Here is a 144,179-nt window from a genome sequence, read left to right on the forward strand (position 1 = left end):
TTTATGCTCCCCCTAAGATACATCAACTTTGTGTTTCCAAATACTATGATTATTTCTTTCCTCTTTATTTTTTCTCAGTCATTATTTATTAACACTTACTTCATACTTCAGAATGGGATGATTATCCCTGTTTCTCATCCTTGTATCTCACCCATATCCCACCTCATGAATCCCTCTGTGCTCTTTCTAGTACAACTGCATCCTAATTTGACTTAGAGCAGAACTACTCTATTATTATGATCATACTGTTATTTATAGCTAAGGCTTATAGAATACAATTATTAATATACTCACAGCTCTGTTTTCCTTGGGTTGAATACTTACCCTTGGAATTTTTTCATTTCTTTTCTATGCATTCTAACATGTGCTAAGTCTAAATCTCTTCTCAGTGCATGTAGCCTCACATGTAATCTGCCATTGCAGATTCCTGAAGGACTCCTTCCTGAAAAAAGAAAAAAAAATGTATTTAATGTGGAAAGACTGACCTCAGACTCATTTCCAGAGCTGTGGTCATGAGTTTGCTTTTGAACATGGTCTGTGAACATTTCTACCTCATTGTCACCAGGCTCTCATGTTTTAATTTTTAATTAAAAATTTTTAGTTTATTTGCTTTTTCGGGGGTCTGAAAAGGATATAAAACTTTCGATGCTCTAAGTGATAAAAATGTCCCTCATCTTAATGGCCAGATATAGACATCTATCTTAGGAAATATTTTCCTTTTAGAAGCTTTCAAACATAGTTCTGATATCCAACTGCAGCCTTCAACTCTACCCTTCTCTAAGACTGTGTGTTTCCCCTTCCAATAAGGCTGGGATTTGATGTGATTTATTATGAGCTCTCAACCAAGTACTCTGAGCTCCTTCAATCTCTTGGTTATTCTGCTCTGGAAATTTTACTTGCAGCGTTTCTTAACAGTTTCATGTAGTATAATGCTTCCTAAGCTGATATAAATGGATTATTGGAGAAGTCTCTGTTTTTTTTTTTAAACAAATACATGAGACAATAATTTTAGAAAGAGAGCATTTTTTATTTTGACTCAGTTTTGGAGGCTTCAGCCCATGATCAGTTGGCCCTGTGGCTTTTTGGGACATTGCAGTCTTGGAGAAGGGTGGGCCAGTGGCAATGTAGCGTATCGTGGTGGAGAATCCACGATGGAGGGAGCTCCTTACCTTGTGATGTAGCCCAGAAGGAAAGGGGGAGATTGATGTGTGGCAAGATCTTCCCCTATGCTATATCCCACTGACTAGAGGACTGCCTATTAGATGCAGCCCCTTAAAGTTTCCACCCCCCTCCCAACAGCAGTGAGTTGTGAACTAAGTCTTTAGCACATATGTCTTTGGGGGACATCTCAGATCTGACCTATGGCAATCCCCCAATTATTTTAGAATTCATCCCTCCAGGAATAATTAGAAAACTGTGTAAAACATGACAAGCTTCTTTCTGGTGTATTAGTTTGTTAAATCTAAATATGAGTTCTGGGTAAACCTTAGCAGTTGGCAGATCCCACTTGTGATCAGTGTTTATTTTTCTCTCTAGTGGCCTAAGCTATTGCTATATCTCATTGTTCTTCCTTCCCCCTGAATTCCTACCCCAACTAGAAGTTATACAGGAGGAGCAGGATTGCTTGTTTCAGACAGTACTACCCCCCCATATTCCTCACCGCCTCCTTTTCACCAAATTATGATGGCTTACAAGATGAAAGGCAGGCAGTGAACCTCTTTATAACGAAGCCCCCCCCCCCCGAGTTTCTTGCAGAGGCACTCAGATGAAACTCTCAGAGCAGAAGCACATCTATGACACATGCCACCATTTATCTTGTGTCTCTTTCTGCAAGTGCCATGTAAGCATTTTACACTCTCCTCGTCCTTACAGAAACCCTGCAAGGAAGGGCTATTTCCTCCTGATTTGCTAGTTGAATCTGAGAAAGAGAGGGCAAGTAACCTTCATGCAACTATTGTATATTTTATAATCAATATTGCATATTAAGCATCAGAGTCAGGACTTGAGGCCAGGTTGAATGTGAGATCCAAATCCATGTTCCCTCTATCACGATATGCCAGCTCACTTATTCTCAGAGCTCACATAAAGCCTGCATATAGCAGGAATATATACAAGCAAATAAAGGATAGCAGTCTTATCTAATTTTCATATAGATTTTTAATTTGGACTAAAAATTGTCATGGAATCCCAGTCTTATCCTGATGACTTGCAATGCAAATTCTGTCCTTTTGAGAAGTATACATTTGGCTTGCTGGGCAGAAGTATCTGTCTCTTTAGGGACACTGAGGTCTGGGAAAGGACAGGAAGAGACAAGACATCAATGTGCATTGCATTTATGAAATCCAGAACCCCTCCTGGACCTAACAGTAACAAGACTATTGTAATGATATAAAGCATAAATGATATGCTTCATTTCCTTCTCTGCAAATTCATCACTCCTGTATTTGAAAATCGACAAATTCTCAATGATATAATAATGATCCAGCACTGAGTTTTCAGGTGAATTGAGTTCCAGGGACCTTTTATTTGTAACAGAAAGATGTGACTTCCTGCGTCTGTAAAGATCTCAGAGGCAGACTATGCTGATTTCCTTAAGAAAGCCTGCCAATGGGAGTGAGTGTGGTGACGCAATGCTGATATTTTAGTAGCATTATAGAGAAGGGAAGAGGTGGGGTTTCTCTGGAGCCAGATGAACTCATAATTAGTTCTCACACAGGCTGCTCGAGCAATTATGGTGAAACCAAATGACATTACTTTTTTTCTGCCGCTCCGATAAAAGCCTCAACCCCACTCCTTCTGCCCCATAGGGCACTTGGGTGGCCATTATTCCTCACACCGATAGACACCGTTCCTCACTTGTGTTTTCAGGCTGCAACTGTCACCGTGTAAAATAAGGAGCGTGGGGGGAAATAATGCACACCTCTCGGTCTCACTACTTCAGAGGCACCTAGCAACCCTGTCTCCAGGCAGGCAGGCAGCACTCATCTCCCTGGTAGTTTACTGCCCACTCACAGCAGAGGCGGCACGCTCTGCAAATAGCCCATCTCTTTGCCGATGCCAGCTTGGCAGTGGGGCGGTGGTATCATTTGGTGCCCTTAGGGACATTTGGTTCTTGTTCTAGGAAGCCTAGGGCAAAGCAATAACTATTTCCCCAAAGCTGTTTGTGGAATCAGAAGTTAGGTCAAGTAGTTCTCTGTCTGAGGTTGGATACTCTGACATAAAAAAGAATGGTTTTCAACCTTTGTCCATCCCTCCAAGCCCCAGTGCTCAGTATATTTATGTTGTGAATCATCCAGAATGTTCTGAAAGGTACTAAAGAATGTTTTCCAGGTGTATGCATGCAATGAGCGACTCTCCTGGCTAGTGTCCCATAAAGCAACCCACTAAGCAGTGATACCTGCCAGCCATTCCCTTATCCACTCCTGTTTCCAAAATGCCAGCTGAGCTGAAAAGAGCTGTCTGTGAGTTTACCCAACCAGCCCACGTGGGCCTTCCGTTTCAGGCTTGTGCATTAAAACATATTACTGTCTGGTTGCTTTGTAATTCATTCAGTTTCTATACCTGAGGAAATTTGTACAGATCCTTGCTTTTCAAGTTCTTGTATTTATTACACATACACACACACATGTGCGTACACACACCCACGTGTGTGTGTGTGTGTGTGTGTGTGTGTGTGTGTGTGTATGTGTGTGTGTGTGTGTGTGTGTGTAGAGCAGAGGATAACTTTGAGTGTTGCTCTTTTCTTCTTCCTGTGGGTCCAGGGATTGAACTCAGGTCGTCAGACTTGGCAGTTAGTGCCTTAACCCAATAAGACATTTCTCCCAGCCTACTTCTTGTATTTTTCTCTGCATATCAAGGCCTTTTTCCAGGAAAGAGCCCGGAGAATGAAAGCTGGACTCCTTTGGGAGAGAAACAAAACTTTATCATTCTAGTGACTGATCAAAAGACAGAAGGGCTTGGGTTCCTAGGAGTCTAAAGGATTGGGGTTTGTGTGGAGGTGGAGCATGGAGGAAATTGAGTGCTTCTGGGTGGAGAGATGATGTCAAGATATCAGAAAGGGAAAATGTTTTAGCCTCCATTCACTCACAAAGTTATTATTGAATTCCTGTCATCTGCCAAGCCCTCAACTAGCAAGAGAGACAAATAAGAATAAGAAATCTTATTGACAAGCCCATAGGCTGGACAGTATTTCAGTGAAAACACCAGCCAGGAACAATGCCAGCTTCACTATATCACACCTGCTTGTAAAATGTTTTGGGATCTCAAGTGGGAATAGGATTTCTCTAAGGAGGTGAAGGGAAATGATGCAAGTTTATTATTATTATTATTATTATTATTATTGAGACAGGGTTTCACTCTGTAGCCTTAGCTCATCTGACTCATACTGTGGACCAAGCTAACCTCAAACTCACAGAGATCAGCTTGCGTTTGCCTCCTGAGTGCTGAGATTAAAGGTGTACATCACTAGGCCAGACTCACAGTGGAAGTTTGCATCATTTCACTTTTAGTAATAGCTCTACCTAATAAGTGGCTATAAAAATCAGCACCTAACTCTTAAGACCCAGTGAGAACTGTCTGCAGCATGCAGCAGGATAACAAAAAACAGAGAAGTGTAGCTATATCTAAGCAGCCATGCCAAGGAGTTTGGAATTACTCCATGAAGCAGGAAAACTTGAAATACTAATTAGTGAATTTGTTTTACTTTTTACAAAGTTTTATTTTACTCCCTAAAAGGTTCCTAATCTTTATTATTCTGTACCTTTAGGTCTTTTAAATTTTTCTTCCTGAGCAAATCTCAAATATTTTAATCGTCTTCCTTCATAGGGCTATGTGGATATAACCAAGGTGAAGAACAGTAGAGTGCATAGTAGTATACCATGAGAGAGCTATTCCAGAATGTTCTGCATAACAGTGCTAAAAGCCTCAAAGTCTTCCTAACAGAAAGGAGTCTAATAAAAAGATTGAAATGAGTTCTGCTCTTGAGTGTGGTTGGTTTAATTTTTATTGTTAACTTGACAGCCTAGAAGAGGGAATCTCAGTTGAGGCATTACCCAAATCAGGTTGGCCTGTGGCCTTGTAAATGAGGGATTGTCTTCACTGATGATTGATGTGGAAGGGGCCAGCCCACTGTAGGAGGCACCATCCATAGGCAGGTTGGTCTGGGTTCTATATGAAAGCATGGCCAGGGAACAAGCCAGTGAGCAAGCCATTAAGTAGTATTCTTCCAGGGCTTCTGCTTTTGTTCCTGCTTGACATCCTGATTTGATCTCCCTCAGTGGTGAACTATGAGCTGGATGTATAAGCTGAAATAAACCCCTTTCTTCCCAAGTTGCTTTAGTTTGGAGTGTTTTATCATGTCATCAGGAAAGCAAACTGGAGCATTGAGGAAATAGCCATTGCTTTGCCCTAGTCGGGCTGAATGTGGTTAAATGATTTTAGAGAAGGTAGGTGGCATGATACCTCTGGCCTTGTGGATTGGAAGCAAATGCACATCTCTTTTGCTGTATTCTATATTCCTGGCACACTAGCAGGTATCCAATAAAAACACATTTAATAAATGTAAGAGTAAATAAATGAATAATTCTAATACACAAACAACTGCAAGTTTTCTTATGTTATTAATGAATATAGGTCCTCTTGAATATAGGTTCAGTCCCCAATACCCACATGGCAGCTCATAACTATGTGCAGCTCTAATATCAATGGATCTGATGCCCTTTGTTGGTGTCTGCAGGCAACAGGCACACATGGTGCACATATAATACATGTGAGAAAAACACTCAAACATAAAAAAATAACAATAAATATGGTCAATAAAAATGAGAAACCACAGGCTATGATGAAATCTTTACAAAAGATAGACCTTATAAAGATCTGTTATCTAAAAAGACAAATGATTATGAGAATCAACAATGAGAAAATATATTATCCAATTAAAAGGCAAATGTGTTGAACAGACACCATATCAAAGAACACATGCAAATGTGTTATTTGAAAATGTTTATTTTCGTATGCCATTAGGGAAACACAAACGTAAACACTGAGGTACCACTGGATACCTATTAGAAGAATGGCCCAGACCCAGGACACTAACCACAAAAGGGGAGCAACAGGAGCCATCGATCATTGCAGGTGGGATGGAGAAAATGGCACAACAACCTTGGAAGGAATGACTTCTTCCATATCATACAGCAGCATGCTTTTTGATTTTACCTGAGTCGAAAACTTTTGTCAGCATCATTCATTCATAATAAACATTATTCATAATAAACAAGACTCAGAGTAAAGTGAGTGGAAAGGCAAACTGTCTTATGTCCAAACAATGGAACATTATTCAGAACAAAAAGAGTTATCCATTCATGGAAAGACATGGAGAAATTAGATGTGTATTATTAAGCAAAATGAATCAACCTGAAGATGTTTCATCCTATATGATTCTAAATATAAATACTCCTTGCTTTATGATGGGCTAAGGACCCAATAAGTCCTTTGTAAGTTGAAAATATCCTACATTGAAAGTACATTTACTCTATCACCTACAAAATATCACCATTTATTGTCATAGCACACTGAAGCATGTGAGTTGTTTTATTTTAATGATGTGTGACTGCCCACAAGCTGCCTGCCATGACTAGAGAGCATGTACTGATGCTTAATAGCCTAAGAAAAATTCAAAATTCAAAATCCTGTCCTTATTGAATACAAATCTTTTTGGAACACTGTAAATTTAAAAATGATAAACCATCAAAAATAGGGAGCTATCTGCATATTAATTCTGTTCTTTTTTTTTTTTTGAGACAGGGTTTTTCTGTGTGGCTTTGGAGCCTGTCCTAGAACTCACTGTAGACCAGGCTGGCCTTGAACTCACAGAGATCTGCCTGCCACTGCCTCCCAAGTGCTGGGATTAAAGGTGTGTGCCACCACCAGTCAGCAATTCTGTAAAATTGTAAAGGAAGTAATAGGAAGATCAGGAGTTGCCAGGAGGTATGGGAAAGAAGAGATGAATAGGTAAAGCATGCAGGATTTATAGCAAAGCAGAGAGAATATTCTGTTTGGTATTACTCTTGGATCGAGGTCATAAAATACCCAGAATGTACATCAGTCAAATGAATCCTAATGCAATCTATAGATAGTGTGTGATGTTTAAGTTTAAAGTATACGTTGTTTTGGATGAGCTTCCTATCCTCCAGCAGACCAGGCCAAACCAGAATTCTGTCACTAATGTTTGACATAATTAAACTAAACTTTAAAATGATTTTTCCAAATAGAGGAGATCCTAGTCAATGTGAGTTAGCATACTAATGAAGCCTGCCATTGAGAAGGTGATGTTTCCATGACCAGTCTTCTGTGTTCCTTGCTTCTCCCTTCTTCAGTACTTTCCTGCATATGAAGTCAACCCCCTTTTCTCTATTTATCACAACAGTCTGTCTTATAGAATGAGGTGGTACCAAGTTCTGAAACCTCAAATGAATGCCTACTCGGTCTTTAAATTTAAATTGGGGGGGGGGACTTTTCTTTTTAAACCAGGGTTTTGAATGATCAGTGTAGATTCGTCAGTTGTAATAAATGCACCTCCTTACAGTAGGATATTGACAGTGTGAGACAGGAGAGTAAGGGACATGTGCGAATCATGTACTTTCTACTCAGTTTTCATGTGAACTTTAAATTGCCCTAAAAAAAAATCATGTCTACTTAACGGGGGGGGGGGGGGGGGGGGGGGGAGGGTGGTGGTGGTGGTGGTGGTGGTGGTGGTGGTGGTGGGAGCCTGGAAGTTAGTGTGAAGATTTGCATAAATATCTGTAAGCACTTCAATGAAGACACCCAGCAGTGTGTCGGAAGGACAGATCAGGTCGATACACTGCTCCTTGCAAGTGTGTTGAAGAGCCGAGAGAGAGTCTGCAGTTCCACAGATATCACTGGATGTGGGCTGCACTGCAATCCTCTCGTCACTGGAATCCTGTCCTACCAGCTGTCCTTGTGACGCCCAGGCAGTGGCAGCAATGGTATAGCCCAGGCTGCAGCACCATTAAGCAGTTAGGTAATCTCCTAGGAAGCAGGTACCACACCATCATAGATTCCAGATACTTGGAAAGTTTTCACTCGAAACCTTGAACAGCGTCTTCATGAAATGATGTCTCTAAAGAGAAAGGTGTGTTATGATGGACAGATTTGTTGAACTTCCATCTGCACAGGTGACCCAGGGAAGTGTTAGTTTATGTTACTTCTTCAAAAATAGAGACCTAATTTCTCATATTACATAACTTAAATTATGTTAATTTTCCCAATTAACCCCCCCAACAAGCTATATAGTAAATTTGTGTTGATTTTTATTTAAAAATACTGACTTTTTAAGTTTATTTATTATGTACACAGCATATGTGACTGCAGGCCAGAAGAGGGCACCAGATCTCATTACAGACGGTTGTGAGCCACCATGTGGTTGCTGGGAATTGAACTCAGGACCTCTGGAAGAGCAGTCAGTGGTCTTAACTTCTGAGCCATCTCTCCAGCCCCAAATACTGACATTTTTGAGATATGTAATTTATTTTTGTTAAATTACATACCATATAGTCCAGCAACCCCCTCCTCTGACCTGTGTGCATACACACACCCACTGGAAATGAAATCCACATTCTAATAAATAATATTGAAAGCTGCCTAGTCAGTTCTTAGGATGTTAATCCCATTAGCACATTTCACATGCCCAGTTCATGCCTTGGTCATAAATTAGAGTCCATTGGTACACAGAAGGTTCCCATTGTTGACATGTTAGAATATGATAATGAAAATTACAGCAGATAGTAAAGCCAAAAGAAATGTCAAGGGAAAGGTTTTAAGTTTCAGCATCGATGCTTATGAGCACCTAATCATTATAACAACCAGTTTTATATGTTACCACTAATTGTGCTGCCCATGGGATGAGCCCAGACAGGGCTCTGTACCATTTAAGGAAACAGTTCAAAGGCTTTACTGTCATGCTTGGTGCCGCATTGTGGGCCAATTTTGAGATTACCCATTGCTAAAGAAAGGCAGCCTTGTAGTTATGATCTTACTTGATGCATTTTTGCTTATTTGTTTGGTAGCAGGAAGAAACACAGTGCCATTGACATTTGGAAAGAGCAGAAAAACATCTCAGAGAGATGTTGTCATAGGAACTGTACTGGGAGAGCAGGTACACACAGATAGAATGCACCATCCATCTAGAAAGGGGAAGATAGATTTTTAATTGCTCTAACAGTTGCAGAATGTAAGCCTTCATAAATTTTCCCATTGGATTTGGGATCAGTAATAGCAAGGGGCAGTTGGATACTATGATGCTGGAGCTAATAATTTATAGTTAATGAAACTATATGAAGTAGATAAGGTACATAAACCAAAGATTAAAATGGCTAGGATATACAATACTAATATATGTATATACTACATATGTATAATACTATATATAGTCCCCTAGAAAGGCCAATGACAATAAAAAGGATAATATTTGCATGTATTGCTTCATATAGTGTCCCCTAAAGAGGAGAGTGGGTCTCAATTTGCAGACATGATAGTGAGATCACATGGTAGGATACTGGTATTTTAGTTCACAGTTTTAGAAGATTCAGTCCTTCCACTAAGTCCCATTTGTAAATACACACTTGTGAAGAACATCATGGCAGTGGGAGTGTATGGGTGAGGAACATTGTTCACCTCACAGCAAACAGGAAGTAGAGAGAAAGAGAACAGAAGGGAATGAGGACGCTATATAACCTGCAAAGACATATCCCCACTGATGTTCTTCCAGCTAGGTCCTAGTCCCTGAAGTTTATATAACTTCTCAAAATACTGTCAGAACATGAATCTGTTAGAGAACTCAAATAGCAACATGGAGTGATTGAGGTAAGATGAGATCGTATGGTTAGGGCACAAGTCAGTGTGATTATCGTCCTTGCAAGAAGATAAATGCAGAGGAAGGACCTTGTGAAAGCAGCAGAGTACACAAGTGTCGGGGCTGAGGACATGCCACCCCAAAGACAAGTACTGGTATACAGAGGACTTTGAACTGAAGGAGAGTGGAAGGGTCTTTGAACAATGTCTCTATAATCCTTTCCCACCCTTTCTGGAGCTTCCCTTTCTTCCTCCAAGGCAAGTCATAAAAACCAGAATTCTTCTCTGCTGAGGTGGGTCATAGAAATTGGACTCTTCTCCATCAAAACAAGCCACAAAATCTAGAAATGCTACTCTCTGAGCTTGACCCTTTGCTCCAAAGATCTTGATGTCCTGAAGAGGTCCTGTCCTATATCTGAAATAAGATTGATACACAAAGCAGCCAGGAAGAGGTCTGAACTCATAGGATTTGAACTCATAGAACTTGCTGCATTTCCCTCACTGTTGATCGCTATTCCCTTAGGGTACAACCCCATTTCTACAAAGATGATGGTGTCCACTCGTCATCCAGCCTTTGTGTCCACTCATTGTCAAGCCTTTGGGTTTTATTTTCTGGTGGTTTATTGTCATGTGAAATTCTGATGAAGTGAATTGATTATTTCCTTCTTTTATAAATTTGTTAGATTCAGGGGATGTCACTATAACAGAGACAATCCCCTCACAGGAACAAGGCCTATCTTGGCTCACAGTCTGGAGGTTTCAGTATGTGGTTAGTGGGCTCCCTTATTTTAGGTCAGTAGTAATGCAGCCCATGATAGCATCAGTGACAGCACAGCAAAGCTGCTTACCTCACCATTGGGAAGCAAAAGAGAAATAAAAAAAAAATAAAATGGTCCAGAAACCCTCTTCAAAGGCACAACTGTTGTGATCTAAGGTCTTCTCACTAGGCCCCATTTCTAAAGGGCTATACCTCTACCACTCCCAGGACAACTATCTGGGGAATCCAACCTTTAAGAAACAGGTCTTGCCAGGCAGTGGTGGTGCACGCCTTTAATCCCAGCACTTGGGAGGCAGAGCCAGGCGGATCTCTGTGAGTTCGAGGCCAGCCTGGTCTACAGAGCGAGATCCAGGACAGGCACCAAAACTACACGGGGAAACCCTGTCTCAAAAAAAAAAAAAAAAGGTCTTTGGGAGATATTCAAGATACAAACTCTAGCACAGGTGTTTATGGGGTGTCAGTCATGACACTTATGGTGTGTGGTCAAAAGTATGAACATCTGTAAGCCACAGAAAGAGAGGAAGAGGTGAGGGAAGGAGGGAGAGAGAGAAAGGGGAGAGAGAGAGGAAGGGAGGGAGGGGAGAGAGAGAGAAGGAGAGAAAGAGAGAGAGAGGAAGGGGGAGGGGGAAGAGAGGGAGGGAGAGCGCACCCATAAGAAACTACTTTGACTCATGGATCTTGGACTAGTAGCCCCTACAAACGGGAAGAAATCTATTTGTGCTGTTTAGCCCACTTAGGCTGTATTACTTTGTTAGGGAAGCCTTGTCAAATTCATACACCACAGTGCTAGGCATTAGGCCTGTATTCAGATCTGTGCTGCCTTTTCCTCCTGCCCTTTCTGCTCTTGGCATCTCGCGGTTTTTCTGTTTCATAGCTGTTAAACACTGGGGTGGAAAAATGAGAACCCATTGTGCAAAGTAGCACAGGTCCACTTTGAAAGGGCTGTGCCAAGGCTGTGACCCAGGACGTTTTCAGTGGCCATGTTTTCTTTGTGTTCCTGTACCTGCCTCCAACTTGTGAAACTCTCCCAAGAAGAGTGGTGCCGTCCATGCTAACACCACGTATTGTTCATATCTAGATACACATGCTTACAGGGCTCATCACTGTGGATTTTTTATATGTCTGTTTATACTTTTACCACACCCACGGTAGAATGGTGAATTCAGAGGCCCTGGCACTGCGGGCATAAATTATTCATTTCAGTAACTCCAACACCTACTGCTATTCCTGGTTTCGTGTCTGAATTTCTTGAATGGATATATTCAACATCAAATATATTAGACTTGAAATAAATTAAAACCCAGTTATAAATACACCACCAATGACCATGAAACAGAAAGTGTAAAAACCATTGTAGAATGTGCTAAAGTTATTACAAGTGATCTAGAGTAGCTATGGGACTAGTAAACGAACACTTCACACAAAGGCAGCAGGATAAAGGTGAAAACAGGAGGGGCAAGATCACGTAGAAGAAAGGAGAGAGGGGAGGGACGGAGAGTATGGTAGTGGAGGGGAAAATGAGCTAGGGATTAGAAAAAAATGGAGAAAAGATTTCCCCGTAATAAAAGGTACACAAATAAAATTAGGTAACGGGGGCCGATGTCATGGATGGCTCAGCAGGTAAAAGCTGACGTGGCTGAATTCCCAGAGCCCCTGGTTGAAGGTGAGCGCCAACTCCAGCACGTTCTCCTCTGACCTCCACAAACACAGACACACACCCACGCTCTCTTCCTAACCCCCAAATATTAATGATGATAACAGTAATTGAGCTAAATGGGAGGTGATCAAAAATAAAATAACGCCTTTAATCCCAGCACTTGGGAAGCAGAGGCAGGCAGATCTCTGTGAGTTCGAGGCCAGCCTCATCTACAGAGTGAGCTCCAGGACAGGCACCAAAACTGCACAGAGAAACCCTGTCTTGAAACCCCCCCCAAAATAAATAAATAAATAAATAAATAAATAAATAAATAAATAAAATACATACATACATACATACATACATACATAAAATAACAGGAGTATTTTTTGAAAATGAATAAAGCCAAATACTATTAAAAGTGGGGGGAGGGAAAAAAGAAAGGGACAGTGTAAACATGTAGAAAGGAAACTACGGAAAAATAATACCCAATGATGAAAAATGTTTAAACAAAAGCTAGGTCAATGCCTGACAGGCAATAACGGACAAAACCATAAAAACATATGATAGACATTTTATTTCTCTATGTGGAGGACAACAGAGGCAACCCTGGTGGTCCAAACAAACTAACAAGAAGGAAAGGGCAAGAAAAGAGCTTAGAAAGAAGGAAGTGTTGGTGTCCTCAAAAAACCTTATTTTGATGCTCCGAGCAGGGGAGGGTCAGTTGTATTGGTGAACCCTCATCTTTACTGTGCTTTACGCTGAGGTTGGGTCGCAGCATCCCACAAACAGCCAACACCTGCCAGAACTGTCTTCACTTGAATTGCTTTGAGTACCAGGGGCCTCCATGCCATCCTTAGTCTTGTGGTGTGGGTGTTGGAAAGGATCCCTTCCCCTCCCCCAACAGATTCCTGAGATTATATCCCTAAAATGATGGAGCTGGGGGACAGTGTCTCCCAGATTCCCGGGTAGTGTGGGCAGTACTCACTGAGGTCTGTTCGAGTGCAAGCACCCGCCTTTGAATTCCCATGGCTTCCTGAGTGTTAATGACCCTGTGGGAGGGACTGGATATCCAGCTTGCTCTTTGTGTTCTACTGCAGCAGTGAAGGGAGACATGTGATCCAGAGCTTGACCTACCTGCTGACCTGAAGCTCGGAGCTATGACTCCAGGGTTACTATCAGTCGATGGGATCTGCTCTTGGCTACTGATCACAGAGCATTTCCCTAAGAACTCCCCTGCCTGAGCGGAACCTCCTTCTACCCTGCACCTTTTGGCTGGTCAGTACTGCCTCTCATGTTCTTTACAGTTGCCTCCCAGGGCCTTCCTTCACCCTGGGGCAGTAGCAGGCCAAATGAAGTCTCCTGGGCCTCTCTTGTTCTTTGTTCTCAGGCCTCCGGCATAGCTCAGCTTTTAACTGTAGGTTGCCTCTCAATATGGCCGCTGCTGCTCTCTAAGTCATACTGTGTGTCAAAATGGGGTTCTTCATGCCTCTCCTCCATGTGCTGGAGTGAAGCCAGCCGCTGGAACTGGACTGTCTCTTGCTTGGCTTCCCTTAGGAAATAACTTCTGTTTCCCTTTCCCCTTGGGTTAGTTACTTTTCTATTCCTGTGATAAAACACCAGGAGCAAAGCAGCTCGTAGAAGAGAGGGTTTGTTTGTGGCTTACAGTTCCTGAAGCCTGGAATCCATGATTGCCGAGCAGAGGTAGAAGGGGCAGGCAGCTGGAACCAGAGCTGACAGTTTCAGGTGAAGTCATATCTTCAACCACAGAACAGGAAGCAGAGAGGGCTGACTGGAAATGACCTGGGGTTTTTTGAAACCCCAAAGCCTCCTGTGACAGACTTCCTCCAGTGAGGCCACACTCCTAATCCTCCCCAAACAGCCTCCAGGTAGGGAGGAAGGTTTCAGATGTCCAAGATTATGGGAGACCTCTCTTTCAAAAGACCACACCCTGCCTTCGGCTGCCTGCTGGCTTTGGATTACTTCTTCAGGTCTGTCACTCATTGTTCTATGCTTTTTAGCTATCCTTTCACTACGTTAGAGGATTTCCAAACTCTTCCTCTCCCATTTTCAATGTGTCTGCAGGTACTTGCAGAGGCCAGAAGAAAACTTTGAGCCCTCTAGAGTAGGAATTACAGGTGGTTGTGAATGGCCCAGTATGAGTTCTGGGAACCGAGTTCCAGTCCTGGGCAGGGACAGCAAACATGAACTGCTGAGCCTTCTCTCCAGCCTCTCCCCTCTTTCTGAAATAGAATCCATATTTCCTTATTCTGACTCTCTTCTTCATCAGATTCCATGGAGGAATGTGTTACCCTGTCGTGTTCCCGGGAAGATCACCTTTACTCCGAATACCTCAATTAGAAGACTCAGAAATGTTTAGGCCTCTTTTCCTAAGGGAGAACCCAAGGATGACAGGCATTGAGTTGCCTAGGAAAACGGCCATCCCAACTCCCAGTCTACTTCCACTGAGAGGGGTGTAGGCATCTGGGAGGCAGGGAGTGAAGAGACTTCAGAGAAAAGAGCTTCCCAGGAGGCTCACCCTTTAACGACTATCAGACTCCTCATTGGAGAATAAGTATTTTTCCTGTAGACCTGCCCGGAATACCTGTATGTCTTCATTAATCACTAGTTGATTCCTTTTCAGTAATGAACTATGTATTTTGTTGACCTCTGACTCTTGGGGTACAACACAATGCAAATGTATTTAGAATATGATGAACAGCATCTATCTTGTTATTTAAACTACAGAAATAACAGGTATTTCTCATCTACTTCTTTGTCTAGGGAGTTTTCTGCTCAGTCTGAGGATCTGGTTGGTAAGAAATTATAGTTGTCCTTTCTCACCCATGAGCACTGAATCTATGAATTCATCCACCTATGGGTCAAGATTCTGAATGCATATAGGCTTTTTTTAAGCATTCTGTAGACAATGCATTATAACAACTGTTTACTTAGGATACTTGTTATTTTAGGTCCTAAACTTGGGCCCAGTGGTGCATACATATCAATGTGAGTGAAGCTGAGCAGAAAGATGGGAGTTCAAAGCCAGCCTGGGCTACATAGGGAGCTCATATCTCAACACACACACACACACACACACACACACACACACACACACACACAAGAAAAATCTATTGTATTAGGTATCATAACTTAGAGTTGACTTATGAGGGGTAGATGTGCATAGATTATAATCAAATACCAAGCCATCCATTTTATAATAAGAAACTTGATCGTATTCTGATTTTACTATCTGTAGACTGCTCATGACCAGTCCCTTTCCAATACTGTAGAGTTTTCAACCCTTCACCCAAGTTTCCCAGAGGTGCAGTCCGAGAATGGTCACCTCCTGAGTCATGAGCTCCAGCTGTTTTAGACACTAGTGAATGAAGCAAGTGGTCTCACCAGCTATACATTACTTGGAAGGCAGTCTGCCTTCAGGACTTTACAGTTTGTAAGACATCTGCCGTGGCCCAGAGACTTGTGTCATCACCACCAAAAAAAGCAGGAGCAGGCACTTCAGAGAAGCAGAATGACCTTCCGTTAACCAAGAGCATGACTGAAGGTCAGATTGAACGTCCAGGTCCTTAGCTGTGGTTCGGGGAGGCAGAGGGGGACGGAAAGAGAGAAAGAAGTCCACTAAAGTAGCTGCCTGGTGTTTGAGAACAGACACACACGCCGCAGACAGTTCTGCTTTGATGCCAAACAGCTGCGTGACATTGAACTTTATGTGGCTGAATTTAGAAACATGTAAATTCGTACTGTTTGATCTTATCTGCGGAGCGAGAAGGTAGTTTGTGGGTAGCAGAGTTTTTCCTACAGAGTGCTAATTTCCTACGACATTCCCACCTACAGTGAGTGACAGTGAGCACTGCGGGCCAGACAGTATGTTCCTGATCTTAAAACATAATTTAGAAGTGTGTGTCCATAAACAGATAGCTGTATTATTTATTGTCCACTGAAGTCTAAATAACACAGGGCCATGTTTCTTTTTTTTTAAGTTGTGTTAAAAAAAAAAAGACAAAAAAAGCCCATGGTGATTTCCACAAGCAAACAAAAGAGAGAAGAGCTTGCCAGTGTGCGATGCTTTGTTTGTTTTTATTTTTAATCTTCTCGGGTTGAACTCATGGTCTCACGACAACCGGAATGATTTTGAAAAGTTAACAAAAAAGGCTTTTCGTGTGATAGGTAGGAGATCTGGTGGAGGAAGTTAGCACCTGAGGAAAACAGCTGGTAAATGTATTCACTTTGGTTCCATTTTCAATGTGCCAGTGCTCTTCAGGTTACCATGGTGATCATACCTGCTGTTCTGAATTTCCATTCCTAGGAAACAGGGAACATTGTGAGTACTAGGAAGGACACGATTAAAAATCTGTTGAGTATTATTTTCAATTACCCATTTAAAAGCATCCCTGTTTCTTTCCCCACATCTCTCCCCACCGCCTGCCTCCTATTTTGGGTTATTTTGGATTTTCTTTAGTGAGGAGATTGAAACATCTCCAAAATACAAATTGTACGAGGAAAATGAAGAAGCCTGTTTAGCCGGAAGTCCTAGTGCACAGCCGTGGGCGTGACGTCACAGCATCGCTAAGGAAACAAGCAACCAGGGCTCTGAAATGAGCACGGGTCAGCAGGAGCCGGCCTAGAAAGTCACCCAGCGCCGGAGGAAGCTGTGGACCCGGAAACACTCTTGGAGGTGCAGTATGTCTTCTGTCCAGTGACGTTCACTCTTCACGCTTGAGCAGACAGGGCTGCAGAAGCAGCTCCCAGGTACAGGGTGCTCTCAGTTAGCCTAGGCAAGACTGGGGCTTGCTCCCAGCATTGCAAAACAAAATAAATGAAAATTTAAAAAAAAAAAAAAAGAAAGATTCAACAGGGATGCTGGGAGAGCTTTTCCTCCTAAAACCAACTTGCACTGGGAATTTATAGTCAAATAGAAAAGAATTTCTAAACACTATAAAAGCAACCAGCAAATTTTACGTGTGTTGCTCCTTCCTACTTTTAAAACACTAAAGTCCTTTCAGCTCTAATGAAAGGTATCCAGAGTCAGACCCGAGTAGCCCGAAGTACCCTGCTATTTACATTTCTAGGTATTGGCTGTACAGCACAGTTGGCCTGTGTAAGAAATAGTACTCACTCAGTTCACACTCAAGATTCTGAAAAAGAGCTGCAGAGATGGTAGTTAAGTCAACCTGCTGTTCTTGAAGGATGCCTTTCCTAGTACCCGCATCACGTGACCCACAGTGAACTCCAGTTCAAGGGGATACAGTGCCCTCTTCTGGCCACTTTACTCCTATACCTCTACCCTCACTGACACAGATACACATACAAATAGTTCAAAAGAAATCTTTTTAAAAATTCTTCTCTGGTACAGTACCTCCCGACCACAGCCTCCCCTCACTCCACTCCTCTGAGTTCCCACCACATCTCCCTTCTGTTCCAGATCCACTCTTCCTTCAGAAAAAGAGTAGGTCTCCCAGGGTTGTCAACCAAATGTGGCCTGACAAGGTGCAGTAAGACTAGGCATAAACCCTCTTATCAAGGCTGGGCAAGGCAACCTGGTAAGAGGAAAAGAGTTCCAAGGACAGGCGAAAGAGTCCGAGACACCCCCACTTGCACTGTTAGGAGTCCCACAAAAATCCCAAGCTGAACAACCCCAACATATATGCAGAGGACCCAGCTCAGACCCATGCAGGGTTTGAGTTTGTGGTTTCAGTCTCCCGGAGCCCTGTGAGCTCTGTGTAGTTGACTCTGTGGACTGTATTTTCCTGGTGTGTTAACCCCCCTGGCTCCGACAGTCCTTCCCCCTCTTCCTCGGGGTGTCCTAGCACTGTCTAATGTTTGGCTATGGGTCTCTGCATCTGCTCCCATAAGTAGCTGGGTGAAGCCTCTCTGATGATGATTGGGCTAAGTACCAATTGATGAGTATAGCAGAATATCATTAGGAATCATTTCATTGACTTTTTTTGGCCAGTTATACTTGGTTCTACTCTTGGTCTCTGGGCTCTCCAGTCTCTAGTTCCTGGCCATCCAGGCAGTGTAGGGCATGGGCTCCCTCTCATGGTGTGGCCTCAAGTTAGACCAGTCTTTGGTTGGCCACTCCCACAGGTTCTGAGCCACCATTGCCCCAGCACATCTTGCAGGCAGGGTAGGTTGTAGATCAAAGGTTTTGTGGCTGGGTTGGTGTCCCAGTCTCACCACTGGAAGCCTTGCCTGATTACAGAGGATTGGCTGGTTCAGGCTCTGAATCCTCCACCACTAGGAGTCCTTACTAGGGTCTCCCGCATCGGATCCTGGGAGGTTCTACTGCACTGGGTTTCTACATTGCCCCAATGCCCTCCAATTCCAATAGTCTTCCCCCATACTCTCCCCCTCTACTCTCCCTCTGCCTGGTCCCTATATGTGTAACTATTTAATATACAAGTAGTTAAAAAAATAAATCTTAAAAAAGATTCTGAAACAAGAATCTATATGCTACAATCTTCCATTTCCATTGCCACACAGCAAGCGAAACAAGCACACTAAATCAGTAAGCCGACCCAAAAACATATCAGAGAAATGAAAAGGGATAAGAGGACTATTGAGAGGATATATTTACAAAATCCAGAAATAATACCGACTTTTTACCTATTAACTTTATTTGCCTGTTCTATCTCATACTAGATACTTAGCTTTGTTATTGTACTTAATCCTCATAACAGTTAGAGGTGGTTGATGTTATTAATATCTGCCTCAGGTCTTTGATGTGGTTGAAAACTAGATAGTTGTAATTTCCTCAGTTATGATAAAAGATAAGTTAGATATGAAACCTTAAACTCACAAATATAAGATAGATAGGACATCTTTAATATTGTAACTATAATTCTTGCTCGGTAATTGTTTTGTTATATGTAATTTTACCATGTTAAAGTTAAAACCTTCCTTTTTAAAAAAAGAAAAAAAGGGGAAGTGCTGTGGATATTGCTCTATATAAATAAAACACTGATGGCCAGTGACCAGGCAGGAAGTAGGTTGCCAGGCAGGAAGTAGGTGGGACAAGGAGAGAGGAGAATTCTGGGAAGCGGAAGGCTGAGGGGAGAGACACTGCAGCCACTGCCAGGACAAGCAGCATGTAAAGATGCCGGTAAGCCACCAGCCATGTGGCAAGGTATAGATTTATAGAAATGGGTTAATTTAAGATAAAAGAACAGTTAGCAAGAAGCCTGCCACGGCCATACAGTTTGTAAGCAATATAAGTCTCTGTGTTTACTTGGTTGGATCTGAGTGGCTGTGGGACTGGCGGGTGACAAAGATTTGTCCTGATTGTGGGCAAGGCAGGAAAACTCTAGCTACAAATATCAACTGTTTATTGATGAAAAATTAAATCTGAGAGACAGTAAATTGTACAAGAAATTTCGAGTAGGCTGGTGTAAGGGCAGAAAGGCATGATAACATCATCACTTATCATAAGCTTCAGGGCCAATAAGCCTATAACCAAAGATGGGTTAGCATGGGTAAAACATAAAAATATATGTGAACAGTTTTACATGCCACAGAAGGCTTCAGGAATGAGAATCCAAAGACTCAAGAAGACATTGTGTGTAGAACATGCATTTTGTATGTGTTTGTGTGCAGATTGCAGCTTTGTATGGAGGTCCTGGGTGTCCTTCCTCAGGAGCTGGTCACCTTATTCTTCGAGATGTGTTCTCTCACTGGGACCTGGGACTCAGTGATTCAGTGAGGCTGGTTGGCCAGAGAGCCTGAGAGATCCTTCTGTTTTCTCCTTCCCAGTGCAGGGATTACAAATATGTGTCACACATCCCTGACTTTCCTTGTATGTGTATGGTGTGTGGATATGTGTGCATGTGTGTGTGCATGTGTGTACACAGGTATGCTCACCCATGCATACATGTGTGGAGGCCAGAGGTCCATGACAATTGTCTTCTTTTATCACTTTTCATCTTATTTTTGAGACAGTCTCTCACTGAATCTGGAAGTCACTGATTCGGCTAGGCTGGCCCGGACAGCAAGCCCCAAGGCTGTTTGTCTGCTCTAACCTCCAATGCTAGAGTTACGGTTGTGTAACACTGTGACTAGCTTTTGTTTGGGCGCCTAGGGTCTGAGCTCAAGTCCTCATAGTTGCCAAACACGTTACTGACTCAGCGTCTCGCCGGCTCCATAGGTGGATTTCTGTGTAGATAGTGGGGATCTGAATTAGGTCTTCAGAGCTTGCCCAGTAGACAGTTTACTGAGTGAGAAATCTTTCCAGCCCCTAGGAAGGCTTTTTATGCTTGAGTCTGTTCAAGAGTGAAGTTCTCCTTAGAAAGGCGACTGGACAAAATGATCCTACAGATGACATGTAGACAGAGGGAGGAAACCCGCATGGCCTATCCAGGTTCTTCCTGGCTCCGTTTTGGGGCATGCCTTCCCTCCATTCGATAGAATAAGATCATGGGGATGGGACAGGGGTCCTTTATGGAGCCCAGGCAGGCTGAAGGGGAGGAGTCTGCTTCTGATCGCCCCAGAGGGAGGGACTGCTGCTTCTGTGATCCACCTAGGAGATGGGCAAGGGAAAACAGGAAATGGCTTCCAGTGCAAAGTACTCAATGAACTCAGGGTACTATTTTCTGAGCCACAGCACTACTAAGTGGTGGTACTTCAAGGTAAAAACTCAAAGAAAAGAAAGAAGAAAGCAAGCAAGGAAGCGTATTATGGGAGATATTATGGAAAGAGAGGATGGTAGAAACCCAGAGCAGGGACAACAGATCACAAAAGGGAAGTGACCTGTGCTGTGTTCAGAGCACCATCACTGCGGTGTAGATTCCAAGTGCCAAGATGTACGTGAGGGGACAAACTGACTCTTGTGCTGTATAATGGCCAATGTCAAGTGTGTTCACACGGTTAGCTGGCCAAAGCAGGCACCCAAAGCTCCTCTGAGAAGAGGCAGGCAGAATCTGGGAAGCAGGCTTCACTCTCACAACACCCCCCCCCCTTTTTTTTAACTTAGAGAATTTTCCTCTGCCCCAGAACAAAATTGTTTATGCTTCTATGTGAATTCATATCCTCATGTTGGAAAGCAGAGCTAGCACAAGCTTTTTAAATAACTCCCAGTATGGAAGAAAGTGATATATACTTTATTTATTAAAGCCTGGTCCTAGAGACTGAGAAAATGGATGTTAGATTTTATGCTGTTCTTAGAAATTCAGGGTGGCTGTAAAACAGCCTTAATCAAATTTCATTATTGTCCAGGGTAATTTTAGAAGTTGATCCAGAAAGTTCATTCAGACTTTATTAACTCCTATTCCATATGAAACCATCACAGAGGAGATGTAAGATAAATTGGTGTCTTGTAAAACGAGTCGTATAAAATGGGTCCCTACAGACAGTAACTGTGACTTACCACAAGAGGGCGTGTTGGTACTTTAAAGATCAGTGAGTTGCCAGTCCCACACCAAAGGACAAGACACAAGCCTGCTCTTCTGCAGTTGCTAAAAACTAAATCTGTAGAGTTTCCTTACTCATTTTTACGGCACCTGAAAAGAATAACCAGATTTTGCTCATTAGTAAACAAGGCCACACAAATTCTCATTTTCATCAAAAAGTTGCTAGTGATTTTTTTTCTAAAATTCTGTGTTCCTGGATTAGTATCATCTATGTGTAATTTCTAGATGTGTGTCATTCATTGTCAGCAGTGAGCAGCGTGTCTTGGTGAACATTAAGAAAACAAGTTGTTTCCTTTTGTTATCAACAATGCAAATTTCAGACTGATGCAATTGAGGTTCATCTTAGAAGATGGGAGAACATTGAAGAATTATGAATTACACAGAAATTATACCAGCTGACATAGTCAAATAATCTCCACACCACTCTTCTCTCACACATGTAAGTAGGTGACTTGTTTATTAAATGATGACATTTTCACTTTGTTATTGAGCATATTTCAAATAGGGGTACACTTTATTTGCATAATTTCTACCCCACCAACATCCTTCTTCCTTTTTGCTTTCTCTATCAGTCATGACCTCTTCTTGTATAATAATTATTGTTTTACACACATACACACACACACATTCATAGAGACACACACACAGACACATACACATATACTCACAAACACACAGGCACACAGACATAAACACAGACAAACACAAACAGATACACACATACACATTCACAGAAACACACAGACACACATAGACATAAACACATACACAGACATACACACACAGAGACACACGCACACATTTGCAGAAACATACACAGACACACATATACATATACTCACTCACACATAGACATAAACACATACACACAGAGAGACACATGTACACACACACACACACATACTGTTACTTGTATTTATGTGTATTTAGGACTGACAACTTGGGACTGGACAACCAGGGGTCTTATCCCTGGAAAGAACGAACTCTCCCTTCCTAAGCAGCCATGGATTGTCTGTAGTTCTTCATCCGGTGGGTGGGGCTTTGTCAAACTTTCCCCCTCCCAGATGTCACGTCAACTTGAGTTGTCATTGTGCAAGTCTGGCTTCTATTTTCAGACTCATCCATCATTTTTAGCTTTAATTCTGCTTCTCTAATAATCAGCGGAATCTTCCAAGAATTTGTATATTGTTATCTAAAGCAGAAGATCAAAATAAATAAAAGCAAGCGAACTGGAAAATTCTCACAGCATATTAAATTTGGGGTGATAGTAGAAGTATATGTGATGCTTTTTTAGTAGCAGAAAAATAAATTCATATCTTTTCATCCAAAGGTTGACAAACATTTTCTGTAAAGAGTTGTGCATTCCTGAATCTTGTGTGCTATAACAAAATACCTGACTATGCTGGCTAGTTTTGTGTATCATCTTGACACAATGCTAGAATCATGAGAGAGGAGGGAGCCTCCGTTGAGGAAATGCCTCCATGAGATCCAGCTGTAAGGCATTTTCTCAATTAGTGATCAATGGGGAGGGCGCAGCCATCCCTGGACTGGTGGTCTTTGGTTGTATAAGAAAGCAGGCTGAGCAAGCCAGTGAACAGCACTTTTCCATGGCCTCTGCATCAGCTCCTGTCTCCAGGTTCCAGCCCTGTTTGAGTTCCTGTCCTGACTTCTTCAGTGATGGACTACATGTGGAAGTGTAATCCAAATAAACCCGCTTCTCCCCAACTTGCTTTTTGGTCATGATGTTTCATTGCAGTAATAGAAACCCTGACTAAGACACTGACTTCGGCTACTTTTGAAGAAAAAAGGTCACAATTTTGAAACCCCATTGGCAAGGACCTAATGGTAAATGGCATTAAGGCAGGGGTATGTGTGGAGATGGAATTAGTTCACCAGCTAGGCAGTGTTTTAGAGTCAGGCTTAACTACCTTGTTTTCAAGAGAACCAGATTCTGTGAGTATGGCCCCTATTCTTTCTGTAAGAAACGCTCCTATGACTGAATGTCCTCTCACGCAGCTCCATTGCCTAGGGTTTATCACCTCCCAACACTACTGCACTAGGCACCGAGCTCCCAACATATGAACCTTGTTGTCAAACCACATTCGAACCATAGCAAGCCAACTAGGACGTAACTTCTGGCTTTGTGGGGTAGATGGAAACCATCCCTCTGGCTGCTTAACTTTGCTACTATGTGTGCTCCAGAAGCAAGCCTGTGAGTAGGCATGGCATACTTGAGTTCCATTAAAACTGGATTTAATAAAACAGGTACCACACTGGATTGAGCCTTCTGGCTGTCACCTGCTGAACCAAATTTTCAGCCAGCTGTACACTCCTTCAGCAAAGAAGGGAATGAGGAGACACTAGTTTTTGAGACTTTGATATAGAACATAGAGAACTTCATCTATCCAGAGAAGAGAGTGATACAGGAAGCACCATCTCAGTCCCAGGAAGTGTCCACCAGAGTCCTTAGCAAAGAGCTGAAGTTGCTGCAGGGAATAGGTATTTTAGGGAATGTGTTTAAACATGTGCATAACTCACATCTAGAGTAGAGCTCTGATGGTGCAGCAAGCCCAAAAGTCTTTGATAATGGTCTGTCCTGAGCATCAGAAGGACCGGGTTCCCTAATCATTGATAAGATAACCACAGACCTCTGGAAAGGCAGAACTTTGCCAACAAGACAATTGTGTGTGATAAATTAGTCCCAAGAATATGCTCCCTTTCTCTAAATTTAATTCCTATACTAGGGGCAATTCCTAAAAGAGCACTGGAATTTTGAATATTTTAAAGTTGTATTTCATGGTTCAAAGAAAGACAAAGATTCCTAGGTGCAATAGAGTGACAGGTGCATTATATGTTCATTTAAGAAATCAGCTAAGACTTTCCATAGTCAACTAGTTACTTGATGAAAGGAAGAGAGGTTTCTACGAGTATGTGCATGGTTCACAAGTGTGATTCCAGAAAGACATTGAGATCTCTGGAAAGCACTATTTCCCAGGCCACACTGCAGACTTGTTACATTCGATTTCTTTGCAACCTGTGACCCAGGCATTGTCCAATGCTTCTGGGTCTTGGTAGTACCCAGGCTACTTCCAGCTCAGGGGTTAGTACTCGGGAGTCAGAAAGATGAAGGACAGACTTAATTGTTTTTTGTTTGTTCTTTTTTTTTTTTTTTTTTTTTTTTTGAGGTGGGTCCTAATCTAGGATCTGCTTTCTTGAAGTCATTTGCCCCAGAGCTAGTAAAATGTGCAACATTTCCGAGTTGCAGTTATCGTCTTCATGACTGGGAGCCAGTGTCAGCCTCTCCAGTAAGGAGTGAGCTGTGACAGTGTGACTCACAGGGGCTTGCAAGAGACAAGCAAACATTTCAAGACAAGATCTGAAATTGCGATCTCTTTTCTTTTTCTTCCTTGGGGCAGTTGAACTAGTTTTGCTTCACTCCCAAGTACACAGAATTTTACTGAAATGAAAGCATTTTTTAAAGGCAGATATCAAATTTTAGTTTCGTTCCAAACCCAGCATTTCTTCTAAAATTGCCTTGAGAACTTTGAGTTCAGGTGGACTTGATGATATAGAGTAGCACAAGAGATGGATTAGCACAAGAGATGGATTAGCATGCCCACCATTTTCAGGCCTTAGTACCAGCTGGAGAGATACCAACGATGGGTGAGGTCACGGCCCAACCTGTGCTGCCTTTTTCTGCAGTTTGGCATAAAGTAATTCTGTCTACTTGGGAGCTGGCTTTCAATTAGGAATTCCTGCTGGGCCTTGTTCTTACACGCAGGGGTAGGTGGTTTTTCTTCTTTGTTAGAAGTGCAGCTAGGTCACAGTGAATTAGACCACATCTGTTGCTCCTTTACAAATTTACTCTTATTATTTTATCCTCTCCCTGGTTTGCCTGAACAAAGAACACCACTCCCTTTCAGTCTTGAGTGTGGAAAAACACAGGGCAACCTAGCAGTGGTGACTTGGCAGGAGACACAATGCCTAGGAGGGAACTGGCAACTCCCTTCCTCAGGTCAAGTTCTTTCTTCTTCCTTGTAAGCCATTCTTCATCTGCTCTTGGGAGAGCACTTGGCTCTTTCCTGAACATACAAGCCTAGCGAATCCATCAAGGAAGAAGATAATTATACAGCGCACATTGTGGATGTTCTCTCCACAGCAGAAAGTATCTGAGGAACAGAAAAGGAGACTGGCAACCATTCAGTTATTTTCTTAAAAGACGAAAGCCAGGAAGAACAAACTTGTGATTAATGGAAGCATGGCTTCAGATTCCAGAGCCACAGTGCTGTCTCCAATGGTCGTGGCCTGTGGGTCAGAGGCCACAGGCAATGTGGATTCTTAAAATGGGTCAGGTCCTTTATACACAACACCATGTTTGCATTCTAATTTAGAGTCTGCCGTTAGTCCAACTAGGAGTGGGAAATCGTACTTACTGGCTCCATCGATCGGCTCTGCCTAGTTTCACAAAGCACACTGAAGGAGATAGTGAGGTTTTTCAAGGAGTCAAGAAACGACAGTTAGGCAGTATCGTGTGTTAATGTGGTTCTTCTTAGGGGGTTCTTCTCTGAATGGAATGAGAGCTGTAAGGCCCAACCAGGAGCCGAATTTGAAGCCATTCCTTTAAATCAATGCACATCTCTTGAAATCTTAGGAAAAATAAATATTCTAAAACCAAAACATGACTCTTATTTTTAACCAAAAAATTGTTTCCTGAGCCAAATATTAAAGCAGTGCACAGATGCTCAAATTAGTCAGAAGTACATTTGTCAAACAAAATTGGAATGTGCGTGTGGAAAACAGGCGAAAAAATGATTAGTTGCTTGCTACCACTTTAAAAAAAAGTGTGTTCCTCAAAGTAGCCGTACAAACTGGAAAGAAGCTCATCTCTGAGAGAAATTATTTATTCTTTTATTCTTCTACAGTATCGTCTCAAGGGATTTCTTAGGGGGTCGGAATAATAGATCAAAAGCAAAACAAACTAAATGAAACAAACCAATAAGAAAAAAAAATACCAAAACAAAACGCACACAAAAACATGGAATCTGTTTTGTGTTTGGTCAGCCACTCCTGGGCATGAGGTCTGCCCTGGAATATGGTTCATATACCCAATGATACTCTATTGGAGTAATCTGATCTTTCTTTTCCAAGTAGATATCAATTGCATATAACTTCTTGGTTCAAATGGGGATTTGTGTCTTCCTGCTCTACTTAGTGCTGGAGTTTTGTCTGGTTTGAATTTTGCAGGTCTTGGGCATGCTGCCACAGTCTCTGTGATATGTGATATCATAGATCGCTTATTTGTATCAGTTCTGTGCCTTGATGATGCTGTTTCCACGGAGTCACCCACCACCTCTGCCTCCTACAATCTTTCCACCTCTTCTTCTGCATAGATCCCTGAGCCTTGAAGGGAAGGGTTTGCTAAAGCCATCCCATTGGGTTTTAGTACTTCAAAGTCTTACTCTTTACACATTCTTCAGTTGTCTCTGTGTGAACTGTCATCTACTGCAAGAAGGGGCTTCTCTGATGAAGAATGAACAGAACCCTGACTGACTGGTATAGTAGTATGTCATTAGGAGTCATGGAGTAGACCTTAAGTGCAATCAAAAAGTGGTTGGCTACTCCCATAGCATTGTACCACTACTGTACCAGCGTATGCTGCAGGCAGGTTGCTGTTATAGGTCTCAGTTTGTAGCTGTGTGACACTGATGATTACTTTTCTCTTTGGTAGCATGCAAAGTATCTTCCCACACCATGGATGCTATGTTGCTGTTGTGGTATTTCCCTCCTGCCCCCTTGATTAACTGTTTCCGGTTTATTTCTTCTTTGTGTTCTCTTGGGTGTAGTTTACCTTCTCTTCAGACTGAAGTTTTCTTTCCAGTGTCTTCCTATAGACCCAGACTGGCAGACAGAAATTGTTTAAATTTGTTCTTATTGTAAAATGATTTTCTTCCCCTGACAGTTGTGATTTGCTGACTATAGTAATGCATGTTGGCATCTGTGGTCTCTCAGAGTTAGTAAAATATCTGACCAGGTCCTTAAGGCTTTCAGAGTCTCTGAGAAATCAGGTGTTATTCTATAGGCTTACTTTTCTTTATATGTGACTTGGTCATTTCCCCTTGCAGCTGTTAATATCCTTTCTTTGCTCTGTATATTTAGTGTTTTGATTATTATGTTTCATGGGGAGTTTCTTTTCGAGTCCAGCCTATTTGGTGTTCCGTGTCCCCCTTGTACCTTGATAGAGACCTCCTTCTTTCTTTAGATTGGGGAAATTTTCTTCTTCTTCTTTTTTTTTTTTTTGCTTTTCAATATGGGATTTCTCTGGGTAACCCTGGCTGTCCTGTAACTAGCTTTGTAGAACAGGTTTGACCTGAACACAGAAATCCATCTGCCTCTGCTTCCCATGTGCTGGGATTAAGGGTGTGTGCCACCATGGCCAGCTGTGTATGATTTAAACAGAAATATTTTCTGTGCCTTTAACTTGGGTTTCTTCTCCTTCCCCTATACCTATTATTTGTAGGTTTGGTTATTTCATAGTATCCCAGAGTTCTTGGATGTTTATGTGGGAATTTTTTCAGATTTAACATTTTATTTGACTGAGTCTTTCATTTCTTACATGTAGTCTGCAAGGGGCTGTTGATAAAGATGTCACACTTAGGGCTCAGTATTCACAGCCAATTTATCCCAGAACTTTGACAGTTATGAATCTCTACAAGCACTCTTAATCACTGAGCCATCTCTCCAATGCCTAAGGTTTCTTTTTCAAGACAGGGATTCTCTGTAGCTTTTGGAGCTTGTCCTGAAACTCATTATGTAGACTAGGCTGGCCCTGAACTCACAGAGATCTGCCTGCCTCTGCCTCCTGAGAGCTGGGACTAAAGAGGTACACCACCACTGCCTCTTACCAAACTTGAAGCTCATCATTTTGACTAGCATAGCTGGCAGGTAATCCCCTGGGAGCCACCTGTCTCCACCTCAGTCAACATTGGGCTGCTGGGGATCTGAACTCAAGCCATGCTTACCTGGTAAATACTTTACTGACTATGCTTGCTTTACCTCAAGCCTTGTCTATGTATGATTAGCTTAAGTTCTGTGTCTTTGAAATCTGAAGTTTCCTACCTTATTTCTACAGATAGAAGCCTTAGATAAAATCAAGACATGGCTAAAGAGGTGTACATAATTATGTAGTCTTAGTCTAGTGCTGTCTGGTTGACCATTGTTTCATCTCTGGTTCTGCAAGGTGGTCAGTCCAAAGAATCCTTTTGTCTTCATGGGATGAGGTTGTCAGAAAACAATTTCTCATGCTTGATTATAGGTTTAGGACAGAGACTTAATCTCTGTCCCTTCAAATTCAAAGATGGATGAGGTAGGCTGGGAATACATGCGCAGATGGATACTCCTTAGATAATAACCTATATAGAGGCGGACAGGTCTATATAATGAGATTCACAAAGAGCTACACAGAGAGACCTTGTTTCAAGAAACAAAACCAAAAAATGAGCTAAAATCCCTCAACCAGATTATCCACATCTGAACATTTGGGATATTTTAAACATGCTTTCCAAGGGATTCTTCTGTAGCCAGTTTACACACATATGGGTACCAGTGAATCAGAGGGAGAGGTAAAGCCAGCATTCCTTATCATAATACTCAAAGTTCTTTGCAATTATGTATCTATCATTCTTATTCTTGTTTCTTTTGTTTTTTTTCCCCTTTGGCTATGATAAAGTGGCCCTGACAAAAAGTAACTTAGAGGACATTTCCAAGTTATAATCACCAAAGTGGTGAAGTCACAGTGGCAGGAGAAAGCTGGTCACATCATATCCACAGTGAAGAGCTAAAAAGGACTCCTCCACTCTTATATTGCTAAGGACCCATGCTTAGGGAATGTTGCCACCCACAGTGGGGCTGGTCTTTCCCCTTATTAGGACAAGGCCCCTGGACATATCCATACACCAACCCAATTTAGATTATCCCTTATTGAGACTCTTCCAATGTGATTACAGGTTGTATCAAGTTGGCAATTAAAACCAAGCATTATGATTCTGTAGCTATTTATCTTTGTGGGTTCTCCAACTCCCTGATCTTGATGACATCACTCACTTTTAATTTACTCATAATTTTTTTCTCATTGACTTGAATACTGTCTCAAATTTTCTCAAGTTGGGAAAAAGTTCTTTATTTAATCAACATCCAAGTGACTAGCCAGAGTATGAGTATATGCTTATAATCTCTGCATTCAGAGGCTGAGGCCGGAGGACCTCAAGTTCTAGGCCTAATTATATTACACTTGAGAACTTGTCTCAATAATAATGATGATGATGTTAACAAGGTAATGACTGCTTAGTCATGATATTTCACTTGCTCCTACCAAAAGAATGAATTGCTTCTTTTATGTTCACAGTGTACTTTATTCATACCTGTTTCCAAGTATTTTTTTTATTATCTCAAATCTGTGCTTATAAGCTCAAGTTGTTCTGTATCACAAACAGATTGTATGACCTCAAATCACAACTGCCGCAAACTATTGAAAAGTATCTGCTTATCACAGATAGAGTTGTTTGTAAACCTTTGCTAATAGAGATATGAGCTCTTATAGGTCAGAGAATGCCAAGTTCAACAGTATACCTCACCCAGCCCTTAGAAAGCATCTAACAAGTGTTCAGTATTCCCCTGAGTATCATACTACCAGTGTGAGGCTCAGGATATGATTTTAAAGTTTTGTTTTACTTATTTATTTAGACAGAGGGTTGCTATGCAGTCCGTTGTCGTGTTGAACTCTTGATCACTGTTTTAACCTGTAGAGTAGTAGGAGTACAGGTGTATGCCAACAAGCCTGGGGTGCTGTGTGGGGTGCAGTGCAGCTCGGAATTGGAAGGACTAGTCCTGTCTTGGAATGGGAAAAGCTTTATTTCTTTGTTCATTGTCATAGTTCAGTTAAGATCAAGTGTAGGAAATACAGGAACATCTGCAGGTTAGGTCAGGGAAGTGAGGCCAGTATGTGTGCCACTGGGAGCTGATTGAAATTGGCTGTAAGATACATATACTCCCCCACTCTTGTAAGATTTGAATTTTGATTAGGATTATGGGCCAAAATAAAGTAGAAATTATGTTTCTGAAATCAAAAGTCCTCTTCTCTAAGTAGTAAGCAAATCATTGATAGAGTGAGCCAAACAGTGCTAAGCACTATAAAGAAAGGAGAACAGTGATGTTCTGGGAGGCTGTGCTTCTTGAGAGAGGTAGGTAAGGACCGGATGTGTTAGAGGTTAGGAAGGGCTCTTAGAGACATGTTGACTCAAGAAGTGGGTATGACAAAGGAACCAGCAGGAGATGGTTCCAGGAAGAGGGATATTCAAATGGTACAGCCTTGGGAGATGAGTGTGTTAGAGTAGGGAACAAAGGAGTTGCTATGTGTCTAAAGGCCATTCAGAGAAGGGCCCATCTGAAGAAATAAGGATGGAGAGGACAGATGGTAAAGGGTGTGGCCAGAGATTTGCAGTACACATTTATACCACGTGTAGCAGAGAGCTATTGGAAAGTTTTAGCAGGAAGGGAGCTATCAAAACAAGAAACATTATAGAGATATAATTAGCAGAATTAGGTGGTATCTGTGTGGTGCTTTTCATAATTTTGTATTTTAATGCTATATATGCTGTTAAAAAATAATGGGAGTGGCTGCCAGTAAGATTCTCCTCTAGAGGTTTATAAATGTAATATCAACTGCTTAGAAGTTTTGAAAACTCTCTGGAGATATTATATATGCTGTTTTTGTGTTTATCAAAGGTCAACATCTAAATTATATTCAAAATACCTTTGCTTTCAATGGACTCAGTTCATCCTGTACATCTGAATCTTTTGTCCTGTTTGATTCAGAAAGTGTCATACTTATTTCAAAATGAGAAAACCATTTAGCTACAAACATTATAAAAATCTTTATCCTAAGGAAATTACTAAGTACTTTTTGAAGAACAAATTAGTGAAGAAATTAGACACAGATAATTTTATGTCTTGGTCATCATATATACTGTTTTTAGAACTCTTTAATTTTCTCACTGGTATTTTTCCTTAGTTTTAAGCAACCTATCTGCCACTGTTGAGCAAATTCAGAAACCTCTGAGAAGTCTAGACTCTGATGTCATAATAAATTATGAGAAAAATAAATTATTCTTGGGATAGAAAATAGATAATGAAGTGATTTCTAAATATATTTAAAAGAGAGACTGAGAAAAGGAAGTTCAAAGATTCAAAGGTCTTTGGGTTTTTGGCTTGGCCACTGAGTAGAGGTAGAAGTAGGTGCTATTGAGTAGAGGCAGATGTTATTGAGTCGAGGTAGGTGCTACTGAGTAGAGGTGGGTGCTATTGAGTAGAGGTGGGTGCTGTTGAACAGAGGTGGGTACTGTTGAGTAAATGTAGGTACTATTGAGTAGTGGTAGGTGCTATTGAGTAGTGGTAGGTGCTATTGAGTAAAGGCAGGTGCTATTGAGCAGAGGTGGGTGCTATTGAATAGAAGTGGGTGCTATTGAGTAGTGGTAGGTGCTATTGAGTAAAGGCAGAAGCTATTGAGTAGAGGTGGGTGCTATTGAGCAGAGGTGGGTGTTATTGAGTAGAGGTGGGTGCTATTGAGTAGAGGTAGGTGCTATTGAGTAGAGGTGGGTGCTATTGAGTAGAGGTGGGTACTATTGAGCAGAGTGGGTGCTATTGAGTAGAGGTAGGTGCTATTGAGTAGAGGTGGGTGCTATTGAGTAGAGGTGGGTACTATTGAGCAGAGTGGGTGTTATTGAGTAGAGGTGGGTGCTATTGAGTAGAGGTGGGTGCTATTGAGTAGAGGTGGGTGTTATTGAGTAGAGGTGGGTGCTATTGAGTAGAGGTAGGTGCTATTGAGTAGAGGTGGGTGCTATTGAGTAGAGGTGGGTGCTATTGAGTAGAGTAGGTGATATTAAGAGAGGAAGCATTGTTTGAAAGTTGTTATGTCGGGGTGGCGAGATGTCGGGGTGGAGAGATGGCTCTTCAGTTCAGAGTACTGGCTCCCCTTCCAGAGGACCTAGGTTTTATTCCCAGAACCCACGTGGCATCTCATAGCCATATGTAACCCCAGTAGGGTACCTGTTGTCCTCTCTTGCCTCCTCAGGCACCAGACACACACATGGTGCACAGACACACATGCAGACAGAACATACATACACATAAATAAATTAAATGCTTTAAAAATTAGAAAAAAAAGAAAGTTCACTTGTTATTCTGGATGCTGAGTCTTGAGTTCCCATGGACATTCAGGTAGAAATGTTGAGTAAGTGATTAAATATGCATGCCTGAGGCTTTGGGGATACAGCTCAGCTGCAGTTTCAGGTTAGAGACTTGTTATCCTACAGGTGGTTGTTAAATCCATATAGGGCTGAAGTTGCTGTGCTCAGCATGTGTAGGCCAAGAATGTGGTCTGGGGAATGCCAGCATAGTATGAGTAGGTGGGGCTAGAGAACCCACAAAAGAAATGTAAGGAAACCGAAGGGATTCTATTAAATTTTATTTCATTTGTTTGCATGTGTATATGTATACAATGTGTGCATGTTCATGGGTGTATGGGTGAACATGTGTTTTTGTCAACATTGGGTGTCATTAGTCAGCATCATCATCCACATGTATATACTTGCAGAGGCCAAGTAAACACTGAGACAAAGTCTCTTGCTGGCCTGGAACTCCCTGATTAGGCTAGGCTGGCTGGCCATCAAGCTCCACGGGTTTCTTGACTCAGTCTCATCAGTGCTGGGATCACAAGTGCATGCCACCATGCCTGGCCGCTTTTGCATGGGTTCTGAGGATCAAACTCTGAGCTCTTTATGGTTGCATTTATGACAAGCACTTTACCAGCCGAACTGACTCTCCAGCCTGGAATAATCTTTAAAATACACATACTATTATAGAACTTTTTTAAAAAAAAAAAAAGAAAGAAAACAAAACAAAAAAGCTACATTCTAAGAAACTCAAAATTAGTAATACAAATTCCTGTAGAGTTTGTTGTGCTACCTACCACACACAAATGAAAAGAAACCATAAATATTTAGGAACATTCAATATGAAATGCTTTTTTCAAATTCTGTGGCATTTGAGATATCCCAGTACTGTGGAACTAACTACCAGTTTTCAAATGTTTCCATCACCTCTGCACACACTGAGTTATAGCAATGTTCTCTGTTGGAAATGTTTAGTAGGGACTGAATTGGCTGACCTTTTCATTGTATTGTACCCGTTTTAGCATGTGACAGGACTTACTTCTTTCCGAAGGTTGAATAATACTCAATTGCACAAATGTGCCATGTTTTTTTCCCCATTCACTTGTAAATATTCCTTCTACCTCCTGCTGTTGTGAATAAGACAAAGGAGCACGTGTCCAGACACCCTTCTCAGATCCCTCTTTTAATTCTTCCGTGTCAATATCCAAAGATGGCGTTGCTGGATCGGGTAGTGATTTTAGTTTTATTGTGCTGAGGACTGCTTGTATTCTCTTTCATAATGGCTGTGTCATTTTCCAATCCTAATAGTACACACTTCTGTCCCACTTGTCTCACAAACACATATTTTCTCGTTTTGTTTTGAGAGTGGCCACTCTGACAGGTGTGAGCTGATAGATCATTGTAGCTTTGGACCCAGTTCCTCGAAGGTTCATGCCCCTCCTTAATAAGCTCAGCTGAGCTGAGGGGCTGCAGCCACAGTAGTTAAGAGGATTAACACTGTATAGCCTAAAAGAATACTCAGTTACTCGAAAATCTCCCAAGGAAAAGCCCATACCGTCTCAGTAGCTAGGCTTCTACTCTCACTGATGCTAAGCCGGTGTGAGCCTGCTTGGAATTTGCCCTCCTTGCTCCCTAGTGCTCTAGATCTAGAGATAAGGAAGGAGACTGTCTGCACAGCTCCGACACCTGAAAGGAGGCTGCAATGGGCCCAGTCCAATTCCAAGGTTGGATTCTCCTTGAACTTCTCTCTGCTTCCCTAATTAACAAGAGCACTTCTTGTCAGAGCTGAGATCAAGCTTCCTCTCATTTTTCCATGTTAGACAACTAGAGACTCAATGAGTCCACTCATGGCCAACATGATTTCATTGGCAAGTAGGTGATAAAGAGACCATTTTGGGGAAGAAGAGGGCACTACATCACCTGTGCCATGCCCTAGCCAATGATCGATAACTGCTTGCTAGGTGTTATCTCCAGTCTCCTCGCCATTCACAGTCCAATTACATGGAGCCATGTACTCATGTATAGGTACTTTATTTTACTCTTGTGTTATTGATACAACTCTTTTTGAGAAATAGTCATCCTGTTTTCCCCCTTTGGCTAGGAAAGGGGGAAAATAAGATCTTGAAGCATGTCTTGGGCTACTGAGGGGAATTATGTTGCACAGAAATTTGGTAAAGTGATTGACAAACCAGAGTGACTCAGGAGAAAAGTTAGAATTTAGTATAAGAGAGCCAGGTGAGGCCAGAGACTCCATCATTTCTGCTTGACCACCTGGAGTTGCCTACTTCAAGGAGTCCTTTCTGCATGATGCTTGGAATGTTTCTGTCTGACATCACTTAGACTTGGACAGTGATTTGCATCTGATTGGGAAGCAGGGAGATAAAGGAGTTGTTTGGCCGGTATGTGGTATCTAGGAGAGGGAGTTTGGGTAGTGTTTCATGTAGTAACCACTCTTCAGATATAGTTGTATTAGGTGACAGTGGCTATGTTAGGTAGCCTAACTTGGAACTTGTTAGCAACACTGAGACATTTTATCTGACACGAGGTTTTCAAATCTGAACAAGAGTTTTAGAAGCCCCTCCATCATTTGATACTATCTGTAAACAAAACATTTTTTAAAACATGATCTCATATGGCTTTTAACTCACCAGGTAGCCAGGTGGAGGCTTGAATACCCAATTCTTCTTCCTCCGCTGGACAAGTTCTGGGATTACACCCTCACACTGTCATGCTTGGCTTAAACTCCACACCTTTTAGGTGATAATTGCTGGATGATCTGAGGATAATTGCTCTTGGCCAGCTCTGCAAAAGGAGTAGTCTACCTTTATTTTACAGAGCCCCGAGGTGGAAGGACATCAGCAATCTTCATTTCTAGGCAGTCTAGGTTCCTAGTCACTCATTTTTTTTTCTGAACTCAGGGCTCAGAACACTAACAGCTGTGTTGGAAAAGAAATAATACCAGTGAGGCCTGTTGCCATAGTTCCATCTCTGATACCTGATTGACTTTGTAGATTATCCTGGGATAAATGAGGATGGCATTTAGAATCATATAGGAATTTGTCAATCAATAATGTTTATATACCAGGAAAGGTCCCCAAAGTTATTTCTTAGTGTTTTTTAGCTTTGGAAGAAAGTGATGACAAATTAAAGGAATTCCTAGGAGATTTCTGAGAAGCTGCTGAGGCTAACTTCTTAGGTTGTACACCAGTTTCAAACATAGGAAAAGTATTTCTGTACCTGTATTAGGAGGTGGGATACTTTGAGACTGGAACATAAGACATATAGACCAATGGACCAGAGTAGAAGACTCCAATATGAACACATACAACTATTGCTACTTAACTTTTGACAAAGACGTGAGAAATTCAGACTGAAGAGAAGCTAACCTCTTCAACAAAGGATTCTGGGGAAACTGGACATCCATATGTAGAATTATATGGATCTTTCCCTTTCCTCCAGCACAATAATCAACTCTACGTGGATCAAAGACTTCAACATAAAACCCGAAACTCTGAAAGAGCTAGAAGAAAAAGTAGGGAGTACATTTCAAGATCCAGGGATAGGTAAGGACTTTTGAATAGGACTATAGTGGCTTAGGCAATAAGGACAGTAGTGGACAAATGGGAGTTAACAGTTTCTGTTCGGCAGTGTGTATCTTTTCTTGGGATGTTCAGTTCTATGTGTTTAACTTGGGGCACCTGTAGAAGCCATGAAACTAGAAAGGGTACATGGAGGGGTGTCTTCAGGGAGAGCAGGTAATACAAACGATAGAAGGAGAATATTGGAAATGGGGAGGCTCAAACAGCTATGAGGGTGGGAGACAGGGAGGTGATGGGTTGGGGAGGGTGAGTTAACTAAAGTAATGGACTTATGAAAAAGCCCTATGAAAATCTACTACTTTGTAAGCCAATTGAAATCTAAGCTTAGAAAACATAGTTAGAAGGGAGCTATCCATCACAGTTGGATAATGCTGTCCCTAGAAGTCATTGTTTATCAAATAAAAAAAGTGTAGGCTGCGTGTGGGAAACCTCCTTGTGAGTTGCTGGTCAGGGAGGACCTGGAGGTCCCCCTACAAATACAGGCCTTGTCCATTGGTCTTGCTTGCCCTCCATGACTAGATGATAAGACCTTGTTGCTGAAGACAACCATATACCTTGGTTGTAAGATATAGTAGAGAAAGCAAGCTGGAACTGAGCTGGGAGATTTCCCCCCTGATGGCTAGCTTCCGTAGTTCTAGAATGTGCTCTGCAGGCTGCTAGGGGAGGTAAGGTGTCAGTGGTGTTGTCCAGCTGCTAACCCTGTGAACTCTAAGGTCAACCTGCCATGCAAGATGACCTGTTGGTACAGTAATAGTACAACTGTCCTCAAAGTGGATTTGAGTTCTGCTTCATGTGAGGAAATGCATGTCTAGAACTATAAACCTAGTCAAAAATTCATAAATGGGGTGGAGACTTGTATCAGTGGTTAAGAGTATTTGTTGCCATTGAAGAGGACTTGGAATCAATTCCTAGCAAACACCTGGCACTCACAACCATCTATAACTCTAGTCCCAGGGGATTTGGTGCTTTCTTCTGACCTCCACAGGCACAGGCACACACACGATGCACAGACAGGCTAACACTCATACACATAAAATAGTAAAAATAAATTTTAAGAAAAAAAGAAAAGAAAAACTGGTACTGGAGAGGTCATGGGCCTCAAGGGGGAGAGCAGTCAGCACTGTTGTTTAGGTAAACTGACATGCTACCAAACTGCAGCTTAAATATTGTTTCTACCCATAGAGAAATACTACTCTTACCCTTCTTCAAAGAAGCTTCTCTTCGCAGTGAACAGTGGGGACTGTATGGCTCAGATAGTTAGGACAGATGACTGTTGAATGTTCAGCCTTAATCAAGACATTTATATAACCCTCTCTAAGGTTCAGGGAGCATTGTGAAAGAGAGGAAGAACAGAAAAAAAAAAAAGTGAGCAGGCGGGGACACAGGAAGAAGCGTTGTGCAATGCTGTCCTCAGGGCATGACACAGCATTGCAAACACGAGCTCATAGCGGCTGTGGCTGCCTGCCTGTTGTGGGTCTGCACAAGACTGGGCCTGCCAACCGCCAGTCATGGATGGATGAGAGGCTCAGAGAGCCTTAACTTTTCTGCTGAGCTGCTGGCAACTAACGGATTCTGGGAGATGGACGAGTCATTGCCTTGCTTGTAGAGCAAACCAGTGGGCTGTAACAGATGTTCCAAACCTGGGACCACACAGATGGTGCTGGTTAAAATCAGTGGACCACGAAACAAAACATGAAGGCGTGAGCAAAGCAAAGGGACCTGTGGGGAGGAGTGTGCAATGGCAGGGATGGAAAGAGGATAAAAGAGGATAAAAGAGGGTAGGGTGAAAGTAAACAGGATGCACTGTATTCATGCCTGCAACTGGCAAAGAACAAGCGTACTTAAGAAAGAATAAGTTAAAATAAGTTGTTTTTACTTTTCTTCTTTTGTATTTTTCTTTTCTTAACTGTCATCAATCATAGGGACGTTTGGAATTTCTTAGAATGATTTTTTTTTTCTCTTTGGTATTTGTTGTTGTTGTTGTTGTTGTTTCATATGGTCTAGACTGGCTTCCAACTCACTATGTAGTCAAGGATAACCTTGAACTTTTGATCTTCCACCTCCAGCGTGCAGCAATTACAAGGTGAACGCTACCACAGCTGGCTTTATGCGATGCTGGAGATTAAACCTGTGCCAGATGGACAGTCTACTCACTGAGCTGTATTCCCAGACCTCCTAGAATGTTCTCGACAATACATGTGGAAACCATTTTTCTTAGAAGATTGGGGGTGAATACAATCAAGGATGTTTATTCTAATGATAGCAGGTTCTGAGTAAGATACTTCATTATAGTAATTGCTTCCAATTTAAGATTACTCATTGACATTTCTTCTTTGATATCAGAAAGACATCCCTCTGTTAGTTTTATAGGACTGTCATAACAAAATGCCACAGGTCAGTTGGTTTAAAACAACATAAATTTATTAGCGCAGTTTTGAAGACTAGATGTTTGAAATCAATGTGTTAGAGGAGTGTTTTCCTTCTGAAACCTCTCTCAGGGGGAAATCAGTGCAGTTTCCCTTTCTCAGAGCTTCTGGCAGTTGTAATAATTCTCAGCATTAATGACTAATAGATGGAACACTTCCATTTCTGCCTGCAACCTCACATATCTTAGTATCTTTTTGTCTCTAAATCTCTTCCATGCTTGGGTTCTTGTGCTTTATAGGGATAGCCACATTAATCCAATATGACTTTTATTTTAACTTGTGTACATTCACAAAACCCTTATTTCCAAATAAGATCATGCTCACAGGTACTAAGGATTCATATATTTTGAGGTACAACTTAATTTATGCAAGTCTCAAAGCCTAGCTCATGGTCTAACCCCTAAAACTACCCTTGATTTTTTCCATTCAGCTTAATGAATATTGAGAGTTTGCTAGTTGAGTTGGTGTTGTGTATATATAAATAGTAAAAATATCAAAAAAGATCATGATTGTGTGTGTAACAATCATTGTGTTAAGTCATACTTTTTCACACCTCATGCTCATTCCTAATTCCAAACCATTCCCATGTCTCGCTGACTTTATTTCCTGAATATTTTTCAGATATATTCACCTATTTCTCTCTCTCTCTCTTTTTTTTTTCTGCTTCGTCTTGGAAGCATAGACTCTGGTATTATCTTGCATAGCTTATTATAGTACCCTTCTGTAGATGAATTTCTAAATCATCTTATTAAATAAATTTAGGGGTGAAAGCCTTACATCAGGGAAATAAGGAAAGCCACCAGTCAACCTTACCTCACCAACTCTGCAGCTTCCAAATGCCACTTGCTTCCTGTCTACCCATGCTTTTGTTGCCTTGCTGTTCTGCCCTCTCATTGGCTCTCTTAGCCCAGCTACCTCACTTCCTCTTCCTACACAGCTCTGTCACTTTCTATCTGTCTGAACAGACCTCCAGGCCTCTATGGTTAGTACTGGGATTAAAGGACTTTGTCACCACACTTGCCTCTGTTCCCTAGTGTGGCCTTGAACACACAGAGATCCTGCCTGCTAAGGGATTAAGGGCATGTGCTGCCTGATTTCTTATTTCCTTAAAATGGCTTGCTATTTCCTCTGATCTCCAGGTATGTTAAAGCACAAATACAATATCACCACATTTCAGCACAAATAAAATATCACCATATTTCCCCTTTTTTTGTCTAATAAAAATAAAAATGAAAAAGTTATAACTAATATAAGAAAAACTATATACAATAAGTAGAATAACTATATACAATATATACAAGCAATAAATACATCAACAATGTCCAGTCCATATGCATTTGACAAATTCAGAGAGAATATTCCATTATCTATCCTATTTTGGTGAGTCCAAAATATACCTAATTCACTTTCTATCCTATTCTGTATTACCAACAGAAGACTATCTTATAATGTCTTTTAAGCTTATACACTTTAAAACTCCTTAGTGGGTTTCTTTTCTAATTTCTTAACAAGGGAAATTGTTACTACAACTATCTAATCTTGAACTCCCTCAGAGACTTGAGAAAGAAATAATATTACCTAGTAAAACAGGAAGTGAAAACAAGCAACTTGCAGAAAAATGTGAGTTGACAGAAATAGCCAGCTGCCTGGAGAGTCACCCGAGGTCTCTCTCCAATGTTGGGGCATCATCTTCGGCCTACAGGCTTTAGACTCATTTGTGAAGTAGGATGTACAGAAGGCCTACAGTTCCACCTCACATTTGGTGGGAGTAGTCCATGTACCAGATAAATCTGAATTCCACCAATGTCCTGTCATGATTCAGGATTTTAAATTCTGGAAATTGCTGATGTTTTTGGAATTTGACTGCTCATTCTTCTTGGCTTGTGGGTGGTTTCATTTCTTTTATTAAATACCGGTCTACCATTGAGGGGTTAAACTCCATCAGCCTAGTTACTCCTTCAAGAATAACTGTTTCAGCTACTGTTCCACTGCACACCAGAAGCCATCGGTTCACTGTCTGTTCAGCTGCCTTTGAAGAAAGGGGCACTGTACCTTTTCCAGACTGCAAAGGCCACTTCAGCAATGGTGCCACATTGTCCTGGCCTCAGAGGACACCTGTTGCCAAAACTGCAACCACACTTGTCTTGGCAAATATTGGTAGTCCTTTGTTTTGTGTCCTGTTTGTCCATTTTGGACAGCATACTGTCAGCAGTCAATGCAAGGGTACTTTGTTAGCCAGTGACTAACGTTTGCCACAATGAAAGTTAACTCCATATGCATTTTCTTCAATGACCATATCTTCTCTGAACTAGATTGGTGCTGCCAGGAGCAAACATGTCTCATAGTCATTAAAAAAAACCTATGTTACTAAAACATTTTAATATTCTATAGATCTCTGAAGGGTTTGAAGATGACCTGTCTATTTTGAGATACCCCCTTCTTCTTTACCCGACTCCTCACCTCAGAGCTGAGGATGGAACCTCATTTGCTAGGCAAATGCTGTCCCACTGAGCTAAATTCCTAAACCCTTTAATAGTCTTTTTCTTGAAAATCAGATATAATCCTCATACTAATTAATTTTTCCTTTTTTGTGTCAAAATTGCCTGATAGAAACTTGAAGAAAGAAGGGTTAATTTTGACTTACAGTTTGAGAGTGTAGTCCATTGTGGCAGAGAAGGCATGGTGGTGGTGGGAACAGATTTCTGCTGTGACTGTTGGAACATGAAGGTACTTTCCCAATGGACAGAGAAGCAGAGATGGTACTGGAAGTGGAGCTGGGCTATAAAGCTAAGGACCCACCCACAGTGATCCACTTCCTCCAGACAGACCCTCCATCCAAAGTTTCCACAGTCTCTGAGAAACAAAGTATGAATGGACCAGGTGTTCAAGCACACGAACCTCTGGGGGGATATTTCACACCTCACAGCATTCTTACATCAGTATACATTTTAATATTGTGGCTAGATTCCATCCCACCACCCTAAATTTAAATCCTTGCCTTCTTAATACTGTTAGAGTATAATGCAACCGAGTAAACATGGTCAGTAAAAGTCTGGGTGCAGGGTTGTCCCTGTATGTCCAGCTGTGAATCTCACCATGTTCCACTGGACACTGTCTGAGTAACAGCCTAGTTAGTCTTTTTTCAGCCTTTCAAATTTCTAAGTATGTCCAGACTGCTTGGGAATCTTGTTGAGGCACAAAGGAGGCCAGAGTGTCTGCATTTCTAACCTGCTCAAGTGAGCTGGAGGCTGCTGGCCCATTGACTACAAAGGTTCGTCAGTGCACAAACTCCTCTTTATGTATGTCTTTGCACATGTTCCTGGCTTTCCTCAATATTCCCTCCTCTTAAATACGTTGTAGTAGATCTTAATTGTTTTTACTTCTCAGGAAAGTCTACACTCACATCAGCTAAGCCAGTTTGTCCAAGTTCTACTGTGGTGTCAGATGGAGCCCTGTGCTCTCGACACCATGGCTGAGTTCTATATTTCCTACAGACCATTTTTTACTCTAACATTTGTCTCTCATAACTACATCTTAGGGACCAGAATGGAGTATCTGCAGATGTTTCTGATTTCCATTTGTCCTCTAAGCCCAACACAGTGTGGACTTCTCAGTGGTATCAATTCCCAAGAGATTTCTTCACTACCAAGGTAAAGGAGATGCTTAATAAAGGAACCAATGCAATGACTATTCAGCCCTTCCGAAGAAAGGAACTTTGTTTTCCTTTGCCATCACAGGCATCCTGTCATTTCTGTTCTGGGCTGCTCATGATGACATCGGCAGCCATTGCACACATTCTGGATTGATTTCTGCCTTGGGCTTATACGGTGACCTGGAATGAACAAAACCACATCTTCCTGGGCAACGTAGCATCATCTCTCATCTCCCTGTGTCTTCCAAATAACAGGGGCTTGGCTGGTTGTTCGGGAAGCACCGTGTTGAGGGTCCGAGCGGTCCACTCAGGCTGCTGAGCAGCAAGACTGTCCAGGTGTTCGTGCAGCTCTGTGGTGGCCCTTGCTGCTGCGTCACCGTGCGGGTTACTCTCTGTTGCGTGGCTCACCATTGGGCAGCTCAGCTGTCCTTCCCGTCTCTCTGTTGTGTGACGCGTCTCCCAGTTCTTGGCTTTCCTTCCACTTGATCATCTCCCACTCTCGGTGTTCCTCAGAGGTCCCACCTCTTCCTGCTGTCTGTGCCGTCACGCATCTGGTGGATGACGCACTCCTCGCTTCCGTTCTCTGTTCTCCGCCATCCATCTTCTCCGTATTCGCTACATCGACACTGGACTGCTTTTTTTCACTGTATTATTTAATCGCTATTTTGTTTTTCTTATTTTTGTGCCACAAGCCTAGGACACTGATAGGGCCGCGTCAAATTTGTTGCCTTTGAGTTCTGTGCACTTCCAGGACTAAGTAGCTCTGAGTAGGACAGTGTTCCCGTGACTGATGAAGAGGAGATGGTGAAATCATTGTGAACTCAATGATTCTCTTTGTTAAATAGTTGAAGCATAAAATCAGCCAGGGTAAGCGTATTTATACCCCAGAAGCTGTCTCGGAACTATTTGTGTCTAGCATGGAATGGAATAGAAAGTGAGTCTCTGCTTCCAAGAAGCATTCGAGCTATTTCCTGTGGTTATGTTATTCTAGGCCTTCCCAGTAGGGCAGTAAAACTGGCACGTCCTTTGCCTGGCTAGTTTTCTCTAACCTTGTCACTCATAAGGCCGCCAAAGCAAACAGAAACTCCTTTCATCATCCACGCTGCCTTCATTACTGCTGTACTCAGGCTTGGGGTTGAGTTTGCTGGGAAGCAAACTCCACAATTTGGGTAAGCGAGGGAGGAATGGAATGGAGTACAGTCAACAAAGAGGTGTCAGTCCGCTGCAGGAGAGAGACTAGTAATTAGACAGCGGCTGCTCCTCCAACAAGGCAGCTCTCTTTAGAGAGACTGTGTCCCAGGAAGGGACTTAGCCTGGAGTCGCTGGCTACCAACAATCCTAGCAGGTGGGAGAAAGAAAGAGTCTGCTCTGGAGGGCAATCTGGATGGCATATACATACTCCCTACACGTAGGAGGGAAAAGCTCATTAAAAGTTGTTAAAAGACAACTTTTCCCTCGAGCGCATTGAAGTTGTTTTTAATGAGTTTCTAAGCAAGAAAGCTTAAGTTATTTAAAACAAATCCTTAAAGGTTGGAACTCTTGATTCATAGAGTCTGTTCATCTTTCAGAGCCCCGTGTCCTAGAGGGGAATTTTGCCACTTTCAGAATCAGAGGAGAAAATACTTGGCGTTTTTTGATATCACACATATTCCCAATCATCCATGTCCTGCTCTGTTTGTATTATTTTGTCTCGGGGTGTTGTGTCTCCAATAGGTGTACAACAAGCTGAGTCTTCTGATGACTCTGCCTCTTCCTCTTTGCCTTCGAGACCTTCTCCACTGGCACGGATTCTAGTGCTTCCCATAGTCTTTCTCTGACAGGCCTTCTCTACATGTCAGCAGGTATGTCTCAATAGTTTTATGTTGATATGCCCACTCAGAAACTCGTCCCCATTATGAAATGATAACTTGGGAAAACCTTGCCAGGTCCAGAACATTAGAAATAGAGGGCTTGTAAGATGGCCCAGTGGGTAAAGGTACTTACTGCTTGCCAAGCATGTTGCCTCTGGCTTTCACATGGGTGCCCTGACATGTACACACACACACACACACACACACACACACACACACACACACACACACACACACACACACATATTGAATACATGTTAAATACATAACCAGCAAGAGGTTAGGTCAGAGCTAGAGTGACCAGTTGTGGCTTGATGATCATTTGGACATTAAGAAGTGACAGAAACGAAGTTTAGAGTCATGGCACACACCTGTAATCAGGCCATGCATTTAGAAGGCTGTCACGATGATCATGAGTTTAAGGTCAATCTTGGCTACATACAAGACTGGGTCTCAAAAGAGCTAAGGGAGAAACAAAGTGCTTGTTCCTAGAAAGCCTTCTGCAAGTGCACTAAGCCCTTTAACACTGCAAGCAGGGCCCGAGAGACTTTCTGCTCTTACAGAGGACGTGAGTTCGCATCCCAGCACCATGGTGGGGTGGCTCTCAACTGTCTGTAAATCCAGCTCCAGGATATCCAGTGCTCCTTCTGGGTTCTTCAGGCACCTGCACTTGTGCACAGACATACACATAACTTAAAAATAAAACAGGCATTTTTAAAAGTACAAGTATTAGAGACCCCCCCCCCCCCCCCCCCCCGACTAGTGTAAAATCTTTGGTTGACAGAGGTCCTGCCTGAGCTCAGCTTGCCTGTCTTCCTTGCCATAATGCCAGACATATCTGGAAGGTACACTGCACCCCTTGTTCAGCCTATATGCCACAAATACCCTATCTAAGTACAATCAGTACATCAGGGAGCTAAAGCATTACCCGGCTGAATCCTCTCTGAAGTCCCAACCCCAAGACCTACTGTGTAATAAAATGGCGTTCCTTTTAAGCCACTAAGGTTTGGACAACCTATTGCACAGTAGTGCCATACCTCAGTAACTGACTGGGACAGTGACATTCCTGGTATTTCCACAGTTATTCCATAAATGTCATGTAAATGTTCTAAAACATGTCACCAACTTAAATGTTCAAGCTTCATTATGAAACAAAGTGTCTACATCCTCTTTGTTATCTGCATGGCCAGTGTTTTCAGTCCAAGCTCTTGTTTCCTTCTTTTTTTTCCGTGACAAGGGTTCTCCATGTAGTTTTGGAGCCTGTCCTGAATCTTACTTGGTAGCTCATGGCTGGCCTTGAATTCACAGAGATCTACCTGGCTCTGCCTCCTGAGTGCTAGGATTAAAGGCGTGTGCCACTGCTGCCCGGCTGTTGTTTCCTTCTTAAAATCAGTTTGCCATGCCCTTTTCTTTCAGTTTTTTTTCCCTCTCCCTTCCTCCTGGATTATAGTCCTTTTATCTAATTTATAACCTGACAAAAAAGGAATATGAAGTTGACGTATTGTTTGGGGGTTAGGGGAGAGCTGTGGTATTTAGAGTTACTTTCCATAGAACAGAGTGGAATCCTGGGACACATAACCATTTACCAATTATGGATGGATGATAATCTTTCCACAAAGACAGAGTTAGATCTGGTTCTTGGAGACATTTGAACTAAAATTCCCCAAGTTCTCTTTCCTGGCTCCTAAACAGGCTTCTGTAAGAGCATGGAGCTCCTTGGGAAATACAAATATCTGAGAACTTGTTAAGATGTTTTCTTTCATCCTTCCAGAAGGAAGAGTAGATATATATTTGGAGGAAAATATCAGCTTTTCACTGAAAATTTTAGTTTTTCTCCATTGTTTCAGAGAAAATTGAATTTTTACTGAATTGTGAGGAAAATATGGAATTCACAATAGGAAACAGGCTTGAGAAATTATTCCTAAATCAAATTGGACAGTGTACAAAGGATTATAATTTCAGCACACGGAGACTTCAGCTGTATGATCCATACTGTTGCAGACCCTCATGTGGCCAGAGGAAATCAATCACCTTCGGAGAAGTCTTTGTAACTTGCATTGCCTGATCTTTCTGGGTACCTGCTGGAGTAAGTATAGAAAGGAGCAATGAGCACACAGAGCAAATAACCAGAGTGCAGATGACCCCGCCCAAGATTGATTGTACTTCTTTCTGGGCACTAAAATGACAGAGGTGACGAGTGGTGGGATTCCATGGCTCCTTTTACTAATGAGGTAAAGGATGGAAGTGCAGAGACGTTTACCTGACTTTTCCAGTATCACATACCCAGTTATCAGCAAGCTGGGATTGGAAAACAAGTCATGATTTGGTTTATGACTACATCAGCTTCTACTTTTAGAATTATAACCATTCCTTCAAAACCATTCATAGATCTGTGTCTCATACTGTGTATTGTGCTGGGCACTCTTGATGAAGGTCTGAATAAGTTAGACACAGGTTTGACCTCGTGGAGATTGTTCAAGACTCTAAGGTGGGATAAAAGTAAATATCACTGAAAATAACCTTGAGTTAATTGGATGACAATCAAATTGAGACATTCTTGGCATAATAGTGCTGACCAAGCCAAGCAGAGCATCTTGCAGGGGAAACTGTGTGGAGAAAGGGTTGCACTTCCCACCTGCTGTTGTTAATGAACTTAGACACGAAGTTCAAAGGTTTTGCTTCAGTTACTTTGGAGTAAGTTTTACTCTTGTTTTAAATCTGGAAGCTGAGTAGGCAACGCCAGTTCCCTCTGCTATAGTTGATAGTCTTCAAAAGGTTTATCCATCTATACTTATCAGGAGAAATACCTTATTTGGCTTTTTTGGTTTACACCTTTTATCAAGTGGAAATACTTGCTGATATGAGGTAAGTAAGAAGAAATACAAGTAGATATAGTGATATAGGTGATTGTGGTGTTAGACTTAGTGCCTGGAGAAAGATTCTAGGAGAATTAAAGGTGAGGACACAGTTATACTTCCAGTGGAAAATTGTCAGAAGCAGCAGGTGGGTAAGAACCATGAAACTATGGGATAGGAATGTGTAAATGTAACCAACTGTCTTGTTAAATAATAAACACAGAACCAATGCAAAGAAGAAAGCCAAGAGATCAGAGCTAAGAGCCTTACCCTTCCTGCTGCAGCTAGTTCTTCCGCCAAGAGACCTCTTTGAAAAAAAGCTACTTCCTGTTTGTTTGACTTTATATGGACTTTCTGTTCTGCCTTCTCATTGGCTGTAAACCCAAACACATGACTGCCTCATCACTGCCTGTCTGTGGAGACTTCCAAGTCTTCTATGGTATTGAGATTAAAGGAGTGCATCACCACCGCCACGCTCTTGCTATGGCTCTAATAGCTCTGACCCCTGGGCAACTTTATTTATTAACATACAATTAACATTTTAGTACAAAGTAAAATATCACCATAGGAATGCGTTTGAATAAGCTGTGTAAAATTGCCTGTATTCCTCCATGATGCTGTCCCCCCAATCCCACTCTCAGTGCTGAGAATCGAATTTAGGGCCTCACACTACACAGGTGCTCACCTACTAAGCTCTATTCCCAGCCCTCATGTGTGAGTTTTGACCGCAAAAATTGACAGTGACCTGTAGTTCAAGCAAATATATTCTATTGCTTGTTTCAAAACCAACTTGGAAAAAAATAAAAAATAAACAGTTTGATTTAATAAATGTTTACTCGTCTATTTTTAAGCAAAGTCCATGGTTAATTTTACTTCTGTGAGACTCACTTTCATCCCTTGCAAAGCAAGACTAAAAGAATTTATTTATTCATGTATTTATTAAAATAAATTCTTCTAGCCTATCTCCTATTGGTCCTCCACAGACAAAACACCAGGTGTCCCCACGTTTACTCTGCTTCTTGGATTATGCAGGTCTTTCTTCCTCTGCCTCTTAATCACAGGATGAAATTACTACATTCAAAGCCACCTGCATCTCAGTTCATTGGATCCAGCACATTTACATCCCATCTGTTAACTTTCAGGTTTTTTTCATTTAGATCAATGCTTCCCGTCTCTGGGCACACAATTAGAAGAGCCCGGCAAGCTTTTGACATGTACAGTTGCCTGCACTCCACCCTAGAGTATCTGAATCTATTGTTTCATGGGCATGCTAATACATCATTGCTTAAAAAAAAAAAAAAAAATCCTTAAGTGATTATAGAACACAGCCTGCCTTGAGAACCCAAGTGTTTTGAGAAATCACTTCATTCTTGTAGACTGGAGCTGATTCTCTTTCAGAATGCCACAAAATCTTGAGTACTTATCCAGTACTATCTTTATTCTGTATGTCTGGGTAGAGCAGAAAGCAGATAAGTGGGAATGTTGGCAGTCAACTAAATATCTCCTTCTTCCTTTCTTATTTATCTGGAACTAATTTATGGGATGGTGTTCCCTTCAGTCACGTGTGTCTCCCCTCTTTAGTTAATCCTACCTGGAAATGCCTTCACTGACCCACCCGGAAGTGGGGCTCACTAATGCCCTAGGTGGTTGAAGTGTTTACTAGTGTATATTAGTTATGTATGAATAGTTTCATTATGGCACTTTCGTGCATCTATATGATGGTTTTTGACCATATAGCTCCCTCTTTGCTTTCCCCACTCTTGCTCATCTCCTTCTTCTTCCCAATTAGAAGAAATATTTTGAAATATTTTTTGAATTTTTCTTGAGAATTCCATACATGGAGTACTATATTTACATAATTTGTATCCCACCCTCTCCCACCTTCAACTCCTCCTGTGTGGCTCCGACTCCCTCTCAAATTCATGGCCTCTTCCTGTTAGATATATATGTACAAGTGTATGTATAAACACAGCTCCATGTGTCCATTTAGTGTTGCTTACATAGGTAGCTGTCTGAGGCTGACCAGGGTGGAAACAATTTCCTAACTTTTATAAATTAGGTGATTAGGGGTTATAGGAGAATAAGACCCTTCCTCCCTTCCTCCCTCTTCTCTTTTCTTCCTCCCTTTTCTTTCATGTTGGAGATCAAACCTAAGGTCTTTAAGTATTCTAAGCAAGCAGTCAACCACTGAGTTACACCTTCAGCCTCAAGATTCCTTTTATGTGTGTTTGTTTTAGTAGTACATATTTTATTTATTTATTTATCAACAATTTCATACATGTAAACTGTGTATCTTGATCATATGCACCCAACATGGCCTTTGTAAAAATTTTTGGTTGATGCTTTTGCTGAAATGCCTGTAACATGTGCTATTACAGGGTGTGGTAGTCTGAATGTAATTGGCCCGCATCATCTCATAAGGAGTGACACTATCAGGAAGATATCAAGTTTGGTAGAGTGGGTGTGGGCCTGTTGGAGGAAGTGTGTCACCGTGGGGGCGGGCTTTGAGGTTTCCTATGCTTAGCATCCCACCCAGTATATCAGTCGACTTCCTGTTGTCTGTCGGATGTAGGACTCTAAGCTACTACTCCAGTGCCATGTCTACCTGTACACTGCCCTGCTCCCCATCATGTTGACAGTGGACTGAACTTCAGAAATGATAAGCGAGCATCCCAATTAAATGTTTTCTTTATAGGAGTTGCTGTAGTCATGGTGTCTCTTCACAGCAATAGAAACCCTAAGACACTGGCTTGGTAATATAGTCAGATATAGGAGTCAGTTCTAATAAGAAGGTTTCTGAAAATTAACCAGCAGGCCCACTCTTTGGTGACTGGAAGGTTTACCTGAAACTGAATACTGATTTGGAAAAGAAGAACGTCATCACAGTAAGTGATGCTGAATCATTAAAGGACACCATGACCACAGCAATTCTTATAAAGGAAAACATTTAATTGAGCTGGTGGCTTACATTTTCAGAAGTTTAGTCCATTATCGTCATGGTGGGACATGGCAGTGTACAGGCAGACGTGATACTGGAGTAGTAGCTGAGAGTCCTACATCTTACAGACAACAGGAAGTTGACTAACACACGGGGTGGTATCCTGAGGATAGGAAACCTCAAAGCCTGCCCCTACTACAGTAACAGACTTCCTCCAACAAACCCACATTCCCTAATAGTGCCACTCCCTATGAGATTATGGGGGTAAATTACATTCGAACTACCACAAACCAGTGTGACCTTATCTATGCTAAGAACATTGGGGATTTCACATTGTAAATGGAGATAAAAATACATTGCATAGATCTTTGAAAAACACCATGAGGACTGTGCCAGTGGTCAGTAGGCATATTAAAGTCAACCAAGTTTTTCATGGATAGAACTGGGATTTATTCCCTAATATTAAAATAGGATTCTGCCACTCCAGCTATTATGACCACATGTGAGCAATTCAGTAACTAAGCAAGGGGCTGACGTCTTGTGTCATCAGTGCGTTGCGTGATGGCGCAAGTGCGTGCAGCACAGTCGCACAATCAGCGCATGTGTGGCATAACTCCTTCAGCCCACCTGCGCATGTGCAGGGGAATTCTTAAAAAGCCGGACACAGACTCCTCCCCTCTCTTCTCTCTGCTCTTCCCTCCCCCGACTCTCTCTCTCCTGCATGTGTGTCTCCCCCAGGCCTGGCCACACTTTCTGCTGTCCCCTCCTCACTTCCCCCTAATAAAGCTCCAGTGCTGGATTTTGTCGTGTCTCATGACCCTAGTAACAGTGCTGCTTATACATATATTTTTTAATTAATTAATTTTTTTTGTTTGTTTGTTTTTCGAGACAGGGTTTCTCTGTGTAGCTTTGCGCCTTTTCCGGGAACTCACTTGGTAGCCCAGGCTGGCCTCGAACTCACAGAGATCCGCCTGGCTCTGCCTCCCGAGTGCTGGGATTAAAGGCGTGTGTGCCACCACCGCCCGGCCTTTATATTTTTAAAACAACACATGTAGTTTCCTTAAAGGTTGCAAGCAGGATTAAGATTATATTTCCTAAAAGAACAAATGGGTGATAAAAAGGATTATTAAGCATCTATGTATAAATCTTCTCTTTCCAAACTTACAAGAGAATATTTTACAGTCCTAGAAATCTTGATCCATAGGTCAAGCTTTCTTTCTAATTTAAAAGCCACTGAAATGGACTGAAACCTTTGTGTCAGTCAGTAATCATTCGGTTTTACTAACTAGAAGAGGTGTTATTGATAAACAAGCAAAAACTCATAGTTGCTAGTAGAGTCCTATTGCCCATGGGATAGCTTAGTTCTAGCTGGAGGAAACCCCCAAACCAAAATCCATGAACTAGGGTGAAACAGGAGCTGGCTGTCATTGCTGGCCCATCCATTATGTCTTTACCCCACATTGTACGGGGAGATGGTCTGCCATGAATTTCATCACTGGCTGTATTTCAGAAGTTGAGGCTAATGACCAGATAGGGTTGCCCTGAAATCCCACCCGGAGTCACCTGGCTGCATTTTTTCAGACTGTTGGCCTTTCCCAGCATATATAGGTCTTAGAAATATAAAAAAATAGTTTAAAAAAAAATGCCAGGGGGAGCGGCCCTGCTACTTCCTGAGCAGACCACAAACCACAAGAATTAGACAGTGGGAGGGGAGGGGCAGGGCGCTAACAAAAGTGAGAACAGAAAAAGCAGGAAGTACAAGACAATGATGTAAAATAGCCTCAGTGGGGAAAGGATAATAAAGCGAAAGAAGGGAGCCGCCCGATGGAAAGAAACCCCAAAGCCCCCCAGTCTCGGAAGTTGCTCAGTTTTAATTTGCTCAGAGGATAGGTCCAGAAAGTCCTTTCTAAAGCTCTGTGTCTGTTTCCCCGGAATCCTTTCATTTTCAAAGTGTTCACAAATTTCTCTTCACTCTGCCCTTTCAACAAATGAGGCTGGCAAAGAGGGAGTTTGGGATAAAGCAAGAAGGAAACAAACAAAACTTAAGCCTTTTAGTTTGGAGTTTTATTGCCTGTGCTTTGGGGATTTGTATGTAAAATTTATATTTTCAATGCTGACATTTAAGTCTTTAATCACTTTTGGCTTGAGTTTTGCATATGGTTGGAGATAAAGGTCCTCTACACGGAGACATTCATTTTTTTCTCCCAGCCTCCTTTATTGTTGAGACTATCCTTTTCCCATTGTGTGTTCTTGGCGCCTTTGTTCCAAATCAATTGCCCATAAGTACAGGGGTTTATTTCTGGGCTCTGTGTCCTGCTCTGCGGGCTTATGGTGTGTTTCGGTGCCAGCACGGAGCTGGTGTCCCTAGCACAGGCTCTATCTAGGACTGTGAGATGGGGTTACACTATCACATAGTTTGTAAACTTCACAATAGAAACGCGGCCTTCAGAATGTTACTGTTTCCTTCCTAACTTCCCCCATGCTTTGTCTCAAATTCCATGACGTTGGGGAAACATTCAGCAACAGGCTAGAGATGCTCTTAGATATGTTAGAATATATTTAGGGGATTTTAGGCAACTCACTGATCCAGAGGGGTGGAGTTGTCATGATCAGTCCTGATAGTCAAGTTGGCAGTATCTAAGATCACCTAGGGAAGAAGCCTGTGGGTGTGCTCTGAGAGGTTTTCTTGATTAGGTTAGTAGAGGGGCAAGGATCTACCTAATATGGGCAGAAGCAGTTCAGACAGGGCTCTGGCCTGAATGCAAAGGACAGCAAAGGAATATACAGTTTTATCACTGTGCTTCCTGACTGTGGATGGATGCAATGTGACCACCTTTTGCTGCCAGGATTTCTCCACCATCATGAACTGTCACTTCAAACTGCCAGACAATTGAACCCTGGCTTCCTTAAGTTTTCCTCAGGTAATTTTGTTCCAGCAATGAGAAAAGTAACTAAGACAACAAGGGAGCAATAACAAAGAAGGATCTTAGGTGCTCAGTTTCGTGATAGGGCTGGAGAGATGGCTCAGTCATTAAAGGCTAGGCTCACAAACAAATACATTTTTTAACCAGTTCTATCACCATGACTCCATCTGACTGTGTAAACAACGTTTCTCTGTCCCGCCCCATCTCACAGCTGCTTCCAAATAATCACTCAGAGGCTTATATTAATTATAAATGCTTGGCCAGTGGCTCAGGCTTATTACTAACTAACTCTTACACTTAAATTAATCCATTTCTGTTAATCTATTTGTCACATGGTCCATGGCTTACCAGTCCTCCAGCATCTTGCTCCTTGGGCGTCTTGCTCCTTCGGTGTCTGGCTCGAGTCTGTCTCTGCCCTTCTTTCTCCAAGTCCTCAGTTTGATTGTGCTGCCTAACCTTATCCTGCTTTGCCATAGGCCAAAACAGCTTCATTATCAACCAATGAGAGAAATACATAATCATAGCATATAGAAGGATCATTCCACAGCACTACTGAACTGAGAGTGTACATTGTTACATGTAGTAAAAGGGTATATCCCACTTTATTAAATGATGAATACTCACTCAAGACAACTAAGTCAAATGCTTATTCACTTCCTGGTATGCTGGAGGTCTTAACATCCCAAGAAACTGCTTTCTACTTGGGGCTTCTACTACTATCCATTTAAATAGCCAAAATAGAAGTATTCTAGGAAAAATTTAGGCATTTATGATTGTTATGGATTTTTTCTTTAGCTTTAATTTGAAGCAAACTTAAATTGCATGTGCTTACTCTTCAGGGGTCCTGCTAGTTTTAAACTATTACTTTCAAAGATTAAAGATATTATAAATACCTATCTCTATTACTATAATGAAAGTCTCCTTTATACTTCATTTGTAACTGAATGTGGTGGCTTTCATCTTGCTGAGGGCAAAGCCCAAACAAGCCTGGACAGGAAAGCAGCATCAGAGAAGTAAGAAGAGCATGGGAGTAATTTAGAAAGAAATGTCCCCTTAATTTCCTCTCAAATTCATAGCCTCCCTTTCTTTATTGTTAGTGTATTGTGTAAGTATATAAATATAACCTGCTGAGTCTGTTAAGGGTTGCTTATATAGGATATGATTTCAGGATTGAATACTTGGTATTGGATAACCAATTAAGAAGCTCTTCCCTAGGGAAAATTAATTCTCCCTCTCTCAGAAGTCATTTGTTGCCTATAGTTCTTGACCTAGGGCTGTGTCTCTGTGTGACATTTCCCTTGTCTGTTGGCCTGTCTGTTGGTGTCACTGTTTTGGTCTTGTTTAGTCATCATATTTGAGGTATCCTGGGTTTAGCTTTATCTGTTTCTTGGAGACACAATGTTACAGCAGACTTCCTGGTCCTCTGACTCTTCCAGCCTCCCGAGCTTCAGTTTCAATGCTCCTTGTATCTGAGGAGCAGGAGCTGTGTTGTAGATTTATCCACTGGGTGGGGCCGGGTACCCCAGGGTTAGTTGTTCTCTGTATTTTGACCAATTGTGGTTTTCTGTATTGGGCTCTGCTGCCAAGAGAAACTTCTTTGATGAAGAAGAGCTAGCTACACTTAACTGTGTGTATAAGTATTCAAAAGATATTTTGATGCTATCACTTACTAAAATACCCAGAAAATAATTATTTAACAGCACATGGCTTCCTCATCCATGTTTAAAGTTTGTTAGAAACTTTTCAATTTTATTCACCCACAAATAATGCTTCAAATAATAGAAATTTTAGAGAAGTATATTTCTAGTCTCAGATGAGCGGGTACCAGTGTAACCAAGTAGTCCTACAGTGTACATCTCTTGATAAATATTCTTATGTTACCTGATGAAGTCACAAGACATTCTGTGTTCTGTACTCCGGATTGCAGATTAGGAGGCCTTAGGCCAATGTTTTCCTTGTTTCTATTTCCTGAAGTAGATGATTTTCCAGTCAACATCTTAATCACTTAGGTGGCTTTGTCTTTTGAATTTTGAATGCCAGGAAAAGAGAAAAAAAAAAATTAAAGACAGGGTTACAAGGAACAATTTACAGTGTTAACATATTTAAGACCCAAGACCCGTTCATATTTCCTGTTTGAGACCTGTCTGTTTATATTTTTATCATTCATTATGTTTTTCTTATTTACTGAAACATGCTGTGTATTTGAGAGACACTTGTTTACAATGTAAATTTCAAATTTCCCTGTTAACATCACTTATTTTTGGCTTTCCTTACAGGTTTTCAGTTTGTGTTCCTGGAGGGCAGGGACCACATTGGGGCCTTTCTCCTAGTTAGGCAGCACAATGGAACCATTGTGTCAAGCTGAACTACCTAACTTTAGATTTCTCTTCTATAAGTGAAAAAAGTCCTTTTGTTTCAGCCACTGTTATTTTGGTGTTCCTGTGAAATAAGGCCAACCCTTTTTCTGACTGATACGCTGTGGCAGGAAGAATCTGCGTGGCTAGAAGCAGGCAGATCTGCTTTCTTACTTAAGCACGCCTGCCTTCTGCTACATGTGTAGTACTCAACAGTTCACCCAGGCAGAAAATCTGCAACCAGTTTATTGTAGCTTTTCTCAAGCAGTCATTTGCTCACACTTACATGTTCTCTGGGTGTTCTTCTGACTTAAAAAAAAAAAAAAAGACTAAGATGGACTTTGGTGACACTGGGTGTTACCTTTTTTTCAGGACATATTGTTAAACTTTGATGACAATGACCCAAGTTTTTAAGTTCTTCTTACTAGCTCACTTTCCTGCAAAAGTAGCTACATCTTCTATTTCCACATAGGACAAATGTCTCTTGTACAGGAATTTTCATTCAAGACTAGTTCTGTTGCTGATTAAGACCCATAATTCTGCTCTACAGCCATGAGGACCAGTGGCTATCTTCAGGCACCCATTAGCAACTGTAATGTCAACTTCTAAGATGCTCAGTAGGAATCCACAGCTCACTGAGACAAGTAGTATTTATGAAAGAATATATTGAAAGAATATGCAGCCTTTGCTTTTGTGAGGCAATCCAACTCTGTGTTTTAACTTACATATATTACCACAGGACTCTTCATTCAGGTTCTGTTGGTTTGATTTGTGTGCAATGGATTTTACTCAACTACAGCTATAACTGAGTAAAAACATCTTATTGTAACATCTGCCTACATTTAAAGACTTTATAAGGAACCTCTCTATGAACTTGTAATAACTCTGTGAAGATGTCTTTGGATAAATTCTTCATTATACATAGATATATACATACATACATACATACATACATACACATACATACATATTTGCAAATGCAGTGACTTTTACTGGTTTGATTACAAAAATATTGTGCATCTATTGAGTGACTGGTGAATTTTTATTGAGCAACTTAGTTCATTTTCATGGATGCTGCATTTTTGTTTTATATTTTTTATATTTTTGTTTTGTATTTATAAATGCCATGCCATTTTCCTTGAAAGAAGAGAAATCAAAATAGATAACCCGATCACCCTGTACCTTTCTGTTTGTCAACAACTGAATATGATAGTTTTCCAAAACAGTCCACAGGTACTTCTTCCTTTGTCCTCCGTGGCTATTCTTTTTTTAACCAATTCCCATTACCTTTTAAAAAAATATTTTAAAAGTTAGTTATGTGTGTATATGTGTGAGTGTGCACATGAGTGTAGGTGCCCGAAGAGGTTAGAGGCATACTATTCCATGTTCAATTGGAGGTACAGGTGGTTGAGTCACCCAGTGTGGGTGCTGGAAATTGAACTAGGGTCTTCTGCAAGAGCCATATCCACTCTTAACTGCTGAGTCATTTCTCCAGCCCCGCTTAACTGGTTTCTTCATTCACAGTTGTTTTAATTATTTCTTTAATTTTTTTTTATTAAATTTATTCACTTTATTTTATATGTGAGTACTTTGCCAACATGTATGTATGTGTACCACTTGCATGGTTGGTGCCCATGGGGGTCAGAAGTAAGCATCAGATCCCCTGGAACTGGAGTGACAGATGGCTGTAAGCCACCAAGTGGTCCTCTGCAAGAGCCATAAGTTCTCCTAAGTGCTTCTATTTTCCAAAATGTTATTTCAAACTATGCCTTATTGACCAATGTTGCACAGGGTCAATTAGCCTATTTGAGTATTTTAGGAGGATAAAGCGTAACCTTTGGCCTAGATTTTACTGCCCTTTAAGTTTGAATGGGCATTGTCAACTCATTGTGTACAAGAGTAGCACTGATTTACATTTCTCTAGCTATGTTTCTGTGATGCTTTTTGTAAGCGAGGCCCTGAAAGCATCAACGTACTTCATGTCACTTAAATCCTAATTCAGAATTAACCAGAGATGGTGGGCTTTGCCCTCAGGAACAAAAGAGGTAGATTATGACAGGAGCACATGTATTTTTTTTTTTTAAATGGGCTGTTAAAAATTTGCTCACTGTGGTCCATTGTTCACATTTCTTTGCCCAGCCTTAGAAAAGTCAGGAGTGTGAATGTAGTGAATCTGGCAGAGGCAGCCAGAAAGGTAGTTAACAGATGATGCTCTCCTCTTGCCTCAGGACCCATCACGTTGTCGTAGATGTCTCAGGGAGGCTGCCTAGTATCCATCTATGGCACACACAGGGGAGGAGAGTGGGGAGAGAAAGGGAGCTGGAAGTCTGGTGTCTAAAAGTGGAAACTTAAACACACCTTGCTCAAAAAAAAAAAAAAAAAAAAAAAACAAAAAACAAAAAACTCTCCAAACTACAAATTACTTTTGACTTAAAAAAAACAAAAAAACAAAACAAAACAAAACAAAAAACTAGAAAAAATACCGTCAAACCTACTCCCATGAGAGACCCTGATGTGAAAGACTAAGGAGGCAATGCACGAGCAGCAGCATCTGTGTTGTTTGGCAGGAGCTGTTGGGAAGATGGCTTGCTGCACAGCATGAGGACCGCAGTTCAGATGTTCCAGCACCTACGTGACAGTGCCACACCCATTTGTGGCTCCACAGGACAGTAGAGACACTTCCCAGGTCAGATTCAGGTGTGATCACCTTTCCTGGAACATAAACTGGAAGGCTGTGGATATAGCACAGACTAGAGTCCATCTGCCACCACGGTATAAACTGACTGTGGCGGCACCTGCCTGTAATCTTAGTACTGAGTGGCAGAAGCAGCAGGAGCAGAAGGCCCAGGTCATTCTAGACTACACAGCCAGTTCAAGGCCAGCCCCTGTGTCATTCGTGAGATTCCATCTAAATGAAACAAACCAAGGTGGAGGGTAATGGAGAAAGACATTCAGAGTGAACCCCTGGCTTCCACATGTGCCATGGGGAGAGAGAAAGAGAGAGAGAGAGAGAGAGAGAGAGAGAGAGAGAGAGAGAGAGAGAGAGAGAGAGAGAGAGAGAGAGAGAGAGAGAGATACATTTTTAAAGAAGTATCTTGTGTCACAGAAAGAACGGCCAGTGTGGCTGTGTCCTTGTGGCTGTACCCTCATTTCTGCCCATGTGACTTTACCTGTGAAACAGAAGGGTGACTGTTGTTTTTCTCCTTGGGAGATAGCATGGTAGATTTCTTAGGTTTGTTCACTGGAACCTCACAGTAAAACTGTGATCCACGGCAGAACTGGGGTTGAAGAGCCGGGGACGGAGGGCCCTCATTAGAGGGGGCAGAATGCGGTTCTCACGCTCACTTTGAGAAGCCTGAACTTTCTGTTTTGCACTTAAGGCTCTTGCTTGCACAGTGAGCTCCAGAATACTATTTTTATTTATTTTCCGGGTAACTTTACCCTCAGAATCCAAATCGCAATACAACCGTGCTTATTTTGGAAATTGACACCCTCCTCCGACTCAGGCTCTTACAGTTTTCCTGTGTCTAGAAGGTCCTTTTTTCTCTTATTATGTGCCCACATTCCAGCTGTGGGGTGTGTTCACTGTTTCCCTAACCCTGCTTTTGTGAGTGCTATATTATTCTTCCTCTGAGCCATACCCACCCACACTATACTTTCTGGTGCTTATTTGGATTTCTTGGCAGAGTTCTTCGTGGTCTATGAGTTTCCCTCTTCCCTCTCTTCTACCCTTTTATTTTATATCACACACACACACACACACACACACACACACCTTTGTATTTATGTTGACATCTGTCTCATCTATGATGCATATGAAGTAGAAACAGTTGACATGTGGATAAAGTCATTATAAATTAGAGCCATCAATATAACTCGGTGGGTAAAGCATCCATCTGCTACACAAACCTGAAGACCTGAGTTTGATTCCTAGAACCCACATAAAGGTGTGCATTAGCTACTTTTATACTGCTGTGATAAAACACCACAGCCAAGTCCATGTATAGAAGAGTTTATTTGGGCTTACAGTTCCAAAGGGAGAAGAGTCCATGCTGGCAGAGCAGAGGCGTGGCAGCCAGAGCTGGAGCCTGAGAGCTGTGTCTTGAACCACAAACTGGAAGCAGAGGGAGCAGACTGGGACTCGTGAGTGGATCTGAAATTTTAAAGTCCACCCCCAGTGACATACTCCTCCAACAAGGGCATGCCTTCTAAGCCACCCCTTAAAGCACTACAAACTGGGCAGGAGAGATGGCTTAGAGGTTAAGAGCACTGACTGCCCTTCCAGAGGTCCTGAGTTCAATTCCCAGCAACCACATGGTGGCTCACAACCATCTGTAATGAGATCTGGTGCCCTCTTCTGGTGTGCAGACATACATACAAACAGAACACTGTATACATAATAAATAAATAAATCTTTAAAAAAAAAAGCACTACCAACCAAGTGTTCAAATGCCCAAGACTATGGGGGGAGGGGGACGGGGGAGGGGGCGGGGGGGGGGGGCCGGGGGGAGGAGCATCTCATTCAAACTACCATAAGGTAGAAGGAGTGAATTGACTCCACAAAGTTGTTCTCTGACTTCTACATGTGCATTCATGCCTCACCCAGCAGTAGCTATAATAATTATAATGATAATAAAGTAATTCTGAATGATTAAATAAATGAATGTAATCCCATCAACAGGTTGGGTGATGGAGGAACTTACCATGATTTTTAGTGAACTATATTTACAACTAGAAGCAATTGCTTCAGATGTCATGAGCCATTGGCTCCCAGTAGCAACAGAATTCCCTGAGATCCTTCTTAAAACACAGGTGGCTGACTTCATCCTCAGTATTGAAACTGTCAATCAGGGAGCAAAGAATCCATTTTTCTGTATCCCTCCTTTTTCCTTTTCTTTCCTTTCCCCTCCTCCCTACCTCCCCCCTTCTCTCTCTTTTCTTTCTTTAAAACAGGGTCTTATAACCCCAGGCTGGCCCGGAACTCATAAACCTGAACTTGTAATCATCCTGTCTCTATCTCTACAGCTATACTTGCCCCTGATTTCATACAGACCTGGGGGTTGAGCCCAGGGCTTTGCGCATGCTAGGGAATCAGTCTCCCAACAACAGAATTACAGCCCCGAAGATGAACATGAACATGGCCAGCAGCTCCTCCAGTGATGTTCGTGCCACAGCTTTGGTCAGGATGTTGAGAGTCTCTGTGTTTATGCAGTGATCTGTAGCAATTGCACGTTAGCCATAGAATTATTTCCTAGTCACATTTATCCCTTTAGGTCTTATGCGGCCTGCTTAGGAGGATGTTTAGAAGACTCCAGAAACAGTTTCCATCTGGCCAGTGTATCCGTGGGTTTGACTGATGAGAGACTAACTCTTCCTAGTTGATAGTTCTTTAAGCTTGTGATGAGGTCCAAAGGAATTCTGTTATGATAGCCCTTCTCTCCCACAGGAAGTTGTTAGCACTTGAGAGCAGCTTCCAATGTGACTTCCATACACTGTTGAAACTGTGATGCCTGGAATGGGAACACTTCGTTAGGATCCAAACAGACTCAGAAATTTCTTGGCCTTAATTGCTAAGATTTTGAAAAATCTGGGATTACAAGGACATAATTTGTGGGACTCTACACAAGTAAAAACGAGAAATCCCTTGTTTAAAAAATTAAGAATTCTAAAACATCAATTGGAGAACATGAGTCTGAGCTTACTAAGAGGAAGACCTATGTATCTATCTGGGCCACATGTCCATGAAGTCGCTCTGACCCTGACTTTGGAAATGCTTTTGGTCATTTTTAGAAGAGAAAGTAGATGCCAGGGAGGGCTTGAGTGCATCTAGAGGAGTGGTGTGGTTCGTGTAAATGCAATCAGGAGTCTGGTTCCATGACTTCCCTGACCTTTATTTCTTGCCTCATTGCTTCTATGGATGGGTGCCAAAATCTGGTGCCTGAATCAGGAGCCTCACCTAGGAATTTGGAAGTTTCCTGCAGAAGAGCGCTTTGGGGGTTTGCGTGTTTTCACAGAAGTTACTTTTCCTGTCACTGTGAACAAATACCTCACAGAAACAACAAGGGAGAGAATGATTTGGGCTCAAAGCTTCAGTTCATGTGCTTGGGCTGAACAAGAACCTGGGTGGAAATGTGTGGCAAAGGTTGTTTTCACTTGGTGAACACAAAGCGGTCTCATAGGAAAACAGGCAGAGACCAGCAGAAGATCTAGTCCTCAGGGACATGCCCAGAGTGACCTTTTCCTGCATCTGAGCCCTGGCTCTTATCTGTAGCCATGTATTGGTTAGTTTTCAGATGCTTTGCTAAAATACCATGACAGAAGCAACTTATAAAAGAAAGAGTTTATTTGGCTTATAGTTCCAGAGGGGAAGTCTGTGACGGCGAGGGAGGCATGGCAGCAGGTGGCCCGAGCTGGCTGAAAATAGTTCATCACTCAGGAAGCCAAGAGTGAATGGCAAGTATGGTGAGGCTGTAAATCCTCAACCCCTTCCCCTACCGCCCAGTGATGTACTGCATCCAGCAAGGCTCCACCCCCTAAAAGGTAACCAGGCTTCACAGATGCACACAAGCTTGGGAACAAGTACTCAGATACACATGTCTCTGGGGGGTATTTCTCATTCAAACTACCATAGACCACTTTCCACTAGTGCTATCCTATTATGAACCCACCAAGGGGTGGATCAACTCACTAGGTCAGAGCCCTCATGACCTATCATTTCTGGGGCTGTCATCACAGACACTCCCAGAACTGTGTCCATTAATCTCCTAGGTGACTCTAAATGTAATCAAGATGACTATAAAGATTAATCCTAAGCCAAGTATGTGGTGTATGTCTATAATCCTGATATTCTAGGAGCAGAGGCAGGAAATTGATGAAAGTTGGAGACAATTTGGTCCAGGCTAGGTATTGAATTTCAGAATGTGTGTGTTGTGACAGGTTAAAAATCAAAACAACTTTAATATGATAGCTCCCATTTTATAATGTAGCATAGACCTCTGAAAAGCCCTAGGCCAGCTAGGAGCAGAAAGACTAAAGGCAGCCAGGACAGGCTGCAGACTAACAATGCTGGGACTAGGCCTCACCATTATAATAACCAGGAAAAGCCACAAACTGTACCCTATAGGGGACCAACCAGAATCGAGATAAACAAGTACTAGATGCTCCAGAACATTAAGGATAGCTTACATCACTTGTATATAGGTTGCCAATTTCCTTGCAGCAACGCCAGTACCAATCCCTGTATGGCAAGACTTCTGTTGCCCCATTCCTGCCCAATCAGGAGTTCAACCCCAATCTGAATTTGGAATTCCCCTACCCCCTAATCCTTTACTCCTTAAAAACCCTGCTATAACTGAGCTCAATGCTCTCCTGATTCAACCGCTGTATTTCAAGGGATGGGAAGCCCAAGCTTGAGCTTGCAATAAAGCTCTTTGCTTTGCATAGGAACTCAGACTCCTGGTGGTCTCTGGGTGGCTCATGACTAGGGCATAACAAAGAACACCCAGGAAAAGGTCTCCTAACTTTGGATCACTGGCATTTCTTTCCTCAGGGGCTTCCTTAGCTTTTAAAAACTACATTAATTATTTTTCTCAGGGGAAAGTATTTTCCTTAAAAAAATGCTATTTATATTATTCTCAGTGCTGAAGATCAAGTCCAGGATCTTGCACTTTTGAGGCAAGCATAATACTAAATAATCCAGATTCTAACTCCTACTTTTTATTTTATTTTGTTTTTGTGAGACAGAGTTTAAAGTAGTTCAGGCTGGCCTCAAAATCACTATTGGCTGGCTATCTTTTTTGGTAATATTGTGTCCCCCAACATGTTGTGCACCTTAATAAACATCTGGAGTCAGAGAACAGAACAGCCACTAGGTAGACATAGAGGCCAGAAAAGGATGGCACACACACCTTTAATCCTTACATTCTGGAGGCAGAGATGCATCTGGATCTCTGTGAGTTCAAAGCCACACTGGAAACAGCCAGGCATGGTGATACACACCTTTTATCCCAAGAAGTGATGGCAGGAAGCAGAAAGATATATAAGGCATGAGGAGCAGGAACTAGAGCCTGGTTAAGCTTTTAGGCTTCTGAGCAGCAGTTCAGCTGAGATCCATTCGGATAAGGACACAGAGGCTTCAAGTTTGAGGAAACAGGATCAGCTGAGGAATTGGAGAAGTGAGGTTAGCTATGACTGGTTCTGTTTCTCTGATCTTTCAGCGTTCACCCCAATACCTGGCTCTGGGTTTGTTTTTATTCATAAGACCTTTTAAGATTTGTGCTACAGTCTTTGAACTCTGTACTGATCCTTCTGCATTCATTACCCGAGTGCTGTTTTTAGAGGTATGTATCACCATGCTTGGTTTGTATTTTTTGCCTTTATTGATATGGGCATATGTGAATGTGCATGTTCATGTGTGTGTACATGCATATAGAGGTCAGAGGTTGACACCTTTCTGGTGTCTTCTCAACTGCTTCCACCTTATTTTTGAGACAATGTCTCTCGTGAACCTGGATCTCCAAGCCCTCTGGCCACTGAGCCTTGCCTACTCTGGATTGATTACAGGACTTTGATGCAATGCCCAGCTTTACAACAAGACAAAACCAGTTATTTTACTTATCCATTCTTCAAGAATTTTGTACACATATGCAGTGTATTTTGATCAAATTCACCAACTTCTTGCAGATGCTCCTACACCCTCCCAACTTCATTATCCTCTTCTTTCCCCTGTTTACCCCTGGGATTTCAGTAGTACTGTCATTGTGCACATTGGCGAAGGGTCATCCTGCTGTGGGATGGTCTGTATGTCAAATCTGTTGCTCTGATTGGTCAATAAATAAAACACTGATTGGCCAGTAGCCAGGCAGGAAGTATATAGGTGGGACTAACAGAGAGGAGAATTGAGAGAACAGGAAGGCGGAGGGAAACACTGCCAGCTGCTGCCATGACAAGCAGCATGTGAAGATGCCAGTAAGCCACGAGCCATGTGGCAAGGTATAGATTTATAGAAATGGATTAATTTAAGCTATAAGAAAAGTTAGCAAGAAGCCTGCCACGGCCATACAGTTTGTAAGCAATATAAGTCTCTGTGTTTACTTGGTTGGGTCTGAGCGGCTGTGGGACTGGCAGGTGACAAAGATTTGTCCTGACTGTGGGCAAGGCAGGAAAACTCTAGCTACATCATCCGATGGAGGGTGGGTGACCTACAAGAAGCACACTCTTGAGGAAAACTTGACTACCTCCCCCAGCAGCCGCATACCCTGCTTTTTAATGTGTGTTCTGGGAGAGCAAACTCAGGTCCCCATGCTCCTGTGCCAAGCACTCTACTGACAGAGCCATCTTCCTAGTCCTGGATTTATTTCTAAAATGAAAGAATATACGTGTAGATGAATAAAATATCACCACATATATGGGTTCTCCACTAAGGGCTCATAAGATGGCCAGCTCATTAAGAGCTAGGATCTGCTTTATTTGTCTGTCTTCAGGCACAGCACCGTGGATATAGACAAAGTATAATATGTGTGTGAAATACCAAGGGTTGGTGGCATTTGTACCAAGGCTTCAAATTCCCTTTGTCATATCTAGCAATGTTGCTGTATAAATACTAAAAAGAGAATAATTTCAAGTGCACATTTGGGTTATGAAAAAGTTTTGTCTAGCTTTATTATAGAATTTCCCCCTTTAGAATAAAATCTTTGCCTGGATTATGTATCCTCCCCCACCATTTTCTATTTATTTATTTATTTATTTATTTATTTATTTATTTATTTATTTACTTACTTACTTATTTATTTATTTAAGTTTTTCGAGACAGGGTTTCTCTGTGTAGTCCTGGCTGTCCTGTAACTCACTCTGTAGACCAGGCTGGCCTCGAACTCAGAGATCCGCCTGTCTCTGCCTCCCGAGTGCTGGGATTAAAGGTGTGCACCACCGCTGCCCAGCTGTCCTCCTCCCTTTTACATATGTGTATGGGTGCTTTGTCCCCGTGTATGTCTGTGTGTGTGTGTGAAGTCCAGAAGAGAGAAGTGGTTCCCCTGGGACTGGAGTTATTGACAATTGTGAGGTGTTATGGAGTAGTTGACTCAAACCTGGGTCTGTTGGAAGAGCAGGTGGAGCTCTTAATCACTGAGCCATCTCTTTAGTCCTCATGTCCACATATTTCTGAAGGCCTTTGGGGACAGATGTACTTTCTGTGAAGAGGCAGTGTGAACTGGATAATTGTTAGTAAGTCTGAGTTTTAATTTCCTCAGTAATTTTTTTAATCACTTAATTGAACAATCAACAAATCAACACCTATTTATTAAGTCAGTTACAGCAAAGAACCAGTACCATACTACTACTGTACATGTTTTGTTATAAGTAACAAAATTTAGTTTTCCCAGTTCTAGAGTCGAGACAGTGAGATCAGAATAGTACCACAGTGGAGTTCTGAGAGTCCCTTTCACAGTTCCTGGGGAGTTCTCAGAAGTTAAGATCACTGCTGTCATTCATGAGGCTTGCTCTGTCCTTTTCCCTTGGCTACTTCCTAAAAGTCCCGATTTTTAATACCACGGCGTTGGGGTTTAGGATTTCAGTGTATGAACTGACGTGAGAAGAAACATTCAGTCTGTTGCGATAGAGTCAGCACTTGGTTTCTCCCGTTTTTTTGTCAGCTGGTGACATGCATATGTAAAAAACCGATTTTACTGGGGTTGTGTCCTGTGTCAGCATGGTGGCTGGAAGAAGGGCTCTGTGAACATAAGGGAGGGGTCCCCTGCCTGGGAGTGAGAAAATCTCTGATAGGGGGTACATCTGACACATGTGTTCTGGGTATGGCAGTGAAACAGGAAGACTCGGCAAGTCCTAACAAGCCAGCAAGTGAGAAGGTTGGGGCTGAAGGAAGGGCTGATGGGAATGAGCAAGCAGCAATGCTGTTCTCTCTCTGCTCCCGACAGCGGCCTCTCTCCCTCTGTAAGCCATGTCTGTCTGGACCAATGGATGGCTCTATTTGTGGGGAGCACACTGCCTTTAATATTTTAATTAAGGAACATAATTTCTGTGCTCACCACCCTCACACCCTGGTTTCTTTTTACTACTTTATCTTTTAAAATGTTTGGGGGAAAAAAAAATCCCTGCTCCATAGAATTCTCAAACAGGAGGCAGTTTATTTTTTTGGTAAATTAAAAGACAAACCATCTTTGAAATGGCCACACTGTTATTCACGCCCCTGCTTCTTTGAATCTTCTTCTGGTAAGATTCCCTCATGTCCTGATGGAAAGCTCTGCTGAGTCTTTACTATGAATGGTCTTCCTCTCCCTCTCTCTAGGGTTTCTAAAGACGTCATCGTGCCGTACCTGCAGCCCAGGAACGGACCGGCTGATAAGTACCTCCTGTGGAAGTATGAGGACTGAACTGGGACTTCAGCTCACCCCTAAGAAAAAGCCCAATGTGGTGGCCTGCTTCTGCAGTCCTGGGCATGGAGAGATGCAGGCAGCACATCTCTGCAGCTCAATGCTAATGCAGCTTAGTTGAATCAGTGAGCTCCAGGTTCAGTGAGAGACCCCGTCTCAAAAAAAAAAAAAAATGAGAGTAAGGAAAACACCTCACCTGGACCAATGGTCTCCACATACCTGTGCACACATGCGTACATCCACATAAACGCTTATATACATCATAAACACTCTTATAAAAATAATTATGTAATACTGAAGACACCTATGACAGTTTTAATTTGGGGAGACAATTTATAGGCTTTCATCCTTCAGGCACGTCGGTCTGAGAACTTGTGACAACCTGACATTCTCTAAGACCTAAAATTTATGCAAGGAGTAACCTTTGTTTTGAATGGGTATGTTCTCAGTCAGTACCACAGAAACTCTGAGGGAGGTAGGCTGGTGGAGATAAGGAGTAGCAGCATGGGTTACACCAAGACATGTGAGCATTTCTGTGTTGTTGTCCCCTACACTTTATCATTTTTTCCTTTTTATTGATTTGATATTTAATAGTTTTTATTTTTATTTTAATTAATTTATTTTATATCCCAGTCACAGTCTCCCCTCCCTTCTCTCCTCCCAGTCCTTATTCCCTTCCCGTCCCCACCCAATCCATCCCTCCTCCATTTTTGTTTAAGAAAGGGCAGGACTCCCCTGCGTATCAACAAAACCTGGCATTTCAAGTTGCAGTAAGACTAAGCACCTCCCCGTGTATTGGGACTGACGTAGGCACTCTGCATATAAGTTACAGCTGTATAGCTCAGTCCTCTTGTGGAACTCCTAATAGTGGGAACAGGGGCCACCTCTGACTCTTTCACTGGCTTTTGGGACCCTACTCCTCAATACTGGGTTGCCTTACCCAGCCTTAATACATGGGGAGGTGCTTAGTCTCACTTTATCTTTTTAAATGTTTGGAAAAGCTGTGCTCTAGAGAATTTTCAAATAGAAGGCAGTTTATTTACTCAGAAAAATAAAAGAAAAACCACTGTTGAATCTGCCACCCCGTTACCCCTTCCTCGTGTGTCTAGTAAGGCTCCCTCACCTTCTGATGAACACTTCTGCTGACAGTCAGGAGCAGTGAGTGACCACTTTGGTCGCCATTGAAGGAAAGTAGAGCATCCCCTGAGCCTTTCTCTTGGACAGAGGTGCTTGAACTCTTGTCTGTCAAATTCTTCTCCAGCTTTTGGGGCGAATGGGTGCTGGTGAAACGGAACAGACATGATAATAGGCTGAGGAACTCCCGCTGGCCTTCAGGCGGTCTTCACACTGTGTGTCTTGACTGTCTGTTTTATGGCACTACTGTGATTCCCTCCCTCTCCGCCTCCTTCCCCAGAACAATCTCAACTGTGTGCTGCTGCTGATTCATAGCAGTTCCAGGAATGCAGAGGGGATGGCAGTCTTCGAGTTTTATTCTTTTCCCGACATGGTTGCCCATCAATTAAAAAACAATATCCTAAGAGTCAGAGAAAGTGTGTTTGAGGGTAGCTGTTATGGCTGCTAGAGCACTCTTCTTTCCAGGTTCCTTCCCCAAGTGGAAACTCTTTCTCTCAAATTGCTTCAGTGGCCAAACTAGAGGCAAAATAAAGATGAATTATAGTGACAAATCCCTAAGAGGTCTTCCACTCTTTGCTAATTCAGAAAAAGATGTAGCCATTCACTTAAAAAAAAAAATCACCCACTCAGCAGCGTTTGCTTCAGTTTTCAGCCTGTAATTTACCGCCTGTTATGGGTTAATGGCACCATATACTCTAGTTCACTGTCCTCACAAAACCTGCAGGCAGGGAAGCAGCTCACTCCGAGACATTCTCATTCTGGGTGGAGAAATGAAATCTTGAGGCTGGGTCATGGAAGTGGAGCTGTGAAATTACAAAGCGAATTGTGTTTTGCTGGGCATTTTTGCTGAGGTCAGGGTACGAGCCAGAGGCTGCACCTGCATACCTCGAGAGAGAGCCTGACTCACTGGCTTCCTCAGCTGCTCCCAGTTTCCTATTGGAACATCCATTTATGTCGATTGTTTGTGTCAAGTCGTACAATATTACAAGACATACGATCAAATGGAATAGTATTCCCGGAACTTTCCCAGAGAGAACACTTTTCAATAACAGAAGTGTTAAATCCACAGTAAGTTCAACAGTTTCTGTTTCTGTTTTCAAAACAAACATTTTTCACTTTATTGGCAGTAAAAGGGGAACTACAGAATCATTGATGTATGATTCAGGAGCTTGTTAACAAATGAGAGTTTTAATGATCTAGGTGTAGATTTGTGAATAGGCATCGACTGATAGCTGAGAATATAGCACTTTCGATTAGCTCCTACTTTCTAAAATAAATAAAAAATCATTTATGATCTGGCCCATTTAATTTATTTCCATTGACTGTGATGTTCAATTCATTTCACAAGCGGCAGTCTAGCAGTAATGTTATTTATGAGGCAAACTTGATATTTAAAATCCTAAACATATAAGATGTTATGAGAATAGTATGTTATGTAAGCCAATACTATCCCTGAATATTGGAGCAAGTGATTAGGAAGATAAATCATGGGTCTAGGGATGTATCTCAGTGACAGAACACTTCTAGTATACATAAAGCAATGTCAGATAACCACGGTACCACTAATAGAAGCCGTGTTATCTAGAACGCCTTGTCTCCTCTTCAAGCCCTATTGGTTGTCATTGCATAATTGGTCAATTCAATATTGTGTTCCAGTTTCCCATCTGTCATAGCATTTACCTCTTATGCTTTCTAATAACACTAACTCAATTCAATAATTACAAAAAAAAAAACAAAAGAAAAAAGAAAAACAACAAAAAACCCCCAAAGCAAAACAGCCCATGACACTTTGGGATTATGTCACAATCTTTATTATCATTAATTCCAAAGTCTTCTAGAAGTTTAGTTCAGTGATCTTTCTTTAATAATATTACAACTCGGGCTGGAGAGATGGCTCAGAGGTTAAGAGCACTGACTGCTCTTCCAGAGGTCCTGAGTTCAATTCCCAGCAACCACATGGTGGCTCCCAACCATCTGTAATGAGATCTGGCGCCCTCTTCTGTGTACATAATAAATAAATAAATCTTTAAAAAAAAAAATAATAATATTACAACTCAGAAAAAGTAAAAGAATATCTTATATATTCAAATATGTTATTGCAGTTATGACTTTGTGTATATTTCAGTATCTTTAAATATAGCAGTCTATTAAGTAGAGGTACAAAAGAACACCTTGGAGAAATCAGTCCCCATCTATTTTGGCATGACATCTAGACTACTGGGATGCTTCCTAAGTGTCTAACTCTCTCACCCCCTGCTTCTTTCATGCAAGTGTTGGAGTCTCTCCTAGTCTGATTTCTACTGCTATGGTAACTACCGTGACCATCAAGTCATATCATTTGGGGCGAAGAGGGTTTATTTGACTTACACTTCCAGATCACAGTCCATCATTGACAAAAGTCAAAGCAAGAACTCAAGGCAGCATCCCAGTGGCAGGAGCTGAAGCAGAACCCAGGAGGAATGCTGCGCACTGGTGTGCTCCCAGGATCTCATCCAGTTGCCTTCTTTACACCTCCTAGGACCACCTGCCCAGAGCTGGCATCAACCAAGAAGATACCCTGCAGACTTACCTTTAGGTCACTCTGATGAAGGCACTTCCTTAGTTGAGGTTTGCATCTTCCCAAATGATTTTAGTTTATGTCAAGTTGACAAAATACTAACCAACACAGAGCCCCTTCTCAGGGATTTTTTTCAGGTCCCAAGTGATGCAGCCAGAAGTGGAAGACTTCTCAAAACTGTGTATCAGGAAGATAGCTTATTGGAGACTCTGTGTACAAATCTCTGGTAGCATTTAGATCTGACAACTCCTGAGTGCAATAATGGTCATAAATATCAGCCATAACATCAGAACAACACATTCAGATGCTGTGTGTTTTTCTAAGTCATTAACCAGGTTTTAATCCCTGACCACATTTAGCATGGGGTTTATTAATTGCAACAGTTTTACCCTGTTCTGAAAACCAAAGAGGGCTTTTACCTAAAGGCCAAAGTGTAAATGTGTGATGAGCACTTTTCCTTCAGGCGAGTGACTCACTGGAGGTGTGATGACAAGCTATGTTCTGTTTGATATTTGGTCAGTGACCTGGAAGTGGAACGGCAGTCATTTTGTAATGTTAGGAAACTGGACAGGCAAGATTATTTCTAAAATAAAACTATTTTTTAAATGAGTTACCACTAATAGCCAAAACGAATAGTTATCAAAAATTGGAAAGAATGCACTCATGAAGGGAAGTCTTTCAATGTTAATTTAATGGCATCTATTACCATCCCTATGCAAGGAGTGAGGATATAAAGGCAGAGATGGTCTTGTCCTTAGGGACTTTTCAGTCTTTAGGTGAGGTTAGCCCTAAACAAATGCTTTCCAAAATATTGTAAAGTATTGTAGGATCACAGAAATTTGGGGAAAAGTTTCTTTCCCCCCAGCAAATTAGACAGTTAATATGGGGATTACAAGGGAAAAAAAGAGTATTCCAGGAACATCCATAGAGTTTGTTTAGGGATATAGAGACATTGCTACATAGGATGCTACTGTGGTTTGAATGTGCCTCCTAAAAGTTCATGTAATAGAGACAATATTCCCTAATTTATATATTAACGGTTTTTGAAGATGGGTCTTTGTGAGGTCATTAGGATTGGATGAGGTCATGAGTGGAAGTCCTTATGATGATATGAGTGTCTTTATAAGAAGGGAAGAGAGTCATAAGCTTGCATTCCTGCTCTGTCTTACCAGATGTTGTGGTTTGTGTGTGTAATATCTCCCATAGGCTCCTGAGTTTGAATCCTTGATCCCTAGTTAGTAGCACTACTTGAAAAGATTACAGAACTTTTAGGAGGTGGAGCCTGGTGGGAGGGAGTACATGACTGGGGGTGGAGCTTGAGGTTTTTATTTCCTGGCTCCATTTCCTATTCTTGCTTTACCTCCTGAGTGGATTCAGTGGGACCACCTTCCCTGCTGCTCCATGCCATTGCTGCCACGCCTCCCGACTTCCTCCTCGCCTCCCTTGACTTCCTCCGCACCTCCCCTGACTTCCTCCGCGCCTTCTTTGAAATGATAAACTATGTATAGAACTGTGGAGATCCAGGAGAGGCGCAAAGCTACACAGAGAAACCCTGTCTCGGAAAAACAAAACAAAACAAAACAAAACAAAACAAAACAAAACAAAACAAAACAAAACAAAACAAAACAAAAGAACTGTGAACCAGAATAAGCCCTTTTCCCTTTGTTGTTTCGTCAGTACATTTTATCACAGCAACAAGAACGCATAACCAAGAGACCAAGTGATGCCCTCTGACAGGTCATGGCAGGCATGGGAAGAGGACCTGGGCAGAGGCCAGTGCCAGGCTCTTAGACTTCTCAGCCTCCAGAATTGTGATTTACTAAGATTTTTTTGTAAGTTATCCTGGATTCATATTTTGTTATAGCCATAGAATAAGAATTTAAGAGATTCTTCCAGGGAACTCATCGGAGGAAGTATTCCAAAGGAAAATGTCACAACTGGACCCTGTGGTACACAGCTTTGAATACTCTTCTGATATGGAATGTACCTTGGCAACTGAATATTCATTCCCTATCCTCTTTGTCTCGTCATTAGGGTGGTGGCAATTCCATCCAGAATCCCTGTATGTGAGAAATACTTCCCAAGTAGTCACACCTCTTAGCTGCCACTCTCCCAGTCCTGCCCAGAATGGCCTTTCACGGAAGTGTTAGTACCCCTTTGTTGTGGATTTTTTCAAGTCATTAGTGGTATAGCCAGAATTTGAAACCTCCAAACATGTAAAGAAGGTAATTTATCACAGACTCTACAAATCACTGGTAGATTTTAGACCTGACAACTCTTAGTAGTGATAATGGTCACAAACATCAGAAATATCACCAATACAACCAGGAAAAAGATGCCCCAGACTCACCTGTGTGTACCAGCCCCTAAGTGTATAGTTTTTAAGAAACCAAGAGTTGGTAACCTCAGCACTGAGATGTGTAGCTGGAAGTTTTCCTGTGTCCCACCTGGTCCTGCAGCCGCTCAGACCCAAATAAATATACAGAGGCTTATATCAATTATGAATTGCATGGCCATGGACTATAGCTCAATTTTCTTGCTAGCTCGCTCTTATAACTAAACTTAGCCCTTCTCTATTAATCTGTATGTCACCATATGTTCCGTGGCTTTACTTGTGTGCCATTACATGCTGTTCCCTGGACAGCAGGATGGCATCTCCTCTGCCTCTGCCTTTCTTCTTCCTGTCTCTCTCCTGGATTTCCTGCCTGCCTCTAAGCTGCCTTGCCATAGGCCAAACAGCTTACTTATTAACCAGTGGGAACAACATATATTCACAGCATACAGAAAGACATCCCCCAGTAGAGATGGTGGCAGGAGATTTAGGAGTTTAAGGTAATTCTCAGCTACACAGCAAATTTGCAGTCTACAGGTAACCCCCTCTCAAAACAATGAAACAGGCTGGGGAGATGGCTCATTTGGACAGTGCTTGCTATGTAAGTATGAAGACTAGAGTTTGTCTGTCCCCAGCACCCATTTAAAAATGGGTGCCATGGCAGTAGTCCCAGCACTGAGGAGACAGAGGCAGGAAGACTCCTGGGGCATGCTGGCCAAGACAGACTAGCAAGTTGGTGAGTTCCCAGTTCAGTGAGAGACCCTGTCTCAAAAATATAAGGTTGGGTAGTGATTGGCAAAGGTACCCAGTGTTGACCACTGGCCTACACATATATATGAACACACATGCCCGTGAATGATCTGCCCACATACACTCTCTACACACGAGCACATATAAAATAAGCCCAAGCACAATCAATCAAAACAAAAAACAAAATAAACTACAAGGTCAAAAAGAAGGCAGAATTTGGGTAATAGGCATTAGGTTGCTTTTGTTTGTCATTTGCTCCCCTGGCTCTCTCTGTGGAAAAGCACACATAGGTGATTCATGAATGTGGCTATTTTCATCATGTTTTATCTATTTAGAGTTAAGAGTTTACCTCATTATTTCCATTTTAGACTCATAAGTTTATTCCAGTTCTCCTTATGGGTTGAGATGCCAGGCTTCTGTTATTCTTAATATATTTCCATATTGATCAGCCTTCTTCTGTGTAATCTATCTTCTTTTGGCTGCTCTGCCTCTTTCTTCTGTCTGTGTTCGCTGAGGCTCCAACTCCTTACTGACAGGCCCTCAGCTCTCTCTGCTGTCCTCATGGGTACCCTCCTTATTCCACTGTAGAGCTGGCAGTTGATGGAAGGGCACCCCCAGGTGAGACCCCCAGGTGAGACCTCCTGGTTGCCCCTTTCTGCTAGCCTCCCACCTCTCCAAGTCCCGGTGGACACCTACCTTACTTACTATAAATAATAGTTCTAGAATGGAATAGTTCCAGAAAGAAAGAAAGGAGCCACACAAACACCTGGGGTTTTCTCGGGGCATTTTTCTGATACTATTTCTAGCATTTTCAGTGCTAGGTTGACTGATCAGAACATCCAGCCATGCCACCAAACCACAGGCCACCTACAGATGAGAATTCTTACTTAGCAGAATAGTTTGTTTTTCTCTTCCTGTTCTTCAGCATGACACGAAACCCAGCAGAGGGTAACTGGATAGGGCGTCCATTTACTTCTAACCAGCATCAAGTTAGTAGTAGTGACTACGAGCCCTAAAGAGTTCCAGGTCCTGTTTAACTGTCTAACTGTGCTCCCATTTCAGACTCATTCACATATGAAGCTGGAATTTAGCTTCTCCAGGAGCTTCTTTTTCGCTCAGCTAGTTAAGCCTTCTCCTTGGTTCCTCTATGCAATATGGAAATGTATGACCTCTTGCCTGAAAAATGCTTGTACAGTGAGGGACAAGGCTTTTGTTCACATCCTTTCTTCTGTTATAGGAAATCTCAAACACGTCATATCCAAGTCTTCAAACATCTGACTATGGAAACTGTATCTCCTCTACTTGGAAGAACCAGTCAGGAGCAAGAGGCTACCCACCCCATCCCCAGATAATAGCTACAGATGATTATAAACATTGAAACTTCACAGCGATGAATTTTTCTGGCACTGGATTTTTGATGTAAGAAGGGCACATATTCATGCTCTAATCCTGTGACCTCTTCTCACTTCATCTGGTTGTCTTCTAAATTAAAAACATTTAAGGTACCTCTTGACTCATGAAAAAAAAAAAAAAAAAACTTGCTTTGCTTATTTTTTTCCCCAGGATGTTGTTCTTGGCTGACTGGTTCTGTGATCCCTCAGAGTGCAGGGAAAGTCCATCAGAAATGCCTCTCATGGGATAAAAGAAAAAAAGAAGAGGAAGAGGAGAAGGAAGAAGGAAGAAGAAAAAAGAAAGAAAGAAGGAAAAAGAGAGAAGAGAGAGAGAGAAGGAGGGAGAGAAGAAGACGGAGAAGGAGAAGCAGCAGCAGCAGTCACCACCTAGATGTCTAGATGTCCAGGTGAAGGTGGCATATGCCATGGAAGCTATGGAAAGGCAATTGGGAGTTTGGTGCACGTCTGTGACTAACAAAATGTAGAATGCATGAGTGTCCTAAGCAAGCGAGGATGATTAAAAACATGGTGCTTTGGCAATATCCCCCCTTCAGGTCTCTCGGAGCTGCCTCAGGGATCTTGGTAGCAGTTCCAGGGCCGGCAAGGAGAGCCTCTGAAGTAGATCTGAAGGAAACTTCCCCCAAACTAGTGTGCACTCTTTCAGCTAAAACAGCAACAGCTCTGCTTTCACAGATATTATAGTATTCTTGGACAGTTTTAGGATTATTTTACATAAGCATCTCTGCTGTGAGAAACTCAAACAAGATCAAATCAATGCTGAGCTGTTGAGACTCCAGAAAGCCCTTCTACATATCCAGTTGTTGGCTATGATTGTTATACCCTACGTGTTGTTGTCTTATCTTGTCTTTGAAGAAATCAGTGTGTAGAAGAGATCAGTCTGGGGCAGGGATTCTTCCCATGCTTGGAGGAAATGCAATGTTGTCCTGAAGGTTGTGGGTCTACAGCCTCCGATTTTATTCACACAAGTGTAGACAGGAGAAAGAAAGAGAAAAGTATAGACAGGAGAAAGAAAGAGAAGCCCAGGCTTCTGTATCCCGGGCTCAGCTGCTCCCTCCCTGCACTTATTTTTTCTAAGCACAGGCAGCTTTTCAGTCTCTGGTAGGCACACACACCTCCTCCACCAGTTTTTTGTTTCTGTCTGAAGCAGCATGGCAGCAACAGCCGATGGAAACTTAGCAGGAGGCCCAGATACTGCCTTTCCTGGTTTCAGAGCCATCTAATCAGGGCTGAAAGGAACAAAAATACGCCCACAGGGAGAGAGCCAGAGACGTAGTTACTTACCCAGTCAGTGGTGGGGAGCATCAGTGTTCGTGTAACATCCAAGGCTATGCGAATTAGTTCCGATGACCCGATCCACAAAAACTGAACATGAGTGTAACTTTCTATCTTGTTTCACCCAGACCCCAGCCTACCGGGTGGTGCTGCCTACATTTAGGGCTTCACCTTCCCTGCTGGGCCATATGTCAATCAATTCGAGGAACACCTTCCCAGATACCCCCAGTGTTGTGCTTTCCAGATTTCTCAGCTATCTCTTAATCCAATGAAGTTGGCAAAATTAATCATCAAAAAGTAAGAAGACTCAAAACAAAAAATACCTAGTAAACAAAAGAAAAATCCAACCACCTTGCTGCCATTATTCTTTCAAGAAAGAGCAGTTGGCTGTCCTGAGAGTAGAGAAGGTGTTATCTCAGAATAAAAGACAGGCCTGTGAATTGAACCAAGGAGGTTCTGCTGAAGTTATCATGTGCCTTTGCACTGCGGAGATGAATGTGAGGCATGCTCATTCTTTGGGGAACATGCTCTCGGTGACTCACTCGGATTGTATTGTGTGACCATCCCACCATTAGTCCTGCCAAAGTATTCTTCTTCAGTCGCTTTGTCAGACAGGGAAATGTCGGGGAGGAGCAAGGTGTGAAAGCTCATAGACACTTTCGCGTCTCCCGCTTAAATGCTTTCACACCGCGTGTCGAGAATTACGTCTCTGCTTATGAACCGGGTTAATCTGGCCACCTTCTTTTTGCTTGCTTCCTCATAAGGCTCCAGTTTCTTCTCGAATAAAACCGCACTTCCTCTGTGGCCTCTCGGCTCCGTCCTGCTGTGCGTGCAGGAGCGGGAATGGTTTGCCACCTGTACTCTTCTCAACACTGCTCACAGCCATCCGACATTGGATCCTTGAGGATCAAGTTCCCCTCCACTTTTCACAGGTTAGGAGCCAAAGGCTAAGAGAGGCAGATGGCTGCCCAGGAGTGGCAAAGGAGGCTTAGCCATGAACCTCTGAATATCGGGTAGCAATCCCTTCAGTCCTCTTGCCCATGGGAACTTCCTCTTACACCTTCACCACTGGTCAACCCAGTTCCTCCTCCCCTGTAGGAGTCTTTTCCTTTCACACTGCCTGTTCCTCGCTTTGAAGTTACAGACACGAGACTGTGGCTACCTGTGTCTTGGTTTTCCTTCACATTCTCCATGCTGACTTTTCTTATAAAAGTACTTCATTCTAGGCCAGAGATTCCCCCAAATTCCTCCCAATAAAGAATGATACTCTCTAACATATAATGATGGGGCCTTCAAGGTGGTCTTAGACCTCTGTCCCTGGTACTAGCAATTACTCAGAAGATAAAACTTGCTTGTCAAACAAACAAACAAACCAACAACAAGTGGAAATTGAGTGGGAACATGGCTCAGTTGGTAAAGTGTTGGCTGTGCTGATTTTTCATACTCAGCCCCCCATACAAAAACTAGGGTCTGGTGGCATGAGCCTAAAATCTCAGTGCTGTAGGAGGTTGAGACTGGTAGATCCCAGGGCTAGCTGGCCCGTGTAGCCAAGCAGGGGGCTTCAGGCTCAGCGAGAGATGCTGTCTCAAAAAACAAGGTGGGAGGTCGATATCAACTGATAAAGGTACCCAAGGCCAACCGCTGGCCTCCACATACATCCACACATGTATGTGCACACACATGAACAAAGAGACACAAACAAATATGCATGAAGAAAGAATATTGTCTGGAGAGATGGCTCAGAGGTTAAGGGCAGCGGCTGCTCTTGCAGAGGACCCAAGTTCAGTTCCCCGCACCCCCATGGTGGCTCACAACTATCCAAGTTCCCAGGGATCCAGTGTTCTCTTCTGGTCTTTGTGGGCACTAGGTGCACTGTGGTACACACAAGCAAACACTGTTATGTGTAAAAATAAATCAGCCTGAAAAAAAAGAATAAATTAAAATACAGAATTCTCGTTTTCCCCAGATGGCATTTGCAGTAGCTTCAAATGTTGTTTTTATCCCACACTTGAAATTTCATCTGTTGCAGAAGGGTTTGGTGAATTTTCTTCTTGAGAGACAGATGTATCAAAATTTCAGATTTGTCCCAGTAGAGCTCAGTTTAATCGGTTTAATTTACTTAAATTATAAAAATACCTTTGTGTGGTGGTTTGGATGAGAAATCTCCCCTACAGGCTCAGATATTTGGACACTTGATCTCCGAGATGTAAGGGAGCCCCTCCCCCAAGTCGGTACAGGACACACCCAGATACCAAATTCTCAGCACAGGGGAGATTTATTATCCTGGAGGGGCAAAGTGTGGGCTGCAAAGGCAGACAGCAAGTAGCAGCAGTAACCAAGAAAGGTGTTTTTTGTTTGTTTGTTTGTTTTGCAGGAGTGGGTTTTTAAGAGAAAAGAGGGGAGTCTGTGGTAGGGTGAGTTGGTTAATCCTGATTGGCCATATTAACCAAATAATGAATTTTGATTGTTGGACCTCTGTGTTCTGTCCCAGGAATGAGTCAGTGGGCGAATAAGGACGTGGACCTTGGGGGCTCACTTTAGGGTGTAATCTAACGGGTTTGGGCAAGGGGCAGAAGGGTAAAAGGCAAACCCCGTCAGTGCCGTGTTTGCGATGCTCCGGCCTGTTAGAGTCCTTCCTGAGCACTGTTTGGAGGATGTGCAACCTTCAGGAGGTAGACCATAGCTGGAGGAAGTGCAGCATTGAGGGCCGGCCTGGAGTTTATAGCTTTCTGTACTCCCAGTCACCCTCTCTCTGCATCGAGCCTGCCAAATTACCCACTCCTCCCCCGACCCCACAGCCCCCTTTGGCAGTGGGGATTGAACCCAAGGTCCTGTGCACACTAAACAAATACTCTACTCTGCTACTGAACTACATCTCCCGTATTTTGACATAATTCTTGGATGAAATCACTGAAATGAAAAACATGTGGATGCCAGATGAAGGCTTTAGATACGGGACAGTAGGGCTATGGTGGTATTCTATTTGTACGGAAATGTGATTTTAATTGTATGTTAATAAATAAAGTTGCCCGGGGGTCAGAACTATTAGAGTCATAGCAAGAGCGTGGTGGTGGTGGTGGCGGCTGCGGTGGCTGCGGCGGCTGCGGCGGCGCATGCCTTTAATCCCAGCACTTGGTAGAAGAGCTAGGTAGATCTCTGTGTGTTCAGGGATACAGCCAGCATTGGAGACATACGCCTTTAAGACCTAGGGGGCTGTACTTACAGGCAGTGATGAGGCAGTCATGTGTTTGGGTTTACAACCAATGAGAAGGCAGAACAGAAAGACTATATTAAAGACAAACACACAGGAAGTAGGTCTCTTTCAGAGAGGTAGGAGCACCGCAGGAGGAAGGGTGAGATTTTAGCTCTGAGCTCTGACCTCTTGGCTTTCCTTTTTGGATTGGTTCTGTGTTTCTTATTTAATAAGACAGTTGGTTACATCTACATGGGGCATTGGCTTTTATTGTGTAGGTGGTGGTAACCTTTCGCAGAGATCTTTGGGAAGAGAACTCTGGGACCGTGGAAAGCTTCTATCAGTACATGAAGCACTGTGTATCATCCATGTCGCCAGGGGGTTTGGTAGTGGAAAAAAACCCTCCAGTTTAATCCCCAACTAATTAAGAAATTCCGGGGATAACACCCCAGTTGGACAAAACCCAAAATTTAGAGACTCACCAATTTGGAGGAGCAATGGAGGCAGAGTGAGTACCAGCTATCAGAGGCTCAGGGCAGTCAGGGAGCTGGAGTGGAGAACAGGGCGTGTGGAAAGAATGGTGGTGTGGATATAACCAACCGTCTTATTAAAATAAGAAACACAGAACCAATGTAAAAGAGAAAGCCGAGAGGTCAGAGCTCAGAGCTAAAATCTTACCTCCTGCAGTGCTCCTAGCTTCCCTGAAAGAGAGCTACTTCTTGTGTCTGTCTTTAAATAGTCTTTCTGTTCTGCCTTCTCATTGGTTGTAAACCCAAGCACATGACTGCCTCATCACTTCCTGTAAGTACTGCCCTCCAGGTCTTAAAGGCATATGTCTCCAATGCTGGCTGTATCCCTGAACACACAGAGATCTACCTAGCTCTTCTACCAAGTGCTGGGATTAAAGGCATGCGCCGCCGCCGCCGCCGCCGCCGCCGCCGCCGCCGCCGCCGCCACCACCACCACGCTCTTGCTATGGCTCTAATAGCTCTGACCCCTGGGCAACTTTATTTATTAACATACAATGAAAATCACATTTCAGTACAAATAAAATACCACCATATGGTGGTGTGATATCGAGCATTGATTGACAGCCTGACAGGCTGTGCACACCTGTGAGGGTTTACCTTAATCAGGTTAACTGAGGTGGGAAGGCACACCCTAAAGGAGGATGGTACCAGCCCTTGGGCTGAAGTCCCAGACCACAGAAGGAAAAACTTAGCTGGGTGCAGAGTTCATCACATTCTGCTTCTTGTGGAATCAGTGTGACCAGATTCCTCAGGCTCTGGCCACCATGACTTCCTTGCCAAAGTGGACTTTATCTTCTCAAACTATAAGGTGAAATAAATCCTTCCTTCCTTGAGTTGTTTTTGTAAGGAAGGGTAATTTATCACAGCAACAAGAAATGTAACTTATGCATGTATTAATCTGTCCCTGGAAGAGTGCTTCAGGCATTTTGTGGGGTGCCTACTTAAACACAATTTTAGAAGTTGCTCAATCCTGGTACTACCTCTGAAGCTTTTCACTTATTCATCCATTCCATAGATACTTGAATTGGGAGCCATTCAGTACTGCTAAGGAGAATGCATGCCAATCCCTCCATGACCGTCACTGGTTTTATTGGACCAGCCCTTCCATGAGCTCTGTAGGTAAAAATGGAAAGCCTTTAGTTATTAGTGGCTGTGCTGATTAGTTTTATGTCATCTTGACCCAAGCTAGTCATGTGGGGAGAGGGAAACTCAACTGGGAAAACGTGTCTAAAGATTGGTCTGTGGTGCATTGGGAAAATTAGTGATGATGGGGGGAAGGCCCAGAGCACTGTGGTGGTGCCACCTCTGGGCTGGTGATCCTGGGTACTGTAAGAAAGCAGACTGAGCAAGACAGTAAGCAGCACTGCTCTATATCCTCTGTATCAGTTCCTGGCCCTGGCTTCCCGACTTCCAGAAGTGATGAACTGAAGTATAAGATAAAATAAACCTCCCCAAGTTGCTTTTAGTCATAGTGTCTTATCACAGCACTAGACACCCTAACTAAGAAAGTGGCAGACGGCCGGGCGGTGGTGGCACACGCCTTTAATCCCAGCACTCGGGAGGCAGAGGCAGGCGGATCTCTGTGAGTTTGAGGCCAGCCTGGGCTACCAAGTGAGTCCCAGGAAAGGCGCGAAGCTACACAGGGAAACCCTGTCTCGAAAAACCAAAAAGAAAAAAAAAAAAAAAAAAAGAAAAAGAAAAAAGTGGCAGACAGTGGCAAATTCTCTCAAGTCCCCCTCCTGTTAACCAAAAACACCTTTAAAGGTCAAACTGGCATTTGCATTGTCAAGAGACTGAATTTCTTTATAATTTTCCTGTCCACTTTTACTTGACCCAACAAGTAGCCGTGAAGTCCTGAGCCATCATTTACAAAAATCCAGCGGTTCTTAGCAGTATCTTCTTAGAAAACAATTTCATATGATGTCTAAGTAGGCGAGTCCCAGGCCGCCAGACCAGAGGTAGGTGTAGCAGAGCTCTGTGGCAGGCAAAAGAAGGCTGACTCGTTGCTTTCAGCTGGTAAGAATTCAGTCATTGCAAGACCATCCAGAACTCTGGGAAGGCAGGCAAAAAGTGACCAGTCAAGTACTACAGCTGCTCAGATTTGTAGCCAGGAAAGACACTCAACACTGGATGCCAGTGGCTTACATCTTAGCCTACTGCAAATGGATAATGGATGTTGTCCCTACCGATAACACTGAGGCTCTTAGCATGGCCTCCCCTTAGACAGTATCTTTGCTTCAAAAGTTAGGGTGAGGAGCCCAGATGCAAAGTGGTCAGGATAACAAGTTTTTGTATCTAGAGATAAACGTTAAAGGGCTTATGTAAAATATCATTTGTTTAAAAGGGGCGCTGTTTTGCCTTCAGGTTCCCTGACTGCTTTATCCACTGTGCTCAGAGGTACTTGTCAGGCTCCCAGGCACCCGTAAAGAATGACGAGTTCTAACAGATCACTGGAAAAAACAAGGGAGAACAAAGACTTTTATAGCGAACTTGAAACTCTCCAGTTTGGACAACTGAGTAGGAATAAAATGTAGTGAATTCAGACTCAAAGACGTCAAGATGAATGTTCCCTCATGTGACAAAGCAGAAGCCAAACAGGAAAAGTTCCTTTGTGGTCTGGTACTCTTCCCAGCATCGTTTATACAACCCCACTCTTGGTCTCTATTTCCTCTCCTGATGAAATACTTTGACTCAACTGTTAGATATTATTAATTAATGGATTTGTTTTTTTAGACAGTCTTATGTGGCACAGTTTGGCTCCCAACTAGCTAGATAGCCCAAGGATGACCTGAATTCCTGATCCTTCTGCCTCCCCCAAAGCGCTGGGCTATAGGCATGCACCACGACACTGGGTTTAGGATTGTTGAATTCCTGAGACTTCCACGGGCAGTTAACATTTTTCCAACACAATGTTTCAGTTCTCAGACATTACCAGGTAATCTACTTCTGCTCTTTTAAACGAATGTCTTTGTTTCCAAGTTTTAAATTATTCCCATAAAAACATCATAAAAATTACTTTAAAAATCATCCGTGAGGGACCAGTGAGATGGCTCAGTGGGTAATGAGTGGATGGGCTGACTTCACAAAGGTGACCACTTTCGCACCATGGCCAGTGAGATGGGTCATCTGGGACAGCAGCAAGGGCTCTTAACCACAAGCCATTCTGCCAGTCCTAATAAAAATTAAACCATCGATGAGTAAAGGCTATTTTAACATTGATTGATTCATCATGCTAACCACAGTGATCTCGGATACTACAGTTTCCTTATTTTAAATATTCTTTCAAAAGCCAATTGAAATATAGTCCTGTTTTATTCATTTTTACAAATATTTTATGTATGTGGAGGTTTTGCTCACTTGTATGTCTGTGCATCACCAATGTGTCTGGTGCCCTTGGAGGCCAAAACAGGGCACTGGAACACCACTGCAACTGGAGTTGGTTATGAGCAGCCATGGGGACACTGGGAATTGAACCCGTGTCCTCCAGAAGAACAGCCAGAGTTCTTAACCTGAGCCATCTCTCCAGCGCCCTAAAGTTCTATTCTTACCAGCTTAACTGGGATTAAAAAAAACAAAAAAACTCAAGTTGTTCATGAACAGATAACTGGATAAAAAGAGTTAGATTAGGCAAAACTTAAAAAAAAAGGAGGAGTAGGAAGGGGGAGAGGGGGAGGGAGGAGGAGAAGAACTGAGCTCGATCCCGGGGACCCACACGGGTGGAAGGATAGAACTAACTCTTGAAGGTTCTGGTGGCCTGGTGCCCCGCCCCCCCAACACACACACAATAAATAAATCAATGTACAAAAATCAACTGAAGCTAGCAGAGAGATAACAAAATATTTGTTTTATTATTGTAAAGTTAAAAATAGTAGACAAGCTTATCTAGTTTACAGTTTCAAAGCAGAATACAAATATATAAATTATTGCATGTAACAACCCAGATAATGGCTAAATAAACTTTTTCAGGGAAACAAACTTAAGTGTTTAAACCACAGCAGTTTCATTTTCACTTTCTAAATGTCAGCACAGTTGTTTAAAAGAAACTTCTAACAGCAGAGGTTAAAGTTCAGTATGCTAGTCAGGTTTAAAGCATCTCTCTGTCACACACACACACACACACACACACACACACACACACACACACACACACACACCCCACTACTGAACACGTTAAACCACCTCTCCTGGAGGCAGTAGGACAGGGAAAAGGAAACCGAGGAAACACCAGACTAAACACCCCCCTCCCAAAGCAAGCGCAGCCGGGGCAGCGTTGGACAAGTGCATCTCCATGACATTTTTGCTTCATGTTGGTACACTTGAAATTAGGGCAAAATTACTAAGTAATTGTAACAGAGACTCCTTCCAACTAAAAAGAATAGTGAAGATATGATTTATGAGCTAAGTGTTAAAAATCTTAATGTCCCAGACCCACGTGATCCGGTTCACATCAAGGCAGATGTAGCCTGAGGCTGTTGTTCAGGTGAGGGCTGATGTGGGCGGAAGAGAAGAAATGTAAGGCCAAGGCGCATTCTTCTCAGCCCTGTGTGACCCCCTCTTCCCCACAGAGCCCTACTATTCCAGCCGATAAACCCTTTTTACCCCTCATCACAAAGCTGAACTTGGCAAGGGTATTTATTTGTTTGTTTATTTATTTTTTACTAAATTTCCTCAAAAAAAAAAATTCTGTTCAAGGTAAAAATGGAATCAGACCAAAATCAAAACAAATCTCTGCTTTAAAGTCGTATCTTAATAGACAGTATATAAAATTTTTATACTTATGAAGTTTTAAAATATTCACACATCTTGCTTTAGCATGAACAATAGTAACATCTGTCAGTAAATGAACTGGCAAGAAAGTAAAAAAAAAACCAAAAGTATCAATATACTCTACCATTAAAGTATTTCATGTACATGTAATTTTCATGGTCACAAATCTAAACCCTCTAAAAAGCTACATAGATCTCTAAAATGCCTGCTTAAGTTTGGAACACACACACGTTGTATGTGCTACATACAATGATAACAAGCAACACGGATTTCTCCTGAAAAGAAACAAAATAAAACCCAAACTGGTAAGCATTAATACAAATGAATCAAATTAATTACTTTAAAAATGAACCAAAAAAATCCTAACAGGCCTCAGCAGTATAAACACCAAGATAAATGTATTATATAAACAAAATAAAAAGGTAAAAGCCATTTTCAACAGCAGATCAGATACAACACAAAACCAAGGAATCATAAACTACCTACTAAATGGTAACAGAATATACTTCAACTGTGTTTCTGAAATCACTTGCCAACATGAACACATTTTGAAAAATAATCCTTACATGTTTCTAAAAATGGGCACTTTATGGTGAAATGAACATGTAGCTTAGAAACCTAAGGACTTCTCTTTACTCCAATACTGCATACAAGAATCACACAATGAAATGAATCAACTGTTGGGCTCACGGGCATTGTGTTGCAAGTGAACGCCTTTTCCAAATAGCTAATTTAGAAACTAATACTAGAATCAAAGGATAAGACAGTAATCTCAAGAGAAACATTACAAGGTGGGACAAGACAAAAATTGAAGCCAGGCATGGCAGTGTGTGTTGAACCCCAGCATTCAGTAAGATCAATGCTAAGTTTGAGGCCAGCCTGAGCAACATAATAAAACCCAAACCAAACCCTCTATATATTTACCAGGGCCTGATGTATGCCAGGCACATAAAAACACCGATCTTTAAAGACAAAAATCATGCTAAAATCACATCTGACTTATGATTTTAAAACTCTTCATCTTGTTTAGCTATGAAATCTAGTATGACAACATTTTCCTTCACGCCTCACACTCACAGAAACTCTGAAATGGAAGGGCTCACTAACAGTCTGTCTTCTGTTATTTTTAAAAAGTGAAATCATGAAGGAGTGTTTCTTCTGAACTTTCTCAAAACATACTGACAATGATTTAGAAAGAAGCAAATACGGGAACCAGTGTTTGTGATAGTTCCTATTTCCCTAAACTGTAATTCAACTCCGTCCCCATCTTATTTATACACATACAATAACTGCATATTCAATCAAGAGAGCACGTGAAGCTAGGCGCGTAGGATACACACCTCAATCACAGCACTGTATCTCCGCCTGAGGCAGAACTGTCACAAATTTCAGGCCAGCCTGGCCTAGAGAATTCTAGGCCAGCCAGAGCTATGTAGCAAGACCCCGTCTCAAAACAAACAGACAAACAAAAACAAAAAAACCACCACCAACAACAAAACCAACTACAACAAATAACTGGTGGGTCAACTCTATGAAATACTGTACTCCAACAAAATTCATGTGAATGAGCACCAGACAGAGATGTAGGAGCACCATTCCTTTGACGTTTCAGGTGAAATATCTAAATGAAATGAATGGGAGGTCCCAGTTAAGACCTTAGATTCGGGAAAATCCCAGTTAGTCCAAACTCATTAGTAAACTGAATGTTTGCCAGGAAATTCTTTAAAGAGATCAGCAAACGTTTTTTCTTTGGATAACACTGGTATTTAGGACTGCACCATAAGTCTTCTGTTATAGAAATACACTAAGTACTGCACATACCAAATCCGAAGTACCCTGGACTCCTATGGCTGCCCTGACTGCCTTTACATCATCAAGAAAGAAGCCCAAATGTGTGCAATACCCTGGCTGCTAACAGTCTTAATGAGTTACGCCAAGCAGGAGTTCAGTCAAACTTGAAAATGTAACCATAACAATGAAGCACTGAAATACTTACTGGCATAATCAGGACAGACACGTCTCTACCCAGCTTGTAAATGTGGATCCTTCCATATTGCACACATTCAATTTAAAGCTTATCAAAACTAAGGCAATGCATTCATCTCCACTCTCCAGGTTTGAATTTCATTTTGGATGACTCAAAAAAACTGAAACTAAAAAGTATTGTCTTCAAAACTTCCCTCCAAAAAGCCTCAAGGTTCAGTTTAGTCAGGAAAGAGCAAAAACAATGGGCTATCACAACCCATGCACAAACCCAGGCCAGCTGAACACATCTCAGCATCAGGGAAAGGGGCTTTTCCCACAGGGAAGCATTTCTTTGCTTAGTCAAACACTATTTGTGTTCAACATTAAAGTCTGACCCTTGCCCAGATACAGTGCCAAGATCAAGGCAGAAATCATCTCCAGGCATGTAGCTGCCAAGCCAATGGGGCTGTGTTTCCTTAGACCTACCACACAAATACACTCTAAGCACCAGTTAAAACCAATCTAGAGCCCATCTTAATTTGGGATTGGTAATAACTTTTATTATGTCATTAAATCTTATCTTGAGGTAATTTATTAGTTAAGAATCTAGAACTTAAGTAGCTTATCTTTTTAAAAATGGGCTTATTTTATTGAATTGTTGAATTTTTTTTTTTTTTTTTTTTGGTCCTGGCAACCTTCTATCCCTTTAGATTTTAAAACTTAGAAAAGTACCTTAAATGCTTTCTTTCTTTCTTTTTTTTTTTTTTTTGAGGACCAATTTCAGTACACTGGACTCAGGGCTGAGAGCTGGTTTACTTTACCCAAAACCTATAACATAGCAAAGAAAGTCAGGAGAGTTAAGAAGTCGAGTGGGGCCGGGCGGTGGTGGCGCACGCCTTTAATCCCAGCACTCGGGAGGCAGAGCCAGGCGGATCGCTGTGAGTTCGAGGCCAGCCTGGGCTACCAAGTGAGCTCCAGGAAAGGCGCAAAGCTACACAGAGAAACCCTGTCTCGAAAAACCAAAAAAAAAAAAAAAAAAAAAAAAGAAGTCGAGTGGGATGTCTACTCTTATGGAGACTGACACACAAGAACCAGAATAGTATTTTCTTCCTAAGCTAACTCACATTTGCTTTCATTAGAAAACAATAATGTGCTTTATTTCCTTGGATATTTGCTTTAAAAAGTGATTAATTTCATTTTCCAATGCTGTTAGTATTTAAGATAGCTCAACTAGGCAGACTGCTTCTCCAAATACTATCCAAAACACATTTATCTTTGGAAAGAAAGATAACAGTTATAAAAACACTGTATCCCCAAAATGCAGTGATCTTCACATGGGTGAACATATTCACACATGGAAGTGCAAATACATATGGCCATTCAAATACACATTTATAAAGACAATGAAAAATACCCAAAATAGCAATTTTATATATAAAATTTTATATTAAAATATTGCTCATAAATAAGGTGATATTAGGAATTCTACTTCCGTCTTAAAAATTATCTCTAGTAGTTTAGACTAATGTAAGACCTTATTAGGCTTCTATTGTTTTGACAGCTGAGTTACAATAGAAAATGTCCAATAAAAACACACTGTAACAGTATATTTAAGTAGTCACACATGGTGAAAGTTAGGGAGGGGCATCGAGTAATTATAAGAAAACGTCCCCAAATGAAGCCAAATGATTAACCCTAGACTAGAGTGATCCGCTTTATTAGGTAAAGATAATAAATATTATCTTATGTTTTGCAAGTACAACAACCATAAAAATGGACCGTAACTTTCTTCAAACATTTTCTAGGTGCACATGCTTGGCAGCCCAGCAGGGTGAAGCACAGGAACTACGTTCAGTTCAGTTGTTTATGGGCAGGTGTGATCTCGCTCCTGCCCGGCCAACTTGCAGGCATGGTAACTTGGAGTAGTTCTTGAGAAGCTGCTCGATGGCAACATGACGGACATGGAGCTCTGACGCCAGAGAGTCCTTTTCTTGCACTTGGTGGGTTAACTCTTCAAAAACTCCTGTGAGGATTTCAAAGGCAGTTTCAGTGTTAGCGCACAGGAAGCTAACCCTGAGACTTCGGTCTGAAGTAAACAGAGGCACCATGCACTGGGTAAAGCTCAGGATTGACAGGAAACTCATTTGATACCAAGGAAAACAGCTGTTTTCTCTGCAGCCTATCAGTGGGGATCATTCTATTGTATTTCCTGTAGACAACAGAGATGCTGTCTCCTCTCCATCAAGTGCAACTTAAGAAAGACTACAGTATACACCGCAGAAACAGTGGCCACCATTTGAGCCTCTTATCCCTTTTAACCTACAAGTAGGCTCAATCAATATATAATGACTTGTCAGAGAAATGCTCATTAATATCCAGGTCCAGAAACTCCTCTGAGAGGCTTGGAACAGATTCCCTGGATTTTCAAAAGCCTGGTTCCTATGATCGTGTATGTATGTGCTCCAGGGGAGTCATCTAAACCTTCTCCTTGAATAGCCTTTTTTTTTTTTTTTTTTTTGAGACAGGGTTTCTCTGTGTAGCTTTGCGCCTTTCCTGGAACTCACTTGGTAGCCCAGGCTGGCCTCGAACTCACAGAGATCCGCCTGCCTCTGCCTCCCAAGTGCTGGGATTAAAGGCGTGCGCCACCACCGCCCGGCCTTGAATAGCCTTTTATGGATAAATTCAATAGTAATGGCCAGCAGCTCACAGGGACACCGTGAGAGATAAATGATGTCCTACGTGTAAAGAACGCAGAGTAAGTACTTAACCAATGTCAACTGGGATTACCCGTGTTAGTTTACTGTTTTCAGGTGGTTTTGCAGTTAAGTCTGCTATTGACTGAATCCATCGTCTCTGTAAGCAACTTAGAGGTCTCCAACGTGCAGCTAACTGCCTCACCGAAATTGGAAGAGCTGGAGCAAGAGGCAGTGGGGATGGGAATACTGTAGATGCTGATGTTTCTGACGATGCTACAGAATCAATTCTGTGGTTTCTTTTGAAGACCTGATAGTGAGGGTATGATTTATTTTTTTAAACAAAACCCTGACATATTTATGGACAAAACAATACATTGTCAGGGTTCTCAAAATAATCCATGCTGGTGGCTGACGTGGGACGAGAGGAATGGAAACAGGTGGTAAGGAAAACACACAGCCTTGTTTTAGTAACAGTTGACGCTGATAACGACAGGCAGTGGTCACTACGCTTACCTCACTATTTTTATGTGTTGTTTCAAATGGTTCATAGTTTATAGAGATAACCAGGGATATTACGACTGCCTTCCGGAACTACCAGGATGCATAGCCCAGGGTACCTGGCACAGTGAGTGGCCCACAGTGGAGTCAAGGATGGCAAGAGGCAGAGGTTAGCTGTAGTCTCCCTCCTACTTAGAGTATTTTTCCTGACGGTCCTAACGAAACTTTCCCTTACTGTTTGCCTCAGAATCCTCAACAGGTCTATCTTAATTTCCAAATTTAAATAATGTGGACGCTAACAAATGTCCAATCCTGGGGGATATCTTTGTAGCAACATTTTCACACACAACAAAAAGCACTGAAGGCGATTCTTTACCCTGGATTTGCTGTTGGAGCCTTGAGTTCAGTTCTTCTACTTCCTCAAGAGTCATTGAGTTCACTGAAACATGAAATACATTCATCGTTAGCACAGACAACCTCAGAAAGTGAGTTTTTGTCAGTGTCTTCGGCAAAGAATGTGCAGCTCATTCCCAATACAACATCCAACAGAACCCCAGGTCTCCATCATTGGTTCTTAAAGTGTAGCACATTCTGACCACAAAACCTTTCAGGAACACGTTTTCTATATCACTACCTCCATCATCCACAGGAAACAAGAGTTTGAAAAGGGAGGGAACGTCATCAGATTGTTGGATTCTGCTATCTTCTTTTTCAGTTTTCAGAAGTACTAGTCTCTGCCTGTTTACACTGACTCTGATTAAGCTCTGGATAAGTGACGACCTGGGGTTTTAAAATACTACTTTAAAGTACTGTGAAATGTCTATCTAGTAAAACAACCTTTACATGAAGAATTAAGAACTTGTCTAAAGACACAGTTAAGGTCCCTTTGGAGTGAAAATAATTCAAGCCAATTAAAATCACCCCAGTGAGATTTTGTAGAAAAGGTGCAGGCAAAAGAAGTCATTTAAAATTTTAAAATAAATACCCACATTAACTTCTACCCTTTAGTACATACTAAAGTATTTAGTAAATACTGTATTTAGTATACTAAATACTGTATAAGTATTTAGTAAATACTGTCAGATGTTTAAGTTGGGCTCCTGGCCAACTAGTCTATTAAGGGTTAGCAACATGGCGATGTATACTGGCCAATCGCTCCAGTTACAGAAACAGTGGGAACTCTGAATTTCCAATTCACTCTGCTGATTCCATTCCATTTGGTCACTAAAAATGGCCAAAGAAATGATGGAGCCAATGAAAGTCAGTATAGAACACATACTCAGAAGCATTCCAGAGAAGTTTTTAAGACATCTCACATTCACTGAGGTGCATCTGTCACTTAAATATTATGTTCACCAAATCTATAATTCTACACACACACACACACACACACACACACACACACACACACACACACAGAGAGAGAGAGAGAGAGAGAGAGAGAGAGAGAGAGAGAGAGAGAGAGAGAGAAAACCAAATCAACCCAAACCAACTACCCCCCAACCCCCCAACACGAACAAACCACACAGTCTCCGCCTTTCTTCTTCCTCCCACACAACTTACGCTGTTCTCTGCTGTAATGCGGATTCTGGGGCGGGACAGTTGCCTCTGGACCAGAGCTCATCTCCTCTTTCTTCTGCGCCTGGTTGTGTGTGTGAGGCCACAGTGCATCTGAGCCTTGCAATATAGCAAGCCCAAAGTCTGTATTTTCCCCCTGCTCCAAAATCCTTTGTGTATAGCTCGAGATGGCACCCGTGTTCCCAGCGACCCCTTTGGCAGAGTACTTTGGCACCTGAGAGTCAAACTGTGGGAGCAATTTCTTATCCGGCTTATGCCTGAAATTAAACAGGTGATGTTGGGTATTTTTGGAACACTCGGGATCCAAGTCCATATCCTTATTTTGTGCATACTGTACAATCCAGTTTATCTTCTTACTCAGAATGGTTTTAACTCCTTCATAAGTACTTTTGGAAAGCTTGGATCGAGAACAATCCTGGTTTGCAATTAAATGATATTTTTCAAAGCAGTCTTTATGGCCTCTCAGTGATTTGGTATGTAGAAGACTAGATTTTCGTACTCCTAAAATGAAAAGAAGACAGAATGAAAACTCAAAAAAATACATTTTCTTAACAAAACATTACTTTAAGTACAAATGAATCTTAGTGAATTCTTGATAGAACTCATCTGCAAATTAGAGAAGAATGTTAAATATTGACACCGACAATACAAAATGTAGCCTAATCTGTGTTTCCATTTAGCTTTCTATTCAAAATGTTTTTATTCATTTACAGTATGTGTGCACTTAGATGTGTATGTGTGCACTTACATGTGTACGTGTGTTCACACAGGCTGGTGTATGTGTGGAGGCCCAAGGTCAACCAAGTGTGTCTCTCCTGGCCTGCTCTCCACCTTTATTTCTTGAGACTGAGTCCTTGCTGAACTTGAAACGCAGTGACTTGGCAAGGTGGTCTGGTCAGTGAACCCCCCTAGCCACCGCTCTGCCTATCGTGGCCAGCATTCTAGGGATCAGAGTCAGGGCCCATGCTAAAACAGCAGGGGCTTTACTTTATTGAGTGATAGCTCCAGCTCAACAGTAATATATAAAATATATTTTATATGTATTATAATATATATTACATATTATATATATATCCCCCCCCCGCGCCCCAGTTTTTTAAGATAGGGTTTCTCTGTGTAGTTTTGGTGCCTGTCCTGGATCTCACTCTGTAGACCAGGCTAGCCTCGAACTCACAGAGATCCACCTGGCTCTGCCTCCCAAGTGCAGGGATTAAAGGTATACACCATCATCGCCTGGCTCAACGGTAGTATTTTTATGACTAGCAAAGACTTTTGAAAACTTTAATGATTCGGTTTTGAGTCTCGGTTCAGTGGCGTATTAGTGGATACAATCTAAAAACAGACACTGTTGTTCCCAGCAATCACTAGTTCTTCATAAAGTACATACATAAAGCACACACTGAGCTCTGGCCTTGGTAAATAAAGTAGAGGGTGATCCCTGAAGATACCCAGCATCAACCTCAGGATTTCCACTTGATGCACACATGAATCTGCATACATGTGTACCCACACAAAAGAACACAATTACATACACTACAAACACATGTACCCCAGAAAGCTTTTTTCCCCAACAACATATGTTAATCATATTAAGAAAATTGTTTTGAAAAAGTCTATTATCAAACCTATACTCATGCCCTATCCCCTCTTCTCCAATTCCTCCCCTGTTCCTCGGCACTATCCTTACCCAGCCACAAGCCTAAGATTTGCCCAGCCACCAGTTCTTGGCCCAGTATCTGAGTTTTGGTACTAGGCATGAGTTTTGTTTTATAGAACTGGCCTTAAAGTATATCAGAAAATGACTGGTTACTACTTAACACTGTGGCCACTGTTGACCAGTGGGCGTATCTTGCTAGGCCAGTCATTCTTCACAGCTGGACAAGACCATTTCTCTTCTCCTTCTGGTGCATAGTACCCTCTGGTACCGCGATGACAGCCCGTGGGGAGGGAACATACAGGTCGGGACCAGACTGATGTTACCATATTCTGTGACACAAGTATGTGTCCTCTTTAGCAGCAGGGTCTGACCATCAAGTTTTGGAGGGTAACTAAGAGCAATGACAATAATCCTGTAATGTCTGAGGATCTATGGGACGTCACCAATGAGTTATGGTTTGAATTGGAAGATATACACCAGAATTAGAATATATAAATATATATATATAATTTATAAATATACAAACATAAAAGTCTTACAAATGCAATCAACTGTTTCAATTTATTTTGTAAGAAAATCAAAATGTCTACACTTGTCAGTTTAATTTTATTCTTAACTTATCAAGGTAATTTTTATCTTCTAGAAGGAACGAATTATACACAATTATTACTCATACAACATTAAGCCCATTACTCAGTCTAAATTCAACTCACAAGTATTCATGACATACTAGAAATAATGGAAATATTTTGACTACCCCTTTATAGCTCCTAGTTTTCTTAGTGAAGCTTTTTAAAATATAGGATACATTCTCAAATTCAAAACATTTTTTTTTCCAAAATAGTCATGCATTTTTATCATTCAAGACATGTTACTGAAGTCAAACCGTTCTCCTTCCATAAAGGTAACTCAGGCATGTGCAGTTTTAAATGAATGCCTGCCAGAAAGATTCAGTCTAAGTATGTGTGAAAATGGAGTAAGGAAAGCCACTGAGGTGCTAGGTTAGAAAAACAAAACAAAACAAAACAAAAAACAAAACAAAAAAACCCCACCAAAACCAAAAACCACATTTCAAGGGAAAAGTTACATTCCTTATGCCATCCTAACTTGAAAAGCTCAAACTGTGATTTTATTAACTGAAACTCTGGTAAGAGAATGTAACATTTGTATTTCAGCAGCATCAAGTAAGAAATCAAAGTGCCATGCTAGCTAACACTGGGACTCTGTCCAGGTCTCATGCTGGGTAGCCTAACAGCTCCGTACGCCGCATACATGCTTTCTAGAACCTACAACTCTTGCTCTCAGATGGTCCTATCGGTTCCTAGCGTTCATCATGTCGAAATGAATCTCCCCTGCTTCCACTCTTGACACTCAGAACACACTGTCAGTGTGGGAGCCACTGACCAGTCAAGAATGTGAAACACTGCTCCTGAGCCCCTCCTGCCCCATGCTACCCCTCATCCATTGCGAACCTGGGCCATTAATAGCCACATCTTCTATCTGGTCCTCACTTCCTCTAAGAAGTCTTCTCTAACCAACACACCTAGGTTGGTTCCATTCACAAGGTTTTTTACACCTGCCTCTTCACTGGCTTTTATTTCTTGCCAGGTGAGTTCTGTGTAGAAAGGGGCCATTATCTAGCTTACTCACAGGCATCCCCAGTCTTAGTGTCTGTCACGTAATAAGAAGTGGTTAAAGACATCGGGGAAAGTTACAGGAATATTTGAAAAGCAGCAGCAGTAACAATAACAATAAAAGCCTTATTTTACCACCTGTCATGTACAGACAAATCACTGCAGTTTAACCCATCTTACTTAAAGGGGAGGAGGCAGTTTGGGCAGCTTACTCAGAGGACACTTAAGGGCATCTGTCTGTGAAGTCATTCCTACACTTAAGTCTAGAGGGCTGACCATCTAAGGAAGTAGTGCGTGGCACTGATACAAATAGGTTCCTGTGATATCAGTCTGCCCAGAAGATGACAGAGTTTACTTCATTATATATTTTAGATAGCAATTTAGTTTTTGGTTAAATTATAACAAAATTTTAACCTTACTAAATTTTAAAATTCAATTTGAAAATATTTGTGAACACACATTAACTATCCCATGCAATAGCAAACAAAAAAGTAAAACCATAATACCAGGACTACTTCATATCATTTTTAATATAGAAAAAAAATGTATCTCAATTTATAATAGCAATATGCCTGTCATCTTATGTAAACTCTTCAGTGATTATGTTTTTTCTAGTTTACCATTTCACATTAACACTGGAGAAATAATCATTTCTATTATCAGAGATCTCAGGATTGAAGGGATCAGGGACAGAAGGGGAGGCATGACACCGTGAGAGGCCAGAGGAGGCCACTGCTGAAAGTACAGCCTTGGTTGCAGTTGGAGACCCAGGACACTGGAGATGCCAGGACTGTTGGACATCCACTAAGGACAAGCAGCAGGTGTGGAAGGGAGCTGTCCTGAGCCTACGAGATAAGCATGCATGCTATGGCTAGCAAAGTCAGGGAAGTAGAGATGCCAAAGCCCTTTGGAGCCAAGCTTACAAGTGAGTCCCAGATGTCCGGCACAGAGCTACCAGATCTCAGAATTACATTGCTGAACCTTGGTTTTACTTAAGTGTGATTATTTTTATGCCCTGGTTCTTTCCTCTTAGAGTAATAAAATATTTAACTTACTCTGTATTTTCCCGGAGCACAAACAAGAGATTTTTTTTAATTGTAAAGAGAAACTGAACTTTTAAATGATAGAATTTTTTAAAGACTGTGAGACTTTTAAGGCTGTACTGTATTTTATATCTAATATTAGCAGTAGGATCTTAGGGACAAATACGAAAGGAAAGGTTATGGTTTAGAGTGTTGTGTCAGAGTTAACAAGGGATGGGTTGTCATAGTTTCAGCTGTCAACCTGACACAGTTGACAAAGTGTTTACCCCAGCAACAGAAAACTAGCCAGAACACAGAATTTTTACTTAAACCTTTCTGAAAACTCTCCTCATCACCCACCTGGCAGGTTGTCCTCACAATTACATTCTTTAATTCTCTCTTTAAAATAAAGTCGCCTATCAAAGCCCCCAGAGGGGCAACAACTAATCAAACATGAATATTTATGTATAACTGCCACTCTAATTCTTAAAATTGAGGCTATCCCTGGGCTTTTATTTCACCTGCTTACTGTGGGACTAAAATGCTTCTTCCTAGAAGAGATGAAACTCTGAAAGTCATTTTTTAAAAGCCACAACTGCCAAAACCCTTTAAAAAGTTGTACTTCTCGGGGCTGGAGAGATGGCTCAGAGGTTAAGAGCCTATCCTTACAGAGGACCTGAGTTCAATTCCCAGCAACCACATTGTGGCTCACAACCATCTGTAATGAGGTCTGGTGCCCTCTTCTGGCCTGTAGGCATACATACAGGCAGAACACGGTGTAATAAATAAATAAATCTTAAAAAAAAAGTTATACTTCTCATCCCACCCATCCTAACTTCTTGTAATCGTATGTGTGATTAACTAGTAGTGAATCATCCATCCTAACTTCTTGTAATCATATGTGTGATTAACTAGTAGTGAGTCAACTAAGCAGTTTACTGGTCTTATCAAGAAACATGGTCTTGCACACTGTCCCTGCTGACACCACACAGCTTTACTTCATGAGTTCTTCTTCGATCACATTACCTGACTACCAGGTGGACATTTAGTTATCAACTAGACCCTGTTCTGATTTTGAGGGTTTTCCTACTGGCAGGACTATGGGATTTTTTTTTTCTTAATCAAGCAAGAGAGTTTAGTTATGACCTCAAGTTAACTTAACATTCAGTAAAATAATTTAAGAATTTAAGCATATATGGGGCTGGAGAGATGGCTCAGAGGTTAAGAGCACTCCTCTTCCAGAGGTCCTGAGTTCAATTCCCAGCAACCACATGGTGGCTCACAACCATCTGTAATGAGATCTGGTGCCCTCTTCTGGCCTGCAAGGGCACATGCAGACAGAATACAGTATACATAATAAATAAATAGACCTTAAAAAAATGTAAGCACATCATCTTGAAATAAGACAATTATTTGTGCAGTAATTCATGTAATAAGTAGTGTTGCTTCCAGAAAAAATTTTTTTTAATGGAGGTTCACATTGTGTCCAGCTTAGAAAATTTTCCATGATTTAAAGTGTCTCCTTTTGATGATTTTTACCGTGGTTGCTAAGAGAGTAGAAATACTTGCACATGTTAAGTAACGTCATGTTTGTCTAAGCAATTGTTAATTATAACGATGACTGGACATACACACAGTTCCATTAGAGAACATTAAAATGAATGGAAGTCCACTTGAGGGGCAGATGGCCATTTTTGATAAACAGAACAGAAAAGCAGCCCCTTCAGTTGTAGGGGTGGCACACCAAGTGGGTCCATGACACAACTTTTGTTTGTCTCCAGTGTCTTAGAGAGAGAAAACAGAACATTACGTTCATATACAATTCTTGAGTTCTTGGTTGCTATTAAATCAAGTCTCTCAGCCACTGGCTAATATACAGGGGGAGCAACTACCATGAGAACAGAGAATGTGTTCTTAGAACCCAAACCTGAATGGATTCATGCCTATTTGTGACCTCAAAGGCTCTGAAGCCAGGTCGGGCCATCTCGATGCGTGTTACGACTGTGGTGGTATTTGTCTGGATTGACTGGTTAGAACAAGGCTTGGGCACATCCACTCTAACTATATTACTATGCATTTGTTTAGCAAGCAGAAGGCCAGCTATGGTTCAGAAGGACACAACCATTTCTTTGTTGCCAAGCTCTGCCGTAAGTGGAAGTTCAGGTTGTCTATCCTGTCATGGAAGTAAAAGTGGGAAGGCAGGCCTGGATCTGAATAGGTCCTTCCTAAGGATAGGTTCCTCCTTAGAAAGCTTTCCTAGTTGCTTCCTGTGCCTGCAGGAATGCTGTGATAAAAAGAGAATCCTATTCTTTTACCTTGTACATGTTAGCTAACTCAAGTGCCACTTAGACAACGAAGTCTGCCATGTTCAAGGTTCTGACACAGCGTTTGAAAGCAAGGCAACTGGGTATTTCTCCATCAGGTAGCAGATGGAACTATTGGTGATCACATTAAGCCAGCACACAGATGGGCTCCCCGACTTTCCCATATTTGAGAACTGTCAACTTAAGAAAGACACACAACAGGTGGTCTTACAAGGCAGATTTCAGCTCAGGGCTGGTTATGCAAGGCCAAAGGTTTCGTGTGTTAAGAAGATTAAGCAGGTAATCAAATCAGCTTACTTCAATAAGGGAATTATAAGGGAAAACTTCAGTAAGCCAAGAGTTCAGAAAAGTTAAAATATAAACCTCAGCATCAAATCACAGAGAAGCCAGGGTAGAAGTGAGTTTATGGGCTGATAGTAAGTATAAATTACAAATGATTTCAAAAACAAAGCAAACAAGAACACCCCTCTCCTGATGGGTTCTACTTTCCCATTTCTAACAGTTGGAAAGTTGGGAAAACACACCTACATAACAACTGTTTATTACTAAGAGAGTACAAAACCCACACTCGATTCCTCTCTCTAATTTGTATACCTGCTTTTTTAACCAGGGAGCTGTCTGTGATGATGTGCGTGCTCTATCTAAGCTATTAAATACTGCAAACCCCCTGTCACATAGATATTTAATATCAGAAAAGAGGTTAGTGTGACCCAGGAACTCAACTGGGAATTTGGTTTCATTTTAGCCACTGAAATTTAACCACACCGGTTAGACCACTGACTAGGACGGGGTGGCTGTCTACAGACAACTGATTAAGGGGATTAGAATGAAGGACGACAAGGCTGGAAGCCCTACCGTCTTTTCGGAAGCCTCACCGTAATGGAGGACACTTAAGTTTGTAACCACACAGAATCAAAAAAGACTAGGTCTGTTTCCCAAGTACATTAAAACACCCCAAATCCAGGTAATTGAAAGTGGCACAATTAAATAAAATTACACCACACAAGGTTTTTTTTTTTTTTTTTTTTTTTTTTTTTTTTGGGGGGGGGGGGGTTTCGAGACAGGGTTTCTCTGTGTAGCTTTGCGCCTTTCCTGGAACTCGCTCTGTAGCCCAGGCTGGCCTCGAACTCACAGAGATCCGCCTGCCTCTGCCTCCCGAGTGCTGGGTTTAAAGGCGTGCACCACCACCACCCAGGTACCACATAAGGTTTTAAGCCAACAATCCAGTTTTCTCAAACAACCCTACATGTTCCAGTGTTCCACTAAATAAGTTTAATTCGCTGTCCTAACATTTATTCTATTTTTTTTGAATGTGATGTTATCATATAAAACTCAATTAGGTGATGACACAATACAGCATCACTATGATACAACAGACTCACCAGTTTAAACATCCACTTACATGTGGCCTACAGGGACACTGACTTCCAGGAAGAGTGACAGTGTCTCAATGGTAAAGTTAAAAAGATAAGTGTTATTTGAAGACAGCCTGAAAAAATGCATTCATGGCAGCAACCACGTGAACGGGGCCAAGCCAGCCAGACGAGGTAGCAGGTCTGGAACCCAGAGCCGCAGCAACCAGCTTCTGTCTCCTAAATCGCCATCTCCCCAGTTAAGGTTTGGATCGAGAAACTGATTTTCTTACAGGTAAGAGAGATGAAGAGACCCCAGACTACGGACAGAACAGCCTATATGTTTGAACCAGTGACCCTCAAGCTCCAGGGAAGTACTTTTTATGTGTTTTATAACACCCTTTAATTATGCTGTCAAAAGCTCAAATTTTAACTTGTATTTCAGACCAATACGAGCCACGTAAATGTGACATTTTAGCAGCAGACAATTTCGTTTCTCCTTACTTTGACCACAGTGCTGTAAATATTTTTTTTAAATAACATTTCTCAATGGAGATGAAGGCAGGAACCTACTAATATAATATTGGAGCAGCAAATACTGACGTCCATTTTATCTTAGGTGAGATGAATATCTTTAAGTAGTGAGGCTATTTGTCATAACTACATTCGCATAATTCTAGGGTCAAAATAACTTTGAGCTAACCAAACAGGTTAGAAGACTACGGGAAACCAATTTTGCATAATGAAAAAAAAATGATTTTTAAATGACAGAGTACCCGGTATCGATTTAATAGTGTGGGAAGACATTAAAACTAATGATAAGCCTACCTTCAATGACTACATCTTCTCCTGGGAACTGAAGTTACATCACAGCGGGAATTTAACCAGGCAAGGGAAAGCGCTGTGTCACAGTGTTTCAGCACTGGAAAACTGGACACCAGCCAACGAGTCCTCCATGGGATGCTGGGACTGCGCAGAGCTGATGTGTGAAGAGGTACCTACGCACAGAAAGGGATGCTCCTCGTGTACTAGGTGGATGTGAAGGACAGTAATGGTGTATGCACGACCTGTGCCCCCCCCCCACGTGTCCTCACCCCAGAACGTGGTCGGAGAATCACTGAGGACAGTAAACACGTGGGATCAGGAAGCCCCCTACTCTTTCTGCTTCCTGTATTGGGACTGTTTTGTTTGGGAAGAACAACGTCCTTTACATAAGTAGGGTACATTAAAAAATATACCAGACAGTCTTGAGAAGAAGCAGAGTTGAGTTTGAAAATGAACACTAGTGTCCCTCAGTTCAAGACAAACGAGGCTTAAGTACTGTGCCATGTTCCAGTCAACCAAGTAAACAAAAAAAGACTAGGACACCGGCGGTGATAGACACATTCTTCAAACATGAATGTTGAAACTTTCGAGACGATTCTCTGCTAACAATGCCTCGACCAGAATATGTAACACGCACATGAATGGAGGCCACGCCATCCCCCCAGGCAGTCAAACCAGAACCTCAGCAGAGCTTTATTTACCTGTCAACATTTGGTGGAGAAGGAAAGGGGCACCAGGGGAGGCGGGTGAGTGAGCAGAGTGCACACCGTCTGCGTTTGGCACCAACCATCCCGCACCCCGGCAGGAGCACTTGCCGCCGCCGAGGAGGGGCATGGGCACAGAGGTGGGAAGCCCACAGGAAGGCCCAGACCTCAACGTCCACAGAACGCGAAGCTACGGTGTCTATGGAGGAGAGGCTCCGGAACACCCAGTCACAGCCAGCCGAGGAGAAGGCGGGCTCCTTCAACCCAACTCCTAACACCAGCATCTGCATCACACACTACACGGTCCTGTATTTACTGACGTCTCTACAGCCATCCTTTCTTCTCGGCCCCATAGCGGCCCTAAGGATCTTATTCATTGTTCTTCCTCATGTAGCATATACTCCAAGGGCTCAGTGATTACACCCGAGAAGGAGAAATAAACGGCGTCTAAGACACAAGGTCTGAGGTAACCAAAGGCGTAAAACTCGGACAGGAAGAAGGGAATGGTGTCCAGAGTTCCTTTGGAGGGGGAATGAGAGGCCAAGGTGAGCAGTTGAAAAGGGCTCTCAGCATGCTGAGCCTGCCAGTACAGGCTGTAACCTCAGCTATTTAGGAGGTTCCCTCAGGAGGACAGCAAGTTCAAAGTCAGCTTGGGTTGCGGCAAGTTCAAGGCCTGCCTGGAGCACTAGTGAGACCTCGCCTGAAAATAAAAAAACTAAAAAAACAAAGGGGTGGGATATAGGTCCGTGGTGGAGCTCTTGCCTGGCACACCTCAGGTCCTGGATTTAGTTCCAACACTTAAAACAAGAGGAGGAGGCGTGGGGTATGATCAAAATACACTCTATGAAGTTCTTGGAATAACAATATATATTTTTCAAAAGCGGCTAATCATGTTATGTCTGGCGTGCTATATCTGGGAGCTAAGAGCTCAACCTGAAGGAAATGGAGGACTCATGGATGAGCTGTAAAGAAACAAAAGCATGATCAGACCTGTATTTTAAAGACCCTTCTCAGTGATATTGAGGGAGAGGCCTCGGAGCGGGTGTGGCGGCGAGGGAGAGGAGAGGAAGTAAGTGGTTTCTGCGACAAAGCCAGTGAGGGACTAATGCTCTGGCCAGAGGAGCAGCCAGGGCAGGGGACGTGGGTGTGACCAGACTGCTTCTGGCCCACAGCCGACTTGCCTTTGCAATTGAGAGCGCCACCCTCTGCAGGGAAGCCCCACAGAGAACACAGTGCCCGGCTCCATGTCAGCCCCAACGCACCATTTCCAACGGAGACGAGGCCTGACTTTGTTTTCTTCACAGGCCATGACTATGTGAATGTAACACAGAAATCACCTTGGAAGCCTGGGTGCTTGACTTCTATCAACTCTCTGGGAGAAGTTCTCCATGATTTCCACCACGACACCTGTACCTGCTGCTGGAAAGGATTCTGTCCTAAGCACTGAAGACGTTCAATGACGTTTCATGTTTTCCTATGTCTCATCTCACGTCCGGCTAGTGGGATGACTCGTCCATGGTTTTGAGCTAGAAAGTCATTTGTATGTATTTACGTTATTGATGAGTAGGATATTATTACTAACAGAGTACTCTGGGTTGCATCGTCCATATGCTTGTTCTCAGCACGGATCTAAAAGCGTGCAGGATACTGCACGGTGAGTGCCCACGCTGCTGCCGCCGCATCCAGAGGTGGCGTTTGCCTGTGTCAGAGGAACCCGGAGAAGCAGTCCAAGACAGCCTGCTTCAACACTGCCTGATCGGTGTTTGGGGCAAGGCACTGTTTTTATATGTCCAGTTTACTAGGATAACTAGCTGTACTGTACGGTTATTCTGAAGGGAAGATAAAGCACTTCTGTTATATTACTAAGACTTGCAGCTTCTGAGTAGATCTCATAGTATTCGGTACATAGATCAAAATTTCCTCCCGGGTCAGTTTACAAGAAAAATCTTTGTTTGTTTTGTTTTTCGAGACAGGGTTTCTCTGTGTAGCTTTGCGCCTTTCCTGGAACTCGCTTTGTAGACCAGGCTGGCCTCGAACTCACAGAGATCCGCCTGCCTCTGCCTGCCGAGTACTGGGATTAAAGGTGTGCGCCACCACCACCTGGCTGGAAGAAGAATCTTAAAGGCAATTAATTCTCTGACGTTCTTCCAGGTAAATTCTCATAGGAAATCCACTGCTCTGCTCGTCCTTCTGTAATGGCTGGACACTTGCTGGCCAGTCAAACAGACTCCAGTCTGGTCTTTATGGAATCGCACAGGGAAAGGAAAAGGGTGTGGGAGACAAACGCAAGTTCCTACAGCAGTAAAGTGGACACAAGACCACCGAGAGGAGGGTGCAATCAAGAGAACAATACGGGGCAGGGGAGGAGATGGGGGCATCTTTAGTCACCCGCGGTGGGGAGCAGAGGCAGTCGGATCTCTGTATTGGAGGCAAGACTGGTCTGCCTAGTGAGTTCCAGTCTGACGAAGCTCCACAGCAAAATCCTGCCCCAATACAAGAGGAAAGAATAACTAAAGGGAGGTAGTGGTGGGCGGGCAGGGCGAGCAGGCTGCTCATTGGAAGGAATTTTCGTGTTTGTGTGAGGCAGGCTCTGAATCTGTATCTTAAGCTGACCCCTCCAATGCGCCAATCTCACTGCCTCAGACTCCTGCCTTCTGAAATGACTCACGTGAGCCTCTGCGCCCGGCTGAGGAATTTAACTTCTTAAGGGATTTTCACAGGCACAGTCAGTTTGGGGAGATGCACTCCTGCATAATTCAGCAAGGTGTGTAAGTCTCCACCACCTCCATACTTCATCTCCAACGGCAATACTTTGGGTGGCAGACACAAGGAGGATTTCAGTTATTTTATCCATTCATTCAAATATGACATATGGGGTAGAATAATTTACCTTTAGACAGGCAGTCTCAGGTGTTGGTGGGTTATATAAGTGGAGCTGTCTAAAATTAGCTGCAGATATAGACATTTTGAGGGGAGGGAGAGAAACAGAAGGCGATCTGCTAGGTATCTTCATGTTTAAGGTCACCAAGACCAGGGGTGAGACTAGAAGGGCTTGGGCAAAACACCAATATTGTTTCATGGAACAAAACAAGTACAACACACTGCAAAACAGCCTGTAGGAGCAGTCAGAGAGAATGGGAAAACCCCAAACGGAGCAACACTGTCAGAGGAAGCGGAACCATCACAGGCAGGGTACCACTATCGCATAGATGGTGCCACTATCATAGCTCTCGATGATGTATCCTGCATCTCCATCACAGGCAGGGTACCACTATCACATAGATGGTGCCACTATCATAGCTCTCGATGATGTATCCTGCATCTCCATCACAGGCAGGGTACCACTATCATAGCTCTCGATGATGTATCCTGCATCTCCATCACAGGCAGGGTACCACTATCACATCGATGGTGCCACTATCATAGCTCTCGATGATGTATCCTGCATCTCCATCCTTGGGAAGGTGCTACAGAGACGATGTCACGACCATAGAGAAGGTCTCGCTACCAGAAAGATCAGATCAGACAGTCTGATCTACAGTTAAACCAATGTAAACGTAAGAAAGTCCAAGAAGCATTCTTTACCCAGGGGCTGTAGGTGTAACATCTCTGGCATCAGAGACCTGGACATGAGCCCTTTTGTGCCTTTGACAACCTACGTGACTAAGAAGGTAACTTTACTTGAGTGCTTTTATTATGTCACACACCAATGAGGATAAAGTTATTTGTAGTCAGCCTTCAAGATGGGAGAAATCTACATGTCTGCTACAACAACTGCTAGATGACACTTAAAAAATCCGTTCATAAGGTTAAGGGTTTCCAGTTTCCCCACTCATGTCTATGATGTTTTTTGCTACGGATTATCACTAGATGAGAGGAAGTATTAGTCACTTCCTGTTGCATATGTAGATGAGCGTGAACTTCTAGACAAACTCAACATTGCAGATGAGGAACCTGCTGGGTCTCACAGTAGTAGTGGGGATTCCCATCTGCTGGTCTGGTTCTGGAGTCCGTATCACTGTGTGGAGTTTGGGGACCTCAAAGGTACAAAGTAGGAACCCGTGCTCCTTGTCACCCAGCTCAGTACCAGTCACTGTGGAGCTCCGTTCTAGACATCAAGTCAAAGAAAGAGATCTGGGCTCCAAGGCCAGGCACTTCTGGACAAGGGACAGTAATGACAGCTGAGCTTTTCAACAAACACCCTGGCATAACATGTCAAGACTAAGAAGGAAAACAAGGAAGTTGTCCTGCAGGGGACAGCCGGCCATCAAGACAGCAGTGGTTGGTGGCTTTGGTATCTTGGGAAGGAAACCCAACTAGAAAGTGGCAAGGTCAAAATGGAAGAGCGGGCCCAGGCGCTCCTTTCCAGAGCAGCGGTGGAGTGATGGCGGTTGGTCTCAGCCGCTCACAGATCCCCAGGGAAAGGGGAGCTACTACATTATTAGTCTCTTCTGAACAGAGGCCGAGAGAAGCCTGGGAGGAGTCCCAGCTTAAAATACACAAAATGACTGAGGTTTCATTTCATTCCTTTTAATCTAATAATAAATACCTGGGGCACTCTCTCTGGGCAGTTGGATTAGTTATGACATTTTATGGACTGAGATAGCTTAAAAAAATAAAAAAAGGAAAATTCTTACAGCTTTCTGACAAGACCACTTTAAGTATGGCTGCGTATCCGTGGTCTTCACAGTGCAACCCATCATCCAGTGAGCACTCATCCAGTTCAGCCCCAAGGCTAGAAGATTGATCTGAGCACTAACTGGTCTCAACCAATGGAAATAGTTTGCCTTCAATATAGTGAAATCTTTAGTCCTGGGGTAAAAAAAAGTATTTGTATGGCCGGCCCATTTTATTAGTTGACTACTCAGTACACATTATATCTTTCTTTGTAAAACATCAATTTTATCTGGAGCAGCAACTCTTGAACATAATGAAGGAACATAAGGGCAGGAAATTGGTTGGTGGAACTAAGGGAAAGCTCCGTTTCCACACAGGAGGCAATGTTGACACAGTCCTTTCTATCCGGGAATAAGTCAATAATGGCAGGAGTAACCTCAGCCTCCCCTGGCTTGTGACACAGCCTGAAGATAGAAACTATGTGTGACGGCAAGTGAAACAGACCATAAACCAAGCTTGGGTCTTTCTGCTCATGGAGTGGAGATACCAACTCTGGAGTTCCTAACTCAACTTCTTCTGGGGTATGTGTATGTCCATGATAGGGTACACACGTGTACAGGTGCAAGCTAGGGGTCAAGGCCAGGGGCTTTGCTCAGTCACTCTCTACCTTATTTTTAGAGATGGGGTCTTTCACTGAATGTGGAACTCATCGACTAGCTGGGCTGGCTGGTCAGTGAAACCCGGGGTTCTCATGGCTCTGCTTCTCCAGCACCAGGACAAAGGAGCACGCTGCCAAGCCTAGCTTTCACTTGAACGATAGGGTTCACGCATTTCTCATGCTTATACCACAAGCATTTTACTGACTGAGCCATCTCCCTGGCCTCCAACTGCTTTTGATATGACAAATGTAACTATCCACTCCACTCCATTATATTTCAACTTCCTGTTGTATATAACCAAACCAAATCCCAACAAATAAGCCTTCATGACCAACATTTGTGGGTGACCCAAACTTAAAACTCAACCCAGACTTTTAAGTTACTGAGACTAGTAACTAGTCAAGGAGAAAAGTTTAAGTAATGAAAATAGGCTACTCTAACTAGGTCAGGGGTAAGACTTTGAACCTAGCTCCTCCCTCATGGAGTTAAGACAAGCCTTTACCAGGTACCAGTCTAGTTTCAGCTACTTTTCTTTGGAAACATTCTATAATTTCAGCTCATCACCTGAGTAGTAAAATCTACTTTCCACATCCTATCTTTTATGTCTGAGGGGCTACAACAAAACCATTTACCAAGCACCCAGTCATTTTCAGTGATAACAAGAGCAGTTAAGAGGCGAGATCGCTACAAGTACAGAAACCACATTAGGCTTCGCATTTAGGGTAACTAAAAATAGCATTTGTATCGCTTCATCTTTTAAAGATTTATTTATTTGATGTGTGTGGATTTTTGCAAGTATGTCTGTGTACTGTGGGTATGCCTGGTGCCCACAGAAGATGGCATCATTCCTGCAGAAGTGGAGTTACAGATGATTGTGAGCCACCTTGTGGGTGTTGGGAATCAAAACTGGGCCCTCTATAAAAGCAGCAAGTACTCTTAACCCATCTCTCCCGACCGTTTTTAGTTAACCTTAATATGTGGTGTTACCACCACGGGATGGGAAACGAGAGAAATGGGCTGATGTTAGACCGAGTTCTCTGCTTCCTGGCCTCAAGCAGTGGGTCAGTCTGTGTGAGTGGAAAGGCGCTAGCATTTAGAGCATGGAGGAAGAACAGAAGACCTTAAACAACAAACAACCACTTCCGGCTCTCGAGTGGAAGCAAGGATTTAACACCAACTAGTGATGAACAAAAAAGTTATGGTCAAAAATACAGGATGGAGGGACACTACAAGTAGGCACTGGACTTACCTATGCTTTACTAAGGCAAAATACTGATTTTTTTTTTCTTGCTGAGAAGATTCAGGAGCTCGATTTACCCCCGTTCCCATGAAAGAACAAGAAATTCGGGAAGCCAGACGAGAGACTACAGAGAGGCCATACACTTGCTCACTCATCAGTCAGCAAACCCCAGTTCTGGAGGACCTGGTGGCTTTTCACATCACTCAAACTGTCGGTGTACCGGGAACTGGTTTAGTTTTATCCAAAAGTGGTTCCCTACAGGAAAGAAAGCTTCTGTTATCTAACTGGGGAGCCTAGAATGCAGAGTGACTCCTGCCTCCCTGGATCCTCTTCCAGGACCATTACTGTCTTTGATACATTACAGTTGTTCCCATTCCGGGCTCCTTACATCCTGGCTTCACCAGTTTAGGGCACGGTGGTGATCTGGTCATTAAGTAGGTTTAGAGAATTTACCACCGTAAACTAGATGTCCATGCAAAATCTTTTACCACCGTAAACTAGATGTCCATGCAAAATCTTAGAGCGCCTGAGGCCAAAGTTGGGCCACAGCCTTCTGTTTGTCTGTTTGTGTATCTGACTGCAGGTGAGTTCTGGGCATGAGTAGTTCATGACTGAAGCCCCTGGAATACATTTTTAGGTTTTTGAAGACTAGGACCATGCCTCGGAAACACAATAGTTACTTGGCACCCTCTTTCCTTTTAACTACTGTGGAACCACAGGAAAAAGACAACTCGGAGCCATGCCTAGAATACAAAGTTCCTGCAACAAGATCAGACTGTTGTCAATTCCCTCTCTTCCTTTGTCTCTGTTGTGGAAACACATGCCTGCACACAGCTTTGAAACAAGAGGCCCATTATCAGACCAGTGATCACTGGATGTCAACAACAATCCAAAGTATAGAAGATGCTGTTTTTACTTATGAATGTGTGAACTAAAAACCAGCCCAACTGCCATGATCCTCAAGACACTTTCATTTCACTAGGGCTCTTTGCAGGGGAAAAAAAAAAAGTGAAATGCTTGAGAGAAAATTTCAAGATTTGTGCTGTTGTTAAGAAACTAAGCAACAGCGACATTAGCACACTACAGAGAAACCTATACTGAATTAGTAGAGGTAAATGTCTTACTGAAGTGCTCCTCTTACATTCCCACTGTGGAAAAAAAAAACTGTAATGATAATTCGAGACACTAACTAAGATGAAGACTCTACCCTCTACCTTTTCTGATACACAATTATATCACTTTTTCCACTTATTTTTAAAAACATTTTGTGTGTGTGTGTGTGTGTGTGTGTGTGTGTGTGTGTGTGTGTGTGGTGCATGCCACACACTCACACACGGTAGCCAGAGGACAATTTGAGGGAAATGGTTCTTTCCTTCCATCATGTGGGATCCAGGATTTGAACTCAGGTCCTCAGGCTTGGCAGCAAGTGCTTTTACTGCATTAAGCCATCTATTAATTTTTTTTTTTAAACCTGGGTACTGACATAAAAATTGATGTTTGTGCGAATCTTTCCCCATTTTCCTACAACAATAAACAATACTAGACACTAAACACATGTTTATAACAAATAGCACCTCAGCAAAAATGCAAATGCATTTGTGAACAAGGAACTAACACTGTAGATAAACTGAGAAGAATTTTAACTCTTTAACACACAGAGAAGATGAAATAGTTCTAACCCAACTGAAAACTGTTTTTGTCTTTTGGACTGATAAGACAATGATTATTTCAAAAACAGGGTAGTGCCATGCTTACATATCAAGAGCTTAACAATTACTTAAAAGGCATATTCATTAGGGCTAGAGAAGCAATTATGAAAATTGAGTCTCTGCAATAAAATTTTATTATGGCACAGTGATTGACTTATCAGGAGGCACTGGTTAGGGAAAGCTGGCTGAACCAAAACCAATTAGGATTCAGGAGGAGAGATGTCTAGCATCCATCCTACAATTATCTACCTATTGACAGTAGATCAATGGAATTAAGGTCACACACACGAGAACCAGATGGCCAAGCTTCAGAGCCCAGGACTATCAATTACTAGTTACGAGACTTCAAAGTGCATTGCTTAGGTCTCCAAGGTTCCATTCCATCACATGCAAAATGAGTAATAATAGCTGGCCTCCCAGAGCTATTTTGAATGAAGATAATCTGGTAAGAAGCTCAGTACAATGCTTGGCACAGATGTGTCCCCAGCAAACACTGGCCTGGCGTATAACAACAGCTTGCCACAGCCTTCCAGCAGCCTGGCACCGCCCACCAGCCAGACCTCAGTTCCTCCCACCGAAAACACAAGAGGCTGCTCTTGATCATCCCTGATGTCTCTGCCCTTCCAAAATGTAAACTTCTGCAAGGTGTCAGAATACACAGGGGAAACCGCGTTTCCAAGGAGCGTACGTGCACCCCTTTCACTGTGGCAAGGAGAGCGTGGTCAAATAAACTCCACTCCCGGGATCATCCTTCTTAAGTCATCCTTTTAAAACTAGCTGTAATCACCACATTTACTAAAGCCAAAGTAACAGGCATTCTACTTAATCCACAGAAATTCCATGATGCTCCATGACACACTATTCGGAAGCTACAACATGTCTGAGTAACAAGTCCTAACAGGAACATCAAAGTCTATGATGACATCACGTGTGTGTGTGTGTGTGTGTGTGTGTGTGCGTGTAGCAATAAGGACATTTTGCACCTCTTAACAGAAAATAAATAATCATGAAAATCTTTAAATACATAGGCCAAGACAAAATATAATAATGCTTTCAAACTAAAACCTAAAATATCTAGTATCTAGCAAGGTTTTCTCCATTGACCTAGTACAACCTCAAAATTCAAAAAGCCAATTTTATTTTTTTCGGGAATTTTTGGATTTCCTTTCAGCGTGATTCATATATACCTAAAAAGATTCAGGGTTTCACTATGACCATGTGAGGAGTAAGGTTACATCCCATGTTTCCTGGAAACAAGCAACTGGTATCGAGGGTCCAGTTAACTGTGTACCAACCTTCAGCAAAACGTTTATTTTCCTTTCTCAAGAGTTTCTTTTTTCAGATTCTCACAGTAATACTACCATCAAGAAAATTTAAAAAGTCCTTATGGTTTTTAAAAATGACTAAAAGAGCTTGGGCCAAAAGGAATAAAATCACATCTACCCGTGTAAACGGTCATGTTGACTCTGAGAGACACGTGTGTTTAAAAAAAAAAAAAATCTCATGTTTACCAGACAATACCGGCACTTCATTTCACCTTAGTGAAAATCGAGGTGAACCACGTTAAGTGTTTTAGAGGCAAACACTGTGCCCTCGGTTCACAACTGTGTTAACTCCGGCTTCATTTCCGGAAAAAATGTTAGCAGGACATCTTAGCACCATCTCTAGGGCATTTCAGCCCTTTCAGTTTTACCTTCAAACATTTCAGCCTGAGTTGTACAAAGTTCATGGCGTGCAGTTAAAAAACCACAGCGCGTCCTTACCCTCGAGATTCAGCTCAAAGCAGATGTGGCAGAAGGAGAGCGTCTCTTGGTCTGTTCCCAGTTTACAAACACTGCAGATGTTGTCATCGTTCAAGTCAATGTTGACAAACTGCTCCTCTTCGTTCATAGTGCCCCTGTGAAGAAAGAGAAAAGCCAAGTTACACAACGGCAAGAACTTGCTGAAAAGGCCTGCGGTAAGCACACACAGAAAAACGAAAAAGGCAGCGTTTTTGCAACAGCCTCCCCGGGCGAGCATCGCCATGCTCGGAGCGGCTCAGGATCCCGGCTCTACTGTGAAAAGCCCAGGGGCAGAAAAGGGGCTCCTGCCCCTGGGTGACCCCCGCTGCCGGCCCGAGTCGCTGCCGCACAGAAACTAGGTCTTGTCAACCAACTTCAGCTCGGTCCGGGCGGCCAGACAACTTCTCGGCGGGCGCTGGAGGCGTCCCGCTAACTCGGTTACCCCGCTCCCCGGCTCCGCCGCGGGAAGACGCACGTGGGGACGCGGACACCGGGGAAGGGACGGCACACGTCGGAGACCCGGCAGCCACCACGGTCCGGAGGATCCCGGGGGCGCCACTCGAGGGTCGTGGGTAGCCGGCGCGGGGTGGGACCCGGGTCCCCGCCGCACACGATCCTCTCGGTCTGTCCGCCCGTCCGTCCGTCCCGGCACCGGCCCTGCGCGCCCAAGCGGCTGGGAGAAGGAGCTTTACCGTCCGGCTCCGCGGGCCGCCGTCCGCGCGCCCCGATCCGCACTATTGTTTCCGCCGCCGCCGCCGCCGCCGCCGCAGCGCAGACGGCCACCGCGCTCTGCTCCGCCCCGCCCCGGCCGCCTGCGCCAACCCCGAGCCGCCCACGGGGAGAGCGGCGGGGCCGGTGCACGGTCCCGGGGCCCCACGTGGCCGCCCCGCCGCGAGGAGTTGCAGCCGTCCCCTGCCGCCCGCGCCCGCACGGCACCCCCGACCCCGCGCGCACCCCCGTCCCCGGCTCCGCAGCGCGCATTTCGCGCCCCTCCGCGTGGCGCACATGGACCGGTCCGGCCCGCCTCCCTCCAGCCCCTGCAAACTCCAGCAGCCGGCGGCTTGCGGGAGCCGACCCACGGGGAGCGAGGAGGGCTTGGGGTGGGGGAGCAGAGGCACACACGCGTGGGGAGTGGACTGCCTCGAAATCAGGAGCCTGAACCGCGTCCTCTCCCTGAACTCCAGTCCTATGTTGGTTGACTTACAGAATGAGATAAAAGTTGATAATTCAGGTATCTCGGTTTAGGGATAATCCTGGAAACAGAGCCGCTTTTCCTTCAGATTGTCTTGATGAGGCGCCCCTCCCCACAATATGGTACATCCCATGCGCATCCACGGAGGACATTCCCGAGGCCCCGCCTTTTGTTTTTATTGCCCACCCTTCTTAAACTTTTTTTTCTCTCATTAGCATGTAAATTTACTTTCATCATAAGCCGTTCCTGGGCCAAAAGTCTGCGTAACACTTTCAGTTACGTTTTCTATAGTAGTCTTTCTCATCAGCCCACAGAAGAGAAACCGGAAACTCAGCTCTCTTCTTTGCAGCTTAGTGGTGACTAACCCCTTATCGCAGTTCCTTAGAAACAAAAACTGGAGCTTTAACTCAAGGCTGCTGGGGTAAAGCCACTAATCCACATCTCAGAAAACTCATCTTTGCCCATGCTACTGAAGTGTAGTAGATCACTCAGGGACACGGACTTTACATGACATTGTTACTAATGCAGAATCTCTGGTCCTACCCCAAATTCCCTAAATCGGTACCTTCCGCTGAACAAGACCCCCCAGCTCCGTGGACTTGATGGGCCTCATCTGTTGTTACAGTGTTTGTTATGGCAAGCCGGGCAACCTGAGTTCCATTCCTGGTGGAAGGAGAGAACTGTCTTCACAGAGCTGTCCTGCGAGCCCGCATTCGCTCACCGTGACACAGGTCCAATAACAACAACAATAATAATAATAATAATAGCAGTAGTAGTAGTAAATTTTTTTAAAAGTCCCAGATTTCTATGCACATTAAAATTTGAGGTGTGCTAATTGCTAAAATATCTCACATCTGGATTCTACTCATCTATTCAATAAAAGATTCCTCTACTTCACTTCAGTAACATGGACACCAGTTACCTTTTTGTGGCATTGATGTGTTACATCGAGTGTCACCTTGGCTCAATAGTTCTCAAGAACAGTAGATCTATCTCATCCATTCTCTTGGGTAAATAACTAGGACAGAATTGATAAATGAAATGGTAAACGTATGCTTATTTTGTGTCAGGGTATGTGTGGATATGGGGATCAAATCCGGGTGAGTTACATAAGCACCATGCCAGTAAGCTGCATCATCCTTTGTATTTCATTTTTAAAAAGAAATCACCAAGCAGCTTTCTTAAGGGCTTACGCCACTTTATACACTGAGAATTGTATATATACCTTCAATAAATTGATACCTGTTATGGCTTAAGTCTAAGATGTGCTCCCCATTAGGTTCATGATCTGAAGGCTCATGTATTCCTTCTCTGTGTGCTGTTTTAGGGACTGTGAAAACGTCTGTAGGTTGAACCCAGCTAGTAGAAATGGATTACTGGGAGTATACCTTTGAAAATTCTTAGCCTGGTCTCTCGTGCTGGCTGCACTCTGATTCCTGGTCCACCGGTGTGTAAACACCCACTGCCACTTAGCTTACACCAGCTGCCAAGAACTGCAGCCACCTCACCATGCCTTCCCTTGCTGTGGAATGAACTGAAATACTTCTGAAGTCGCGAGACCAAACCTTCGCTGCCCTAAGCTGTTTCTGTGAGGTGCTTTTGTTACAGTGATACAGAAATCACAGATACAGCCCTTTTTGTTTGAAAATGAGGCGGGGGAGTGTTTCCTGTCGTTGCAAAGAATATCTCTGAAAGGAAATCGTCACTGGGCAGGTTTAAGAGGAGATTAGATACTGCAGAAGAAAAGATCTGTGCCCAGAAAGGGAAGAAGTGCAGAGAGAAAATATGGGGGAACCAAATCGGAGTCTTAGTGATTTCAAGCATGGCAGCATCTGAACTACCTAATATGTGTGACAGCAGTCCTGGAGGCAAAGGAACTATTAAAATTGGGGGAAAGTGTCAATCATATCCAAGAAGCTCAGCAAACCTGGAACTAGACAAAAGAACTCCAACCAATGGATACTCAAATGCACAAGAAAAGATACAAAGTCACCAAGCAGAATGAGAAGAGCCATATTAAGGAGGAGGAGGTGAGAACCGCTACTGGTTTCTCATTAGAAACCCCCGCCCCCCCCCCACACACACACACAAAAACAAACGAAAAACCACATGTAATAAAGGCTTTCAGAGGAGGAGACAGTGCCGGACTCTTCCGGACTCTTAAAATTCTATATTTACACAGTGAAATAAAGACGTCTTCAGACAAAGAGAAGCCAAAATAAATTGCTCCCAACACCACAAGAAATGGCAAAGGAAGTTCCTCAGGCTAAGGAAAATGATGTCCGGTCAATCTAAATATTTTCAAAGGAGTGAAGATCAGAAGAATTATTAATGTTTTGACATAGACAGTCAAAACCAAGTCAAATATTCTGCAATTATAGCTCAGAAGAGAGAAAGCATAGTTAAAAAAATGATATAGCCAATAGCATTTATGCAGATTGAATTATATTGTGAATAAGAATTCCTGGAAAGAAGCTAATTGACTGATTAAAATTTCCATGGCTGTGGAGAGAGGTTGGAATGTAAGCCTGGAGCCAAGTTATTATATATTTTGGGCTATCTTTAACCCCTAAAGAGCTATTTCTTGCTTGCCTCTGGGAGCATTCTGATAAATGGATAAAAAATTTTTAGATTGTATTAACCTAATAAAACTCTCTTCTAGACCATTAAGTGCTAACTTAGAATGCTTTCAGATAGCCTCTGAAGCCCATAGCTGAGATTTCACCATCTGGCTGTAACCTGCTTCTCTGATACTTCCACCAATGTGTTTTTTAAAATGGCTTGATTTCTAGCTTGCTTTATTCGGTTACTGTAAGAATTTCATGAAACAGCTTCTATGGAATTTGGGGCAATTTAAGTTTGTGACTCCAGGCTGTGGCCACTCATAATAAACCATCTTTATTTCCTTAAAAGCAAACAAAACAAAACAGAAAACAAGAATTAGTAATGTGTAAGGACATGTACAGAAGTTTCATTTGGCTTTTAAGTTTATTTGAAAGGTGCTAATGAAAAAATACTGTATTTGGAGTCTTAGGTACAGTAAAGCATGATAGTCAGTGAATCTAATCATATGAACCCTTCAAAGCAGAAATCCTTAACTAATGCCAGAGATGCATCAGAAGATTAGGCCAAAACAACTGGGAGAATCCATCGCCATCACCAGGAAGCGGCAAGAAAGGGAATCTCAGCTCTAATTTGTGAGCAGCTACGTTCAGCCAACAACCTGAGAAACTTGGGAAACTCATTCCAGCATCCCACTGACTTCCTAATTTCAGCCTTAGGGGTCTCTAAACAGAGCATTCAACTGAACCACACTTGGCTGGATCTCTTACCTACTCTACTGTTTGTGTCAATGTTCTATCGCTGTGAAGAGAGACACAATGGCCTCAACAACTCTTATAAAAGAAAGCATCTTACTGGGGCTTGTTACAGTTTCCAAGGTTCAGTCCACACAGGGCAGGGAGTGTGGTGGTGTGCAGGCAGGCCCAGGAGCAGGAGGTGAAAGTTCTATGTCTCCATCCTCAGGCAGCAGGAAGAGAGAGCCACTGGACCTGGCTTGGGCTGAAAACCTCAAAGCCCACCTCCAGTGACAGTTCCTCCAACCCGGCCACACCTCCTAATCCTTTCAAATAGTGCCACTCCTTGGTAACCAAGTATTCAAATCCCTGAGCCTATGGAGGCCATTCATATTCAAACCACCACACCTATCCATCTGTGAAATAACAGTGGATATGGTCTTAAGCCACAAATGTGCCTTAGTTTGTTATGGCAGTATTATGAAATTGATTATATGGAAATTTAGAGGAGTTTGGACTTTGTTTTGAGAGGTTACTTTAGTGGTATTCAGCTCAATTCGCTCCAGACTTGTTTTTGAGCTCAGTTTGTAAATGCCTTTAGTTGTCCCACCCTTGAAAAATGGCCTTCTGGGCTCTCTGTTGTGCGTCACAGATGTTCAAGAAAGATTCTGTATCTTACTTGAGTAGAGTTCAGATGACTCTCATTCCTGTGAGTTCCAGTGGATGCTCGACTTGTAGTCCCCAGTGGCTGTCCTTTCTCTGTTGGATGTCCCCCCCCCCCAGCTTCTTGGGGTCTCACCCAACACATGCTCAGCCTCATCTTCAGCCAAAGGCTTACAGAAAAACAAATTTGAAACCCTTGCTATGCATAGGTCTCCCTTTCTAACGCTGTCGATTACAAATTCCAGCCACATCATCGTCGCCAAATGTGATCTCTTTCTCCTCACTGTGGCTTGGCCCTTCCTCACACAGTCTGAAAATACCTCTAGGCATAGAACTGTGGGCATTGTGGGTCGCATCCCACTTGTCTTCCTTTCTATTAAAAACTTCATGCTGTATAATCCATGCTCCGGCATTTAAAAATAGGTGTTTTGTATACTGTGGCCAGCTTTCTTTTACGAGCTATTCTGGTATCCCTTATTTCATCCTGGCTGGAATCCTTGGCTATTCTGCCTGCAGACCTTTCATCTGGTTTCTCAGTGTATTCTTCAGAGAGTTTACTGAGACAAATGCAGATGGCATCGTCTTCTAGACACTCAGGATGGCTTTGTGCCTTTCTCCTAACAGGAAGGAGTATTTTCATCTATTTAGCATGGAGACAGTTACAAGTGGATTTCCAGTTTATTGCTATTGAGAAAATCTCATTTATTTATATAAATAGGTATCTTCTCTTTTAAGTAATAAAAATGTGTTAAGAATAGCCAGGATGGTGGTTTATCTGCTCCCATTCTGGGGATGGGGGTGACACTGGAGGAAACCACTGAGAAACCACATTCCTAGCCCAGCCCTGCCAATACAGAGATGAGGAAAACCATCCTTCCAAAAGGGTTGCTCTTCAGTTCTCCTTAATCCAAGAGGCAGGCACAGAGAGACTTGAGTGGTTATCTTTACATGTAGTCCTTTTAAAACTAGTAATCCGGGCTGGGAAGACGGCTCCGTGGGTGAAGATCCTGCTGCCCAAGTGGGTTTGAATTCTTGAAACTGGCGTAAGAGCCAGGGTAGGTAAGGCATGTCTGCTATCATTCCGTGGCAAGATGGGAGGAAGACACCGGAGAATTCCTGGAAGCTCCGAATCAGCCTTTCTGCTGGATGCTGTGAGAGTGAACAGGAGACTTCCTCAAACAGGGTGGACAGCAAGGGCCAAAGTTGGCATTTGACCCCCAAGGTACACTGCGGCACACACTCTCTGGCGTGCGCGCGCACACACACACACAATAAGCCCCTCAAATTACTGACTCTGAAGTGTGTGAAACTATACTATAAACAAAGATTATCTCTATAATTAGGCTTGATCTAAAATAGACATTACTCTGAATTTGGGTTTAGAGTAGCTACGGATCATTTGATAAAAGGGAACAAAAGCCCAGATTAACAATATCTGAATCTAGTAGGGGCTTATGGGTGTGTCTGAACAAGATCAACAGAGCCAACCGCCTCACAGCTGTCCTTGTCAAGACTCTGGGCTTTGCTTTCATCTCTAGTTAGGCACTGTGTTTTCCTCCAGGAAAGAAAATAGGAACGAAAGATGGGGAAAGGTCTGAGGGTAAGCCATTTGGTCAGGAAGCAAGAGATTTCCTAAGAGACCATAGCCGATCTTTGTTACATATAATCTACTGAAAAACAGGTTTGAGAAAAATAGGTCTTTTTTGTTCTAATTTTTTTCTGGCTTCCATGACAGAAAGCAAGAGAAAGAGATATGTAAATCAGCCAACAATGCCATTGGAGAGGACTTAACTTTCTTTCCTGAAAATTTCTTATACATGTGTGCTAGTAAAAAATCATTCCCACTCATTAGTGAAGTTCAACCCACATGAATTCCTGCTACTAACATGCTGATATTTTCTTTCATGTTCTTGCTTTCATAACCCCCACAGCTTCACTAATGCATAATTGTTTGTGATATTTTTTTCTAACAGGGTCTCACTTTTTTTTTTATTTTTTGGTTTTTAGAGACATGGTTTCTCTGTATGGCTTTGCACTTTTCCTGGAACTCACTCTGTAGCCCAGGCTGGCCTTAAACTCACAGAGATCCACCTGCCTCTGCCTCCCGAGTGCTGAGATTAAAGGTGTGCACCACCACCACCCAGCTCAGGGTCTCACTTTTAAAGTAAAGAACTTAATATACTCAACATGTTTATCCATAAATGGCTAGTTTTATGTCAACTTAACACAAACTATAGTCTCCTAAGAGGAGGGAACCTTAATTAAGATCAGGTTATTAGCAAGCCTGTTAATAAGAACATTTTCTTAATTAGGGATTGATGGGTGGTACCACCCCTAGGCTGATGGTCTTGGGTTCTATAAGAAAGCAGGCGAACAAGCCAGTAAGCAGCACCCCTCCATGACCTCTGCATCAGCTCCTGCTTCCGGGCTCTTGTCCCCCTTGACTTCCTGTCCTGACTTCCTTCGATGGTGAACAGTGATGTGAAAGTGTAAACCAAACAAACCCTTTCTTGGACAACTTGCCTTTGGTCATGGTGTTTCATCATGGCAGTAGCAACCCCGATGAAGACAGCATCCTTGCTTGTCTCATAGACCATCACATTCTCTCTTATAGGAGGCCTGACACCTGCAGCCCCAGACTTAGAGTCTTCTGGTAACCTGCCTCTAAAAACCGAGGAAACTCACAATGTCTGAACATAAATTGCATCTTATTTGTACCTCTTCATCCCCTCTAGTCCCTTCAACCTTACACTCCATTACAGTGGTTTGAATGTATCATTTTACCCCAGTGAGATACTAATGGACACATTGTGAATGTGATTCTGTGGGTTAGCTGGAGTTCTTCTGTGCTGAAACATCTCGAGAGATACTTGTTTATTCTCTGGTGCATAGTAGATAAGAGATTCAGAGCAGTCAGATGTCCAGCCTCATTGTAAAGCTAGGTGGGACCAGCAGAATGACAGAAGCATGGCAGATGTTTGCTGCAGAAGCACTGAATTGTGTTTTATTATGCAACATGTTGGAGTGACACTGATTATAACCGATCCTGAATTTATGAGCTGGCCCCTGGATCAGTTCTAAGGGCTACTACTTAATTGTCTAGGCTCAGAAATGGGGTAAAATTTGATCTCTTGACATAGGAGAAGAATTTTCCCAGAGGAAAGTGGTGGCTGTTACCAGAGGAAGGGATGTGTTGTGGGCTAGGGAGATGACTCAGTTGATGACGGTGTGTGCTGGACAAGCATGACGACCTGAGTTCAGACCTCCAGACCTAATGTAAAAAGCTGGGATCGAGGTTCACACTTGCTACCCCAGGGCTGAGATAGGCAGAGATAGGCGGATCCCTGAAGCTCAATGGCCAGCTAGCCTAGGTGAATCAATGAACTTCAGGTTCAGTGAGAGACCCTATCCCTCAAATAAAGATGGAGATCAGCTAAGGAAGACACCCTTTGTCAACCTCTGTCTTCCATAACATGCATATGCAAACGTGTGTAACCTCACACACATGCATCCACATTAACAAATGCATATACCACACAAACTGTTTACACACACACACACACACACACACACACACACACACACACACACACACACACACACACCAAACAACAAAACAAAACAAAACCAAAAAAACTAAGTGGTAAAGAAAACCATGTTGGAATTCTTTACATTTCTCGGTTTCAAACAGATTGTCTCTAAGAATTACTTTTCTAATTTGTATTTACTTTAGTACTTATTTAATCCCTTAGTTTGCTCTTGTACCATTGGGATTAGGCTTCACCACATTTAATATAAAATGCCAAATAACATTTGGCTCAGAAAGATGGGATTTTAATTTTTTTCCTACATTGTCTAGTTGTAGGGGGCCTGGTCCATAAAGTCCGCAGACATGAATGGTGTCTTTAATTTTCTCTCTCAGATGCAGGGCTCATTTTGTGGGCATTGCAAATAACAATGAGTAGGAGGCTTGGAAGAGAATGTAAAGAATATGTAGCAGCTATATATTCTTATATTTACATAAGAATTATATATATATGTATATATTTAGTGTATAACCTGGAAGCTGCTGTGTAGATTTTCTTGCTACCCTAAAGCTGTGCCAAAAGGAGACTTGAGAACCATGTCCTTCTTCCAGATGTCATGTGTCCAGCTGAAAAGTCACAGCTCCTAGAAGAGGATGAACAAGTAGGCTTCTCCAGTGCTCAAAAAGTTTTTGGCTGGAGGTGGGTGTGAATGCATTGCACATTACACATTAAAATTGGCTAATAAAGACTAAAGACCACATCTCCAATCTTAGACCCAGGACCAGCTGAAAGAATGTGTTTGAGGTTGAAGTATGTATTTAAACTTCTTTCCTTTTCTAATAAACAAGAAATTGATAACTATTAGTTTTAAGATTCTTTTTCATTTCCAGTCAGATTGACTTATGATGGTTTTATTTCAGTTTTGTTCATCCATTTTCTAAGTGCCTACTCCTTTTCAAGTGCTGCTCAGTTGGAACTCCTAATGCTAAAGAAAATATCACTCTTAAAATTATGGCTTTTTGTAACAGGCAAGCATCCCTTCAAAAGTTTGGGTTAGAAATATTAGCATTAGAGGAATTTGCTGTCTAATGCTGACGTTATGGGTAAGCCGGGTGCTGACCCACTGTCCTGTTAAGAACACATCAAGCACCTTTCTAGCCTGTGGATAAACTCTGTGGACATTTCTGGAAGAAGACTGGGTGTTAACTACCAAGATATTGATTTTTTTCCCCACAGTAGACCAAATACAGTCATTAGTAATGTACACAATTCTCACTATTAAAATCAAAGTGATAAAAGGAAAGTTTAAGTTTGATGTCTGAAGTTAGAGGAAGTTCTGTTTTATTACACTTTATCATAGGCTTACTTTTATAGCCCATGATATAAATATCAAACATCTGAGTGTGGAATACTCAAGCCAGAAATTGAAATCCAGTATATTAGACTCCATTGCTGGTACATGCACTGTGTTAGATATAAAATTTAAGATTTCATTGTGATTCAAAAAAGTTTGTGGCTGAGAGACGATAGCTTTGAGGACACGTGAGAAAGAATTCTACAGTTTTATTTTATTGTAAATCTTTCTCCCTCCCTCCTTCCGTTCCTCCTCACCCTCTTTGTGCAAGTACACTTGTATCATGGTGGCATGTGGAGGTCAGAGGAAAGGGAACCTTCAGGAGTTGGTTCTCTCCTTCCACCGTGGGATCTGGGTAGTTAATCCAGGTCGTCACACATGTGTGTCAGACAAGCATGTTGGCTTATGCCTAGAACTGGGAGAGAAGTTGAATATGGTCAACTCTCATGATAGCTTGAGTTTAAATGATAAGTACATACACACTCGGGATGAGTCTTACACTATGAAAAGCATGCATTTGCCATGAGGCTTACTTATTGTATTTACTGTATTAGACTTAATTAAAAGTTTGTCTAGAAAACTTAAGACGAAGCAGTGACAAGTTTCAGGGATTTATCTCTGTTAGTGGAGTAGTGGCTGAGAGCCCTTGAATCCCTGGTTCAATCCCCAGGACCAACTTAAACTGAGCACGGTGACGCTCGTGTATAGTCTAGCACTTGGGAATAGAGATAGGAGGACCAAGAGTTTAGGGTCATCCTTATAGGTAGTTCAAGGCCAGCCTGCAAATATAAAACCAGTAATACTGAGCGGTATGCTGACCTCTGACAGATTAGCAGATGGGCTGATCATCTCAAGCACATTTATGCCCAAGTATCCCCCCTCCCTTTTTTCTCCCCAACTGTTGTTTAAGAATGATGAAATCTACTTATGATCACCAAGTTCTCTCACAGCATGTGACAGCCGCTTTGGGTTTGTAGTCACACTAGGTGTGGTTGACTAGATATAGAAGAGACAAGAGAATTTTCATTTAAACACATGCAAACTTATTGTTTCAGCAACCATTTTGTGTGTATTTATGAGGAAAACAAAAATGGAAGATTAGTTTTTAAAAAGAGGAGATATTAATAAAGCCAGCCTCTCTGCCTGGACCAAATGATATTTTGGATTTTCTAGGACATTTCTTCTAAAGTGGTCACAAGCATTTCCTTATGCTCTTGGCAGTCCCACTGTTACCCAGGGTCATATGCCATCTACAGTTCATATCTGTGACACTGAAGAATGACTTAGAATGACAGCTATGAACATGATCTCAAGAGCGGTGACTGTGCCATCAATCATGAAAGGCATATTTATTTGGTACCGCTCTGTCAGGTGTTCTCTGTCGGGTACTGAGTCATTGCAGTGCCCATCAGGAGAGTTTCTAGAAATACAGGTTCACTAGACCTTCACAGGGACCATTAGATGGATGGAGGGATGGGGAGATGGCTCAGGGGGTAAATTACATGCTGTCAAGTATGACATGCCCAGAACACTCACACACACAGAGATAAGATAAATGTGTAAAAAATAATAAGGTGGATGGTTCCTAAGGTTGGTCTCTGATATCCAAATGCACACAAAAATGTGCAACACACACACATATACACACTCATACACAAAATACAAAAGAACAAAACAGAAGAATGTAGGGCAGGCAGTGCCACTTGTTATAGGGCAGCATCGGGCATGCCTCTCCACTTAAATTTTTTGCAGTTATCTTTGCACCAACCAGGAGGCAAACTTTGATTGCCAGGTGTATACTTCAGGCACATGGAGATGAGACATATATAAGTGGTCCGTTGTGGCTTAAAGGCTCCTGTCTCTAATGGGAACATCCATTTCTTTCTTTTTTTTTCTTTTTTTTTTCTTTTTTGGTTTTTCAAGACAGGGTTTCTCTGTGTAGCTTTGCGCCTTTCCTGGAACTCACTTGGTAGCCCAGGCTGGCCTCGAACTCACAGAGATCCGCCTGGCTCTGCCTCCCGAGTGCTGGGGTTAAAGGCGTGTGCCACCACCGCCCGGCAAGGGAACATCCATTTCTTATCACAATGTTTGCGGCGTCGTTTTCAGAGTCTCTGCACTGAGCCTGACTATCTCCAAGAATCATACTCAGAAAAAAAAAAAAAGAATCATACTCAGAAACCCCCAGATTATGGTTTTTCCACCGGGTTCTATTAGTTTATAGTTTTTCTCTTGCCAGATGCAATTTGTTGTTTGGTTGTTTTTTTTTTTTTTTTTTTTTTTTGTTTTTTTGATCATTAAAAATACTGCAGTGACAACCCTCCCATCCTATCCCTCTGAGGTTTCTAGGAAGCAATGCTAGAAAAGTAAGGCCAGGTTTGTTTATAAAAGCAAAAGGTTTGGTTTGTCCGTGTTTTACCTGCAGGTGTTTAGCTTCTTTTATAATTTTAAGGCTACATCTGAGGCTTAGCAGAACTCTGGTCCTTGATAAAAAATAGAGTGGGTGACATTTAATTTTACAGCTAACAAGAACATTTTCAGATCGCTTTATCTTATAAACAAAATCCTCTTACATTGTATTTTATTTTTACAACTACAGGTAGGGAAAGAATGAATTCTTAGCACTTGCACATTGGCATAGATCAAACATAGCAGAAAATACAGCATCACTTAAACGGTTCCCACTGAGTTAAAGCATTGTCCACAGCACAGTGAGAGCTTCCCCAGCAACTTCCTGATGGCACTTAGACCTGAAAGGCTGCAGGTGAGGCCGGATCCTTTTAGGCTTACAGAAGTCACTCAGTTGAGCCTTTTTTTTTTTTTTCTTTTGGTTTCTAGTTCTAAAGGCTATGGTCTGTCATGAGAGGCAGGAGTGGGTGTGGTGGCAGAAGAGTGTGGCCACATTGCATATGCAGTCAGGAAGCAGGAAGAGATGACGGCTTGCGCATAGCTTGCATCCTTCTTTTGGTTTTTGTTAACATATGTTTTATATTTAACTACGAGTTTCATAGGAAATTTACATACATTTGCATAACGTATTTCCATCATGTTCACCACTGCCCCATTTATACCCTGTGTGCCCATCTCATTCCCGCCTAGTTCCCTTCCTCTATTTAAGGAGCCCCACTTCTGCTTACATGGTGTGTGTGTGTGTGTGTGTGTGTAGTTTATTGGTTTTCAGGGGGTGTAGTGTGGTGTGTATGTGTGCTATGTGTGTGTCTGTGTGTGTGTGTGTCCCAGGAATTTCATTAGGGTTCTTTATAGGGATTGTGGGTAGAAATTTGTTGTAGGTACATGTTCCCCTTATTACCGGCTCCACCACTGAAGATCATCATGTCTCTTCCTCCCCTAGCCACTCCCAAGTCTTAGAAAGAGATGTGACTCTTGGGGTTTGTTTTGTCTTCAGGGCTCGATCTCACACTGTTTGGAGCTCACTATGCAGCAGCCCAGGCTTGCCTTGGCCTTGTGGCAAACCTCCTTCCTTAACCTCCACAGTGCTGGGATTCCAGGCATGAGCCACCACGGCCAGCTACAACAGTGGTTTTAACCTGTGTCGCATATCAGATATTTACATCTCAATTCATAACAGTAGCAAAATTACAGTTATTAAGTAGCAATGAAAATAATTTTATGGCTGGGGGTGACCACAACGTGGGGAACTGTATTAAAGGGTCACAGAATTAGGAAGGTTGAGAACCATTGAACTACAATGTGGCTTAAAAATTGAACGCTAGGGGCCAGGCGGTGGTGGCACATGCCTTTAATCCCAGCACTGGGTGGGTGGGTGGGTGGGGCAGAGCCAGGCGGATGGATCTCTGTGAGTTCGAGGCCAGCCTGGGCTACAGAGTGAGTTCCAGGAAAGGTGCAAAGCTACACAGAGAAATCCTGTCTCGAAAAACAAAACAACCAAACAAAACAAAAAATTGAACTTTAGAAAGTGTACCTGTCTCTCAGCTGATGTGACATTTAGGGCAAATATATACTCCCAAAACTGGGTAGATTGCCTACTATTTGAGCTATATTTACATGTGATGAAATATACAGATTCTAAGTACACAATACAACAAATTAACACACTATTAGCAATAATAAGTGTAAGTCACACCCTTGTCAGTAACAAGGTGAACCACCCCTATTGTCAAGATGTAAAGCATTCCCACCACCTTGGTAAACTCTCCTTTGTTCCTACAGGGCCACACTCAGTGACAACGACTTTTAAAATTTCTACTAATATCAACCAGTTTTATCTGTTTTGGATGCCATGTAACTGAAGTTGTATATTATGTACTTGTTTATTGGTAAGTGTCTCCCGAGGACCCACATGTTTCAGGGTTTTCAGTCCATGGCTCTTTTGGAAGGTAGTGGAAATGGAATACATTAGGAGAGCGAACACTGAAGGTGTGCTCTTGAAGCAGACACTGGGACCTTGACCTCTTCCTCATTTTCACTTCTTCCCTGGGACAGAGTGAGCAGCTTCCCCTGCTGTGTGAAAAACCCACTCATGTTTTCACCTCCTCACGGACCCAAAGCCACATGGTCAACTGGCTATAGACTAAAACTGCCGAACCTGGGAGCCAAACACACCTTTTCCTCCTTTTACGCTGATTGACTCAGCTTCCTGTTACAGTAGCCGAACTCTTTTGTATCTGTTATCTTTGGCTCAGCTTAACGTTTTTGTGGTTCATGAATGCTATTGAAGATATCACAATATGGTTATATGCTTAAACTAGCATTTGATTATGTGCTACCTGTTTAGGGGGAGGTGTGTGTGTGTGTGTGTGTGTGTGTGTGTATAGGCCAGAAGACAACCTTGGCTAACGTTCTTCAGGTGACATCAACCTTATTTTTTAATTAATTAACTTGTGTGTGTATACACATGTACATGTGTTTGGGTGGAGGCATGTATGTGCTATGCCATGTGTGAAGTTTGGGAGACAACTCCTGAGATTCACTCTTCTCCTGCCACATTGTGGGATCTGGACATAGGACTCAGGTAATCAGGCCCACGAGGCACAAATGCCTCTTTGCCCTAAGCCATCTTACTTGTCCCCACTTTGTTTTTTTGAGATGGAGGCTTTAGTTTCCCAGTGAGCTCCAAGGCATCTCCCTATCTCAGCCTTCACAAACCAGCACTTACCATCTTTCCCAGATTTTTTTTTTTTAAAGTTGGGTTCTAGGGATCAAGATCAGGAGGTCTCTATTCTCCCAAGTTAAGGATTTTAACCAACAGAACCACCACTATAAATATTTTTGTATACTTTTGCAGGGAGCATTTATTCAGTTCTCTTTGGTAAATACCTGTTGTGGAATTGCTGGGTCATAGACTGGGTGTATGTGTGACAGCACATAATAACAGCCTACCGAAGTGCTTGTACATTTTGTGCCTAACAATTTATTTAGCAGATACATGTTCCTTTCCCTCTATACCCTCATCAGTGCTGTGCTGTCAGCCTTAACTTTCTAGTGTATGTGAAGCTTTGAGAAGACAGAAATATTAAAATATCTTTCAGACATTAACGTAGGGAAAGAGCTCTTAAATAAAATATAAAAATCACTAGTCATGGAAAGAACTGAATCAGTCAGTTAAACGTGTCTACTCGTTTACTACTTCAAGGCATAGTCAATCAAATGAGAAGCGATCTGCATATGTCTCCTGGTGGTAAAGCCCTTGTCTAGCATGCACAATGCATTTGATCCCATCCTTAGCACCATAAAAAAACAACAAAACGAAAGCAAACAAACAAATGTGGAGTGCTAGCACTTTATAAGACAAAAAAGTGATAAAGCATTTGTACCCATAATCTGTAAACTGCTTTTTTCTCAGTACTAAAAGTATATGCAATTAAAAAAAAAAACTGGTCAAATATTTCAGTAGACATTGAACAAGGGCTTATGCACAGGTGTTCAAAAAGCACGTATAGAATTGTTCAGGATCGTTAGTTATCAGTCAAATGAAAACTGAAAGTATTTCAATGAAGCATGTATGGGACAGTTTTTAATATTATTTCCACTACAGCATTGGTCCCATATTGGTATGTTGGAAGCCAATTAGCCTTCAGAAAGAGGGTTCAGTATTTTGTTGTACACCAAACTACTGATTATCAAGTCTAGTAATTTGTTGGATATTGTGCACTGGTTTCCACATTGCACATCCCAACATAATACTTCATTATTTATAAGTGTCTTGTTGAGTTTCAGATATGTTTGAGCAAATTGGCTCTAGGTTTGGGCTTGACATGTACTGCACTATAAATTATAGCAATTAGGTGCCTTGTTAGTAAGAGAGTTGATGACTGACCAGGGACATGGACCACAGGCCATTACTCAACTACTCAAGAGGCTGGGCAGGAAGATTATAAATTCATGGACCTGCCTGGGATACAGAATGAATTCAAGGCCAGCTTTATGAACTTAATGAGACTCTCAGAATAAAAAGTTCAAAAAGTGTTGGGATACAGCTTCTTAGTAGGATACTTGCATAGCATGGACAAAGCTCCAACACACACACACACACACACACACACACAAACACACACAGAAGGCTATGACTACTGGTTGATTAATTGAATCTTTCATTTAAATAAAGCAATTCTTGAATAACTTGTGTCTTTCTTTCATTTAGAAATTACAATATTTCTTAAGACAAATCTGGTGACCATTTTATAATTTAAGTCTTGTATTTGTTCACTTAGTCATCTATTTCTTGATGTGACATAGTTAAAAAGTTGAACCTGTTTCTCGTTGGACTCCTTCCTTTCCTCTGTGCTGATTTTCCTCTGGCTTCCTCAATTCTCATAGGATGGGATCAAATGCATTGTGCATGCTAGACAAGGGCTCTACCACCAGGAGACATCTGCAGATCGCTTCTCATTTGATTGACTATGCCTTGAAGCGAGTAGGCACGTTTAACTGACTGATTCAGTTCTTTCCATGACTAGTGATTTTTATATTTTATTTAATTCAAACGGGGAGCTGATTGTTATCAGTGTGCTACTTGTTCTTAACTGAAACAAAAACGAAGTTCAACAATGATGCTGTAACCAAGAGCTCTCCAATGGGATGCCACTTCATCCCAGCAATTCTAGAGGCTTGTCTATCTAGGTCCTTCACAAAATGATGGATCTCACGTTCATGAAACTTCACATATTAAACAATTCAAAGGAATAGATCAACTTTCAGAAGTCCCAAGATTCTAAAAGTGACTAGGCTTCTAACTTACCTCCTGAGATTGCTTAACCTTGGGATTGTTTACATTTGGGACAAGGTACATTTTTGTTATAGGGGCTGCCTGTGTTTTGGGGGAATGTTTAGAAATTTTATTTTAGCTTCTACCCAGAAAGTCCCAGTACATCTCCTCAGCTGGAATCACCTCAGATTTCTCTAGCCCTTGCTAAGTGTCCCATGGGAAGTTAAGAATCCTCTCACTACCAGAGAATGACTCTACTCTCTGTGACTGTACCCCAGTGACAGACCAACTTCAAAAACTAATCTATCTTTTCTGACTGATCAAGACTTCAGTTAACTAAGCCTCAACTGGAAATCTTTGGCTGTCTCATAGTAAGAGTATTGGCTAGAATCACCCCATGGTCCAAACTCAGCATTTAGTTATGAGCAGAGGTTGCTTTCAAGGGAAAGATAGGCATAAGGAAAATAGTAATTCACCATTTGGTTTAGTCAAGTCAATGATGATGGTTTTCTCTTTTTAAAAGAGTGTATATTGTGGCCGAGAGAAAGCATAGTGCTTTTAAGAATACAGTAAATTCCTTTATAGCCATGATAAAGATAGGTTTCATACATATAAAAGAGGTAACATTTCTTTCTTTCTTTTTCTTCTTTTTTTGTTTTTTTTTTTTGTTTTTTTGAGACAGGGTTTCTCTGTGTAGCTTTGCGCCTTTCCTGGGACTCACTTGGTAGTCCAGGCTGGCCTCGAACTCACAGAGATCCACCTGGCTCTGCCTCCGGAGTGCTGGGATTAAAGGCGTGCGCCACCACTGTCAGGCAAGAGGTAACATTTCTAATTAAGCTTGCTCTGTACAGCATGCCCTATTTCCTTTGATGGTATAAAACAAACTCTAGTTATTTCTAGGTGAATGTAGCCTTTTAAATGCCTTTTCAGTCACTTCAGGTTTAAAATCTGTAAGATCTGGATTCTATCTTTCTTTCCCTTTCATGATACTATTGTTGTTTGTTGTGGAAAATTAGTTTACACTTGGTGAAGATGTGTCACTGCGATTGGTTTAATAAAAAGCTGAATGGCCATTAGAGCTATACAGGAGACAATAGGTGGGATTTCCAGAGTGAGAACAAACTCTGGGATGAATCTAGGTGCTGGAGGGAGATGCCAATGAGACTCTGAAGAAGTCGGACCATATGCAGTACAGAGCAGAGGTAATGGAGCCACGCAACAAAATGTAGATTAATAGAAGCAGGTAATTTGAGTTATAAGAGCTAGTTGGGGACAAACTTATGCTAAGGAACAAACTTTCATAATTAATAGTAAGTCTCCATATCATTATTTGCTGGCTGGCCGTCCCACCGATAAAGTACTACTGCATTGTTCTTTTGTGTGGTTTTGACCAGGTGGATCTGCAGAGTGGCCCCAGGAAGGGGATCTCTCTTCTTCGGTTGTTATGAGATTTGCCAGTCATCCCAAGTCCACCTACCTTCTGAAATGAGTCCCTACAACTCTTTTTGACTGACTCATAGTTAAATTTGAGTTAAACATTCAAGCCTCTTTGGTTTCCAGAGGTCTTTTTCAAGTAACTTCTGAAAGCTGCTTAGATGCAAGGAGAATGTATTTCTTGACTTCCATTGGCAAAAGGTGTTTGTGGAGACCCAACCCACACTACCATTTCTGCTGTAATGCCGGCCTACCAAGTAGGGGTGTCTTCTCCACTACTGTCTCTCCCTAGGTACTTCCTGGGGAAAGGGTCAGAGGCCGGTCATCTTTGTATGTGCCTTTACCCTTCCTGCTGTTCCGACACGACTTACTCAAGACACCCTTGGGTGTGAGGCAGATCTGATTATAACATCTGTCTTCTCTTTGACCCTCATCAGAGTTGATTAAGCTCATCTCTCTGCCTGAGCTGGTATTCCTTTTCTCCCTCACTGTCCCTTGTGCATTCCCCCTCCCCCAGGGCTCTGTCCATCAGACTCCCCTTTCCCACTCACTGCTTGTGTACATCATCCCACTCTGAACCCTGTGCACCCTGTTGAAGAACATAACCCAAGAAAGGGAGGACATTTTCATTCAAAGGTATAGCTAGAAACCCACGGCTAGAAGCTCTGAATAGACCCTCAAAACACTCTTACTCACTTGGTGTCAGAGTTTGCATGAAGAAAAAGAGTTTAACTTATTTCTGCAAGTATTCTTCTGAAGTCTTTATTGTCTTAGGACTTTTTTTTTTTTTCAAGAAATATGCAGAGTATGAAATCCCTTTATCCTAATGTTTCTTTTTCTGAGAAAACCTCTCATAAAGAACAGGATGATGAAAGGGTTTTAGTTTAATAAGAGAGTGATCATTATCACATTAAAAAAATCCATACTTCACCTTTTCTTTTAATCGCCTGACATATGAACACAGACTTGCTTTTTCCAAGGCTTTTTTTTTGTGTGAGGGAGGTCCCATACCAGACCCCGAGAAAAATTGAAAGATATTAAACACCTCTGACTGAATGCCTGTTGATGTTAAGAAGTCTGACCACTGAGGAACTAAAGAGACAGTGGAAATGCTAATGACCTTGCTAAGTTCCATGTCTGCATATTGGATTAATTTGGCCAAGAAGGGGAAAGGGGAGAGTCAGAACCAGTTTAAGGAAGGAGAGGGAAAGGAAGCCTCACAGGAGAGGGTAGGACTGTGTTCCAAGGGCAGTTCTCTACATCACCAAAAATGCTGAGATGCAACATTACGGCACCTGGATAGCTTTTGCTGTTATTTTGAGACAGGGTCTCATTGTCTCTCTGGCTGGTCTGGAACTTGTAGAGCTCTGCCTCTGGAGCCTAGATAGCCTTTTCTTTTCAGATTTGATGGCATCCTTAGTGTCAGAATGTCCTTGCCACAGTTGCAGACCTCTGTTTGGTTAAGCAGAATAAGTATGGTACTATAGAATCTAGAGCTGGCAACAAAAAGCCAGGTCATGGGAATGTCACTCATGCTCTATCAGTCGGACATTGAATTGAGAGTAGCAGTGTTCAAAAGCAGAGATCACCAAGGGTCTTTTCTGGAGGGGCCTCTCAGTGCTGATGTGAATTACATAGTGCCCAGGAACAATAACAGCTGGCAATGTCAGGTCCACCCTCAGTGGGATAGCCACACACACACACACACACACACACACACACACACACACACACACACACACACACACACCAGTTCTGGGGTCTTGAAGGAAGCATGGTGGAATTTCCACAGGGACAGTTTGATGGCTTGATTTAAGTATATTATATAAGTTTTGCTGTATATTAAGTCTCCCAAAATAAAGTGCCAAGTGACAGTGATTTTCTAGTTGATGAAACTTTAGGTAGGCTTCTTGGAGCTAACCTATCCCCCCTTTCGTCCATACCTAAAAGCAGGGATACAAAGACTATACATTATCCAGGTAAATGATTTTGTCCACACCCCAATCCCACTACAACGCTGAATACTTGAATAAAAATATCATGGGTTCTAGCAGGTCAAGGCTACCCTTGGAGGAGATTAACTGTATGGGGGGTTAAAGTTATGTTCTAAGTTTAAATGACCGTACTTAAGAGATCTATAAAACAAAAATACCTCTCCCCCATAAGCCCCACTTGCCCCAGTACAGATAACTACCTGGAGTATTGGCGGTTCTTTATATGAGATAACACGCCACATGTTTTCACTTCTGTAAACAAGGTTGGTTGCCCCAACTGTATAGGATGTGTTTGATCATACACAGGTGAGAAGTATGCAGGATGGAAACATGTCAGGACACATGCTTGTCCCAGAATGGATGAGGGTGAGAAGTACGTAGCCTTGTGGGTGGTGCCTTTATAAGCACTGGACTGTCATAATTTGCTGCCATTCTCAGGGAATCCTGGGCATGGACCTGGCCAATGCCCATCATCATGGCCAATGTTTAAGAAAGCTTGCTTCAAATTTGGCTCAAAAATTGTGGTGGTGGTCTTATTCTCTCCCGGTGCAATTAATACCTAGATACATTAAAGTACCTGGCTGGGAATGAGCAAAGTTTCACAATAATCTCTTATAAACTGGCAATAGGCAGGTACCTCTTGGTGCTGAGACACTGGGACACTTGCTCTTGTTTTCTTTCTCACTTGAGACACAGATCTTCTTGTTGCACGAATCCTAAATGGTCTTATAATAAAAACCCGGAGCCAGATATTGGGGTAAATGATGAAAGATCAGAGGAAACAGGCCATAGCCACTTCTCACCTCTCCAACTCCTCAGCTGATCCTGTCTCCATGAATCCTCTGACCTAATGCCCAAGTCCTCAGCTGAAAGGTTTTTTTGAGTTCCTGTCTCCTCATGCCTTACATGCCTTTCTCTGCCTAGCCATATCACTTCCTGTCTCCCTTCCCTAGGAAGGGATTCATGGCCTGTGTGCTTCCCAAAGACTGGTAGCAAAGGCATGAGATCTCAAGTGCTGGGATTAAACATGTGTGCCTCCACTGCCTGGCTTTGTTTCTTTTAGACTGTATTAATCTCATGTAGTCTAGGGTGGCCTTGAACTCACAGAGATGCAGAGGGATCTTTGCCTCTGCCTCCCAAGTGTTAGGATTAAAGGTGTATGCCACCACTGCCTGGCCTCTATGTTTAATCTAGTGACTGGCTCTGTCCTCTGATCTCCAGGCAAATTTTATTTGTTAACGAGTAAAACAAAAATATCACCACACCTCCTAACCTGGAACTGTCTTCTCGAGGCCCCCAGAACCATCTCTGAAGCACGAGTCTTAAGGAACTAACTCCAGTTCTCCTTCCTAGCTCACTTCCTCCCTCCAGTGAAGCTTTAATTAGCAAGCTCAGTGGGACTCGGGTTTCTGCTCTCTTCTCCCCCACAGCTATTCTTTTAAAAGACCTGGTCATCTCGCACAAATTGTTGAGTTTAATTCATGCTGGAACCTTTCCCTTTTTGAAACGGTTATTACTGAATAAAGCCTACCACTTAGCTATTTATTTGAACAGAAAGATCTCACTATGGAGTCCAGGCTGCTGTCAAATTTGCAAATCCTCTTTGCTGCTTAAAATTTTTTTTTGAAATCATTTTGTGTGTGTCTTTCTCTCCTCTCTCTGTGTGTGATGTGTGTATGTGCACTTGTATGTGATATGTAAATGTGTGTGATGTGTACTAGATGTGTGTGTGTGTGTGTGTGTGTGTGTGTGTGTGTGTGTGATATGTGAGTATGTGAGTATGTGGTATGTGTGCGTGTGTGTGAGTGATAACATGGAGATCAGAGAATACACCGTGGTGTCGGTCCTCATCTTCCCCCTTCTTTGAGACGGGATCTCTTTTTGGTTTGCCATTTCATGGGTCCGGAGAGCTGATCAAGAGATCCCAGGGATAGTCCTGTCTCATTTTCCACCTCACTGCAGGAGGACTGGAATTACAGACTTTGTGGGGCTCTGGGGATTCAAACTCAGGTCCTCGTGACTGTGAACACTTTCCCCACTTAGCCGTAGTCTTCCCAGCCCTTAGGGCTACCCTTCAGATTTAGCTTTGACCCATGCAACTGCAGAACTTTGTAGCTTGATTGGTTATAACTCTGTGGAAACAGCTGTAGTAACTGGGTTTACCTGAGGAGCTCTAGCTGCTGATCTGTAAGGAAGCCGTGTTTCTGTGGTTCGAGTAACTGTCACATTGATGATTTCCCATGGTGTCTAATACAATGCAGTCTATCACAAGAGTAACACAGGTAATTAAAATACTGTAATATTTAGGGGTGGGGAGCCGCATTATCAGAAGGAAGAAGTTCGTGGGACCAGTAGGACTAGTATTAACCAGCATGCTAGCTCGGCTTCTTCACTTGGTAGCTCAGCAAGTTTCTAAGATCAGGCTTCTGAAGCTTCTGTTCAGAATGGAGGCAACTGACACTTTGCCCTTACACTTGATGGGAGGCGCTTCAAGGCCAGGTTTCCAAAGGATGTGGAGATAGCAAGGGAATGATGGGAACCATTTTCAAACTAGCAAAGACTGTTTACTTACCTGTGTAGCCCATAAGCTTGATTTTTCAGACTAGGTTTTGGAGCATCATTTAATTGTTAATACAATTTTCTTTGGGGGTTGGGAAGATGACTCAGTTGATAAAGTGCTTCGTGAACAAGCATGGGGACCTGAATTTGGATCCCCAAAACCCACATAAAAAGCTGGCACACCTACAATTCTATCACCAGAGAAGCAGAAACAGGAGGATTCCTGATGCTTGTTGATTATCCTGTCTAGCTGAAATCAATGACCTTCAGGGCTAATGAGAAACCCTGTCTCAAAAATGAAGTATAGAGCAATTGAAGCAGGCATCCAATATTAATCTGTGTCCTACACATGCATGCAGAACACATACCTTCCACATGTACACACATGAACCTACATATACACATACAAACACACACAAAATCTTTCTTCTGTACTTTAGTCTAAATTTTATGCGACATTATTCAGTATTAAACACTATTTAATATTCTCTCTTTTCTGTGTGTGTGCACACACATTTATATTGTTTTCTCTCTCTCTCTTTCTCTCCATTTTGTTCATAAACTGAGTCCTTCTCATAGTATCTAGTTTAGCGTAGTCCACTACAAGAATAAAACAAACAATAATTAATTTAATATTTGGGGGGAGAGCCACATTATAAAAATTAAGAAGTCAAGTCAGTGGGGCTACTGTTAATACATTTTATTTTACTAATATACCATGTATGGTAAGTGGGCATGAGTTCTTGTCTTCTAGTACCAGTATCACAAACATCAAAGACAACTATCCAGCATATCAATGTGTTATCTTATCTAATCGGCACAAATAGTTATTCATGGGTTATCTTAAAATTTTTATTCTGATTTCTAAATATGTTTGGCAGCTTATACTATCATCCCTTTTTAATTTGGAATAATATGTTTCAAGTCTTCAGTAGCCACATGTGGCTACTCGATGTAGGATGGCATTTTGCCCAGTATGAGTCATTGTTAAGAACTGGACACTGATTCATCAGTAAAGTGGACAGCATTGTCCAAAGAGATGCAGAGCAGGGAACTATCATGGATTTTTGTTCTGGGCACTAGGAAAAACATTTTATGTAACATCTTTGATTGTTTTTCTCTCGTGGACAAAGATCTGAATGAAGGTCATTTATGTGAGAGATGGTTTCAGGAAGCCGATTATGGATGCATTATTGAGCAGTTATTTCTATGCATGACTGGTGTGTAATTTCAACTGGTGTCCTCAGGGGACTACACAGAATAGGCTTCACCACTGTCTCTCAAAAGAACAGAAGATATTACATCTTTTGAATGCATTGGAAGTCAGAAAAACTTTGAAGTTTTGCCAGTATGCATAGACATTTAATTGTCTGCCTCAGGATGGAAATGGAATCAATGGTGGGCCTCCTAAGTGGCAAAACCACTGCTGTTGACATGATATACCTTTTTGGACCAGGCTGTTGTAGCAATGTACTGAATCTAGGTGGTCTATCCAACAGAGACTTCTTCCAGTGTTAGAGGCTGGGAAGTCTGAGGTTAAGTCTCGGCAGATGAAGTGTCTTGTGAGGGTTCCCTTTGTGATTATAGATGGTGATTCCTACTGTGTTCTCAGGGTCCCTTTGTGATTGTAGATGATGCTTCCTCACTGTGCTCTCCCTTGGTAGAAGCAGGGGAAATCCATCAGGATTTAGTCCCATAAAGGACACTAATCTCATTTAGGAGTTCTACACTCATGATTCTCATCATTCTTGGTTGAATTGGGGATTGAGTTCATCATACAAATTTAGGGGGGCATAAACCTTCAGATTATATCAACAAAATTTGCAAAATAAATATTGTTGCTGCCAGTTTTAGAAGGAAAATAGAAAAACTCCATGACCTGTTCATAATGAGATAACTCCTGTGACACAGTGGGTCTCTAGAAAAATACTACCAGGAAGACATAATGTAGGAGATTTTTACCTTTGCAAAGATACTTTTTACAAATTTCATCTTATTTATTTCAAAAACGTGGACAAATTTACAAAGTAGTTTGGGATTGAAGCCTCTTTAGTGAATTCTTTTATTTTACTTTTTGTATTGGGCTGTGACCCAGGTTCTTGTGGGGGCTCCGTTGGTATGCTGCCCACGACCTGCCTCCCCAGCCCTCGTCAGTCCCTCTTAATGGGCAGCATATAAACTTGACCACAGGATCTCATGAAAAAAAAAATCAAATTTACCATTGTGCTTAATATATTCTCTTTTGGGAGGAAATGCCTTATAAATGTCGAGAGTATCCTCACTCATTTCCATCATTCGACACTGAATTTGCAGCGCACAGCTCATTTTTTGAATCCGCTATTAGCACAGCTGATCCCCGTAAATGGAAAGGACCTAGCACATCTCGGACCGGACAGCTCCCATTATCTGAAATAACCATAAGCGGCTTTCATGTTAGATACTGCATTTGAAGGATTGTCCTCTCGGAAGACTGGCTGTAGTTGTTTGCTCCACAGCACATTATAAAATGATTTTTGGCTTCAGAGATGTATGTTTATGAGCTTTGCCAGCTCGTAAAATGTCTGCTTTCAAAAAAACGGGTGAAATATGAGAACCTTAAGAGATTAACTCATTGGGACTGTATTAAAAATGTCTTTAGGAGCCCTGGATACAGAGCCATTAGAGGATGTAACTTGCCAGGCGTGCTGACAAGAAGCCATGAGCATAAAGAAAAAAAGGGAAGCTGAAGATGGAAGAGAAAACCGGAGAAGGAGTTAGAAACTAAATCTAACCAGACAAACACTTAAAGGAGTTCAGCCCACACTGTCAACTGCATCCTCTCTGCTGAGGGTTGGGGATGTGGGGATGGATGGTCAGAGATGACTCGGGGTGGGGGGGTGGGGGTAGTGTCAAATGAAGGCACTTTTTGTTTTTCTCTATGTGTTTATTTGAATTTTTAAATATAAAAACATGGGCTGGGGGTGTAGAGTGTTTGCACAGCTTGTGCGAAGCCCTGGGTTCAATCCTCAGCATAAACTGAGCCTGGTGGTCCACGCTGGTAATACTAGCAACTCAAGAAGTGGGGCAGGAGGACTATAAGGTCAAGGTCATACTTGGCTAGGTAGGAAGTTCTGGAACAGTCTGGGATATATGAGATAATGCATGATTTACACAACTACAGTAATTAAAAAAAAAAAAAAAACAACTGCATGAACAGTCTTCCGTTTCAGGTTTTGCTAATGCCTCCATGATACCTTCCAAGTCTAAAGCCTGCAATAAGTATGTACTGGGCATTCCAGGAAGAAGGGAGGGAATCTTTATAGTTCAGAGGTTTTCAACAGGTGCATTTTGCACTTCAGAATCTATTTCATCATTTTAGTGCTCCCTTAGAAATGTAAATTTGCTCTCAGCTGTGATGTTATGCCTGTCAGACTCATTTTATGCAGTGAAGCACAGGGTGCCTATGGTAATAGACGTGCAACTGAAGATTCCGAGAAAACCACATCTGTGGAGAGCTACCTGTGGAGAGCTACCTGAAGTAGAAGGAATGCTTGAAGGAGGCGAGAACTAAGTGTTTCCTATTGCTTATATTATGTGTTAAATACATTATAAAAGTTAAATGCAGGTCTTTTGGGGGCTTAGACTTGGGGTCCTGTGTGACCCGTTTCATTAGAGTTGCCTCCATCCCTCACCAGGGGATGCAAAATTAGGAGTCGTCAGGGGTGAGAGAAACAGGATTGAAGGTGCTTTTGAATTTGTCCTTCTGTTTCTATAGTTATTCTTTTTTTTTTTTAATGTGGATTTGTGGTTTTGCCATGGGTGTCGGGGTCCCCTGAAACTGGAGTTACAGACAGGTGTGAGCTGCCATGTGGGTGCTGGGAATTGAACTCAGGTCCTCTGGAAGAAGAGTCAGTGCTCTTAAGCCCTGAGCCATCTCTCCAGGCCCTATTTATTCAATTTTTAACATCTATTTATTTATTGTACATTTTTGTAGGCAGATGTTTCTGTCCCACCAGCAACTCCCAAATACTCAGCAGCCACTTCCCAAGTTACCACAGAGAGCTTATATTAATTATAATTGCTCGGCCATTAGCTCAGGTTTATTACTGACCAGCTCTTACACTTAATTAACCCATAATTCTTATCTATGTTTAGCCACATGGCTTGGTACCTTTTCTCAGTATGGCATTCTCATCTTGCTTCCTCTGTGTCTGGCTGGCGATTCCTGACTCCACCCTTTGTCGGAGTCCATTTTCAGGTTTCCTAGTGGCTTTACCCAGCAGGTCCACATAGAGAGGATGATTGGACCATGGGCCTGAGTGCAGGTGTCTGAGATGGTCTGCACTTGGCTGTGCTGGGGGAAGGTCTTTTGTTCTACCCCTTGGCATTCCTTTAAATACCCTGGGGCAGAGATGGCCAAGGCCCAATGAACTAGTATTCTCAGGAAATATGGGGGTGGTGGGTAGCCCCCTCCGCCCCCCACAGCCCTTCCTCTTCCCAGCATTCTCCTAGTCTGCTTGCCCGGCCTATACTTCCTGCCTGGCTACTGGCCCATCAGAGTTTCATTAAACCAATTCAAGTGACAAATCTTTACAGTGTGCAAGAGCATTATCCCACAGCACATTTGTGTATACCTATGGAAATCAGAGGACAACTTGCTGGTGTTGGTTCTCCTTCTACCATGTTGCTTCTGGGGCTTGAACTCAGGTCATTGAGCTTGGCAGCAAGCACCTTTATCCCCTGATCCATCCTGCTGGCCTGTATTTGGAGTCTTAAACAAGGGTGTATTATGAACAGTTATGGCACTAAACACAATTTTCAAAGAAAATGCACCAATTAGTGGGATTCAGTGGCTCCCCATTTTGACCAGCAGACTTCTCATTTCTGGTTCCAGTGAACTTAGCCAAGCAGTTTAGTCCAAGCTGAGCCAATCAACTCTGCTCTTATGGATTTTACCTAGGAAAGATAATGACCCAGTCAGATGGTGAAGGTCTTTGGAACTTAACATGTGAAATACCAAGCAGTGTAATGCAGCATTTTAAAGCAACATCAACTATTTGGGGTTTCTGCAGACTGTTTGGCAAACAGTTAGGGAAATGATGCAGAATCTCAGAAGGAAGCATTCCTAACTGATGAGAAAGACAAAACAAATTTGTTTTTCATTTTCTGGTCAGCCTGACTATACTTCCTGCCTTTGTTTATGTAGAAGAATCAGGAATGATTATTTAGTTTAGATTGAAGTGCAAATAAATGAGAGGTTTTAAAAGAAAGTAAAAAAATTCCTGGAAAATCATTGCAAACTACTTTGTTTCCTGTTTCAAATTTCTTTTCCTTTTTACCCAATAGAAGTGATATATGCACTATGTAATAATCTATCTATCTATCATCTATCTATCTATCTATCTATCTATCTATCTATCTATCTATCTATCTATCTATCTACCTACCTATCATCTATCATGCCAGCTATTACATAAATAAAGTATGTTGGAACTGTTGTCTATTGGTCTCAGTCATGGTTCTCAGTAATGACAACTAGTCCTTGTTTTTAAATGTCATTTTTGTGATGTAGGCTTACAGTCTTACATCAGTAACCTGTAAGTATAATATATATATATATGGTATATGTATTTATATATACTTATAATATACAACTTTCTCTTGATCCTAGATTGATGAGACCCATTCATGGCTCATTAGCATTCTCATTACTGGAAATTTGTTTTTTTCCCTTTCCCTGACATCCCTAGCCCCACACCTTGCATTCTCCTTGACTTATGCTTGGTGATTATTCTGATCTTCTGGCTGCTTGAGATTTAAAAAAAAAAAAGAAAGTCCTTTGAGAGAGAGAGAGAGAGAGGGAGAGAGAGACAGACAGAGAGAGAGAGAGAGAGAGAGAGAGAGAGAGAGAGAGAGAGAGTTTAACTCCATTATCTATTTTAGTCTACTTCTAAACTGTCAAGATCCAATCTCACTGGCTCTGCTTTCAAAATATTCCTTGAACAAAAACAAAATAGTCTTCAGTATCTCACTTATTTACAGTCAGTGTTGGGCTTCCTGCTTCAGGCTTGATTTAGCCCAGTCTATTCTCAATAGAGTATTGGAGAAATTATTTTGGCCACTCCACGTAGTTAAAAGGATATTTATTTAATGGCGTAACTCACAAATTAAGTGAAAGGTGTTGTGCCCAGATCGTGACCCCCAGAGAGACCACCAAAGACGAGCATGCCGGAATGCAAAAGCAAGGTTTAATTCTGGATATCCAAAAGCAATACAAGCCTAGGCAGGGACTTCGTCCAATACATCCAACGCAGTGGAGGCTGGAGGAAGCACCCACCTGTCTGCAAGCTCAGTTTTTAAAGGGAAAAGTCACAAGGTTACATCATTTAGGGGTGCTAGTACAGGTACAATTCTGATTGGCTCGCTTCTAGGGACTTCTAGAAATTACTTCTAAGGGAGTGGTTGCCTGCCACCATTTCTCATTGGCTGCCCTCAGGTGGAGGCATTTCTGTGATCAGTTACCCTGGAAACCAGGGAGAGGACATTCCATAGTCTGGCAGGCATTACCTCGTGACTATCTTGTGGCTCTGTACTTTTACACTTCCCGGTTCCTGGAATCTGAACTGACTGGTCTCAGTAACTTCTGGCCTGTTCCAGTAACTTATGGCCTGTAGCTAAAAGGAGCAGTCTTAGGCCTTTAGTTTTGGGGTGAGAGCATTTTGGTCTTATTTTGGTTCCACATTTCCCCCTTCTCATGTGCCTAATGGAACCCAATCATGGGTTTTGGACAGTTAGCTCCTAACTGTATCCCTCTCTAATAATGGCCATGTATAGTTAGCCATCTTGTAAGGGGGCATTTGTCAGAAGCATGTAGCTGCCTGACCCCATAGGGACAGGGAAGAACCATGTTAGCTGGGCTGGTCCACGTCAGCTTTTAGCAAGTCTGGAGCTCACAGTCGTCTGGAGCAGTGGAGTCAGCAACTGAAACCTGGAGGTGACTGCCAGCCAAATGGAAATCTGTTGAGACAAATTTAAACTAGGAACAGAAGTTAAAATTTATGAACTTATTTGGAACCCTTAGGTCCATACCCTTAGTAATGGGAAAAGCAGTAGTTCCAAGACCAGGAGAGAGGAAAAATACCATCTTTAGGAATACTTATCTGGGGTCCTTTCAACCTCTCTGAAATGGGTCTAGGTTTTTATGGCTCTTTTGATCCTTTGAGGCCTACTTACAAAATGTCATAAAAGTTTTAGATTCATTAGTATTACCAATCTATACTGAAATCCATATTGTAAACAAAGCAGGTAATGGGTATCTTGTAAAACAGCAGAAGTGGACTCATACTTTGAGTCCCAACAAGAACTACAAATTTGGGTTAAAAGCTTGTGCATTTTCCTTCTGTCCAGAAAGCCAGGAATAAATTGGACAGAGATTTTTGACCTGATGAGAAGCACTTTTAGGTTTACATTTAGACATATTTAGATGACATCTAAAACAAATCCAAAATGTTGAGTTTGTGACTGAATAGTAAGTAGTCATTGCTCTACCAGCTCATCAGGGCTCCTAAATGTTAAGCTCTGAACCATAGAACAAGAGAGTAATCTGAAACATATCTCAATTTTAGACTCATATCTGAACCTTTATGACTTAGAACATTTTCCTAAAAGTGAGCTAACGAGCTAGCTATGGCCTTGCACAAGGATCTGGTTGATGCTGCCATGCTGACAAAGTTAGAGCTAGCCCAGCCATCAGTACTATCAGAAATCTGAGAAGGATAAACTATATCTGAGTGCAGACCAAGAAGCTTCCAATCCTATAAATTACAGGGATCAATCCCTACCCAGGTCTCCATATGTTGGAGGCACCAGTCAGAACAGCATCAATCTTCTTCCGCCATCAGGTCCATAAGGCAGAGTATTTTTCCTGTGGAATCGGGACATGGAAGACTGACCTTGATCACGCAAAAGGGTGCAATCAATTCCAGTGTCCTACTGCTTGTCCACAGTCTGGGCTGGGTCCTGGCGGCAGGCGTTGCATTGGGGCATCTTGCCCTGTGGTCAGCGTTGCCATATTTCAGGCAGAGACGTTGTGGTGCCTCATATGTAATCTTCTTTGGAGACCTTGGGTCACTGCTAGGATCTAGAAGCCTGTCTGATATAGTAAGCTTTTAGATCAACATTTAAATGCCATATTCTGCAGATCTCTGAAGTATGAGGGCTGTCCAGGCATATCTGAATAGACAAACTTTGTTTCTAATTACTTGTTTCAAGCTAAACCCTGAAAACATATGCAAGGGACTGAGTAAATGAGTAAACTTACATCAGTACTTACTTACCCTGACTACAATTAAAAAACTTGATTACTTATGACTGATTATTTATGTTCTCTAACAATCTACAAAAGTAGCCTAAAAACAATGCTTTTAAGTTGAAGCTCTTCTAGCATCAAATACAGGTTCAGTAAAGAAACCAAAACAAAATATCATTATACAACATTCTTAAGCCTGAACGTACCTTGGGTAAGAAGAAACATTTTTTTAAGCCATTGGTTTTTAACTATAAAAACTGTTCTTAAAAGACTGAGATCTCTCAAATGTCTTCCACCACTGCAACTAGACTCTTTTTGGAACTCTAGTCCTGCCATACATTTGCAAACCTCAGCTGTTTCCTATGATTCCTTTATGTTAACAAAGTTTAGCTGCCAGCGCAAGGTATATTCCTGTGTATAAAAGCATTGATGTGCAGCTTTAATATTAATCAAATACCTTATTTATTAAACATATGTTGCCATCTATTTAAATTCTCTAGAAACTTGCTGTTGAACACTTGGTAAAGACATAAGTATTAGGTGTTAACCCGAGTAGATCTTTATAACCTTAGTAAAAGATGGCTACCAGCCACATGGCTGCCCATGAGGTCACCAGCCAAGATGGAGGGAGCCACGTGGTTGCTGTTTAAAGCTTGTTTTTCTAAACAATAATTACTTGCACACGTACACACAGTTGGATCCAAGTTACACACATACATACATACAGTTAAAGCTTGCTTACATTTTCAAGTCACATGCCTGTATACATACACACATAAGCAGTTTGCAAAATCATTAGCCATTTTTAAGATGAAAACCAATAAGAATTAACTTTCAAATTCAGTATTTGCAGGTATAAGAAACCATAACAAACAGTTTACATCACATCCCCTCTGACCTTCTACGACCTTCCATTTACCCTCAGTCCGTTCCTTTGATCCCTCAGACATTTACTCCAGACAAATTCCACTTTTTCTTTTCCTTTAAAACAGAAACTCTTACCAAAGTCTTTCTTGTGATTTCCCTCAGTACTCTAGAATATATTGTAAAGTTACAGTATTTTAAACAAGAACAGAAATACATGCATATACCATAACAAGAATAACTCTCAATTTGCATCAGCACTGTACCGCAGACGAGAAACTGTTGGTGACATTCCATTCTTGGAGCCAGACCTTGATCAGGTTTTAGCCCCAGGGCAGGTCTTGGGAGCCCCACCCAACAGCATGGAAGAGGAGGACGGGGAAAGCGGGAAAGCGGGGAAAGCATGCACCATGGAGACAAAAGATGACTCCACGCCCTGGCTGGGCCCACAGACCTGTAGGCCACTCCTCAGCTGTGACCCTGGAGGGGCAGTTAGTTCTCCACCAGCCCCCACACTGAGCTCCTTGAGGCTCCTGCTGGCTCCCGCCAGCTCTGCCCCATGTCCACACAGGAGCCCAGCCAGAACCTGCCGGCCATACACACAGTGCTCACAGCCCGCTCTAGCACAAAGCCATGCCTAGTTCCCATGCAGCCAAGCCTCTACTCCATAGTTTTTTGAGCGAGCTGGGGCCCCGAACCCTCTGC

The 144,179-nt window shown here is 42.3% G+C and overlaps 1 protein-coding gene and 1 long non-coding RNA gene across 6 annotated transcripts; one reads left to right on the plus strand and one right to left on the minus strand.

The window, feature by feature from the left end:
* Nucleotides 1-16,859: 16,859 nt before the first annotated feature.
* On the plus strand, nucleotides 16,860-77,172 carry LOC107402018 (uncharacterized). 2 transcript variants are annotated; one of them, XR_013043835.1, is made up of 4 exons: nucleotides 16,889-16,977; nucleotides 44,319-44,446; nucleotides 74,924-75,105; nucleotides 75,250-77,172. It is a non-coding gene; the product is annotated as an uncharacterized LOC107402018 (long non-coding RNA). The 2 variants fall into 2 exon arrangements; XR_013043834.1 differs by lacking the exon at nucleotides 44,319-44,446 and having other exon boundaries at nucleotides 16,860-16,977.
* A 6,744-nt stretch (nucleotides 77,173-83,916) lies between these two features.
* On the minus strand, nucleotides 83,917-112,452 carry C12H21orf91 (chromosome 12 C21orf91 homolog). Of its 4 annotated transcripts, none has more exons than XM_016002140.3 (5): nucleotides 112,326-112,452; nucleotides 111,104-111,237; nucleotides 91,583-92,098; nucleotides 90,396-90,458; nucleotides 83,917-88,848 (listed from the first exon to the last, which is right to left on the minus strand). In XM_016002140.3, exons 2-5 carry the CDS (start codon nucleotides 111,228-111,230, stop codon nucleotides 88,682-88,684), a joined length of 873 nt encoding a protein of 290 aa, XP_015857626.1. In that variant the 5' UTR covers nucleotides 111,231-111,237; nucleotides 112,326-112,452; the 3' UTR covers nucleotides 83,917-88,681. The 4 variants fall into 4 exon arrangements, with proteins under 4 accessions (XP_015857626.1, XP_006983651.1, XP_015857624.1 ...); XM_006983589.4 differs by lacking the exon at nucleotides 112,326-112,452 and adding an exon at nucleotides 111,814-111,942; XM_016002138.3 differs by lacking the exon at nucleotides 112,326-112,452 and adding an exon at nucleotides 111,597-111,907.
* Nucleotides 112,453-144,179: the final 31,727 nt, after the last annotated feature.

This window comes from Peromyscus maniculatus, chromosome 12 (assembly GCF_049852395.1).
Source record: "Peromyscus maniculatus bairdii isolate BWxNUB_F1_BW_parent chromosome 12, HU_Pman_BW_mat_3.1, whole genome shotgun sequence".
Taxonomy (NCBI): Eukaryota; Metazoa; Chordata; class Mammalia; order Rodentia; family Cricetidae; genus Peromyscus; species Peromyscus maniculatus.

What these genes read in the sequence shown, in the direction of transcription:
- C12H21orf91 (XM_016002140.3), bottom strand. Translation starts at nt 111,230, where the DNA reads ATGAACGAAGAGGAGCAGTTTGTCAACATTGACTTGAACGATGACAAC. An exon ending in CTTTGAGCTGAATCTCGAGG is followed by an intron (nt 92,099 to 111,103) that starts GTAAGGACGCGC and finishes TTTTCATTTTAG; the next exon opens with GAGTACGAAAATCTAGTCTT. An exon ending in GCTCCAACAGCAAATCCAGG is followed by an intron (nt 88,849 to 90,395) that starts GTAAAGAATCGC and finishes AAATCCTCACAG; the next exon opens with GAGTTTTTGAAGAGTTAACC.